The sequence below is a fragment of the Lissotriton helveticus genome, chromosome 12 (assembly GCF_964261635.1).
Source record: "Lissotriton helveticus chromosome 12, aLisHel1.1, whole genome shotgun sequence".
In the NCBI taxonomy this organism is placed as follows: Eukaryota; Metazoa; Chordata; class Amphibia; order Caudata; family Salamandridae; genus Lissotriton; species Lissotriton helveticus.
In genome coordinates, this window is record NC_136073.1 from 93,161,538 (window position 1) to 93,305,716 (window position 144,179).

A 144,179-nucleotide genomic window follows, 5' to 3' on the forward strand; every position below is an offset into this window, starting at 1 on the left:
AAGGTTCGTAGTTTAATGTAATAATAGAGTCAATATCAGAAGAGATTTTGACGCCTAGATAGGATGCGGCGCAGCACGTTCCAGAGATAGAGGCAGTTGACTGATAATTCATAACAACTTGAGTTTTTGTAGTATTAAGTCTGTAGCCAGAAACAGAACCGTATATACCTGCTTCTATTATAATACCTTTCATATTTTAGAGACATCTGGTGAAAAAACTGCAATGTCGTCAGCATATACAGTAATATCTAATTTATTTGAGCCATTAATAAAAGGACAAATTAGAGCTTGGCGTTGAAGTGCGATTAAAAAAGGTTCTATCCCTAAAGCAAAAAGCAGGGGTGATAAAGGACACCCCTGTCTTGTCCCCCTTTTAATTGAGAACATAGTAGAGCATTTCCCCATATACGAGATCTTACCCATGGGGTTATCATATATCGATTGGATCCATCGTAAAAGTTGACCATTGATGCCGAATGCCTGTAAGACTGCCCACAAGAAACCCCACCCCACCCGGTCGAATGCTTTTTCTGCATCTAACAAGATCATACCGAGTGGGGCGGGTTTAGTCCGTGCAGCATCAAAGGCGGATATGGCCATGTTGATATGCGCTGTAGTGTCTCGCTTGGGAATAAAACCGTGCTGTTGGGGAGCAACAAGCTGGGACATGAGTGGCGCTAGCATAGTAGCCAGTATTTTGGCAAACATTTTTGCATCACTATTGATGAGTGAGATTGGCCTGTATGATCCTCTCTCTTGGGGTGCCTTGCCTTTTTTTAAAAAGAAAATAATTTGTGTTAAATTCCAAGATCTGGGTGCTTGTTGCCCTTTACCTATAGCACAAATCACGTCAGTAAATAATGGTATCAGTTCCTCAATACAGTGTTTATAGAGTTCCAAAGGAATAAGATCTTCCCCTACAGCTTTGCCCATCGCTAAAGATTTGATGGCGTCCCTAATTTCTATCACTGTAATGTCGGCCGCTAATTGAGCAGATTGTTCCGGCTTTAAGTTTTTGACTTTATTTAAGTTTATATAATTATTAATGCTATCATCTGAGATTGCAACTTCTGGTGTGTATAAAACTTTATAGAAGGAAGCAAATTGTTGTAAAATCGATTTTGAGTCACAAAATAATTGATTATTATCCCCTTTAATTTCTTTAACCATATTTTGAGATCGATCTTCAGCAACTTTGTAAGCCAGTAGTTTACCACTTTTATCACCATTCTCATACTGATCTAGTTGATATTTTTTTAATTTGTTAATACTTTTACCCTTAAGAAGATCTTTTCAATGCAGCTTTAAGCTCAATTAGTTTGAAATTTAGTACATCTAAGTTCAAATGTATTGTTGAGTGAATCCACGTATACTTGCTTTGCTTTGCAAGAGTCCCATACTATCCAGGGTAAGCTGGATTGTATGTTTATATCGATAAACACTTTTATATGCTCTTTAAGTTGAGTTACAAACACCATATCAGAAAACAAATATCGAGGAAATGAGAAGAGACGAGGGGCAAAGTCTTCAGTTGCTATTACAAATGTTAAAGAAATCAGGTTATGATCCGAGGTTACTCTTGGGTGTATAGCCATTGAACAGTTACCAAGAATCAAGTCTGAAGCCCATATCATATCTATGCGTGAGCATACTTTATGCGCAGCAGAGTAAAATGTGTAGCCAGCTACTTCAGGATTTAAACATCTCCATACATCTTTTAAAAGATGTATAGTTGCTAAATCCAAAATTGCAGCTCTAGTTTTCCTCATTCTCTGAAAAGAATTTTTCCTAGTAATGTCCAAGTTGTAGTTCATTATACAATTAAAATCACCCAACACAATATATTCCCCCTCCCAACCAAGTAATTCCATATTAATCTGATCAAAAATTATAGGCTCATCTTGATTTGATGCATAAACTCCGCATATTGTATATTTACGACTTTCTAGCTTTATCTGTACCATCGCCCATCTGCCAGCTTTATCAGTTAATGTCTTGATTATCTCACACTTTAAGCCTTTATGTTTTAAGATTGCTACCCCCCGAATTGAAGCGTTAAAGTCAGTACAAACTAAAGTATCGTATCCTAGTTGTTTAAGCAGGTGTTTATCTTTATAAGCAATATGAGTTTCAGTAAGAACCACTATTTGAGGGTTATACATCCTAAGCTCCTCATATACCAGATGCCGCTTTATTTTATTATTTAAACCTGACACGTTCCAGGTTAGGAATTTTATTAGATGCATTTCAATTTACGTATATCGCTATCTATATGACCTCTATAATAAATCATAACAGCCTTGTAATTCCGCTTAGTTTTTTTGTCATTATTGTGTCCATTGATGCATTTTTTACCCCAAACCATTTCTTCCCCTTGCCCACCCCACACTGTGCTCCACCCTCCCCCCACCCCACAATGACCTGCAGGTCCCCCCCTAAATTTGGCTGCCGCTCTAATGGCAACCAGCTAGCGGTTTTAGCCGCCTGTAGGGTCCGGGCGCACAAAAATCAAAAGAAAAACCGTGCTTAAAGACATCAGTGACCAATATATAATAAAAAGAGCATAACATTAGTCAATATTGTCTTCATTTTTCCAGTCTCCACTTAGCAATAGCAGATTCAACCTCGTTCTCTTCCAGAAAAAAGTAAGAGCGACCATTTCTAAATACTTTCAGTTTTGCTGGTTCTTGCAAAAACACTTGGTAACCCATCTCCTTAATTGGATCGATAAATTGTTTCAGTTTCCAGCGGCGTTCCAAAGAAAGTTTACTTAAATCAGATCGAACTAAAAATTTAACTGAATCACTAGTAACTGGATTATTTGGTCGAGCTTTTATTGATATGGCTTGTCGAAGCAGATAGTTACCAAGACATATCAGAATTGGACGCGGAGATGTATCGCTCTTGTTCCTTTGAAATAAGGGAAGCCGATGGGCGCGTTGGATCTGAGAATCCCAATCCCAATCTGCTAAATCAGGAAAAGCATTCTGGAACAGTCGGACAATAAATGCCCTAGGGTCAGCTCCCTCGACTCCCTCCGCAATACCAAAAACGCGTAGGTTTTGTCTCCGCTGTCTATTTTCTAAATCTTCGAGTTTGGATTGCATCTGATTTTTCCTCTGTTAGAACCACTCTCTGCTGTAATTCCTCCACCTCTTGGGATACAACGCCCAGTTTACATGACAGTTCTTGCAAAGAAGCCTGGGTTTTGTTGCTGTCTTCCCTCATCTGTTGATAGTGAATCTTGGCTTCTTGTTTCTGTTCATTAAGTAACTGAAGTATTGTCTGAAATGAAGCGGACACCTCCCCTTGAAGGGTCCAATCGGCTGATAAAATAGGCGGTTGAGCCGGTCCTTCTGAATTGTTCTCTATAGATAGCTCTATCGCTGGAGCCGATGCGTTACCCCCTTTTGATGCTCTTCCTGTGCTAGTTGTGTCCTCTGCTGAGGTGTTATTGTTAGATGAGAGTGACAAAGTATCATGCAGAGTTGTTAATGGAGAAGAGGAAAATTCCTCTTCCGTTATGAGAGCCTCCACTTCTACGATTTGACCATTAGTGGGTATTACATTTGGTCGTTGGCTAGAACCACTTGGTCCGGGCACGTTGATCACTGCTATAGAGGAATTAGCATCATTGTTTATCATACTTCCATCGGTGGGACTGTTACCTGATAATCTCAATGCCATTGATTTAACACCGCCTTTAGCTTGCACCCATTGTCTGATACATCCAGATTTCAGCGCGTTCTGCTGCCTTGGAACTATTCGCACAACAGACCGCTACTGACGACCCACCCCCCGGGACGCCCCACGCCGGGTACCCAAATCAGTGCGGCACCCAGGCAACATCTTCTGAATTTTCATAATTTGAAAGAACTAGTAACATGTCCTCATCAGGAATTTCCTCTTCAATCATCTCATCAGGAATCTCCTCATGAAAAGTCTGCAATGATGATTCTTGTAACTCTATGGTCTCCAAACATTCGATAAATTCGCCATCAAGAGATTGATCAAAAAAATCATTCAAGTCATCTCCTCCTTGTGAGAATATTTCATTATTGGTGCTGTCAATTTCAATAAATGTAGTGGATAATTCAAAAGAAATTACCACGGTCTCTTCATTGTTTAAATGTTTTTACTGTTTTTGTTTTGTTGTATATATTTATAAGTTATTAAAGTTTTATAATCCTACTACTTTGTTGGAGTGCTATATATTTTTAATGTGACACATAATTGTAAAAACTTTGATGTACAAAGAGTCATCCCTGGAATCTTCTGCTTCAGGCTCGGTCCCCTCCCCAATCACAATACAGGATGGTTTTCAGATAGTAGGAACGCGTGTGGTGTGACGGATCTCATCGGGTGTGGGCCTTGATCTACTATAACTCCTTTGAAGAGGGGTAATTCTTTACAGCTGGGGCCATAAACTACATCTGCAGGGCTAGCTGATAGCCTGGGACCGGCCTGGACAATCGGACACAGAGGAAGAGGAGTGTCAGAGGGTGCGGTAGTGAATAGGGCGAAAGGGAGGTGTCGGGCGGGCACAGGGTGTGATTCTCAGGGAAGAGCAGCGCAGATGGGGGGAGGTTTATTGCCCATGCAATAGACAGAGAGCGGGGGTGACCAGTGCCTGGGGGAGATGCTTGCGAGGGTGGGGAGCCATGCTAAGGATCGACAGCGTGCAGAGAGTGGGTCTGGTCAAGTCATCTAAAATGCCGCTTTATTTTATTATTTAAACCTGACACGTTCCAGGTTAGGAATTTTATTAGATGCATTTCAATTTACGTATATCGCTATCTATATGACCTCTATAATAAATCATAACAGCCTTGTAATTCCGCTTAGTTTTTTTGTCATTATTGTGTCCATTGATGCATTTTTTACCCCAAACCATTTCTTCCCCTTGCCCACCCCACACTGTGCTCCACCCTCCCCCCACCCCACAATGACCTGCAGGTCCCCCCCTAAATTTGGCTGCCGCTCTAATGGCAACCAGCTAGCGGTTTTAGCCGCCTGTAGGGTCCGGGCGCACAAAAATCAAAAGAAAAACCGTGCTTAAAGACATCAGTGACCAATATATAATAAAAAGAGCATAACATTAGTCAATATTGTCTTCATTTTTCCAGTCTCCACTTAGCAATAGCAGATTCAACCTCGTTCTCTTCCAGAAAAAAGTAAGAGCGACCATTTCTAAATACTTTCAGTTTTGCTGGTTCTTGCAAAAACACTTGGTAACCCATCTCCTTAATTGGATCGATAAATTGTTTCAGTTTCCAGCGGCGTTCCAAAGAAAGTTTACTTAAATCAGATCGAACTAAAAATTTAACTGAATCACTAGTAACTGGATTATTTGGTCGAGCTTTTATTGATATGGCTTGTCGAAGCAGATAGTTACCAAGACATATCAGAATTGGACGCGGAGATGTATCGCTCTTGTTCCTTTGAAATAAGGGAAGCCGATGGGCGCGTTGGATCTGAGAATCCCAATCCCAATCTGCTAAATCAGGAAAAGCATTCTGGAACAGTCGGACAATAAATGCCCTAGGGTCAGCTCCCTCGACTCCCTCCGCAATACCAAAAACGCGTAGGTTTTGTCTCCGCTGTCTATTTTCTAAATCTTCGAGTTTGGATTGCATCTGATTTTTCCTCTGTTAGAACCACTCTCTGCTGTAATTCCTCCACCTCTTGGGATACAACGCCCAGTTTACATGACAGTTCTTGCAAAGAAGCCTGGGTTTTGTTGCTGTCTTCCCTCATCTGTTGATAGTGAATCTTGGCTTCTTGTTTCTGTTCATTAAGTAACTGAAGTATTGTCTGAAATGAAGCGGACACCTCCCCTTGAAGGGTCCAATCGGCTGATAAAATAGGCGGTTGAGCCGGTCCTTCTGAATTGTTCTCTATAGATAGCTCTATCGCTGGAGCCGATGCGTTACCCCCTTTTGATGCTCTTCCTGTGCTAGTTGTGTCCTCTGCTGAGGTGTTATTGTTAGATGAGAGTGACAAAGTATCATGCAGAGTTGTTAATGGAGAAGAGGAAAATTCCTCTTCCGTTATGAGAGCCTCCACTTCTACGATTTGACCATTAGTGGGTATTACATTTGGTCGTTGGCTAGAACCACTTGGTCCGGGCACGTTGATCACTGCTATAGAGGAATTAGCATCATTGTTTATCATACTTCCATCGGTGGGACTGTTACCTGATAATCTCAATGCCATTGATTTAACACCGCCTTTAGCTTGCACCCATTGTCTGATACATCCAGATTTCAGCGCGTTCTGCTGCCTTGGAACTATTCGCACAACAGACCGCTACTGACGACCCACCCCCCGGGACGCCCCACGCCGGGTACCCAAATCAGTGCGGCACCCAGGCAACATCTTCTGAATTTTCATAATTTGAAAGAACTAGTAACATGTCCTCATCAGGAATTTCCTCTTCAATCATCTCATCAGGAATCTCCTCATGAAAAGTCTGCAATGATGATTCTTGTAACTCTATGGTCTCCAAACATTCGATAAATTCGCCATCAAGAGATTGATCAAAAAAATCATTCAAGTCATCTCCTCCTTGTGAGAATATTTCATTATTGGTGCTGTCAATTTCAATAAATGTAGTGGATAATTCAAAAGAAATTACCACGGTCTCTTCATTGTTTAAATGTTTTTACTGTTTTTGTTTTGTTGTATATATTTATAAGTTATTAAAGTTTTATAATCCTACTACTTTGTTGGAGTGCTATATATTTTTAATGTGACACATAATTGTAAAAACTTTGATGTACAAAGAGTCATCCCTGGAATCTTCTGCTTCAGGCTCGGTCCCCTCCCCAATCACAATACAGGATGGTTTTCAGATAGTAGGAACGCGTGTGGTGTGACGGATCTCATCGGGTGTGGGCCTTGATCTACTATAACTCCTTTGAAGAGGGGTAATTCTTTACAGCTGGGGCCATAAACTACATCTGCAGGGCTAGCTGATAGCCTGGGACCGGCCTGGACAATCGGACACAGAGGAAGAGGAGTGTCAGAGGGTGCGGTAGTGAATAGGGCGAAAGGGAGGTGTCGGGCGGGCACAGGGTGTGATTCTCAGGGAAGAGCAGCGCAGATGGGGGGAGGTTTATTGCCCATGCAATAGACAGAGAGCGGGGGTGACCAGTGCCTGGGGGAGATGCTTGCGAGGGTGGGGAGCCATGCTAAGGATCGACAGCGTGCAGAGAGTGGGTCTGGTCAAGTCATCTAAAATGGCTGCCGTGCACGACAAAAGTGTGGCATTTGAAAAAAGGCAAGATGGCGCAGACAATGTTTTTCAACACTTCCTGATTTCCTTCGAATCGAACGTTAACAGACGTTGGGGCATATTACCAAAGTTAAGCGATATTTACCCTAGCGATGCTTAGCAACGAATTTTTTACCGCTAAGCATCGTCAGAAATTATCGCAGATAAACCTTGCTATTATCAAGGTTTATCGCAAATGCGATAAAAAACGGCCGCAATGCATTAATATCGCTGAAAAGTCAGCGATATTCATGCATTACCGAGCTAATGCTCTTAGCCATGTTATCCACCTCCCATTGGATAACATGGCTAAGAACTGCTCAGGGCAGGTGTTACTTTTTGGAGATATTCGCGCTTAGCGCGAATATCTCCAAAAGTTGGTAATAGGAGATAGCGATGTTAGCGACTGTTTCCAGTCGCTAACATCTTGGCATGCCCACTTTGCATGTCATTAGTGATAAATATCACTATCATGCAAAGTGGGGCCCAAGATAGTCGCTATCTCCTACTAGCGGTCGCTAACTGGTGTTAGTGACAGCTAGGTAATACGGTGATAATTTTATCTCCGCTTTCTTGGCTTTTAAAGCCAAAAAAGCGGAGATAAACCCCCTTGATAATATGCCCCGTTATCTCTCCCACACTACCGGTCCCCCTGGGCTTAAACGCCGAGATGGTAGGGACTGCATCCCGTGAAGATAGGCCGAGACGTCACTCAGCAGAAAAAAAAGTTAAAAAAAAGTCTATAAACATACAATAAGTTAAAAGTCAATCATTCTTCATTCCTTGTAGTACGCTCCCCAGTCCGCTTCCCGTTACGCTAACCAGGCGCACCACACCAAAAAAACGTGTTTTTTTTTGCCCCGCGGAGCCCTTTTAAAGCCTCCACATCAAACCTATGGGGTCAGGGAGGATCTACTATGCCCCCTTATGGTCATTTTCCCCTTCGCTTTGGCCTCCTCTTGTCTCTCGATCCTACCGAGAGACAAGATGGCGGCCGCTACGGACTGTTTGGAATGTTTACAGACGCCGGATAACCAATCAGCTTCGCTTCACAAAGCTCCATAACGCGAAAAGTACGCGAACTGGAGCGGTGCCCGGTCCGCTGTTACAGATATATATCTTTTTTTGAACGTTAATTTCTCAAAATCCACTGGAGCACATATATTGAGACCTAGCAAAGGCACATCGGGCTACCAGTCCCTACAATTTTGCCAAGTTTCGTGCAAATCCATTCAGCCGTTCGGGCTAAAAGTGAGGCCAACCGCCCTATGGAAAACTCAATGTTAAAAACACGTTTTGGGACCCCCCTTTTTTCTCGGCCCCCCCTTGACGAAACCCCCCCATATTTTCAGGGGCTACTCGGAAACAAAATGTTCCATTTTCCTGAAAATTTCAGCCAATTCCGTCCACAAACGCCAAAGTTATTAGACATAGAATTTTCAAAAATCCCATAGAGAAAAAATCCTAACTATATATACCTACTGGCGACCGCCAGTAGGTAATATATATATTACCTACTGGCGGTCGCCAGTAGGTATATATAGTTAGGATTATTTCCCTATGGGATTTTTGAAAATTCTATGTCTAATAACTTTGGCGTTTGTGGACGGAATTGGCTGAAATTTTCAGGAAAATGGAACATTGGGCGGTTGGCCACACTTTTAGCCCGAACGGCTGAATGGATTTGCACGAAACTTGGCAAAATTGTAGGGACTGGTAGCCCGATGTGCCTTTGCTAGGTCTCAATATATGTGCTTCAGTGGATTTTGAGAAATTAACGTTTAAAAAAAGATATATATCTGTAAGCGCGCTCTGGGTAGCGCTCCGGTTCGCGGACTTTACGCGTACCGGAACTTCGCGTAGCGAAGCTGATTGGCTCTCCGGTGTCTGTCAACATTCTAAACAGTCCGGAGTGGCTGCCATCTTGTCTCTCGGTAGGATTGAGAGACAAGAGGAGGCCAAAACAAAGGGGGAAATGACCATAAGGGGGCATAGTATATCCTCCCTGACCCCCTAGGTTTAATGTGGAGGCTTTAAAAGGGCCCCGTGGGTAGCGCCCGGTTCACGAACCGGGAAGCGTTCTGGGCAGCGTACTATAATGAAAAATGAATGATAGACTTTTCAAATACTGTATGTTAATTGATTGTTGGTTTTGTTGATTATTTTTTAATTTTTTTATTTTTTAAGCAATTATTTATTATTGTGATTGTGTTTCAAAATTTAATAACATTTCTAACATTTAACTAGTTTATGAATTACATATAAAAATGATTAAAGACTCAAACAATTTTTTATTATTACATACAATTTTATTTTTCAGATTGTTTTTCAAAATTTAATAGAACGTCTAGCATTTGACTGTCCGATATGTCCTCTTGTTGAGTGAACATAAGTTCCCACATTTGTCCGTCATCATAATGGAGTAAATGATCGACAGATTCTACACATTGAAGTAATTCATAGTCCCGTGACTCATCCATGAATTCTAAGTCATCAATGGGTTCCATAACTTGTTCATTGTTGCTGTCCAGAACAATTTCGAAGGAAACATTCTGCTCACCTTCCATTTTATTGCTGTAATTTGCATAAAAAATAAATATATCAGTAGTGATAGGGCACTGTTGGGTTTAAGTTCAGACAGGTACTTGTGAGTTTATAACAGAGAAGTAATCTATGGGCACTGTATGGTTTCAGGCGTGAAGTAGTACTATTAAAAAGTGCCTGTGAAGAAGCCTAAGTAAATTCATAATTATACCACAGAAACATAAATCAATCCATAATTATAATAAAGAAGCCTTTCTCAATGTCTAACTCTTACAGAGGGATAGTATATAACTATCTGAAAATGTTTTCAAATTTATAAAATAATATCTCACCTTCTAAAAACAAGTTTAAGTTGTGAGTGAAAATGATCTTGCAATGTAATTCAGGAAGTAGTAGTCAAAATGGCTGTGTTTCTCTCTCTTTCTTTATATATATTCAGGTACATAACCAATCAAATGTCAGGTAAAAAAAGTAGAAAATGAAAGTAACATTTTAATTGGTTGTCAATTCCAACACTTCAGATGTGTTTTGAGAAGTAATTTACCTCAGGGTATTTAGAGAGGTCTACAGGCTAAATGGCTAAATGGAATTCCAATCAAATTTGTGAAAATGGTAGGGATTGGTATGTAGTATGAGCTAATCTATATTTGGTGAAATTGTCTCCAGTTGCTTTTCTGTAAACTACTTTCCCACCTTTTTTGATGGTGCGCTTCCCAGGGAGCGACCCGGTACGCGAACTGGTGAGCGCCCCGGTTCGCGAACCTTAAGCGTTACGGGAGTCCACCATTTTGTGTTTCGGTCGAATTAAGATACAAGATGGAGGGCAAATAATGTTCAGAATGGGTAGAAGGGGGCACGGTAGACTTATTTTGACCCCCTAGGTTTTCTGAGGGTGGCTGAGGAGGCTTATATGTGCGAAAAAAAAACATTTTTTTTTAAAATTTCGCGAGGTTAGCTCCCGGTTCGCGTACCGGGAAGCGCCCCAGGGAGCGTACTTTGTTGAAAATTAGTGAAAAATGTTAGAGTAAAATAATAATTGTGAGTGATCAGATGTAGGGTAGCTCTGAGAAGAGCTTTTGGGTTTATGGTACATTTAGGTACTTATAAGTAGGTACCAATGCACAGTCTTAAATTCAGAATGAAAATTCTGTTGCCCTCATCTGAGAAGTGAACTCCATCTCCTCTGTAGATATCTTGCATGTAGTAACGCAAGTTATTGTTGTACAGGGAGCCCATTCCATGGTCTCTCATGTAAGCTGAAACAGATTTGTTTACATGCTTCCTCGACTTCTCAATTTGTGGACAAAATTGGTTTGACCACCTCCATTTCTGTCTTTGGCATATATGTGAATATACCAAGGCAGTTTGAGGAAAAAGTGCCATAAATTGCTCAAAGGTGTCCTTTAAAAGCATTTCCAGACCTACCCCAGTCAAAGTGCCCAAATCATTACCTCCACAGTGCACAATTAACAGGTCAGGTTTTGGCAAATGCATAAAGGTTTTCACCAATGGTATCAATTGGTGACATTTTAATCCTCTGTGGCCAAACCACTTAATTTCCACATCTTGTAAATTGAGGTTAGGTAAATTTCTGTTCTCAGCATACCTGTGAGCCCAGTGGATATAACTATGTTCAACAATCCAGACAGAAAACATGGTGAGAGAAGGTTCTGCTGCAGTCAGATGAAGTGTGGCAATGAAATGGCAGTTGAAAAAATGAGAGTTTAAAATGAAAAAAACTGTGGAGTTTCTGTGTTAATGAAGCAGTAACAGTGATTGGTGGATTTTGATTGCTGAAAACAGAAAGTTAGGGTGCATGGATGAGTTCTTTGAAAGATGTATTTTGAATGGTCAATAAAAAGTCATTAAATGAAAGATTGCAGTGGATACGCAGGTGCACTGAGAGTTCAGAGTTCAATTGCAACATTGTTGTGTGAACTTGCAAACACCAGAGGTCTTCCAAGAGGTGGTTGCCATGCAGAAAAGGCATGAAATGGCAGAGAGGGGAAGGGTTTTCATTTGAAAAAAAGTGAGGGAAGAGTTTTGATTGGGTGAAATGAGAGATATGTGTGAAGAATTACAGCATTTCTGTGCTTTTGATAGCTGCAGACTCTGGAGTGCATACCTTTTGCTCTGCTGAAGACAAATTGGTGTGTTTCTGAGACTGTTTTCAAACTCAAAGTATTTGCTAAGGTGAGAAAATATTTCTTTAATTTAGATAGAGAATAGTGTGCTTTAAGGAGAAATTTATGAAGAAAGTTGTGTTTTTCAAATGTTGCTTTGTCTCAAGTGTTTTACAAATAGATTTTGTTTCTTTGAGAAAATGTAATTGGAGAAAATGTGAAGTATTAGTACTGACAGGGTGTTTTTCTGCATAGGAGCTGTGGAGTCTTTTCAAATTATGACTAGAAAATCGTTTTTGAGGAAAATTAATGGTTATAATATTTCTGACAAGGACATAATGGTGTATGCTTCTTTATAATGCAATTGACTGTCTCTGATGTTATTTTTCCCATTTTAATGTAAGACCTTTCTCTGTGGCGCAAATTGCTTGTAAATATGCTCCCACCTGTGCATGGCAAATTTAGATTTTGAATGTTTGTGTTACATAGCCATGTTAAAAGTGATACAAACATGCTGCAAAGGCAATCAAAAAACGCTTTTATGTGTCTTAAGGACATTTTAAGTAATTTTCCCATGTGCAGTGTTTTGAAATTATGATTTGAAAATCGTTTTTGGGGAAAAGGAATTGTTTTTAAATTTATGACAAGGACATAATGGTGTATGCTTCTTTATAAGGCAATTGACTGTCTCTGATGTTATTTTTCCCATTTCAATGTAAGACCTTTCTCTGTGGCGCAAATTGCTTGTAAATATGCTCCCACCTGTGCATGGCAAATTTAGATTTTGAATGTTTGTGTTACATAGCCATGTTAAAAGTGATACAAACATGCTGCAAAGGCAATCAAAAAACGCTTTTATGTGTCTTAAGGACATTTGATGTCATTTTTCCCATATTACATTAAAAGACCTTTCTCCGTGGGGTACATTCCTTGTAAATATGGTTACACTTGTGCATGGTAAATTTAGATTTTGACTGTTTGAGTTACATAACCATGTTAAAAGTGACCCAAAAAAATTGCAAAGGCTTTCAAAAAACACTTTCATGTGTCTTAAGGACATTTTAAGTCATTTCCCTGTGGGCAGTGTTTTCAAATTATGACTTGAAAATCGTTTTTGAGGTAAAGGAATGTTGTTAATTTTTATGTGCGCCATATGCCCCCAAATTTCTTTTTCAGGGGTGCAGCAGGGTGTTCTTGAGACACCCCTGCACCTTTGGAAAAATTCCTAATTTGCGATGAGCTAATTGCTAATCGCAAATTGCACCTTCATTCCTATGGGCATCCTGGCCCATGGAAATGAATGGGTAATTTGCAATTAGCAATTTGCTCATCGCAAATTAGGAATGGTAAAGAATCGCTATTTATTCTTTAAAATTCGCTATTTTGGAAATGCAAAATAGTTTGATGATACATATGGCGGTTGATCTCTAACAAGATAAGAAGCTTAGGGATACATTTATGATGACTGGCGCAATGAAGTGGACATCACTTACTTCATTGGTAGAGCTTTACATGTATTATCTCCTCTGTATTCTTCATCAAGCGTAACTTTAATCTGCAATCCTGAGTAGGCCTCACCTTAAACAAACCTCTGGATAGGCCACACCTTATCGTCATCATGAATTAATCATTTAAAATGCTAGGGACAGATTTATGATAGGTGTATGCCTCTTTTGCGCCACTTACAAAACACTGCCCATGGGGAAATGACTTAAAATGTCCTTAAGACACATGAAAGTGTTTTTTTAAAGCCTTTGCAATTTTTTTGGGTCACTTTTAACATGGCTATGTGACTCAAACAGTCAAAATCTAAATTCACCATGCACAGGTGGGAGCATATTTACAAGGAATGTGCTCCATGGGGAAAGGTCTTATAATGTAATATGGGAAAAATGACATCAGAGACAGTGAAATGCCTTATAAAGAAGCATACACCATTATGTCCTTGTAATAAATTTACAAACCATTCCTTTTCCCTAAAAACGATTTTCAAATCGAAATTTGAAAACACTGCACATGTGGAAATGACTTAAAATGTCCTTAATTCAAAATTTGCTATTCCTTATTTTGCGATTGCACTGAAGGATTTGCAAATTTTGCGATTCCTTAAATGCAATGTATCAAACAAAAAATATGTAAAAAATGACATTAAGGATTTGGAAACTACCACCAACTTCTAGTTTGTGGTAATTTGCGAATTCTTTTCAAAAAGCTTTTTTTCCAAAAAACAAAAGGTGCCATATGACGCCAATACATGCCCTTAGGGCATGTATGTGCGCCATATGCCCCCAAATTTCTTTTTCAGGGGTGCAGCAGGGTGTTCTTGAGACACCCCTGCACCCTTGAAAAAATTCCTAATTTGCGATGAGCTAATTGCTAATCGCAAATTGCACCTTCATTCCTATGAGCCTCCTAGCCCATGGAAATGAATGGGTAATTTGCAATTAGCAATTTGCTCATTGCAAATTAGGAATGGTAAAGAATTGCTATTTATTCCTTAAAATTCGCTATTTAGGAAATGCAAAATAGTTTGATGATACATATGGCGGTTCATCTGTAACAAGATAAGAAGCTTAGGGATACATTTATGATGACTGGCGCAATAAAGTGGACATTACTTACTTCATTGGTAGGCCTTTACATGTATTATCTCCTCTGTATTCTTCATCAAGCGTAACTTTAATCTGCAATTCTGAGTAGGCCTCACCTTAAACAAACCTCTGGATAGGCCACACCTTATCGTCATCCTGGATTAATCATTTAAAATGCTAGGGACAGATTTATGATAGGTGTATGCCTCTTTTGCGCCACTTACAAAACACTGCCCATGGGGAAATGACTTAAAATGTCCTTAAGACACATGAAAGTGTTTTTTTAAAGCCTTTGCAATTTTTTTGGGTCACTTTTAACATGGCTATGTGACTCAAACAGTCAAAATCTAAATTCACCATGCACAGGTGGGAGCATATTTACAAGGAATGTGCTCCATGGGGAAAGGTCTTATAATGTAATATGGGAAAAATGACATCAGAGACAGTGAAATGCCTTATAAATAAGCATACACCATTATGTCCTTGTCATAAATTTACAAACCATTCCTTTTCCCTAAAAACGATTTTCAAATCAAAATTTGAAAACACTGCACATGTGGAAATGACTTAAAATGTCCTTAATTCAAAATTTGCTATTCCTTATTTTGCGATTGCACTGAAGGATTTGCAAATTTTGCGATTCCTTAAATGCAATGTATCAAACAAAAAATATGTAAAAAATGACATTAAGGATTTGGAAACTACCACCAACTTCTAGTTTGTGGTAATTTGCGAATTCTTTTCAAAAAGCTTTTTTTCCAAAAAACAAAAGGTGCCATATGACGCCAATACATGCCCTTAGGGCATGTATGTGCGCCATATGCCCCCAAATTTCTTTTTCAGGGGTGCAGCAGGGTGTTCTTGAGACACCCCTGCACCCTTGAAAAAATTCCTAATTTGCGATGAGCTAATTGCTAATCGCAAATTGCACCTTCATTCTTATGAGCCTCCTAGCCCATGGAAATGAATGGGTAATTTGCAATTAGCAATTTGCTCATTGCAAATTAGGAATGGTAAAGAATTGCTATTTATTCCTTAAAATTTGCTATTTAGGAAATGCAAAATAGTTTGATGATACATATGGCGGTTCATCTGTAACAAGATAAGAAGCTTAGGGATACATTTATGATGACTGGCGCAATAAAGTGGACATTACTTACTTCATTGGTAGGCCTTTACATGTATTATCTCCTCTGTATTCTTCATCAAGCGTAACTTTAATCTGCAATCCTGAGTAGGCCTCACCTTAAACAAACCTCTGGATAGGCCACACCTTATCGTCATCCTGGATTAATCATTTAAAATTCTAGGGACAGATTTATGATAGGTGTATGCCTCTTTTGCGCCACTGTGCGTCACTTTTATGATGCAGCGGCGGTGCAAAAGATTTGCTATGAGGCGACAAAATTACAAATTGATGCATTTAGGCAGATGTGTCATGGTGTAAAAAAAACGTGCCACATGAAACCGATGCAGCAGTGATGCAAAAGATGCACCATGTTGCAAGACAGGCCTCACTTGGGGCCATATGTATCAAGCTAATTAGCATTCGCAAAGATCAAAATTCTGCAAATTTCGGCCTTTGCGAATGCTAATTAGACAAATGGTATGTATCAAACAAGTTTGATGCAAAATAAGGAATAGCAATATTTGCTATTCCTTATTTTGCGATTGCACTGAAGGATTTGCAAATTTTGCGATTCCTTAAATGCAATGTATCAAACAAAAAAAATGTAAAAAATGACATTAAGGATTTGGAAACTACCACCACTTCTAGTTTGTGGTAATTTGCGAATTCTTTTCAAAAAGCTTTTTTTCCAAAAAACAAAAGGTGCCATATGACGCCAATACATGCCCTTAGGGCATGTATGTGCGCCATATGCCCCCAAATTTCTTTTTCAGGGGTGCAGCAGGGTGTTCTTGAGACACCCCTGCACCCTTGAAAAAATTCCTAATTTGCGATGAGCTAATTGCTAATCGCAAATTGCACCTTCATTCCTATGAGCCGCCTAGCCCATGGAAATGAATGGGTAATTTGCAATTAGCAATTTGCTCATTGCAAATTAGGAATGGTAAAGAATTGCTATTTATTCCTTAAAATTCGCTATTTAGGAAATGCAAAATAGTTTGATGATACATATGGCGGTTCATCTGTAACAAGATAAGAAGCTTAGGGATAGATTTATGATGACTGGCGCATCACCAGGGATGTGCCAGTCATCCTGCGCCGCTGTTCCGCCACCCATGGTGTGCTGCATTTACAATGCGGCGCAGCATGGGGCAAAAATGGCACAGATGCGTGACGTATCTGTGCTGTAAAGGTGGTGCATTGCTGGAGTTGTTTTGCAAGTGTGATGCAGCTCCAGCAAGGCTCAGGGGTGCCCCATCTCCACAATGTTGCGTCAAGACCTATGCCTGCTTAAAGCAGGCGCAGGGTTTTGACGCAGCTTTCTCCTATCTGATTGTAAATGCGGCACACCATGGGTGGCAGAGCAGCGGTGCACGTTAACTGGTGCATGCCTGGGGATGTGCCATTTAACATAAATCTGCCCCTTTACATTTAAGTATGTGCAGGGGACACAGAGTCGGTGAGGCTTATCCAAGGTTAAGAAGAGATGAGTCCTGTTCACTGAAAAATTAGACATAGGCTTAACCTGCTCAGCATCGCTGGACATGGCTAAATAATAGCTGCAAAATGTTACTCTTGTTAAACAATTTTACTATTATAATCTCTGAGATTTGTCTCTTACTCTGCAACATCTCATTGTTGTTATCTTTCTTTAAAGATAAAGACAACATCAACATGAGCGATAATCTGCAATCAGTTGATTTTGACCTCATCATTGAACTTGTAATTGAAACATCAGTGGATGTTGATCCCTTGGATGATTTAAATCCTGAGGATGAAGAAGAACGTGATGAGGATGCAGATCTGTCCGAATTATATGACATAGGGTGGGAAGCTGACCTGCTTGAGCCTATGGAACTATAAACATTTATTTTAAAAATTTATAATAAAAAAAAAGTAAAAATGTAAACCGTTTAATTTAAAAATAAAGACACCTTCAAAAACAGGTTATGTGTAGTGTCTTCAATAAAATATTAAAATATGCTCATAAAATTAGATCAGATTCACATATAAGATAGCACAGGTAACATGATTATAAATTCCATTTCTTTTCTGCTATTTCTGTATTCTAAAATTGCCATGCACTAAAAAATCTTATATGTAAAAATGTAAAGTAGTGTTTTAAGTTTTTGATTACTGTTATTGATGTACTGTTGGGTAATAGTGGTTAATAAAATTTTTTAATATTTTACCACAGATTCAACTGCAGATCATTTCAACATTTCACCATGCCAACGAAAGAAAGACTGAGAAAGGCTGCAAAACGTCAAAGACAGCAGGTGATTGAAAAAAAGCAGCAGTCCTCTAACAAAAAGATTTGTCAAGTCAACAAGAAAGCACCGGGTAAGAGTACAAAAACATTCATAAGAAATATTTGCAGTAAAAAAAATATTACTACAGAAAATGTTTCAGTCCAGAAAAAGAGAAGCAATTCAAATGGAAAGGAAAGGCCAATCAAAAATGTTACTGCTAGAGCAAGAGATAACTCTGTGCATGATAGTAGAAGGAAACAACAGTTTAGGGACATTCGTAAACGAATGTTCCGCAACAGGATAATTGGCAATTTGTTAAAAAATATTAAGAAAGGTCAACAGAAAGTGGTTTTTTATAAGAGAAAAAAAAAAGTTGAGAAAGTTATTGATCAGGCATTTGAAATTAAACGTAAGTTATTTATTTTGATAATCAATAGAATTAGGAAGCTAAACAAGGCAATTTATGATTTCAAAAGAAATAGTAGATGGAAGAGAATAGTTAATCGTAGTAATTTTTGTGAAGTTTTTTCTGGAGAATGGATGCATAGTTCAAGCTGTGAGGCATTTTTTAATGAGGAGAGTTATTTCCAGGATAATGATTTTGTGCATGCAGTTGACACCAGTGGTCGTGCTTATGAAGTGAAAGATGGTTGTCCAGTTGAAAAAGAAAAACTTGTGACAACAGAGGCAGAAGAGGTGTTAGGTAATGAGGTTTTAGGAAGACGTGCTAAGGGTCCTGTGTACACCTGGAAGTGTAGTAGTATTTGCAGTGTGCGACAGGATTCCATCAATTTGCTTTGTGATTTTGTACGGTCATTTAATAAGAAAAGTTTGAAGCAGAAAATAAGGTTGTTGCAAGAATTAGATCCTTGCAGAGTGAGAGAAGTGACAGGTTTGCATGGTCATTCACTGGCTTGTCTTTCCAGGAGAGTATGCCAGAGTGTTTTTCATCATTTCAGGATGCTAGCAGTGCATCATAATAAAGTGAGGAAATTAGTTAGAATGTTGTATTATGCTAAGAGTCCAGCAATTATGCTTAAAAAATTATGTGCTGCTCTTTTGCATGGTTCTGAAATAGATGTGAAGAATATATGTGAAGAAATTGAGTTTTGTTACTTTGGAAGTAAAGAGGAGAATGTTGAAATTGACCAAGAAGAAGTGGGTAATGTGGAAGATAGTGTACAGGTTTCCAGTACAGATAATTTCCAGAGGGAAATTGCCACGTTTCAGGTCAAATCAAGTGAGAGGCCCAATTTCACTTGTGTGTGTTGTCGACGCACTTATTATAAGAATCAGACTAAGTTAGTGGATTTATATGCAAAAAGTGAAAGGGAAAATAATAGTGAATGGAAGGATTTCGCAACATACTTGATGGTAGAAAATTGTATTGATTTGGGATTGGATCAACGTGTGTGTACTTATTGTTGTTGCAAATTAAATCAAAACCAGATGCCTGCTAGAGCAGTTCATAATAATCTGGAATTGGTTGAGATTCCTTCTGAATTGAAGGATTTAAATACTTATGAATCTATTTTGATTCAAAGTATCCATCCCTTTCAGGCTATTGTAAGAATGGAGCCAAAGACAGGGAAATTGCCTCCATCAGATTTACAGAGAGGATTAAAGGGAAGAGTTGTTTATTTGCCTCTAGATTTGAAGAAAAACATTAACACAATTGGAGTAGAAAAAGTGGACGAGGAACCTCTGGTTATCTTAGTTAATGGGGTTCCGACAAAGAATAAAGAAAATATGGCAAGATTTAGTAGATGTTAGGAAAGTTAAAAAGGCAACATTGTATTTGAAAAAAAATAATAAATACTATAAGAATGTATATGTTGCAGAAGAGGAAGTAAGTGAGGAAGAGGATAGCGATTTGTGTGCTGGTCAAATTGAGAAAGTAGAAACTTCTACTAGTGAAGAAATATATGAACATTATAGTGTTCATCCTTTGCATTCCAAGGAAGTCATGGGGAATGCTATTGAGTTGTTTCAAATGAAACAAGCCAAAGGGAGTCCCATTAGTGTTTGGGAGGAAAGTTTGGAAGCTCGGTGTTTCCCACAGCTTTTTCCAACAGGTCAGGGAGGAAGATATGATGAGCGACCTCATCAAATTCCTGCTTCTGAATACCGGACTTTGCAATTGTATGCAGGAGATGCTAGGTTTCGACAATGCATTCCTTATTTGTTTTATCTCCTGTTTGAAAGCGATCTGTCTGGACTGTCATATGCAGTGAACCACATCTTGAAAAGTGGTATACACATGCAAAACATCTCGGCAAGTGACTTTATGGATAAAGTCAATGTCCAAGACAGTATTTTGGATTCTCACCTGATTAATCTCATGGCGTGTCAGCGTGGTACTAATGAGTACTGGTACCGTCGTCATGGTGATTTAAAATGTATGCTGAGGAACTTAGGAACTCCCACATGGTTCCTCACTCTGAGCTGTGCCGAGTATGGCTGGGAAGACTTACTTGAATTTCTACGAGAGGCAAATGCTAACGTAGAAAACATCGAATTCAAGACACCCGGAGAACTGTGCTCTTTGGATCCAGTCAATGTATGTAGGTACTTCAATCATAGATTTGAAGCTATGATGTCTTTCATCATGAATAAGAAGAATCCACCTCTTGGAGAGGTGTTGGATTTCTTCTGGAGAAAGGAGTACCAAGCAAGAGGTGCTCCTCATATACATATGTTGCTGTGGATCAAGGATGCACCTAAATTTGGAACGGATCCAGAAGACTCAGTGATGAGTTTTATACAACAGTATTCTACGTGTGCTGTACCAAACGCAAAGGAGAAGAAAAGCCTAAGAGAAAAAGTTCTGCGTTTCCAAAGCCATCGATGTGGAAAGTACTGTCGTCGTAAATTCCGAAACAAGGACAAGTTCTACACCAAATGTCGTTTCGGTTTTCCACGACCGGTGATTTCTAAAGGAAGAGTAAACAGTTTGATGTCTTCGCTGCGACATAATGTGATTAAGAAATCACCTAAAAACACATACAATTTGAAGAGGAACGAAGAGTCCAAGTACATCAACGACTACAACCCGGTGATTTTGTCCATGTGGAATGCTAACATGGATATACAGTTTGTGGCTGATAACTGTATGGCTGTGGCTCGGTATGTGACGTCTTACATCACCAAAAAAGAGAAGACAGAATTGAAGGATATGTGGGAGGACATTTCCCATGAAAAGAGCCTCAGCAAGAAGTTGTACAGTTTCAGTCTGAAGATGTTGTCGCATCGAGAAATTGGAGCGTACGAATGTTCTGACCGGTTGTCTTCAGCAAGTCTCTATGCCAAGTCCAGGAGTATCATTTGGGCGAGTCTTGGTCTTGCTGCAACGCGTAATCGAGTTCTCAAACCTGTGCAGGAAATTGAGTATTTGGCGGAAAAGGAGCCAAACAGTACCGACATTTTGAAGACCAACATGTTGGATACATATTATCCAAATCGAAGCAGTCACCTCGAGAATGTTTGTCTGTATGAGGTTCTGCAAAATTACATATTCAAGAGGAACATCAAAGAAGATACTGAGAAAGGAGTGTATGCTGTAATAGGAAGTGAGGGATGTCTGGTCAAGCAAAGAAAATGCCACTTGGTAAACCATCGAAAATTGAGTGGCGAATCTCCTGAAAAAAAGGAGTTTTTCTATTTAGCACTTTTGCAACTTTTCAAGCCTTGGCGTGCAGAAGAGGAACTGCTTGGAGATTTTCTCTGTTACGAAGACTCTTTCAATGCCGCCAAGGAGACCATAGAATGTCCTGCTTTTCCCAAATATGTACAAATGTTGAATGCGGAAATTGAGCAGGAAGCAATGATTGCAGCCGAGATTGCCAGAGACAGTTCTCAGGACAGTCAGAGTTCTGCTTCATTGAGTCAGGATCCACTAGGAGGACCTGTTATCGAAAATGAAGCTGCCACTGCTATGAATGAAGTGGAAAGAGCCATGGCACATGCTCAGGAGGATGCGGTTAACTTAGAAGAGTTGGAAAGACAACTCAACGTTGAGCAGAGGAAAATAAATGACGAAGTTACCATGCAAATTGATCATGGATTAAGTCATGACAAGAAAGAGTGCTCATGTACGTCGTTGAAGCCTGTCCGACTGTACGTGAGTGGAGAAGCGGGAACTGGAAAAAGTTTCCTCATTAAAGCAATTTCATGCTATTTGCAGGAAAGGACAGAGTCATCGCTGTCTTGTGTTGTCACCGCTCCAACTGGACTGGCATCGTTTACTGATGCTGCCAGTGGAGCATGACAACAAATTACAATATCACAAGCTATCTGGAGATGCCTGTTTTGAAGTTTCAAGAATCTTGAGGAAAATGAAACTTCTTATCATTGACGAAGTAAGCATGGTTTCCAATGTCATGCTTGCCTTTGTGCATTTGAGAATGCAAGAAATTCTCAAAACAGAGTATGATGTGTTATTTGGTGGCAAACACATCATTGTTTTCGGAGATCTTCTGCAGCTGACACCAGTGAAAGGGCAACCTGTGTTCAAAATGCTCACGCATGAAGATACCAGGAAGTGCCTAGGCAGCATTGGCAACGTCAATATATGGTTAAACTTCAATTATGCTGAACTGCATGAAAATATGCGTCAGGCGAAGGATGAAGTTTACAAGACTATTCTACAAGATGTTAGAATTGGAAAAGTGACCGAGCATGGGAAAGAAGCTTTACATGCACGATTACTGTCAAATTTATATCCAGAACAAGATGTTGTGCCTGAGAATATTTTTCAGAAAATTACTGAGAAGAAATCTGGAATATGTTTGATGCCAACTCTTGCAGAATGTGCCAAATTCAACAACAAAATGTTGCATTTAGAAAAGCAAGAGATTGTGAAACTGGAAGCTATTGACAGAGTAGAGCATATGGGATCAACAATTATTTTGTCTGAGAATCTGAAAACAAAATTGGATTCATTATAGAAGAGTATATCTAAAACTGCAGGTTTTGAAAAGACTCTGAATGTGTGCTTGAACTGCCGTATAATTTTAAGAAGGAATTTACATGTTGAAAGAGGTCTGGTAAATGGATCAATGGGTAATGTTGTTGATTTTGTAAAATACAGAAATAGAGATGGAATTGAATTTTTAAAAATGAAATTTGATGGCATTGAGGAAGTACAGCTAATTGGTCGTTGCTCTGCTCGATTTTTGCTTGTAAAAGACTTATATGTTCGCCGTAAGCAGTTTCCTGTTTGCTTGGCATATGCGGTGACAATCCATAAATCGCAAGGTTTAAGTGTAGACAGTGCATTGGTGAATATTGGCAGTTCTGTGTTCAAGGAGGGTATGGCATATGTGGCATTGTCACAAGTTAGAACTTTATCGGGATTGTACTTGATTGAGTGTGATGTCACAAGCATTTGTGCGGATCTAGATTGTGTTAAGGAATACAATAGGTTAAGAAGAGAGTATGCGCCACATTTGCCTCAATATCCTTTGTTTGAGAAACGTGTGGTAGGCCGGAAACGAAGAAATGTAACCAATACTGGGGAGGTTGTAGCAAAAAGACGAAAAGTCGATGAACCTGAAATTATAAGCAGAAACAAAAAGAATTCTGTTGAAGATGTTGTTGGTTTTCAATTTGAAAACAGTTCTGGTGTCAACTGCTATGCTAATGTAGTGGGTAATGTTTTGTTTTCTCTAGAAAATGTAAAAGAAGAGATTGTGGTCAATTCTGATCAAAGATTTTGCAGTTTGTTAAATTCTGTGTTAGAGAAATGTAGCACTGATAGAACAAACATAGAAAGTGTGTCTGAAATTCGAAATCTGTTAGACAGATGTTCAGGCCAAACACAATTCTCTCAAAATATTCAGCAAGATTGTCAGGAGTTTTTAATGTATATGCTTGATGTATTGCATGCTGAAGGTGTAGATGTAGATCAGCTGTTTGGGCTTTCTTATCAATGGCAGCATGACTGCGAGAACTGTATGGTATTAAGTACTACTAGTGTAGACTCAGAAAGATTTATATATTTAACTTTGCCAGACAGTAAATCAGTCTCCTTTAATAAGCTAGTAAAAGCAGCTGATCACAACATGGAGTGTAGCCAATGTAAATCTGAAATGATGTCCACATTATTTATACGAACATATGGCCAGTATGTCATTTTAATGTTCCAACGATGTAGGCCTGATGGAACAAAATTGACAACTTTAATTAAAAATGTTGTGGCTTCGCAGTTGTCAATATCAGGAAGGACTTTTGTAACTGCAGCAATTATATATCATGACGGTCCTTCAATAACATCAGGACATTACACAGCTTATTTAAAGTCTAGAAATGGCTGGTCATTTTGCAATGATTCTGTTTTAATTTTCAAAAAAAAATTGCCGTATGACCTTAAAAACTCTTACCTGGTGTTTTTAAAACCAAAATTTTAGGGAAAGAATCTCGGGATGTGCTCTGTGGAATTTCAAGAAGTTCTAATGGCTCCTACACGATTTGGCCTTGAGGATAAGTGTAGTTCAGAGACATAACTTCTAACCATAAGACTGGACGTCATGGAGAAATAAGTGCACTTTGAATGAGTTCAGAAAAACTATTTCTTTTTATAAGCTAATTGAAGCAGCCAATCAAAACATAGAGTAGAGGGAATGTAAGTCTGCAATGCTGTCTACTGTTTTACATTGCTTTGTGATTAAAAGTGATGTAGAGAATTAAATAATTGTAGTAGTCATAGAGGTAGTGTAAGTCTGCTTCATAGTAAGCAGTATCAGTGTCATAGGAAATGTAGAACATGACTGAGCAAGAAGGGGAAGATATTACTATTCCAGGATTGTGAAAATGATCTTCAACATTTTAATTCTGAAAGTTGCAGAAATGCCAAATGACGGGATTGGCTTACAAGAAATCCAAGAGTTATAAATGGCTCTGACAAGATTTGGCTTTGTGGAAATTTGTGGTAGAGAGCAAGAAGTCATTTATGGCATGTAACATGTTTTTAAAAACGATGGAGGTTTTCTTTCAGAAAGTGGCGGGCTGAAAGTAATAACAGCACAACAGAGTGTAAGCTGTTCATAGGACATCCTTTGACGTCATGGAAAGTAAGTTAACTTTAAGGAGTTCTGAATTCTGATTTGTTATGTTGTATGGGTTTTTTAAACACAATCATTTTGATTGTGTTTTTTTTTCCCCGCTGTTATATGATGAATACCTTCAAGTCACTGTTTTTAGTGAATTTTGATACATTCTGAGAACAGCAAAAATAAACCATTTAACATGTATAATTAATTCTGTACTGTTTGCATTTATGATGTATATGTAGAACTGTGTAGGAGGCATGGAGAAGGTGAGGCTTCTGTAAGTGTCAAAGTTGTTGCATGCAGTGCTGCACTTCTGCGTACTCTTTCATATGCTGGACTACATCTGCACAATGAGATACCTAAGCAAAGGAAACACAAGTGATGTGATTGTGAAATGAGCAAAAGAAATTGCACGTATTTCAATTACATCACCTGTGTTTCCTATCATTATGAATCACATTGTGCAGATCAAGTTTAGGTCTGTCCAGGGAAACATAGGAGGTTTGGACTTTGTTCAAGAGTGCAGTGGACATGACTCACTTCATTGGTAGACCTTCACATGTATTATGTCCTCTATTCTCTTCAACAACTCGAAATTTCATCTGCAACCCTGAGTAGGCCTCACCTCAAACAAACCTCTGGATAGGACACATCTTATTGGCATCCTGAAGCAATCATTTAAAATTTTAGTGTCTTGCGACACTTTTCTGAGACAACAGCAATGCAAAAGATGCACCATGTTTTAAGATAGGCCTCACTTCATCTGCATCAAGATACTGTTAGTTTAAAATGTATATCTTTAGGACTGTGTAGGGGGCCTGGAGAAGCAGAAGCTTCTGTAAGTGTCAAAGTTGTTGAAAAACTGTTTGTCCTTCAATCTTTTCCCTTGTCTTTTGTAATTTTTAAATACATGTTTTAATATGTTTCAAATGTTTGTTCTCTCTTTCACAGATTGAAAGTATAAAAACAAAAAGTGAGTAATTTAACGACAATTATAAGGTAAATGTTTTGTACTCTTTTCGTTACATTTCTATCACATTTAACTTCTATTAGTTCCACTGCTTCATTTCTTTAACCCTCACTTTCCTGCCTTTGCTACTTCCCTCATTCCTTTCTCTATTACCTACTTACTCAACTCCTTCCACTCTTTTTCTCAGTCCCTCTCTTCTCATAGTTCCTCACTCTTGTTCACTCACTCCGTCTCTATTACTCTTAGTGTCTTTGACTGATCACTCTATCACTATTTGTTCATAATGCTTTCTCTGTGTAGTTGAAGCACACTAGGGGGCATATTATGAACACAGCCAATAAAATTATTGCTGTTTTTATTGGCAGAAAACTGGTGCAAAAGTGGTTTTAGCGGCAGTTTTCTGCCGCAAAAGCGGCTTTAGCGACACATTTCTGCCAATAAAAGCTGCAAAACTTTTATTGCCTATGTTGATGATATGGCTCTATGTTACTTACATTTCTTTGCTGTTTCAATTAATCTTTTTCTGTTATTTTTTGTTTTCTGTTTTCTATTTTTTCTCTCTGTTATTCCCCATGTTTTAATCTTATTTTGAACATTCACTCACATTCTCCAAGAAACTCTTCTTTGTTAATGTTATACTCTCTTTTTTTTTCTTTCACTTCCTTATCTATTTTGTTTTTCACAATTATACCCTCTTCCGTCTTTTCTTCGGTAAATAGATCTATTAAACAGTATCTCTTCTTTACTCCCTATAGCTGTCTTTCTTTTAACATCACTCTCTGTTTACTTTCCTTATACTTACTCTTTTTTTTTTTTTTTTTTTTTTGGTTAGCTCCCGGTCCGCGTACCGGGAAGCTAACCGGGAAGCGAACCAAAAGAAATAGAGCTTGCCAGAGTGCTAAACATTCTAGCAATTTTTTTTGAAAGGGGAGGTAGTTCTGAAAAGAACTTTTTTTTTAAATATTTTTGTTGTTTTATATATATATATTTTTTTTGAACATTTTTTGTTTTTTTTGTATTTTTTGAACGATTTTATATTTTTTTTGGTTTTTTTTGGGGGGGAAACAACAAAAAACAGGCATTGAAAAGGGCTCAACAGGAGCAAAAAAAAAATTACTGGGGGCGGTTAGGGCAATTATGATGTTCATAAGCCAGGTTGATAGCATTTATACTCATATTACCACATGCTATCAACGCACCACAGTGCATACAAGTATGTTTCATGTGGCCAAAATTCTCTTGTATGTTTGGCACAGTTTCCCATGCCTCTGCTGGTGTCAATGAAATTGACGATCTTGATCTGGCCACAGGAGTTGATGTTGGATTTTCCTCCAAATCCCGTATTTCCGCCCGGCTGTAATTAAGTGGATGCTTCCTGGTCATGTGCCTATGCATAGTATAGTTCCCATAACTATACTTCTTATCCGTCCCTCTTGATAATTTATCTTTGCAGATGAGGCAGGTGACATACCTCGCATTCACTTTTTTTTGGCCAGGAGGGATTGAATAAAACTGCCAGATGAAACTGGCTTTCTTATGGGAAACCCGGGGCACCTCTTCCAAGAACTGTGGTTCTTCTCCCTCCTCTTCCTCCATTTCTTCCTCTTCCTCCTCTGTGTTGGTCATGACCTGGGGAGGTGGTCCTCTCTTCCCATGAGGAGGTGGAGGTGGTGGTGGGGGTGCACCAGCTGAAGCAACTACTGAAGCCATTTCTGAAGTATTAATAAAGGTCTTCCTCTCACAATGATGAAAGTCAGAGTGAGGAAAGAAGGAGGGGTTTTCATCATTTGGGAAAAACAATAGTTCTCAACCAATGAAAAGTGTAATTTTTAGGTCACCTGACCTAGCCTTACATGATTATGAAACCAAAAGTGAAATGAACCAATGAAAAGTTTTATTAACAAATCACATGACCTCTCACGCTCATGTTACGCGCTGCGGAACGCGCCCCGGTTAGCTTCCGGGTCGCTGCGCTTCGCGCCTCGGTCCGCGCCCCGGAGCACTTCCGGGTGCGCTAACGCGGTACGTCACAAGACGCATTACGCGGCAACGCGATACGTCGCGCTTTCGCGACGCGCCGCGGATCGCTTCCGGGGAGCTGCGTTTCGCGCCTCGGTCCGCGCCCCGGGGCACTTCCGGGTGCGCTAACGCGGTACGTCATAAGACGCATTACGCGGCAACGCGATACGTCGCGCTTTCGCGACGCGTCACGATGTTGATTTCTTACCGGTTCGCGGACCAGGTCGCGGCATCAATTTGAGCTAACGGAAAGCTTTCCGGTTCGCGGACCGGGAGCGAAACAAAAAAAATATTTTAAAAAAAATTATTAATAAACATATAAAATATATTTTTGGATTTAAAGAAGAATACATTTTACAGCTATAGATATTAGCTTTTAAAAAAACAATGAAATTCACTGAAAAAAACATAGGTTATAGACCATATATAGTTAGGAATTAGCATTTACAAAACCTTGAAAATTCACTGAAAAAACCATAGGTTATACACCATATATAGTTAGGAATTAGCATTTAAAAAACCTTATTTTACTCACACAAAACCATTGAAATTCCATATATAGTTAGTTGTACTAACTATATATCGCGCACCCGCAATCCACTGCTGATCATGTCACATATTACATCATTCATGACATGGTCAGTGACATCACTGATGACATCACTGATGACATCTCAAATGACATCACTGATGACATCACTGATGACATCTCAAATGACATCACTGATGACATCACTGATGACATCTCAAATGACATCACTGATAACATCTCAAATGACATCACTGATGACATCTCATTTGACATTACTGATCACATCACTGATGACATCATTCATTTGATAATACGATGAAGCTCTTCAGACTCTAATATAACCTTAGATACACTCAGTGTAAACAGACACTCACAGACTGTCACTCATCCATGGAGTTACTCACACACCTAGTCAGTCATGCAAAGAATCAATCAGACCTCCATTTCCTCAACTATACAGTTATACACACCTTACTTATTCAAACATATACTAACACATATTTACTCTCTTATACAATCCCTGATACAAGTTCACAATGATCCATACAGCCACTCACACATTCACTGGCTCTTTTGCACAGTTATTTATATATGTCAACTCTCACATGTACTGTGTTTTACATATGTACTTACTTTGACATGTAGCACTGAGATATCCATTCACTCACCAATACACTCATGCACACAGTCAACCGCCCATACAGCTGTTTCCACATGCACTTTTGAACCCATACATCTAGTGAATCAACTGCTCACACATCTATGCACAGAGTCATACACCTCCCAGCCACCCATACACACTCTCAGTCTCCCATACAAATACTTGGGCAACCAATCAATAACCCATATAGTTAATCATATAGCTAATGATCAACACATGCAGCAGTTTATAGAACAACAGACATAATGATGCACAAATTGAGACAGTTTAGTCACTAACCCATGCACTCAGTGAGACACATTTAATCACTCACTCATACAGTCAGTCATGCACCTACTAAATCCTTCATCCAGACATTTATACATCCACTCATTCTTCAATATGTAAGACATATTTTAACTTTACAGAAAAATACAGTCACTGGATGTTGTCATCAGTGATGTCATCAGTGATGTCATTTGAGATGTCATCAGTGATGTCATCAGTGATGTCATTTGAGATGTCATCAGTGATGTCATCAGTGATGTCACTGACCATGTCATGAATGATGTAATATGTGACATGATCAGCAGTGGATTGCGGGTGCGCGATATATAGTTATACAACTAACTATATATGGAATTTCAATGGTTTTGTGTGAGTAAAATAAGGTTTTTTAAATGCTAATTCCTAACTATATATGGTGTATAACCTATGGTTTTTTCAGTGAATATATATATATATACACCAAGCTTTATTGAAGAATGAGTGGATGTATAAGTATCTGGATGGAAGATTTAGGAAGTGAGTAACTGACTGTTTAAGTGAGTGATTAAATGTGTCTCACTAAATACATGGGTTAGTGATTAAACTATGTTAATGTCTGTATCAGTCTGTCTGTTGTTGTGTAAGCTGCTGCATCAGTTGGTCAGTAGCTACATGAGTGTCTATATGGGATATTAATTAGTTGCTTGAGTATTTGTATAGGAGACTGAGTCTGTGTGTGGTTGGGTGGGGGGGTGACTCTTTGCATTGATGTGTGAGTGGTAGATTGACTGGGTGTATGAGTTTAAGAGTGCATGTGGAAACAGTTGTATGGGTGGGTGAGTGTGTGTATGGGTCTGCTGGTGAGTGAATGGATGTTTCAGTGGTACATATCCAACTAAGTACATATGTAAAAGGCAGTGTATTTGAGAGTTGGTGTATAAAAATGACTATATGTGAGAGTCAGTGATTGTGAGAGTGGCTGTATGGATGAGTGTGTACTTGTGTCAGTGGTTGTATAATAGAGTAAGTATGTGTTAGTATATGTTTGAATAAGTGAGGTGGTGTGTGTATAACTGTATAGGTCAGTAAAAGGAAGTGTGATTGATTCTTTGCCAGACTGACTAGGTGTGTGAGTAACTGTGGATGAGGACTGGTGTATGAGTATCTGTGTAGTTGTATGACTGCATATGATAGTGTTGTATTGATGAGTAATTGCCTGTATGAGAGATTGTATGGGTGAATGAGTGGATGTATGTGTAGACCTACAAATCAGGGACTAGATATGTAGAAACTGGTATTGGTGTGTCTATGGTTTCAAAAATGGTATTCTGTATTTTGGAGATGGTGTATCAAAGGGTATATGAAGGTGTGAGAAGGTGCATCAGATTTTCACATGGATGGTGTCATCAGTAATGTCATTTGAGATGTCATCAGTGAGGTCACTGACCATGTCATGAATGATGTAATATGCGATGTCATCAGCAGTGCATTGCTGAGGCGAGAGTTATAGTTAGCTGAACTAACTATAACAGGGGAATTTCATTGGTTGTGTATGAGTGAAATGTCCAACTAACTATAACGCCCCGGAAACCTTTTGTTTTTTCAGTGAATTACTTTTTGAAATGCTAATTTCTAATTATAACGTGCCTGAAACCTATCGGTTTTCCAGTGAATGTCAAAGGTTTTTTAAATGCTAATTTCTAATTATAATTTTCATTAAACCTATGTTTTTCTGTGTTTTTCAATTATCATCTCATTCTCAACCTGGTGAAAACTGCAAATCTTGCCAGTTTTCCATCAGTACCTTCCGTCAAAAAAATCGCCACAAATGAGAGCTACAACTAACGCTAATGATATGCAGAGTAGGCATTCCCATGCAAAAAAAAACACGAAATAACCACTTCCCCATATTTCCAATGACCAGCCAAATCTGTGATGCAATAAAAAAAGAGGCGATGAGCCGCGTCAGCAGTAAGAATTTAACCACATCGCTGCGGCGGCTATTCCGCCACAGTGCTAAGGGAGCGGGGGGTGGCACGGCGGGCGCATGCTGGTGACGGAACCACTCCATCACCAGCCGCGGTTGAGCTGTGCTCATGACGGAACGGAGCGGTTCCATCATGGCCCCGCCCGCTTAATAGAACGGGCCACGCTTGTGCGAAATCAGCGCCGCGCAGGCGCGTCGGGCGGGCCATGATGGAACCGCTCCGTCATCAGCACAGCGCCACCGCGGCTGATGATGGAGCGGTTCCGTCACCAGCACGGATAGGGTTAACATCAGCCTTTTACTAGTGTAAAGCAGGACAACTACCTTCAGTATAAAAGGGAGCCCAGCCCAGAGCCACATCTAAAGACCAACACGTTGTAAAGAATGTGTTTTTATTCTGTACTTTTATGATTGCTTCCAACAATCGAAATAAAGATATTTTGATTTGATTTGATTTGACCAACACCTCATAGAGCTACTAATCTTGTAACTCCGACACCCAAGAAGGCCACAACACACACTTCCACCACCCCCAGGACCTCCCACCCCTGCTACCACTGAGGCAGCACAGAAAAGGACAACAGACCTTCCCAAAATGCCATTACCCCTCAGCCTCACAATAGCTGAATGTTCGGAGATGTGGGAACCAAGTATATGTGAAGGGCGCAAGTCACCCACCTATAATGCACACAATACCTAGTGTAGATGTGTTGTGCTGGACAGTCCTCACTATGCAGAGCACAAACCTCTCCATATGTACATATACTGCTGAAACTTGTAGTGTTGTATACAGTGGATGCAACCATGTTACCTCAGGCAGTGGGGAAGATCTCGGTCATGTAGCTGTGTTGTCCCCAATTGAAGCATAAGCGGAGTGTGCTGGTCCAATAGACGCCACTCCAGCGTAGGAGTATGAATAAATAGGCTGGGGCTCGGGCGTGGTTCACTTGTGGGAAGGCCAAAGTGCCTGCCAAAGCGGCGGCCCTCATCGTGCCATGTGGCTGCTGCCATGACTGCGGGCCTCTTCAACAGAAGCCCCCTGTGAACACAGGGGCACAGCACCACAGACTTATGTCTGTACAGACTACTGTCTTCGATCTACACTGCAGGCAGCAGGGCTCACAATTCAGGTGGAGTGGCGATTGCAGATGACGCAGTCCACTAGCCAATACACATTTCTCCCAGTGCAGCCCGCCTGGACCACACATCATCACAGGGTGCACACACGCTTAGCGCCAGAGGTATCACTAACTCAGTGCACCATAAGACATCGCCACGTGGACTTGATAAGGCAGAATTCAGTAGGAAAAAGACATTGCTCCCAGTGCGGCCTGCCCGGACTATGCATCATCGCAGGGTGTGCACACGCTGAACGCCAGAGGTACCACCAACTCAGTGCACCATAAGTCATTGGCACGTGGCTTTCTTAAGGCAGAATTCAGTAGGCAAAAGAAATTGGTACCAGTGCAGCCCGACCGGACCACGCATCATCGCAGGCTCCACACAAGCTGGTTGCTTCACGTGCCACTAACTCAGTGCACCACTTATCATCGCTGGCTGCACACACGCTGAATTACCAATAACTGTGCAGCTGTACTGAACGCCACGTGGCTGTGGGTCCTTGCTGACCACTGCCTCCTGCCTACACTGCGGTCATCAGGGCTCACAATTAAAATTGAGTCTTCATTCATTAATTGCAGAGTGCAGTAGGCAGCTAAGTATAACGTCCCCCAAACCTACACAATAGCCTTTTAATATCCTTGCTTTAAGAACTTGTTTTACATCAGTTATAGCTTTACAACAATGATCAAATTCATCTTGTAAGTCCAAACGAACACTGAATAGCAGTCTACACTGCGAACAGCAGAGCTCACAATTTGAACTATAACATTCCTGAAACCTACATGTTTCGACAATGTATTCCATACATGTTTCATCTTTTGTTTGAGTCGTGATTGCAGATGAAGCAGTCCAGTAGGCAACTGACATTGGTCCCAGTGCAGCCCACCAAGACCACGTATCATCGCTGGCTCCTCACACGCTGAATGCTTCTGATACCCCTAACTCAGTGCACCACAACTCATGGACCCTTTATGACAGAATCTTTTGTGTATAGTTTCAGATCTGCTGCCCCTAACTCAGTGCACCACAAGTCATGGACCATTTACGATAGAATCTTTTGTGTATTATTTCACACCTGGTGCGTGCCCCTACCTTACTGCAGCACAAGTCATAGACACTTTATTATTGAATCTCTGTGTATGATGCGATGATTACTGTTGTACTTGTTACCAGCACCAACCATTCCCGGTTGGCTGGCTTACACTCACCCCACATGCATGCAGCACAGACGTCACTGGACATGTGACCCTGGTAATAAAAAAGAGTTGAGCGCATGTGCCTGTACCCAGTTCCACTATCTATCTGTGTCTGTGTGCTCATTATGTATGCAAGATGCTGCCCCTGGGCCCTACCACATTACATTGCGCTATAGACAGCGAATGCAACCATATTACCTCTAGCAGTGGGGAAAACTTTGATTATGTAACTCTCTCTCGCTCATTCTACAAGTACGAAGGTAGAGACTGGATCATTAGAGTACTGCAAGGAGAGTGTATAGATGCTGTTAACATTGATATTAACAACATAGATAATTTTGTAAATGACATTAACAAAATAGATATTTTTGACATCGATATTACTAACCTTAGAAAACTGATATTCTTGTCAACGATATTCCTGCATGACGATATCAGTAGATCACAATATTAAAAAGCCTTGATAATTTTTATTTGATGTTTTATCCAAAAACCCCATTGATTAATGTGTCCCAATGTTAATTTACAGCCAGTGCACTCAGCACTTGCTTTTAGTGACATTGAAACAAAAAACTCTCCATCATCACTTGATAGCAGTATTAGTCATCATGGGGATCCATATCTAAACTTGATTAAGCACAGATATTGCCACAAATTTAAGCTGTCCTAGTGATTTTCAATTAAAATCTTTTTTTACCTTCTCGACCATCAAATGCGGATGATGTCTTTGAAAAAGGTGTAATATAGAATTGAAAAAATATGAGGTACAAATCAGAATACACCAAGACAAATTTAAAACCTGTTGATTTATTGCTCTGAATCCACTCAAATCAAATCATGACTTGGCTATACACCAGTAAGATAAAGGTGGTAATGTGGTAGCATTATCATAGAAGAAGCATTTAGATGAAGGTCTAAGACAGCTGAGTGAAAATGAGTGTTATGAGAAGGTTAATCAGAAGGATATTTCCAATCTAATTCTATGGACTATGATATGATATTGGTTAGAAAGATAAGGGCCTTCTAGGAGGGGAGGAATATCTGTTTATAAAATGTGATCATCCTAAAATTCCATTACTGTACCTACATCCCAAACTTCATTAGGATGCAACAAATCCTCCTGGTAGAACCATAATATTCTATATTGGTTCCCTTTTGGAGAATGCTTCAAAATACATCCAGCACTACCGTAGATCTTTTGTGATAGTATTATCAGCTTACATAAAAGATACAAGATATCTCCTAACCCTCATCAAGGGCATTCATTGGGAACCTGATTTGGATGTCAACAGTTTATACAAAGTTATCAGACACGATCTTAGGATTAGTGTTTGTAGACACTTCATGAGGTCTTTGTCATTTCTTATGCCTACTGAAATGTTACTGGATATGGTTTCTTACTGTTCAACTAACAACTACTTCATCTTTATGCCACTTGAAAAACACAGGCCCCTTTTAAATGCTAACCAGAAAAATACATGAGGAACATGAGTACCTTTTTTCAGGCTAACTAGGGGAGCATAATACCTTGTTTTCATCATATATCCCTGATTGGGGTAGCACATCAATCTGCCACCACAAAAAATGTTTGTATCCCCAGGAACGAGAAACCTGTTTTAGCACTCCTGGGGACATCACATAAGAGGCAACTAAATGTCCTAGCATTCTGGTAGGTGGCACGACGCTTCTGTGGCATCATGCCCTCTGAGGACATAGCTAGACCCATGGCACCGTCTATAGAGACAGAATGGTTTGGCTTAAAAATGCTGGCTCTGGGGGCATGGCATGCGCGCCGGAGCGTCATGGCGGACCCGGTGTGAGCTCCGCTACATCGCAGGACTCTTCTTCAGTTTAAAACCTCGCTGGTCCGACTTTCCCGACTTAAAACTACTGGCATGGCTCTAGGAGTGTGTGGTGAGTCTCCGAGCCACTTTTTAGTATTGCCCGCATCTGTTTTTAGCCCGTAGGTTGTGGCGGCAATCTTCAGTCAGGCGTGAGCGCCCGCCATTTTCTAACGCGGCTCACGTTCTCTTAGATCTGCCCATTATCTCCTCACCGCTATGCAGAAGTCACATGTCTGAGCCCTCAGCACCTCTTATTATGCCAACATTCAGTTTTTAAATGAGACATTATCTATCTCTGCACAAGGATATATCTTTAAGCATTTACTTGTATTGCCACTTAATTTTTCAGTCAACACTTCTACACATGGAATCAAAGGCAAGTTTACAGCAATCTGGTGTTCGTGCAATGATGCATGTGTGATTTGAGGTTTTGTTTCACAATGGAAGAAACCTGATTACTAGGTCTTCTTCACAGGAAACGCTTAATGCTCTCATCATCCCCCATTGTTGGTGCTCATACTCTTATTTTATGTCTGCATGTCATATTTCTCACCTCTTTATAGAAGTCGCACGTCTGAACCCTCGGCATCGCTCAGTATGCCAAAATTACTTTTTTTCTTAAAGTGACATTATTATATCTCTACACAAGAATATATATATATATATATATATATATATATATATATATATATATATATATATATATATATATATATATATATATATATATATATATATATATATAATTATTTTACTTGCCACCTAACTTTTCAGTCAACACCTCCACACATGGAAACAAAGGCATGTTTACAGCAAGCTGGTGTTCGAGCAATGTTAAATGTGTGATTTGAGGTGCTGTTTCGCAACAGAAGAAACCTGATTACTAGGTCTTCATCACAGGAAATGCTTAATGCTCTCACCTTCTCCCGTTGTGATGCTCACTTTCTTCTTTTATGCCTGCTTGTCATTTTCCTGAGCCTAAATGATGTCTCCTCTGTTCCTTCTCCTGGAATAACTTTTGGATACTGACTTTCTCAGAAACAAGTTCTCTTTATGTGGCATTGGAATACTTCATATGATATTTTTTGAGATCCTTGTGTTCCTTTGGCTTAATAGTTCTACTATATTTATATGACTCATATGACACTCTTGGACAGTATAACTTACTCCTCAAAGATATGACACTGTTTTTTCTATACTAGATTTTTTTATTTTGATATATTCCTTCAACGTTTATAAGTAGACTTCTTCAGCATTGTACGATGGCTAGCAACCTTCATATTGCTAGTTCTTCTTCCTCTGGTGCTAAACAGAAAAGACAAAAAAATGACCCGCCATCCCCTGTTCTCTCCTCACAAAATCCAGTTTTGGACTCCATATTAAATGAGGTACGTGGCCTTCAACCTTTCATGTCCACTACTAATGAAAAGTTAAAACAAATTGAGGAGAGATGGATCGTAATGGAGGAAGAGGTTTTGGAACTTGAGCAGCTGGTCAGCGACCTACAAGATACTTCTTCAAAGATTCCAATTCTAGAACAAGAAATCCACAAGTTTAAAATTCACGCAGAGGACCTTGACAATTGTAATCGTAGAAACAATATGCACCTTTATGGACAAAAAATATTGAAGGTCCTGATATGGTCTCATTTATTCAAAAGTTTCTCCCTGAACTGTTAGTTCTTCCGTCAACTTCATCTAACCTTAATATAGAAAGAGCACATCGTCTTGGTCACCTACAACCTTCTTCAAACAAACCGTGTGGAATCATTATGCTCTTCTTGGAATTTACTGAACTCTTGCGTGTTCTGAAGGCTGTAAAGCTTAAACGTCATCTCATTTGGTCAGGCCATAATATCTTCATATCCCAAGATGTTTCTAACACAACAAATGCTCGACGCAAAGAATTTCTAGCTCTTCCTCCCCAGATGAGACAACTCAACATTCAATATGGTATTCTTCATCCGTGCCTATGTAAAATTCCACATGAAGGACGGTCACGTTCATTTGATGATCTTGAAAAACGTAAACTTTTTCTGCAAACTATCTCTACTCGTGGAATGGATACCAGTAATTGACTGTTTTATTATACTACAAGATTGTTGATATGGTTCTGAAAGTTTTACTTTGTTAAACTTCTATGACTAATTATTGCTGTCCTTTTGCTTATGAGTTTCTCATTTCATCTATTTTATATCACCGTTGTCCGTGTCCTTCGGCGTCATTAAGCCCCGTTTTACTTGGTCATTCTTTTCTCCACAGATCTGGACTTTTTCTTGATCTGTTTACTTTTTTCTTATTCTGTCTTCTTTTCTCTTTCTCCCTCTTTGTTCTTCTTTCCTTTCTTTCTTATTCTTCTATTCCTATCATCTTTCTCTGGTTTAGCTGTAGGTTAGTCTTGTTTTAATGGTACATTTTTTACCTTTATCAACTTGTCTTGTTTTGGTCTGTATCATCACATATTCAACATTGTCTTTCAATTTTCCTCTTTATTGTTTATGCAGTGTTGTGCTCCTATTTCCTCATGTATACCTTAATCCTTCCTCATGGTTAATGTGGTCTCGGGCAATGTTTGTGGTCTTGGGCATCCCATCAAACTTCATAAGGTATTGTCTCATTTAGCTAAACTTAACACCCAGGTTGCTTTTTTACAGGAAACCCACTGTAATAATGCTGAATCTCTTAAACGTAAATGCCAATGGGTCAATCAAGTTGTTTTTTCTCCTGCTATTGATCAGCATGGTCGTGTTGCTATATTGTTTCATAAATCTACTAGCCCAAATTGTGTCATCAGATTGTAATCCTTCTGGTCGGTGGGTGATGGTTGATCCTATCATTAACAAAAGACAAATTACCTTCTTCAATATTTATGGACCTGTTAAACCTGATCCAGAATTCTGGCAATCTATAAAATTGAAATTATTATCTGTATTTAATTCTAACATTGTGGTTGGTGGTGATTTTAATAATTGGCTAGATCCTTTTTTAGACAGACAATCCAAATGCAAATTTAAACCAGATAAAACCCACAAATATTTTCAATCTGCCTTGTCATCTTGTCCCCTATTTGATACTTGGAAAACTTGTAATCCTGATGTTTCTGAATTTACTTTTTTCTCTCCTGTCCATCATACCAGGTCTGGTATTGATTATATTCTAATTTCCAAAGCATTAATACCTTACCTCCACTGATCGGAAATTGGCTCTATTTTTATTTCTGACCATGCACCAATTTTTACTTCTATTGATTTATCCATCACCACATGTAAACTAGGTCATTCGCATTTTAACAACCACCTTTTATCAGATCGTACTTTTATTTCAGAAGCGGCCTCTTTTAATAATGAATGTTTCGTTCTTAATGACTCTCTAGACACCTCCCTACACAAGAATTGGAATGCTTTTAAAGCATCCTTTAGAGCCTTCACTGTTTCCTACTCCTCAAAGAAAAAGAAACTATTTATTGCTAAATATAAAGAAATGTTATCACAACTCAAAATATCAGAACATAATGATTACACTTCCAAATACTCATCATCACTACAAGAGTTAATTAAAGCTAAATCCACCCTGAATAAAATAGCTACTGTAGATGCCTGTAACATCCTACTTAAGGTTAAGTCGAAATATCACGGAGGCCAAAACAAAGCAGGGAAAATGCTGGCAAATTATTTAAAAATCAAATCAGAACATAAGGTAATTGGCCCTATCCATTGGGAAACAAATAATACACGCCTCTCATTTGATTCTGATATTATTAGCACATTTCAATCATATTATAATCTATTATATACAGAAACTACTAAGCCGTCTGAAGAAGATGTCCCCTCCTTTTTTCAAGATATACCTAAACCTGAAACTCTCCCGAATATTTTCATACCACTTGAGAGGATATTTCTCTTCAAGAATTATCTGATGCTTTAAAATCCTTGAAAAAAATGAAGACTCCTGGTCCTGATGGCTTTCACCTGAGTTATTGTTAGCCTTCTCATCAATTTTTGCTCCTAAATTATTAGAACTTTTTAATACCTTATTATTGTCATCCCTAAGCCAGACAAAGACCCCTCCTATTGCAAACATTTTTGTCCTATATCACTAATCAATTATGATTGTAAAATTTGTGCAAAGATTTTAGCCTCTCGTCTCAAGAAAGTTATCACTTCTTTTATTAATTCAGATCAGGCTGGCTTCTCCAAAGGTCGTTTAGCCTCTAACAATGCCAACAATGTTTTCCAATATTCTTTCTCTAAGTAAAAAATATCCCTCCCCATTAGCCGCATTATCCTTGGATGCAGAAAAATCCTTCGACCAAATTAATTGGGATTTTATGATACGCACTTTACAATGGTTCAGTTTTGGTCCAAAGTTCATTTCATATTTTAAATTATTATATACAAATCCAAAAGCATGTGTTTTTGTTACTGGCCTTTTCTCCCCATATTTCTCTCTCCAAAGAGGTACTCGTCAGGGTTGCCCTCTCTCCCCACTTCTTTTCTTACTTTCTATGGAACTCTTTCTTGAACGCATTAGAAGCAACCCCCTTATTACTGGTTTGCCCTAAAGTCTCACCAAATTAAACTTTATGCATATGCCGATGATGTTCTTATTTATATGTCCAATCCTACCTTTTCTTTGCCCCCATTTTTACACAAAATCTCTTTATTCTCTACTGTTTCAGGTTATAAATTAAATTTCTCCAAAACTGAGATTTTTCCCTTAAACCCTTCATGTTATAAACATATGTTTTATTCTACCTATTTTACATGGTGTCCTCAAAAAATTAAATATCTAGGCACTTGGTTCTCCTCTAACTTACGTGATACACTATCCCATAACTTTACTGCTTTAAAACTTAAAATTATCAGTTTGTTGAATTCTTGGTCTCCTTTACTTTTATCATGGTGGGGCAGACTTGATACAATTAAAATTATGATTGTTCCCCAGATATTGTTCACATTGTCAATGTTACCATTCAAAATCCCCAAATATTATTTTATCCAGGCTAACTCTTTATGTATTAAGTTTCTTTGGAATAATAAGCATTTTTGCTTGTCCAAATTGCTGCGTCCCAAGACTTTCCTGATTTTAAAGGGTATCACGATGCTTTCCTGATCCGTCAATTTTTTGCTTTGTCTAAAGATTATCAAGATTTGCCTAAACCTGCTTGGGTCAATCTTGAATGTTTATTATTGAATGATTTCTCAGTTAAGAATATTGTTGATATGACGAATTGTACTTTTATCTCCAAGTATCCAATTCTGAAATATTCTCATTATCTATTACACACACTTTTCTTTAAGAATTTTGATAAGCATAGTTTTTTTCCTTGCCTCCTCATTATGGTTTAACAAACACATCAAATTCATTCACAAATCATTTTATTACAAACACTGGAAGGAAAAGGGTATTCTTTACGTTAATCAAATGATTGCTAATAATGTGATCTTACCTTTCCATCAACTGCAAGTGACCTTCAACCTTCCTGATTCCTTCATTCAGCAGTATAACATTTTAGCTCCAATACTTCAACATTGTTTACAGAGTTTCAACTCTCTTCCAATCCCTACTTCCCTCATTCCTGATACTCCCATGTACCAAATCTCGCCTACACTATTTCCAGTGCCTCCTTTGTTTATAAATCTTTATCTACTCCTAAATGCACACGGGTTAAATCGAATATTGAACTAGATGGGGAACAGGATCTTTCTCAAACACTCTCTGTATCTCAGTGCGACAAATTTCAGCAAAAACTCTTTAAAACCTCCAAGGCTGCAAATATTACACAATCCTTATATTTTATTTATAATAGAGATGTTATTACTCCACTTCTTTACATAAGTTTAACCAATCAGCCTCTTCATCTTGTTGGACATGTCTTAATGCTGAAGGTTCTTTAATGCACGTATTGTTCTATTGTCCTAAGGTTCATGATTTCTGGAAAGCTGTTTGGTCAAAATGTGTAACGATTTTTTTTTATAAGATTAAATTTAACATTCACGTATTTTTAGGTACTTTGTCCCCTGACTTTGATCAAGTTATCTCTAAATCACCTTTATTTGATTTATTTATTGCTATAGCTTTTAAGGTTAAAATAACATGCTGGAAAGACAACTCCAAACTGTCATTTTTACTTTGGTGGAATTTAATATGTGATGAACATAGAATTGCCTTGGTGCCCCATGCTTCAATTCAACTACAGATCAAATCTGATTTACTGTGGATACCTTTCACCACTTTTCTATCATCTGATTCACATTCTTACTGTTTTCTCTTTTATAGTTCTTTTTCTCTTCCTTTTATCTCCCCTTTCTCTTTTCTTCCCCTCCATCTTTTTTTATATAATTCTTTTTTTAATTATTTTTCTTAAATACTGTCGACCTTCTCTTATTTCAAGCAGGTTCTTAATTCAATAATTACAAATGTTTATATCCAGTTCTATTCTTCTTATGTATTTTGCTTCATAGTCCTAGGTTTCAGTCTAGTAGTATAGGAATTGTACAATCTGCTCATTTCTACTGATGCTTTGCATTTATTTCTGTATTCTTTTTTCTACATAGGAACTGATTGATTTTTATTTGTATTCCTGTATTTTTTTCTTTTTTTACCCTCAATAAAAATTATTTAACAAAAAAAAAATGCTGACTCTACGCTCACCAGCTACAGGCACAGATGCATTTGGTGAACGGTTAGGTTACCAACAACACACAATCCTTGGAGTGGTGATAAGAACTGCTCCCTATTTAACTCCTGTGAGGTTTAGTTTTTTTTTTTTTAGAACAAAACCGGTAGGTGGACATGGGCTATGCTAACAAACTCAGATTTACATTCCATTGGAGCGTGACTTCAGGGACAAGTCCCACCTGCCCATATAAGGTAATTAGAGACACAATGGAGGGTGAGATCTATTACTTAAAATGGACATGACATTCTATGGGACTTTTCATGATACACATAAAACTATGGTGTGTATCCATTTATGTGTTAAGCATCGTATAAACACTGGTGTATATGTTTGTACAGAAAATATTATATTTTCTTCTCCACTATTGAGAGCTTGACATTAACATATATAGGTTGTGTGCATTTTTCACAGCAAGAGCATGGTAACTTTCCTGCCACTTTGCATGGAAGGAGCTTTACCGTGCATGCACAATAAGGATATAAATAAATATATCTGCATATTCCTCAGATGGTTTAGACCTAATCCGTTTTCTGTATTGTCTTTTCTGTATATGTTGTCCTTGTCTTTTCACCCAGCAGCAAGCAGGGTTGTGTCCACGGGGGAACACCCCCAAAAGATAAGGAAGCTGGCACAGTATAGAGGTGCTGTAGTTTAAAAGGTGAATGAGCAAATAAAAATGACTTTACATTTAGTTTTTAACTTGTTACATTTGCTGCAGGTTAAATATCAGGTTACATCTACTGACAAATTTATTGTGGAAGTGTTCTTTACTTTTCATTTTTTGACTGCACGCTGAGAGTATTTTCTAAAGTGAACTATGTGATATTCTCTCAAAGAGGGCCTTTGGACTTCTGCGGCAGGGGAGGCCTAAACTACGTGCAGTGTCGACTAAATTATGAGAAACCCCAAAATATGCAGCTCAAGGCTGCACATATTGTAATTGCGTCAGTACATTACTTTGCCTTTTGTACATGTTAGCACTGTCTGGGCAAAGGTTTCACTCAATAAAACCAGTTCCACATCAAAATACAGCTGTACGTAATTGAAGGGTGACTAGTCAAACTTTGAGAAGGACCTTCCACTGCACAGCAGTACGTGTTGCTGAATTTGTATTAACCTTTGATTTGTTTCAGCTAGAAACAAAAATGTTTTTTTTGTTTAAATCTGCAAATTATACAGCAGATGATAGATTACCTGGCAAATGCGGTAAATTCATAATTATGTGGAAAACGCCGCAGACACCGACTTGCATAATTTTTACGACTGCAGAATCATGTAATTCTAGTGATTTTGCGGACAGGGAGTGCAAAAAGAAATACCATATGATGTCAATTTGTTTCTAATTGACAAAATAATATATAAATACTATTAAATGAACAATACAAATATTTCACTATATACCAGCTACCAGCAGATATGAAAGCACAATTTTTGTTTTATATTTCTGAAATGAAATTTAAACAAAGATTTTAATAGGATCAAAACAACTTGAGAAGATACACATATGACAAATATTGGGTTGTATTTTATTGTATTGCACATTTGCTTGGCACTTATTACCCATATTTGTGGCACTGTAGTGCTTACCTACATAAGCAGCAAGCTAGACCATATTGTTGTATATGGTTAAATGGTGTTGTCTTGTTGTTTGATCTAATGTAGGAAGTGTTTCCTTGTCGTGCACGATTGTCCTTGAGGTACAGTTCTCATATTATGCAATGCCGAGTGCAGCACAGTGGTGTATCATGAGGTGCAGTATATGTTTTTTCAGTACGCTTGCAACTTTAAACAGCTCTGCACTTCCCATGATGGCATTTCTTATCATTACAATCTGCTTAGCAAGTTACTGCACTGATTCGTTCAATCAGAAATGTTTGGGTAGCTTTACTTACATTTCATGCAACACAGCAAGGCAGCTTGCTGCACTTCATAGTGTGAAAGGCAGACAGCAGAAATATGCCATATTTACAGATAAAAGGCACACCAACAGAGGGGCCTGCATTACGGCCAAGATAGTTTTTGTGCAAGAAGAGACACTTTCCTGCATATAAACAATCCTTACATTTTGTGCATACTTCCCATTAGATTTAGAGCTGTATCTAAAGTGCTCGCTGGAAGATGGTTGAGCCCACTCTAGTTTTTAAGGTTCGGGGTGCAACCTGATGATGAAGCATGACACCAATAAGATGTGCGAGGGTCCAAAATAAAAATATCTAATATTATTTATGGTGAACTTAGAGGCCATTATTTTTAGAATAACTGACTTCAGGGTGGTAGGATACTTTAGAGTCTAGATCTGTGTTGAAGAGAGTGCAGCAATAAAAGACTGAACTGTGGTTTGAAAGTGCTGTTCCATGTTTCACTGCTTGTTGAAATGGCCAGCCTATGAATGATGTATCTGGAACTCCCAGGGTCCTCCTATAACCCCTAGGGAGTGTAAGAGATGATACTTCAGGTTTTACTGATGAAGATTGGGAAACATTTTTTGTTGTGACCTGGCGACTGGACTTCTTCTTTTTTTGATGATCTGAATGTAAAGATGGAGTAGTATAAAACGTCTTCTTCAGAAAACCCAGTTTGTAAGGTAATTCTCCAGGACATCACTATGGGCCAGATGTAGGTAGGGTTTTACCGGTCGGTAACGGCCGAATTCGGCCGTTACCGACCGGTAAAAGGAATTTGAGATGTAGGGGGCAGAATCGGTAAATTTACCGTTCTGTAAATTTACCGATAGGTAATTTTACAGAATCTGTAAATATACCGGTCGGTAAATTTACTGACCGGTATATTTACAGAATCTGTAAAATCGATATGTAGGTGGGACTCTTATGAGTCCCACAAGGCCTTAGAAATCGGTATTTTACCATCAAATTGTATTTGATGGTGAAATACCGATTCAGGTGTGCATGCACATGTGTGCATGCACACCTGTGCCATATGACAGGCAGACCTGCCCTTAGGGCAGGTATGCCTGCCATATGGCCCCTGAACCTTTTGTGGGGGTGCTAGAGGGTGTCAAAGTGACACCCCCTGCACCCTTGTCAAAATCGGTATTTACCGATTCGGTAAATACCGACCGGTAATGCCCCATTCATTCCTATGGGCTTCAAAGCCCATAGGAATGAATGGAGCATTACCGGTCGGTATTTACCGAATCGGTAAATACCGATTCTTAACGATTCGGTAAATGGAACATCTGGATGTTCCTACATACCCCCACTTCTTATTTACCGATTCTTAATTACCGAATCGGTAAAATTCGGTAAATAAGAATCGGTAAATAAGTTTTACCTACATCTGGCCCTATATGGATTATATAGCTGGAAGTAGCTGGTCCTGGTCTACTGAAGCATTGAGGAAGGATAGAAGAGGTTGCTTTTTTGGCTCAAGGGATGCTGTTGAGAGCCAGGCGTAGGCAGAGGACCACAGGCCCCAGAAGCTCTCATGGCAGATGCCGGCTCACACTGACCACAATACACCTGGAGGTGCCTACTTCCACCTGTTTGGGCTCCCACTGCAGGGGACACCCATTGAGTGCCGAAGGGGGCAGAGGACCACATGCTCCAGGAGCTCTTGTGGCTGACCCCTCCTACACCAACCACAATGCACTTTGAGGTGTCTACCTCTACCAGTTGGGGCTTCCGCTGCCCGGGACAAGTGAGGGCATGTGCCCGGGCCAAGAGAGGGCCCATCTGGCCCCGTCCATGACCCGCTGTGGCGGGCCGGGCACACTCTCTGAGCCCTCTGCCATAACATCATCATTCCATTGAGAATTTTAGTTAGCTGAGGTACCTGAGCCTGCCTTACTAGAAGTAGAGCTTCTCCACAGAGGTAATGTTTATTCTTCTTATTGTACAGTACAAATAGTAACCCCACCTCCAATCTGAGCATGCGGTTGAGCAGATCTTTCCTACATTTTGCGTATTGTATTGTATTGTGTATTGTACTTGCATTTATATAGCGATTACTACCCCTGACGAGGCGACGAATCGCTTTTTCGGCGGGTAGCACGCTACTCCGGAACCCACAGAGGATTAGTGTTGAATTAGTATAGTGAAACATGCAAGTACATTTTAAGTGGTGGATAGGTTAGTCAGTTATTTGGATTTGGAATGATAGCAGAAGGATAGAGTAGGACAAAAGTTTATATTTATTTATTGCTCGCTTGTTGACGCATGCTATTCATTAAGCCTATAAAAGATTAGTGGTGAATTAATATGGTGAAATATGAGGTAATTTCAGTGGTGGATATTAGTCTGTTACTTGGAGTGAGAAGGATAGTGGATGGATAAAAGGGGAAGAAAGATTTTCATTTATATAGTACTTGTTACCCCTGATGGGTGTTGAAGCGCTTTTTTGGCGATTAGCACGCCACTCCGGAACCCATAAAGGATTAGTGTTGAAAATGAGTATAGTATAAATATGAAGTAATTTGAGTAGTAGATATGTTATTCAGTTATTTGGGCAGTATATTAGTATAGAATATGGAATATGGAATTTGAGAAGTGAACATGTTAGTCTGTTGATTTTGATAGAAAAAGTATAGTGGAGGGATAAAAGAGTGAAGGATTTTTTTTTTTTAAGTCAACTGATGAAAGGATCATTATATATTTGTTAGTGATAAAAGGTGGACTGTAAGGTGTAATTACAGCAGGGAGAGTGTGTCTGAGTGGGATGTAGTTATTTATGGTGTTGATTGGTGTGTTAGTAATGAGTGTATTGGTTAGTGGTATAGGATAGAGTTGTGTACTGTTTGTGGGTGATGGTGGATATGTGTGGTAGTTGGGATAGTAGGGTGTGTAGATGTGGTTCGGTTGGGTTGGTGGTGCATGCTGGTACATTAATCTGTGTATAGTGTTGTGCATGGTGTATATTTGGTGTGAGTGTGTTGCTCTGTTTGTGGTTGTGGATGGTGTGGGCTGGGTATTGTTAAATGAGAAAAAGGGCAGCATTTCTGTCCCTAGTCCCGACCAGTCTCGAACAGGCCCAAACAGGCAACTACCCTTGTCCTCTCCACCCTTAGCCTTGATGCCCGGGCTGAGACGCCCTAAGCCTGGCCTTTTCTGTAACCCTAGTAATCAGGTGACCCCTTCAGTCAATGGGAACCCTAGCCCTAACACTATCCAATCACAACACTAGCCCTAACATCTAGAACCAATAGGAGACCAGGACCTTGCAGCCAATCTTAACCCTAGTCCAAGCACCCAATCAGTTCAAAAACCCTGATCTCTATGTCCAATAAAGGTCTTAGCCCTACCACTAGTCCCAACCCAAGTCCAAGCAGCCAATGGTACAGGTAGCCCTAGACCCAACTTCCAAATAGAAAGCCTAACCCTACTCTTAGTCCCACAACTGGTCCAACAACCAATCACACCAGAAGCCCTAAATAGCTACTTCCAATTAAAGGTCTAACCCTAGCCCTAGTCCCATCCTACTCCCAACAACCAATAACATAGGAAGCCCTAGTCCCTACTTCCAATAGAAATCCTAACCCTAGCCCTAGTTCCAACCCTGCAATGATTTAATCGCAGACCGAGAAACCAATCAGAACCCTCAAATACCCAACCAATGAGGACATTAACCCTAACCCAATAGAAACACCAGATACAACCACCAATCAGTGTACACATGTGCCAACCACTACCACACCATATAAGGTCCCCGCAACCTCAGACAAGGTTTGCTGGCCAGGGAGCTGGAAGCTGCTTGCTCCTGTTCAGAATCTCCTAGGAGACAGACAGGCTCTATCCACAACTTTGGACTTCAGCAGGTAAAGGCTTCACTAACTCGAAATCTAACAATAATGTTTGAATAAAGCTTTAGTCATCCTGCTGGCCAAAAAACGAAGTGCACAGGCCCCAGTAAATACAGTTTAAACAGCTCACAGAAGCACCCTCTGATGTAGAAAATCCCTGTTGGTGGGAGGGGGCAAGGGGGCTGGCCTCACTAGCTTGTGAACACAAAACGGTGGCTGGGGGTGCACTGTTTGAGCACACAGGCCTAAGCACAGACCAAAGGAGAAATGTGGAGGGAAAACAGATTTGTCACCAAGGAATGAGAGGGACAAACTACAGAGGTTGGACTGCAAATCCCACAATTCAACACACTAAATGAAGGCAATCATAAGATTTTTGATGATTGCATATTGGGAGGAAAAAAGCGGGAGATGGCACCTCAGTCTCAACTCCCTTAGCAAAACTAACTTCAATAGACCGAATGTTGGAAAGAGCCGTCAATGTCATCAGTAGTGAAATCACCCGTACAGAGCAGAAACTTTCTTTGAATCAAGGAGGCGATAGTGAGGGCCTATTAAGCCCTCCCCCATTACTTCCTGGATACTTCTGCTCTCCCTTCAAATTACCCAGTTTCTCCATCTGCTCAAGGTCCAGGTGTAACTTGAGAGGACATTATACCCATAGTCCATTCTTGCCCTTGCAACAACTAAAAGGGCGGCTCATCACAAACTGCCAAAGAAGAACAAATGGGGCAAGGGTTGTAAATAATCAGTCAGCCCACATCCAACTCCTTCTAATACTCTGCAAGACTCAAGAATACATCAACTTAAATATCTAGCCTAAGACACCTATTGACATCATCAGAGCATGAAAAGACTTGGTTCCATAACTGTATTAACTATATCTTGGTTACTCACTAGGCGTCTTTCTCAGAGAAGTTACATATAATGTTTAGCACAGCATTTTCTACCTTGTCCTCACATTTGGATAACATAGACTCTAAACTATCCTCCTTTTTAACTAGTAGTGGTCATCCTTCACCCCAGCCAGGCAACACTAATAGTATATCCAATGTGCAAGATGCCTAAAACACTTGTTACACTCCCGGTGGAATCATGCCCTCCCTCCCACTAAAGTTCCTCCTGCCACTTGTATTTCGTTAGCTGGACCAGTGCTACTGAACAACAATCTCAGTTAGGCAACGTAGATCACCTGTTTACCTCAATCCCTGGTTGTCTTACTGCCTGGAAGAGAGCCCATGGTAAAACCTCTGCAGTGCAGCTGCCTAACCAACTCCCGAATATTGATGCATGCCAGTATGCGGCTCTTTTGTTTGGTGTTCCACCGTTAAGACATGACCAGCATGAATCTTACAAATAACTCTTTATTAAAACCCTAGATTGGCTGGTCCCTCACAGAAGCATGTCTACCCCAGTCAGAAGACGTCCTACACATAAGGAGATGTGCTTGGATTGGGCAAAACCCCCAGGCCAGAAAGGAGATTGCATCATGGTACATTTTAGAACCCCAAACGTGGGGTTACACTATTTGCTTTTTTAACTTTAGGTGCACCATTCTACCTAGTGTTTCTATTACCCTGGTCCCACCTGGCCACTTTTATAGACCTCCTCCTTTGTTATGGCCCTAGTCATGAAATCCTTAACGCGCCGAGAACTACTGTGCACTAGATATGTGTACTTCTATTTATTGGGGGCTTTTCAAACCTTGTTCACTTAATTTTAATACCCCATGCACAGTTTGTACCGCCTCCATTAATGTTTCAGCCAGTGTACAGGCCACACAACATGTACCCCGCGCCCCGGGGGCTGTACCCTTATCTAATAGGTTTGATGTACTTTCTGACTTGGACTGACATGCCCTTGGAACATCTGCTGTCACTGTTACTAAAGTTCAGGCCGATATATCTCCAGTAATTTCAACTGGCTCACCTGTTGCACAGTCACCTCTTTTAGTCTGTCCACACAGTACAGATATCTTTCTATATTGAGTTGGAACGTGGCGGACTTAAAGGGGAAGATTAATAACAGTGAATGGTGGGTATTTGTGTCAAAGTTTGACATTACTGTATTACAAGAAACAAGGCTTTCCTCTGCACAGCACATTGAGTGTTATGCATTTTACTCCAGCTAAGCCATCTCTTCAACTCAGAGCCGGGGTATAGAAGGGCTGGCCTCCTGGGTGAGTTTAAGTCTTAAGGTGGAGGTATTGCAGGTCAATTCTGGTTCACCCGTTTTTTTAGCAATACCAATTCATATTCCAAAGACAAACATCAGGTTTTTTAATACATTTTAGAACAATGATTATGTTAACGCCACCTGCACACACTTTATCAGTTTGTTCAATTTTGTATGAGACATACAAACTAAGATTAAAAATAGACACGCCCAAAGATACTTTTTTATTTGTGGTGATTTTAATGCAAAGCTTAGCAGAAGATCACAGTCCCAAGATACTTGCATAGATGGATATGTAATCACTCAGGATGTTAGGGGGCAGAGTTCCATAAGTTCCTTAATGACTTTGGATTGTTTGATTTCATTGAGATTTTGGGAGAGGCAAATAGCACAGTCCTGACTTTTAAAGGGTGGGGAGGGCTTCAATAACTGACTATATGTTTGCAAGTTTCATCTTTTCACTCTGATTTTATAAAGGGGAGAACTTACTGACAGAGTGGGGTGATCACAACGTCCTATGCTCCTCTATGCTCCTGACGATTAAGCGACCCGTTTGCAATGGTAATCTAATTTCCATTAAACAACACTCTTCGGATGGCTTGAGACTAGCCTGGTGCCTGAAAAAGCATTAGAAGCCATATTTGACCCATGTCTAGGTCCACTCTTTTCCCGCAACTCCGCAGTGCCGTCTCCTTCCCCGTCTCCTGATCCCTGACCCTTACCTCCTCCTGGTAGGTTTGAGGCTGCTGCCTGCACCTGCTGCCTGCCATCAGCCACCCCGTAATTATTTCTTCCGCTTTTCTTGTATTTACTGCTGTGCCCCACTGGTTAGTGTCTGTGTAATTTTGGTATTTTGTTATTGCTTTTAAATGGATTTCTACCTACTGTTCGGTTTTTTTCTGCTGGCCTCTGTGGCCCCTCCCCCCCGTACAACCCCCGCTCCCACCTCCCAGCCTCTCGTCCCTCCTCCTCCCCTACTTAATGGCGGTCGCTGCGCAGTCTCGCCTCTGGCATGCCGTACATGCGCCAAAGACAAGCCGGTCTGCAACCGTCCGCGACCCGACTGCGACCAGCGCCAGTGTCCCTGCATCTCGTCCCACCCACTGAAACAACACAGCCACCATCCACGCACCTAACCCCGGAAGACTTCGCAACTGCCAACAGGCCACGGCTTACACAACCCACAGACAGTTTTCCTGCCCCCGCTGCAGCTAGACCTTCACCACCACCTTGACCTCCCATACCGCAGAAACCAACACCAGAGACACCCTAGGAACCCTAAGATACATCCTCCTCAATGTGCGCTCTATACATAAGCACACCATGGAGATCTGGAATCTGCTCTGCTCTCTCTCGCCCAACATCACCTCCTTCACGGAGACCTGGACCAACGTCTCCTCTGCACCCGACATCAACACCGCCATCCCGGATGGATACAAGATCCAGAGGAAGGATCGCCCCATCCAGCAGGGAGGGGGCCTCGCCATCGCCCATAAGAACACCCTCCAGCAAACCACCTCCAATGAAACCTCCCCCTCTGCCTTACACCTGCACTTCCAGATCCAGAAAAGCCCCAACTCTAAGCTCCTGAGAACCCTTGCCTATAGACGCCCCGTCCCGGGTGCCCTCCACCTCCACCATCACTGACTTCATCACACCCCACACCATCACCACAATGAACTACATTCTCATCGGAGACCTGAACTTTCATCTCGACAGCACCAGTGAACCCAACTCAACTACCCGTTGGTACATCCTCACCATCATCGGACTCAAACAACTCATCTCCACACCGACCCACTGGGCAGGACACATCCTTGATCCCATCTTTGCAGCTGGTTACAACGTTTACTTCAGCCACACAACGCAACCCCCATGGACTGACCACTACTGCGTACATTTCACTGTCGACAAACCCAAGGGCACCCAAACCAGGCCCACGCCCTCCACGAAGGAACTGGGGCAAGGTCACCGATGACCAACTCAACTCTGCCCTCACCCAAACCAACCACACTTCAGCATCCGACGCCAACATCGCAGTCAGAAAGCTCCACACTTGGATCTACAAATGCGCTGTTAAGCTTGTCCCGCTAAGCAACCCCGACAAGCAGCGCCCCAGGAAAGCCACCTGGTTTACCACTGACCTTCAAGAAGCCAGACACACTTGCAGATGCCTGGAGAAGAACTGGAGAAACACCAAGATACCCAAAAACCACCCCATCTACAAGCATGCCATGACGGTCTACCACTACCAAATCAGAACCACCAAGAGGACCTTCATCAACACCAAAATCCTCGCCAACTCCACCAACTCCAAGGAACCTTTCACTGTCATCCAGGAAATCACCAACCCTTGCAGCGAAGCCACAGACATCACCCAGTACCAAGACCTCTGTGACAAGCTTGGAACATACTTCCACTGCAAAATCAAAAACCTCTATAACAACTTCATCAACCTTCCACCGGAAGCCACAGCCGGCCCACCCCCCAGATGCACCAGCCAGCCCACCATCTCCACCTAGACGCCGATCACAGTCAAAGGCACCACCTCAACCATGAAAGGCATCCACTCAGGGGCCCCCACCGACCCCTGCTTCCCAAACATCTGCCGCAGAGCGGTCTTCACACCTGAACTACAACGCACCATCAACACTACCCTCGAAACAGGCAACTTCCCAGATGACTGGAAATGCACAGAAGTCAGGCCCCTGCTCAAGAAGCTGACAGCTGACCCCACCGACCTCAAGAACTACCGGCCCATCCCGCATCTCCCCTCCGTGGCCAAAGTTGCAGAGAAAACAGTCAACAAGGAACTGACATGACTCATCGAAGACAATGCCATCCTTGACCCATCACAGATACCACCCTACTTGCTGGCACAGATGACATCTGCACCCTCCTGGACCAAGGCCACTCCACAGCTCTCATTCTACTCGACTTATCAGCAGCCTTCAACACCGTCTCCCACTACACACTCGTCGTCAGACTACACGATGCCGGCATACAAGGAACAGCCCTAGACTGGATCAGATCATTCCTCACCGGAAGAAGTCAAAGAATCCTATCCCACGGAAATCACCTGCGGAGTCCCACAGGGATCATTGCTGAGCCCAACCCTCTTCAACATCTACATGACCCCTCCCGGTACCATCGTATGACAACACAGCCTCAACATTGTCCCCTATGCTGACGACACCCAGCTCATCCTCTGCCAGACTCAAATTCCAGAAAGGAATGCGGGAGGTCGCCACCTGGATGCCCAACAGCGGTCTCAAGCTCAATGGTGAGAAGACAGAAGTCCTCGTACTTGGAACCACCCCTTCAGAATGGGACAACACCTTGTGGCCGACAGCCCTCCGAAGCCCACCAACCCCCTCTGACCACACCAAAAACCTCGGCATCGTACTGGACTCATCCCTCACCATGAACCGACAGATCAACGCTGTCACCCCCTGCTGCTTCAACACCCTCCACATCCTCCGCAAGACCTTCAAATGGATCCCCTGGCACGAACACATCAGCAAACACCTTCGAATGCACCACTGACTCCCCGTGGGGAAAAGAATCACCTTTAAAATCCTCACCCACGCCTACAAATGCCTGCACAACACCGGACTCAAATACCTCAATGACATAATCAACTTCCGCTTACCCAAAAGGAACCTCCGATCTTCCAACCTCACACTGGCCGAAACCCCACGCATCCGCAGAGCCAGAACAGGTGGAAGATCCTTCTCTCACATTGCGGCCAAAACCTGGAACGAGCTCCCAACAGACATCAGACTCACCCCCTCACTAAACAACTTCAGAAAAGCCCTCAAGACCTGGCTCTTCGGCTAACGGAGCTGCGAATCCCCCCACCCTTCGGCTAACGGAGCTGCGAATCCCCCCACCCTCACCGCCTTGAGATCCTCACGGGGGAGAAGCATGCCTAATAAACCCCTGATTGATTGATTGATTGATCAATCCTTCTCAGAATTCATTAAGGAGTATTTCTCAACTGGTTAGCTGAGACCGGGCAAGAGATGAAGGTTATGCATTATCATAGGCTAACAGAGATTGTTAGAGAGTCTATGCTCAAGCCAATCCACCCAACCAATAGGGACCCCAGATGATTTGATGAGACCTGCTCAAAGAAAAATCGAAAGCCGAGGAAGGCCTTAAACGACCGACCTAGGGACAGGAACCAGATCTACTTGGCATGGAGAGATTATAAATTTGCACTTTCAAACAGGAAGAGGCAACTCCACAAATGGGATTGCGAGATGCTACGAAATACAGCTCACAAGAAGGACCGAAGTCCTCTTGGGAATAAGAGAACTCAATTAAATCTAGAAACACCCCTATTAACCCTCCCCTACAAAATAATTTAGGCTCAGATTGGATCAATCATTTCCTTTCCATTCACTTGAGAAACTAAGGAAGACCCCACTACGCTACTTAATCTACGTAATAGATTACAGAGTTCCCCAGCTCTGTTATTAACACTGCAGGAAGTAAAATTGGCCATCCACACTAATAAGGGAGGGAAAGCACCAGGTCCAGATGGGGTAACTATGGATCTGGTCAAATCAATGCTTAAGATTTCGGACCCCCTTAATACTAATACATTTAGTTCTTGTTTAGATACAAATATTGCAACAGTATCAGTGTCCAGCATATACAATTATTTTGGACTCTTATAGATACTTTTAGACACACAAACAATCACTCCCACTCTACTCCTCTCACACTCCCACACCCTATCATCCAGGGTCCTTCGACACACTACACTAAAGACCTCCGGCAAAGTGCCCCCCTGCTGCGGCCCGTTGGGCATTGCAGCACTGGCCCAACGAGGAGCTGCCCTATGATGAAGCATGACACCTCTCGAGGTGTGTGAGGGCCCTTGCTCCTTAGGAGTTATCCCCTTCCCACCTTCCTTCCTTACCTGGAACACCCTGTCCAGCCCCTTTCCTCTCCCCCCTTGACCTCTTGGCTCTTCTCCATAGGAACTGCTTACCCTGTTCTGACCTTCTTTGAAAGCAGCGATTCGGGCCAGAAAAACTATGGATGGCCAACTTTCTTGCATTGAACCCTCCTTTTGTTAGATGTTGTTAGATCAAAGTGTTTTCTCTTCTAATTTTGAATTAGCTAGGAGCACATGGCGGACCCTATTTGAGGTTTTTGTCCTTCTTTTTTGTTTGATAATTGTGTAATTGTCAGTGTTGTGTGACTTGAACTGCCACTGTGAATATCAATATGCACAGTCACTTTTGCACTTTACCTTTCTTTGCAAATCGTACAGTCTAGCACTTTATCCAGAATTGCTACTCAAGCTAGGTTTTCAACAGCGTAGAGTAGCCCTGCTCCACTTACACTGTTTAAGCTCATACAAAATGTCATACTTCATGTTTGCTTCTTTGAAAGCAGTCACTCGATCCAGAAACACTATAGATGGATAACTTTCTTGCACGGAACCTCCCTTTTGTTAGATGGCGTTAGGTTAAGGTTTTTTCTCTTCAAATTTTAAAATTAGCTAGGAGCACATGGCGGACCCTATTTGAGGTTTTTGGCCTCCTTTTTTGCGTAATATATATGTATTTGTGTTTGTGTCTGTGTTTCTGACTTGTTTAACCTGGTTGCACAATGCTCGGAGAGCTAAAGGTCAGTGATGTAATCTCACTTATATTCGTTTTTAAATTAATGTAAATTTTGATTATACTATTGTTACACTGTTGATTTGTATCTGATATGTGTTGTTATGGTCTATTTTGTAATTGGCACAATAAGAAATTTGAAATGAAATGAAAATGAAATGAGTGCAGTAGCTCTATGACACCTCTTCCTACTTGCCACAATCTGTGCACCTTTGGTGAGTGGATTCCCTGCCCTTGTAGCACCATCATCAGTATGGTGCAGGCAGATGGGGAATGTTTCCCTTATTTTTATGAACACCCCTCCATTAAAATTAGAATATGAACTCTTGGTATTTCCCAGGAGTGAAATGTGTATCTACACTATGTGTATTGTTGACCAGTCTCTACACGCATCTGCAACCCTTTCCATATAACATAAGTGCCTGGGTGATTGGAATGTTAAGGGAAAATAATTGGTGAATCTTCTGCTATAAAAACAACTGATTCATCCTTTGTCAGTTTGACCAAATATGTTGATTGTACGTTAACATTTTCTTTAAGCCTTTAAAAAAAAAAAGAAATACAATAAAACAGTATTGTTTTGAAAGACATATTTATCTACAGGCTTTGATTCAGCATACCAGAAGGGGATCAGCCCTGAAATTGGAATTTGCCTTTTGCCAGGGATACCTCGCATTCAGGGATTGTTTGGAACCCTTTGTGAGTATGTCAGTGAATATGTCAGTGAATAGATGCCTGTTCACTGATGCATACACATTGGGTCACACCGAGTGTGCTATGTACACACGCTTTTGTGGCATTAATATTTATTTCCACCACTTCCATAAGACAGTATGCTTTTTGTCTCAAGCAGGTTTTTAAAATATCCGTACACAAAGGGGCCCAAAGGTCCATTAGTGTTCAAGGCATCACTGCAAGCAAGATTCAGTTTATCAGGGGTAGCCTCCCTCTGAAATGTTTTGCTTTAGATTGATAGCTGAACCAACACTGGTTCTTAAGGAATAGATTTAAAAAAAGAAAAATGAGCTCACTAGAGATCCCTAAGAGTGAATAAAGTAGTGATTTTATTTTATTCAGGTGCATAAAGGACAATGAAGGTATAGAGAAAGCCAATATGTTTCACCCCATAGTATGAAGCCAAATTAAAAGCCACATTTTAACTCATGAAGATTGCCATATTACTTATCGCTGATAAAGATGCTATAGGTCTGATCGAAACTGTAGTCATGAGGTCTGCATTAGACATGTTTTTAACTTCGCATAAGACCACTGGTTGTAGCTGAGGCGATTTTCCGTATGCCTTTGGCTTAGTTTGCTGGAATGTTAGTTGAAATATTGTTGTAAATAACATAGAGATTTGTCTGCATTTGTAACAGTTGTTTCTGTTTTTCTCAGCCTTGCAGCTATTGCATGGTTTGTAAACTGCAGTGATGTCCCTGCTTATGATGTCATCAGAGTAAAATGTCAAGTGACTTCACTTCCTAAAATGACATTGGTCGAACGTTTTTTTGTCTAAGAGCAAGTGATTGTATTGTATTGTATTGTAATTGCATTTATATAGAGCTTACTACCTCTAACGAGGCGACAAAGAGCTTTTTCGGCAAGTAGCACGCTACTCCGGGACCCATAGAGGATTAGTGTGAATTAGTATAGTGAAACATGCAAATACATTTTAAGTGGTGGATAGGTTAGTCAGTTATTTGGATTTGGAATGATAGCAGAAGGATAGAGGAGGACAACGGTTTGTATCTATAAATCGCTTGTTGAGGCTCGCTATTCAGGAAGCCTACAAAAGATTAGTGGTGAATTAATATGGTGAAATATGAAGCAATTTCAGTGGTGGATATTAGTCAGTTACTTGGAGTGAGAAGGATAGCGGAGGGATAAAAGGGGAAGAAAGATTTGCATTCATATAGCACTTGTTACCCCTGATGGGTGTTGAATCGCTTTTCTGGCGTGTAGCACGCCACTCCGGAACCCATAAAGGATTACTGTTGAAAATTAGTATAGTAAAAAAATATGAAGTAATTTGAGTAGTGGATATGTTATTCAGTTATTTGGGTAGTATATTAGTATAGTTTAATATGGAATTTGAGAAGTGAACAGGTTAGTCTGTTAATTTCGATTGAAAAGGATAGTGGAGGGATAAAGGAGTGAAAGATTTCTTTTTTTTAGGATTTAGCAATAGGAGGAGGCTTTTGGATGAGTAAAAAGGCATTTTGGAGGGGAGGACTCAGAGGAAAGAGTTTAGAAAGGTTTGTTTTAGGGGATCGGTATAGTAAAGGAGGTGTCAGATGATGCAAGGAGGGGTAGAGTAGGAGAGAGTCTAGAAAGGGTTATTTTGGCAATCATAGTAGTGGTATGGGGTTTGGGATGAATGAGAGAATTGATGTAGTGGATATATTGATAGATGTATAGGATGAGAGATAGGGTAGTGTATTGGATGGAGTAGTAGAAGAAGTTTGAGATGAGTCAGAAGGTTGGGCTAGAAGATATATTGGGCGAAGTATAGGCTGAGAAATAGGGTAGTGCATTGGAAATGCTAAATTAGAAGAAAGTGATAAATATATAGATCCATAATTACATTGAAATTACATAGATACATAAAGGAGGTAAGTATATGTAGATTAAATATGTTGATAGAGGCACAGGATGAGAAATGGGGTAGTGCATTGGATATGCTTTTTCAGGAGAAAAGTAACAGACACACAGATCCAAGTACTTGGAAGGTACATAGATGCACAATGGAAGTAGGTACATGTAGACCAAAGATGATTTTTATGAATTTAATAATATTATTTTTTCTCTCAACAACATAATTATTTTACATGTTTATACAAAGTAATACTCAAAGATAGGTACATATCTATAGTGAAACAAAAATGCTTGTATACAGAGGGATATGCTGTAAATTTCTGTTTGCGTTTGGTGCGTATGTGGGGAAGAGCCAAATCTTGAGTAGTTTTCTGAAGATAATGTGGTTGTCAGTGGACCTTATGTTGGGGGGTAAAGAGTTCCATACTTTGGCTGCTTGAACAGAGAAGGAAGTGCCTTCTATGGTGGGATTTTGTGGCGAGATGCTCCTTTAGAGCGGAGGTTCCTTTGTTGAATGTGTTTGGTGATTTTATTCCTGATGAAGAGCGGTCCCATTCCATGTATTGCTTTGTGGGTGATACAAAGCAGCTTGAACGTGGATCTTCTGGCAACCGGTAACTAATGCAGGGCTTTCAAGGCAGGGGAGATGTGGTCTCACGGTTTGATATGCAAGAGTAGTCCTGCAGCCGAGTTCTGAATCCGTTGTAGTATTTTCATGGTCGTTAAAGGTGATCCGTGATAGAGGCTATTGGTAGCTTGGACCTTGTGTGGAAATCCCAAAAGAGGGAAAATTAGTCGCAGCGTTTTTATAGTAGCAAAGCTTGATCTTGCTAGTTTATCCACTTGGGCATCCATCGACAGCTTGGAGTCCATGGTCATTGTGAGGTTTCTTACTTCCTTCGATACTTTAGGCACTGATCTCAGTTCATCAGGCCATGCGGCACGCGGGTTGTAATGTTTCCAATCGCCACACGTGAGTATTTCAGTTTTTGAAGCATTCAATTTGAGATGAATTCAGGTCATCCACTGATCCACGGCTCTGAGACAGCTGAAAATTGGTGATTTTCTAAAGTCTTTGGGGCATTCCAGTTGAAGGAGTATTTGCATGTCATCTGCATAGTTATAGCACGTGAGGTGAAATTTATTGATCAGTACTGGTAATGACTTCATGTAGATGTTGAAAAGCATGGGCGAGATGATCGAACCTTGAGGGACCCCTGCTTTTGTGGGGTATGGTTTGGATGAGAAGTTTTAAACCTTACAATTTAAAACCTTACTATTTATTTTATTTATTTATTTAAGTATTTGTATAGTGCACTATTACCCGGGGGCGTCTAGGCACTTAAGTCCATTCCAAAATGCAGTTTTAATGTGAATTCACCATCAGAATTGCATTACGTTTGTACCACTCTACTTACTGTTTTAACACAGTTCTGTCATGCATGCTCAAATCTCATTTACCTACCAATTCAGTGCTGTTATTTTTTTATTTAGTTGTGTCGTGAATGCATTTAAATGGCATGATGAGCCGAGCAATTTAACTGTTCCCACCCCTCCCTCACCTACTTTGGGAGCTAGTTACTTCAAAGCAACTGTATCCTCTTTCCAAACAGACTCACTCTCTGGTGGCCTTCCTTGCTCTGTGCGTCTCAGATTGCCATATTCCAGAAGGAACAATTAATTTAACTGTACTCTCTCCCCAACGGGGCGAAGCATCCAAGCACTCCAGCTATAAAGTGCTTGAGCTCTCTGCAGGTCTTTCTGTCTGATCTTTGAATGCCAGAAGAGGGACTGACTTTCATCCCACCGCATTCACTCATTTGTCCAAATCCACGAATCGTGGAAGATGGGAAGAGAAGACATTTCAAGCAGCTCGAATCAAAGTTTGTGCCAGGCTGCAATTGAACTGGCTTGCATGAGTGTGGAAGAAAGCCAGGTCTGTTTTCAAATGGACTAATTTCTAGTCTTGCTGAAGAGTAGCCGCCATGTGATCTTGTACAAATCATGTTTCTCGCTTTCTGAATCAAAGGGGTGCTTGATAAGATTTTGAGTTCCTTAGGAGTGTTATTCTGCCTAAATCTTTACTTTGGGACAAAGAAAAAGACCTATCTGAGTTCCAGGCTCCTCCAACCATGAGTCCCCCATATCTCACACGACTGGGCTTCCGACAGATGTGGCTGCTTTACCTCCTGACTCGATGCCTGCTCCCTGTGTCTGGTACCCAAATGATGCCCTCTGGCTGCCACCTACACACCCCTAAAGCAGCAGGGTACTCAAGGACAGGGGATCTCCTGATTGGGGGCACCTTTCCCGTTCACGGCGTGAAGATGTATCCTGAGGCGACCTTCGAGGACAAACCAGCGCCTATAACCTGCCACACGTAAGAAGCTTTATATGAAATATTTTATTACTTTAAAGACTTTGGGTCAGATGTACGACGGTTTTTGCATATGCAAACCCGTTTGCGCATGCAAAAGGCAATACGGGTATGTACCCAGGGACCACTGCCTGCCCTTCAAAAATTAAACAAAAACTTTCTTTTTGTTTTTTAAAAATGCATACCGTTTTCCTTTAAGGAAAATGGGAAGCATTGAAAAGCAGTCCCAGACATGGTGGTCTGCTGAGCCCAGCAGGCTACCATACCTGGGAGGGCCTGCCATTCCGAATGGGGTTGCAAATTTCGAAAGGCTCACTGATATTAATGAGCCTCGCAATTTGCGACCCCATTGGAATCACTAACAGTGTGCTACACACTGTTGTACATCGAAAATAGTGCCTTGCAAATCTGTCCCTAAATGTTTGCAAAATTAGTGCCCTTACATAACTTTCCTATACAATATCTTCCAGTGTCTTGCCACTTGCTGCTGCCTAGTTTATGTAAATTGTTTTAAAGTGTAACGCTATTAAGTTTCCCTACATACAGATAATTTCCTATCTCTCTGTTTTAGAGGTGGGATGTACAGTCACGATATACAATGGAAAATCCACTGGGTTTATTCTATTCTGAGATCTTGGGTATGAAGGTCAACCCTTGACTAAAGATAAAGAAAACTTAGCCAAAGGATGAGTAGTTAGGCCAGTCTACCTGGAAATAAAAGCAGCATCTTTCAGATGTTTATCTAAATTCTGATTTTTAAAAGACTGATGAAGGGTAGAATGCATCAAATTACCCAATGCAAATTTGAAAATTCTTTCTGAAAATATAATATTGCACTGAAGATGTTGTCAATCATTGGATAATGCTCCAATCCAACTTGATTTGATGACATCGAATAATCCCAACTCTAGAAGAGGTGTATGCCACTTAGATTTTATTAACTGTCCAGAAGTGAAATTGGTGAATCAAGAGAGAGTCTGTCCTATTTCCCGCATCTTCTTTAATTTTCAGATGAATGTGATAGTGACTTACTGGGACATGTAAATACATTCTTCTGCTACAAGAATTACGTGCTGCTAACTGTCTTTTAAATCTAACTGTGACCTTGTATTCGTTTGTATTTTTTTTTACATGTATTGTATCTTATAAGGTTTTTAACCGAATAAAGATTGAAATTGAATTGAATTGATAGTGACTTATATCCAACATGATTGATAGTAATTTATTCTGAGAAGCTCAAAGCACTGGTATACACGAATTATGTTCATATTTGCAGATTATTGTTTAACAGTTGAAAGCACATCTATTGTTATGCTTATATGGTTCACTGTAAAGAGGGATTAAATAAAGTAAGAAACAACAGCAGATGCAATAAACCTTGCAACTGTTGGCTTTCTTCAGGCCTGATTCAGAGCACGTGAGAAAAAGACACACAAATCCATCCTCTTGCAAAATGTTGAAGGTGGAGGATGGGAGAAGGAATGTAAAAGGATCTTGGAAATGCAGATTTTTACGCCTAGCCAGAGCAGGTTGTTGTTGCTAGGAAGGTAAGATCACAAGGAAAAATAAATGTTTCAGCTCGCATACGCCCAGCCATGTACTACCACAATGCATTTTGTGGTAGTATATGGAGTGTGGCACACATAAACAAAGGTAGGATCAGAGTAGGCGTTTACTGGACAGGGGTGATTGTGCACTCACAATCAAGTGTGATTTCAATGTTATTAAAACTGCATACATGTTTTGAGGCTTTTGGAAGAGTGACTTTCTCACCTCTCTGATGGGCTCCACTCCGTTCTCTCCCCTGCAATCACTGTGTTGGCTCTGTGAAGATCCAGGTGTCTCCCCTGCAATTGCAGTTGTCTTACCTGTGAAGATACTGGTTTGTGATCACTGTTGATGCACCTGTGAAGATACCGGTGTTTTTCCTTCGATTGCTGTTGTTTTACCTCTCAAGATCCAGGTACCTCTTCTGTGATTGCAGTTGTTTTACCTGTGCCATGCAATTGCTGCGTCTGTCTTGGGCAGTGTAAGGACTCTACTGAGTTTCTCCAAGGGCTTTGAGTATATCTTGCCTCCTTTGGCAATCTCAGGAACATCAGATACTTCAATTTCACTTGCCAACAGCACTGGGAATTGTGTGTTTTTGCTGCAACAGAAGATAAACCACTACAACACTGCCTGAACTCAGAATTTAAAAATACATCTTTTAGTGAAGATGATTTTTATGTTGTGTGTTTGAAAATGCCACTTTTGTTTGAAAAAATGGGCATATTCTTGCTTAATTATCCTTGGTGTCTCTGCCTTTTTGTGCATTCTCTGTATGGGTTTAGAGTGACAGGAACAGGGGATGTGCATTCACACTAGTTATAAGATTTGTGAGATGTGTTAGAGAGGTCTTCAGTTATTTCAGAATATCACTGAGGGCAATTGGCTGAGCCTTGCTCTGCCAGATGGTTGCTGCTTAAGAGTAGAGTGAATATGGTGGCTGGAATGAGACGAACTAGCTGACCTCTGTGTGGCTCCCAAGCTATTCCAGGACATCACTAAGGACAATGGACAGATCCTTGATGAGGTCCCTATTCTAGGGCAGAGTGAAGTAATTTTCAGGACAATTGTACATTGATAAAGCTGTGTGCTTGCCTAACCACACAACCATTAAAATATATGGGTCGCTATTAAGAACTTTCTTAGAATCTGAATCCATGTACCTTTATACCAATATACCCCATAGCAATATAGCATGCCCTTGACTCATTTGCCCACATTTTGTGCTTATCCCTTTTGTTGAAATGTTTGTGTTTTTGAGTGCCCTAGGTTTGAATCACTGAATTATCAGTGGCTGCAGGGCATGACCTTTGCCATCGAGGAGATCAACAGCAACCCTGTCCTGCTGCCCAACATCACCCTGGGATTCTGGATTTATGACTCCTGCAAGACACTAAAAAGGGTGCTCGAGGGAACAATGTGGATGCTAACTGGGCAGGAGGAGACCATTTCAAACTACCGGTGCAAGGAGAAACCACAGCTGGTGGGTGTTGTGGGTGACTCTGCATCCACGCGCTCAATGCTCATGGCACGACTGCTGGGGCTTTACTGGATCCCCCAGGTGAGTCTACTAAAATACAGACCAAAACTTCTCTTTCAATAAAATGTAAGCACTTTTAGAAAACTCTGAATCCTACTACCAGTTGTAATAAAACTAAGTCATCTGAGACACACACACTCGCTTGGATTTACTATGATTTCACTCAAAGTAGCACAGCAACGTTGTGTCACTGCATTGCCTGAAGGGGAGACAGCAGAACTGTGCATATTTACAAAGATAGGGTGCAGTTCTACTCTCTCGTAGTGCTGGTGCACTTGTAAATGCCTAGCACCAATGCAGACGGCTTTGCTTCATGTAGCAAAGGTGCCTGCGTTATGCTCAGGATAATCATAATACAGGAAGGTACATCTTCCTGTACAAAAACTATTCTTTTAAGATATTTCCTCTCTGTATGTGTGATGCAAAATTCAGGACATATGCAAAGAAAAAAAACGAGGAGAAATAAGGTCCTTTGTCGTCATACACAAGCCGAGGGTAGATACCCCATTTTGAAGCAACCCCATTTTTACATGTCTTGGTAAATATTGGTTGACATTAAAATACATGGGTGGGTGTATGGGAATGCACATGCTCCACCCATGTAACACATACTGAACGCAAGATAATCCAAGGCAGCCCTATGTGCCGCCTTGTGTTACTTCTGTTTATGAAACTAGACACACCGGGCTTTGCAGGACTTTGTAAATCACAAAATGGATTTTGCATCAGTGCTATGCCAAAAAGTGATGCAACCTAGATGCAAACTCTTAGTAAATCTAGGTCTGAACATCCACCATCCTCTGATGGTTTGTTGGCCTGTATGTCTCACTTTTTGGTCAAGATGAGATTCCAGAAAATTTTACTCCCAAGTAGATCTGTACTGGGTGGGATCTACCACACATGCCTATACCTGATCCAAGAGTATGAGGGATTCTGTGCACTAAGGAGTGAGTAGCCAGAAGCGTATGAGACAGCGATAGTTAAGCGAGTTTGACTGAGCAATGTTGTACCTGTGTAAGTGTGTAAGAGATAGCAACACAGAATGAAAAGTTTACTGGGTGTTTACAAATTATTCTCTTTAAAAATGAAATTGACACTTTCCTTTGTTGGAAACATTGTGAACAGGAAAATGTTCAGGCATTGAAAGTAAATTAACTTTGCCCAGAGACAGGTTTTGAAAGGCCAAGGGAAAGCAATGCACCTGACTAAAGGGAAAGCGGACACATGCCACCAGTAAAACGTCATGTGCTTTGATTCCAGCAATTTACTGCTAATAAAAACTGTTAGGCCAGATGAACTTAGGGGCAGATTTATGAGTTCTGGCGCATCTCTGCAAATCAGCAGGGATGCGCCAAAACTGATGTGTCACGCAATTCCCTCCTTGCGGCACCACAGATGCGCCGCATTTACAATGCGACGCACCATGGTGGAAGGAAGGGCAGATGCGTGACGCATCCTGTGGTGTACGGGTGGCGCATTGCTGGAGTAGTGTCGCAAGTGCGACGCAACTCCTTCAATGTACACCCATATGTAACGTGGTGCGTCACTTCTTACGCCTGCTTCAAGCAGGCGTAAGGATTTGACCCAGCAGCGTCGTAAAACTCACTCAGTGAAATCTTGTAGATTTCACTGCGTCAGTTTTACAGGGCTTTCCTACGAGGGAACGCCCACCCTGCGACAGAACGCCCACATGAAACCTGACGCAGGTTTCATGTGGCGCAGGGCTTTACAACGTGACGCATCTGCCTAGATGTGTCACGTTGTAAATAGGTCGCAGGGATGCGCCACGTTTCCACGCCGTTGCGTGACGCAACGGCGGCGTAAACGTGGCGCAAGTCCAACATAAATCTGCCCCTAAGGGGCAGATTTACAAGTTCTGGCGCATCTCTGCAAATCAGCAGGGATGCGCCAGAACAGATGTGTCACGCAATTCCCTCCTTGCGGCACCACAGATGCGCCGCATTTACAATGCGGCGCACCATGGTGCAGGGAAGGGCAGATGCGTGACGCATCTTGTGGTGTACGGGTGGCGCATTGCTGGAGTAGCGTCACAAGTGCGACGCAACTCCTGCAATGTACAGAGGCCACCCATACATAACGTGGTGCGTCACTCCTTACGCCTGCTTCAAGCAGGCGTAAGGATTTGACCCAGCAGCGTCATAAAACTGACTCAGTGAAATCTTGTAGATTTCACTGCGTCAGTTTTACGGGGCTTTCCTACGAGGGAACGCCCACCCTGCGACAGAACGCCCACATGAAACCTGACGCAGGTTTCATGTGGCGCAGGGCTTTACAACGTGACGCATCTGCCTAGATGCGTCACGTTGTAAATAGGTCACAGGGATGCGCCATGTTTCCGCGCCTTTGCGTGACGCAACGGCAGTGTAAACGTGGCGCAAGTCCGACATAAATCTGCCCCTAAGTGTTTTAGTGTTCACAAATGCTCCAAAGAGGAGTTTGCATCCATTAAAATGCTTTTTCGTATGTACCAATTCAGTATCTGAAAAGGGCGTGCTGTAGGCTTCCTCAATATAAAAAAATTCGGATCCAATTCCAATAAGAAATCATTGATATTTTACGAACACCTAAAAGGAAGTGGTAATGCAATTGCAAAATAGACCTGTGCCATTTGTGAAGAAAAAAAACTTTGTTGAAGAGGAGACAGTGGTCCAGAGGACCACTGACAACAAAAAAGAAGTACAGTTTACTTTCTAAATGCAGTCAGGTTTCCTTTAAGGGAAACCACTGCATTTAAAAAATAAATTCGCTTTATTAAAAATAAATCACAGAGATGGTGGTCTACTGAACTCAGCAGGCCTCTATTCCTGTGATAGCCTCCAAACATAGTGAGCCCCAATTTGCATCCTACCAAATTAATATTCTTGATGCAGGCCAGAATTCAGCCTACCAAGGTTTGGAGTTGTACTGCTTATGTCTGTTCTTAAAATAGTGAATAGCAATTCTGGCCCTTTACTGGTGGAGATTTGAGTAAGGGAATTGTTTGTGAAAGCAAATAATTGGTTGCTCAGACTTGAATTATTGTGGTATTAAATTGAATTAAGAGTAGGGTACCAATTTAATCTCGCACCCTAGTCATGAGTGAGCAATTTGCTTTCAGATTGAGCCTAGAGTCAGCGTGCATGTGCTGCTCTGTTGAAGATCTGCTGTAGGTGAGTACGTGAGGGAAGCCCCACCCACGCCCACCCATATTTTTCATTGGCTTGTGTCTTTGTCTTTAGTAAAGGCTGCCTTTGGATTCATTTATAGGCTTGTTAGTCCCTCATTTATAGGCTTGTTAGTCCCTCCTTATTATGGCCATGTCGTCTTTGTTTCCTCCCATGGCTACTGGCCGCTTTACTTCACGTGTTATACGGTACGTGTTAGTTAGACTGTCAGCACTATTTTCTTTAATGAGGCTCTCCTACTGCCTTCTCTACTCCCCCTCCCTCCTGTTGTCCATGCCTTTTCACCCCCAACCCTCGCCCACCCTTCCGTTGTCCATGCCTTCTTGCCCCTCCTCCCCTGCCCGTACCCCCGATGTCCGTGCCCTGTATTAAGAGGCTTCATTTGGGAAGTTTTGAGTTGTGAGGGACTAACAAGGAGAATTGGTGGGGATGGAAACAACGGATTGGCATAGTAGATTGGGAAGCTCAGATTGGGGTGTTCAGGTTTAGGAGGCTTCAGTGTTACACAGACCTGCCTGGACTTGGAGATTCGGCCAGTGCATGGTGCTGGCTTAGCAAGCTCTTGTAGGTTTGATGACTCTCCTCCCAGAGTGGTATTGCCACCTGTACATGGATGTACAGAACAATTTTAAATGTATTTTAGGAAGTTTATATAAAAGCAGACAAATCCTCAGGTGTTTTCAGAGCCCTCACAATACCACAGTTTGTAATACATTATATAACATGGAGTATATATGAAAGAGATTATCGCAGAAGTGAACTGTGTGTAACAAAGATAGCTTTTAGAGTCACAGGTTGAAATAACGAGTTAAATAGTTTACAAACCTCTAAAAACAGGTCTTTTATAAATAGATATTTGCTCAGAAAACACAACTAGGGTGCATCAGCTATATACATAAGGATATCAAGTATCAAACTATTTCACAAGCAAGTGAGACTTAAGGGAAACTTGAACAAATTGAAAGAGTTGAGGAGTTAAAGGAACACTGAGAATGTTCCTAATCTTTTGTGAATGTCCTTAAAAGATATAGGGAGTGGAGGAGCTTTTCTTAAAACATTTGATCAATAGTTGATAGTTAATTTTAATTCTAACAATGCTGGAGTCCCTGTAGATGGCATGTTTCTGAATGAGATATTTAGCGGTATTTAGGTATAAAAACGCGTAAATTAAACAGGCAGTTACATACACGGTTCTTGACTCAGTTGGGGACCATAATGAAGATGAGGTGACCCGTTTGATACAGTCATATGTTTGGGAATTCGAAACAAGCCTGGCTGTAGTATGTTAGCAAGACCACCTGTAATGGTGCAAGAGCTTTTTCCGTTGAAAAGAGCATTGCCTTAGTTGCCTTAAGTACTATAGTATACTTAATTAAGTCCATAGTGTTAAGGGTTTGCAGTTATAGAGTATTGAGAGTTGGCGACACAAAAACGCCCCATTGCCAGATTCTGAAAATAGCATTCAATTTTGATTTTCCTGTAATCTGTCTCCTAAAAATTTAACAAATTCAGCAATTTGGGACAGAAAGCCAACCCATTTGAATCCATTAATCCAATTTCTATACAGATGCTAATATTTATTCGAAGATGTATGATCTTTTGAAATCTGTAAAAGCAACAGGATTGTCTCAGACTGTTCTCATACCTGGCTGGGTAGCTATTTCCTGAGAGATATGACTTGGGAGCATCTGGGTTGGGTTTGCCTTGGTGGGCGGTCAGTGTTGGGATGACCTGACTTTAAAAGGTTAGTGTGGGGCCAGCCTTATTTAGGAGGGTCAGTTTTGGAGTGGCCGGCTTCACTTGTTCTGACATGGCAGACTCAGTGTTGAGGTTAGGCCGAGATTGGCATGTTAGGTGATTGAGTTAGGTCAGGCAGGCTTAGTGGTGGAGGTGGAGATGGCCTGACCTTTTAGGCTCAGTGTTGGGTGTGACAAATGTAAAAAGAACAATTGATGGACAGAATATTGAACAAAGTCTACCATTTACCCCAATTAAGAGATCTGGGCCTAAATCCATTGGTTTTTTTTCTCGCCATCCCATTCCAGTTTAAACCAAACCATATGCAAATCAGTCTTAACCCTGTTCCCCGTGGGAACAATCCAGCCGAAACTGCCAGGCCAGGTCCTCCCTGGAACGGAAACAAGCATCTTGGGACCTTTTCAGACATTCCCCTCCAGTCACAGATCTGGGTTGAATTCATCAGCGTTCTTTAGCTCACTTCGCCACTCAATTCACACCCAGCCAAATTCAGTCTTGACCCTGTTCTTCACGGGAACAGTCCAGCCGGAGCTGTCAAGCCAGGTGTTCCCTGGACCGGAATCAATCATCCTGGGACTGCTTTTGGGGTAATACCCCTCATCAGCCAGGCTAGCTTGAATTCAGTGGCGCAGTAAACAAGGTACCCATGTCTGGGCATACCCTTCCACCTTAGGGCGAACAATGCAAACACATGGCCACATAGGTAATCTCTGATTTTGAAGGCACAGTGAAACTAGGTTGATTTCTAATCTTCATTGCACAATATAAATGCAAAAATACTGTAAAAACAAGAGTCAACTGTTGAAGGCAAAGCTTTCATGATGATCTCAGCAATCCAAGCTTTTGTTTAGGATACTCTTTTTTTTCCCTTGCCACATTTGTGTGGCTCCACATAGCTCTCAGACTACACATATTGTATGAATATGCTAAAGCTATAAGTGAATTTATTGGTACACTTTTTTCATCTGACCAAAATGTTGGGGTTCTTATCTGCACTGACAACAACAGTGTTAGCGCAAGACTGGTGTATGAGCTGAAAATAGACTTAACTAAGGTGGCCCTATAAATCATGGTGCGTGGTCCGCCTTAACTGTCAGGCTGACCCCCATCGACATTGTGGTAGGCGTCCGCCATATTTAAATATCTCAGCTGCAGTGGCAGGACATTTTCTATCAATAAGCATTTGCGAATCAATAGGTCTCGCATTTATGCAACTTTAAGCTGTTGGTATTGTAAATTACGGTGCGTTTCATTTATGTTTCAAAAACCAAAACATAAATAAAAGGCATTGTCATTTACAATGCCAATAGCTCAAACTCACTTACGTATGTGACCTGTTGCATTTCAAATGCTTGTTTAGTTGGTGGGCTGGCTCATTTGCATTCTTTATGACCACTACTACTGTCTTTTGGATGTGTGTGTATCTGCTGCAGACAGTTATAAGCTTTGTTTTTTTATCTCATTCGGCTTGTAATTATATAGGTACAATAGAGATTATATGCAAATGTGCTTTTCTGTCAAACACACTGCCATTTGCCTTATATGAATTTGCACCCATAAATAATAATATTACACCATCGTTGTGTTATGAGTAATAACCCTGAAGAATACAATATTGGGTGAGAGCAAATTTACTCAAAGGGCGGGTTGTGCACTTTCATGGGTGGAATCCCATCTCAGTATCTTAACATCAAAATCTTGAGAGCTTGTGGGCAGTGGCGGTGCTGCGGGGCTGGGGGGTGGGGTGGGGTGGGGTAGGGTAGGGTGGGGAGGAAATAGACTTGGACATACGACAGAACCGATTAAAGTGAGTAAATAAATAAATAAAACTATTTTACTTTGCGTGCGCTGCTTCGCCAAGCTATTACAGAGGTCTGTTGTGAGTTGCATACTCATCGGCTGAAGATGGACACCCCGATTGATGCCTAAGTACAAGAGTCCTTTTGTGAGTTGTTTATACCAAATGTCTTGATAAATTATTATGTCAATAGATAATAGAGGTCCCAAAATTAGATGAGGACTAATGACCTGATGTACAAATTTTCCATCAAATTTTCCATGGACAAAAACTCTGGGCTCCAATTTCTAACTGGATATGATTGGTGTTCTTTTTCTTTTTTTGTTTTTTCTCACTGTGTTTTCTTCAATATAAGATGATGCTTTGCTGGAACAAAAAAAAAATGTGTTGTGATTGTGCACCAAACTTTATGGAAATGGATAAATACTTTGTGAACCTACCTATGTAGTAATAGGTCAATTCACCTAATTCTGCATCATAGCAGATCACAATCTGATCTACCTCATCAATATTCATGAGGTAGGTCGCAAATTGTGTCTCATCATGATTGGATGCCTTCACAGGAATGACGGATTGTTGAGATCAGCAGACCACCATTTACACAAAGGGAACCTTTCTATTTGAATGTAGCCTATGGTTTCCTAAAGGAATTGTGGCTGCATTCATAAATAAAATGTTTTTGTTTGTTTGATATCTGATAACGGTCCCCTGTACCACCTCCTGTTCATCAATAATGTTTTTCATTCGCTAAGGGGAATGGGCCACTGGTAATGTTTACACCCTCACCTAGGAAGTCAGTAACTTTCTATTGTTTTGCAACTGGATTTTGGTCACAAAACATTTATACATTTCATAACGAATCACTGTTCAGAAGGGACACCCTAAACAAGTCCCATTTGCTATGCCTTTCTAAAATCAATTTGCAATTCAGTAACCTGTTCCTGATTTGCACAATGGGGTTAATACATTTTCCCAAATCCCAGGATTAGTGATTTAGCAAATTTCCAGAATGCAAAATGGTTTTGTTTAACAAGTCCCAAATATAGTTTTCTTAGTAGTTTGCACAACTAACCTAGAGGTAACACAAAACCAAAGAATAAGTTAAGTCTGCATTCTACAGCAGGGAATAGACACTTTAAATTGGCTTTGTAGTTTTTATCTGCTGGCAGGTGATTTTTTTCCTTATAAAATTCAAAGTGTGGCCTATAGGAACATTAAGTAAATTATATATTTGGCAATAACAGTTCTGAGAATTTAGAACCATATTTAATTTTTTTTAAAACATTGACTACAGTGAATTGATATTTTATGTATATTTTGCAGCTATGCATGCACTAATACAATATTTCTCATCTTTTATCAAAATCAAGACTTACAAAAGATGTACATCGATACATTTTCCAAACATTTGGTAAAACCACAATAGTATGTAAATAAACAAAGAATAAGATTGTGTTACATAATAAATAGCGGATTGAGGAGGCATGGACAAAAAATGAACAGAGGTATTTATAAATGATTTAGACCCAGTGCTAGTTTCATAAGTATAACTATGAATAATTATAGTGTTTTAGGGACATTAAAGGATAACCTGGCAACATCTTTCCAGTTAGTAGAAATACAATACAAGGTAATTGCTATTAATTAATTAGACAATTTTCATCTTTGTAGCAGATTCTCTAAAATCTTGCTAGTGTTTCTAAGATATTTTTACACGTTTCTGAATATCAAATGTTCTTTATTATTACACGCAACATTCTCCAAAATCTTGGAAACTATATGATAGTGAAAAGACATACGATCAGGCGAAACATGAATAGTTAAACAAGACCAGCAGTTTAAGTTATTTAATATGTTCATGTTGAGCAATACGGGGGGGGGAGTTAGGGGGTGAAACTTAGCTTGTTACATTTAAAAAAACAATATTTGAGTAGTATGTGCTGACCCAGATGTAGAAAATATTTTCAACTATATCCTATGTCAATCCTTAATGGATTTATTGATTTTCAGTCCCTTTTATCATATACATTTTCTTTTCAATGTATCCTATTGTTGTTAGCACACATTAACATCAGTTAAATATATGATGCTCTAGGTGCTATAAAAAAATGAAGAAAGAGAAGACATATATTATACTAAGATTGTTCATCATCCATGTGTTGACTGATTAGCTGATTGTTTGATTGTTTGATAGGAAGTTTAGTATAGAGCTCAAATATCAGACTGGTGCTACATATTCCCAGAAGGCTAAAGGATAAGTAATAAAAGAGCTAGAGACGAAAGACTTAAGATCTGAGGGATTTCTCAAAAGGTAGAGAAGTGCTGTAATTTCTGAAGGCAGGGCACAAGAAGTTGGGAGCAACACATGCAAACGATGGCCTCCCGTTCTAGAGTGATGCATCTTGTGAATGACAGGAGAGTTCACAGGTGCAAACTCAAAGGAGCAGGATGGGATGCAGTGACTACTCTTTTCCTGAGGGTAATGAGGTTGAGTTGCACAGAAAGCACATTGACATAAACATTCTAATTTGCACAAGGAGCGCTAAGTAAGAGGAAACCAATTAACTTTTTGAAAGACGGTGAGAAGGGAAAGCATGATGAGAGATTGTAGATTTGGTCAATTGCAGAATCATGAAGAGTTTGAAATTAAAAAGAAGGTAGTAAGGGAGGCCAGTTAAGAGAGAGTTGCCATATCTAGGCAGAAAAGAATGACTGGTTGAACCACTGTTTTCCAGCATTCAAGAGGAAGAAGTAAACCAATCTTACTCAAACATCTGATGTAGTATAGTCAGTTAATGGAAACTTTGGAAATCTGGGGAGCAAAGGTAAACACTGAATTAAATGTAGCTTCCAGATTACGCATCAGTTTAGCGGAAATATGAGTAAAACTATCTACTATAATAACCTCTCTTTTATCAGAAATTAATTTCAAGCAGTTGAATGTCATCTAGCATGCAAGCTCAGACAAACAAGCCTAAACATTAGCTCGGCCCTTTTGGAGATCATTGTCAAGCATAATCATGACCTAGTATCTCCAACAAACTATACAAATATAACCCTCCCAAAAATTATAATTTTGGCCAGTGGAGATACATAAAGGTCAGGTGTAAACAAGGACCTCTTCAGGACACAAAGAATAAGGTTTTACCTGTTAACTTGAAACTGCCTGAGTGGAGGAGGTGAGAAAGAATGAAAACAAGCTAAGGCTTGTTTGCAAATACAAAATTCAGATAAGCAAGAGGAAGTGTGTTATGATGGCAAAGCTGCAAGAAGTTCCAAGAGGATTAGTGTGGCCGTGCCCATTTGTCTGAAATCATGCAAATGTTGTAAGTTGCAGCACATAGAGCGGCATCTGTGCTGTCGCAGGGTTTCTGTTCTCACACAGAACTGTGCACAGAGGAGTGGAACCTCGGCGAATTAGGGTGACCCAAAACTCACCTCAGTACCCAACTCACCCCTTACCGAGCTAGCTACAGTGTCTCATTGGACATACCAAACTCCCAATGTTTAGACAAACCAGAACATGAACTTACTGTACCTCAGGGTACGTGGAACTCATGAACACTCTTTCGTTATATTATCATTACAAACCAGAACATGGAGTAAAGAAGACACATGTGCATTTGAAATGTTTATTTACTAATGCCGTCTTCTCAGGCGCAGTATCTTAGATAATACAAGTATACTTATTATCAGTAGCAAAATTACCAGCATAGTTACTAAGACATAAAAAGCGAATGGTGACAGCATGTCAACATACTGTAATGAATAAGAGTTAACAACACTTATATCTCACCCTCCCTAACACATATATTATATTATTAGCTAAGAAGGTCTCTTTGGGTTGTTTTAGGGCGGGCCCATACCTTAGTGTCCTAGCATGAAGGAATCACATCAGCATACACCAGCTCTCTCTGCATGTGCACCGCATTCAAGTGTGTTCTATGTGCCTCATGCAAAGCAATATCAATCCCGCCTGAAGCCAGAGTTGGCAAAGGCTGCACTTGTGTTATGACTATGAAGGCGTGGAGATCAGACCTCATAACAATTCCATATCGTGTTGTTCCTGAAACTTCAGCACTCTTCGTGCAGACATAGTTTATTAAGCAAAGCTGATATCAGAGCAATAACATATTATTCTCACATACACCACGGCAAACTACTAGGTTGAAAGCTAAGTCAACAATTAAGTGTTGTGTGCAGAAGTTGCAAGACAGAAAAATGGCGTTTAAACCTAAAATGTACCTATGCTAACTTAACACGATATAAGGATATACAGGAGCTACATGACACCCCCCCATGATCCGAGAACGGACTAAATATGATAACAGAAGTGCCATCTCATGAGAGCAGAACTCAACAGTAAACGAGCATGAATCGAAACCAAACATTAAAAACTAATGCTAAAAAATAGCCCAAAAATATAACGTGGCTCAAGCCAATAGGCACGGAAATATGAAAAAAAAAATTGACAAATAAGTCAATAAAAACAATGAAATGCTATCAATCAGCACGTCAATCCGAGGCAGTGTCTATGATAAAACTGTATATGAAAAGTAAGCAGCAACAGCCTCCAATAGGAAATCACTGTCCTCATCCGAAAACAGTTCAGCCATCAAATTTAAAAGATGAAAAGAACATACGTGTTCTCCCAGCACCGGATCCTCTATAACCATCAGAGGACAGCTCGGTGGGTTTTCAAGAACACTTAAGTCCAAGAAATTCTGTGCTGCCGACAATATATCCCAGGGACCCATTAGTCCATGCGCCACTGCTAAGGCCATAATCCTCTCGTCAGAACAAACCAACTCGTGAGCAATGATAGGACTCATCAGCCGATTAAAATCGACGTCAGGAGAAACCGGTCCGCAGAGACACAAATCAATGGCCCAATGGAAATCACAGGTCAGGCAGTGAAATACAGGCTGGACACAGGTGAAGTAGGAGAATCGAAAAGATAATCCATATGCCGTGCTCAATGTCGCCAACGGCAGTGTGCCATAATATTCAAGCATGCGGTTGCGAAACCGCGTCAGTAGCTGTTGCGCGGGGTCTTGCACAGGAAGGACATCCATATTTAAAGAGACAAAAAACCACTAGTGCGCCAGCTGCTAATGCAAGTAAAAACGGGAACCCTCCAAACAAGGATGAAAAAATAGAATGGAAGAAAGCAGGGATGACTCCAAAAATCTTTTCAAAGGAAGTCACGAGACCACTGCTAACAACTTTAAAAAAATGTGCAAGGCCTTTTGTGGAGGATGCGTTAAAGATAGTTCGAACCATCGCTCCGAAATGCAAAGGCAAATCAGTATTCAAAAGAGCCTGAACCTCTGTACGGGTGTTTGCAATGTGAAGCACGAAAGTTTCACGGGCCGAGCTCAAGGCCACCTCTTTCTGGGACAAAAGAGCCCTTATTCTTGCCATGCCGCTGAATTCTGCTCCCAAGGTTGGTATCTGTGGCCAGATGGAAGACTCCCTATGTTCACGTGTGGGAGGATAAAGCACATTTCTGCAGCAAATAACCCGCTCACTTACTGTTACTATGAAAGCTATACCTTTAATTAACCCACAACAGTTTTCATTATTGAGCATTAAATAACTACCATTCTCTAATAATTTAAACGTGACGATGATAGCAGGAACTGGCGTGCCATGTAAAACGCAAGCCATATTCGGTCGGTCCTTGTTGCATGAACCGTGTAACTGTATGTGTCTACACATTAAAGAATGATCTGGCGTCTCAGTGCACTCCTCCCCTGTCAGATAAACTTCCTGGTCATCCTTAAAACATCTGTATGTGTATGGGAGTGAAGGAAACCGCTACCTAAAGGTTCATAACGACCTATGGGTACATATTTCATACAATTTGAAAACTTATATAAAGCAAAAGGCAGCGTTATTAAACCGTGGATAAGCCACGTTGCAGCAGTGGCTTCAGCCACGGAAAAAGGTAAAGATTCTAACCTTTCAATATGTAACATAGAAAAGGAAGCATCACGCATTGAAAGTAAGCGTTGTTTGTCAGTCAAATTAAACGGTGCAAATAAAGAAGAAACGTTCATGTACCCCCAGGGAACTTTACCCATTTTTAGAGTTTGAAGGGTCCATGCAAACTGCATGATTGATCGTAATTGATTTTGACCATGGTATAATACTGACACTTCATCATGTACAATATCGACGACTGACGACACAATATTATCCAATGTGTAAATTCTAGAGGAAAGCACATTAATGCTATTGTCAACAACTGCAAGCACTTTCTCAAGATTTGCTTGATCAATAGCCCTAAGGCGTGTAGCAGCCTCAATCTGTGATAGCTTCCAAATTTCATTGTAAACCCCATATAACCACCTTTTCGACCTGCCACTAGCCGGGCCTTTAATGAAATCATTCAAGTCCACGTCTGCATTTAGTTTAGAAAGGTGATCCTTAACCGCAGGTAAAGTTGAATGTTTCAGCCAATTTTGACACAATTTGCCTACAGAATACGAGGTGACAGTATGACCTAAGTTAAATCGGGGATCAGATCTAACAGTTTTAAAACCGTCAGTTAAATTCAAAAATCTATGTTGGCAAGAATCAGCACTACGGTGCCAAAGCAGCCAACCCTTAGGATTCATACTGGAAATGTTAAAGGAGGAATTAAGAAGTAGAGTCTGTAATTCTCTAATGGACAACTGAGTAAAATTACCCCAACCATCATATTCCTCCAACTCCGGGAAAGAAGGAGTGTTTAACTTTTTAGAAGTAGCCAATCCAAAGCATGTGGTCTGGGAAATCGTTTCATTTAGAAACAACATATGATTCGGGATGAGACATGCACGGTGCAAAGCCTCAGTGCCTCGTACCTGCCAGGCCCTTGAACCCCAAACCGATTTAAGGTCTATTGTATCCTTCCATAACTCATAGCCTCCAGTAACTAATTGATCAAGGAAGGCCTTCGAATACAACAATTTAGTATCGGTAAGTCTAACCTTGGACATTGGCATTTTTTGAAATTTAAAATAAAAGGACTCGGGATTGGACTGGTTAAAGTCAGTAAAGTAAGTATACTTCTTTAGAAACGTTTCAGAACTCCCTTGTTGAGGTGCTGGGCAATGTTCCCACTGAGTAAAGTTAACAGTATCCCTTCTGGAAGATGTTTTGTGTAAGAAGTGATTGCCATAATGTTGGTAACAGAATAATTCACCATAATTAGCAGATTCTAAATATAAATCCTCAGCATCAAATGCAGCATAGTACTGCAAATCAGAAAATAAACTTTCTACAGCATTGACATCCCAGTCATCAGAACGAATGTTTTGTTTCACCACATCCCCCATATTCACTTTAAGTACATTAGGGACATTAACGACTTCCGTTGGGCCATGAACCTGAAACCGAACTGCATCCCACACGATTCCATCAAGGACAGGCCATGCTGTGATGTTAACCAAAGTCAAGTATCTTTTAAATCTGTGTGTAGAATGTGACGAGGAAAGCGGGGCCAAAGTTCCATTTAAATGAGTAATGCATGTTCTTTCCTCGACATAGTGTCCATTGATGATTCGAAAAAAATAAAACACAAAACCAATTGACATAAAAAGGTAAACTGAAAAAAGGACCAGCCAAATGTATGTCCAAGGGGGAATCAAAAAATGTTTTTTAAACAGGCTAGCATAAACTGCAATTCGAGAGGGTTTCTTCGAGGCAGGGGAAGCAGAGTGAAATGAAAATCTGGATTCCGTGGCTAAACGTGCTTGCAGGTCAGGCATGGACAAATCAGTGGGGTAGGTATAGTCTATCTCATCAATGTTAGTTCCGGGTAAATTATTTAATAATGGACTGGAAACAGCAGGTAATTCGATGGCCACTTCAGGTTCAATATTAGAAGCAGTGGGCATAACTGAATTTCTCACAATGGAAGGACAGGAAACAGCCGGTGTCATGCTAAGAAGAATCAGCCACTCTGTGTATCTTGACATTGTCAATTGAAATAAACCTGTTTTCCTTACGACCAGGAAGTGGTGGTAAAATGACTGTTCTTGTGCCCTTCACTCCAAGGACTGGAACCGGAGCTCGATAGGAAGGACCAAATTCTTTCTTGTTATCGATCTTCTCTCGAACCAGTTCGCCAACTCGGGGTAGCCAGCCAACTACCGGGATCTGCAACGCATCATCCGACATGGAGGGCAAATGTTCCTTTGCAAGACTGTCTCTGGTCTTTTGTAGATTCTGTAAAACATTGCAATGTTCATCTGTGTCAAAGCAAGTGGCACGAACCACACAGTCTAGACCGTCAAGGTCAGGGACGTACAACTAGATGCCAAAGAGCATTTCGTATGGGGTCCGCCCACCCAGAGACCTTCTAGGGAGATTATTAAGAGCATGCTGCACGCCATAGAGGTGAGCCAGCCAGTTTCTGCCAGTGCCTATAACTCGGGCTGTCAAAGATTGCTTTAAATCACGGTTCATTCGCTCAACTACACTGTTACCCTCAGGTCTGTGGGAAACCGCAATTCAGCCGAAGTGTACAAGTGTGACTTGCAAGCAATAGGCACTGTGTCTCCTTCATTAAAATTCAGGTACGTGAAACCCACCGCCCCTGGAATTATTCTTATCACCAGGTTGGTGTGGTTATCACGAGTCAGTAAGTATTCAGAAGCGAGCAGATCAGCCTGCAATGATTGCAGAATGGCCGAATGCTCAGGCAGCCAGCATGATTTTGAGAAAGTAGGTTGTATCAAAGCATACAAAGGCTTGATACGCTGGGCAAAATCCTGGAACATAAGTTCTGCCGAAATTCAAGAAGCCCAGCAAAGACTGTAATTTTTTCAGTGTTGTAGGTGCGCGCAACTGTGCGCACTTCTCTAAGAAGTGAGGAGCCAAACCTCTACCTTCATTGTTGAGCTCATAGCCCAAAAACAACACCGTGTGTTCAGCAATGTGCGATTTTGCAAAGTCAAATTTGTAACCCATGTCAGCGAAGTTACAAATAACAGAATTTACACGACACAGATGCTCCCAAATATCGTCGACTGTGAGATATATGTCATCCACATACGAACAAGCATCCGGGTCGAGTGCCTCCAGAATAGAGACAATGCGAGCGGTAAATATACCAGGACTATTCTTATAGCCCATTGGAAGATGCCGGAATTGTTTTTGGACTCCAGCGCTCGTAAAACTGGTCCATTGGGAGCTAAAGCTGTCCAATCTGTGGGCATAAAAGCCGTTGGATATGTCAAGCGTTGTCTTGAAACGCTTACGTACGAGACTATCCACAAGGGCAGAGCCGTGAGTATTCTGTACTGCACAGTTACGGCAACGCGAGTTTAAATGCCGGTAATCCAAAACCAAACGATATGATCCGTCAGGTTTGTTCACAGTAAAAAGGGGATTATTCATCGGTGACACACACGTTTCAATAACTCCCTGATATTCCAATTGTTCAAGGATTTCCGCGACGGAAGATTTTGCTTCACGCCTAATGGGATATTGAGGTTGAGGCTGCGGCTGAGACCGCAACGGAATTTCGTGGCAAGGCGACAATTTATCCCAACCACATTGGTTACGGTACAGAGCCGGCGCGAGAGCCCGAGCCCACTCTTCTGCAAAATGCTGCGCATGCTCTTTCGAGACAGTGTTCGCGAAACTGGGGAGGATTACCTCCTCCCCTCGCGGCGCCGCGAGCACAAAAGGTGGGGGCCAGTCAGCCTCCGAAAGTAAAATATCATATGTAGAAGACAGATTTTCCCAAAATACACCTTTAACGGTACGCTGTATGTCACCTTCAATTAACAGGACAATTTCATAAAGTCTTTCAGGGGGAGCAAGTCTTGTATCCGCTGTTTCTATCACAACGTAGACATCAGTCGCTGTCACCCTCAGTAGTGGACGCAGCGCCTCTCTGACTATGGTTATCTCCGCCGCGCTGTCCAGCAAGGTCAGAGCCCACGGCAGATTCCGAAGCCGCGTTCTCACTATCTGTGGCATATCGATGCGCTGTTAAGGCTGCGACTTTCTTTTTCGCAAACTGCGGTCTCTTTGGCGTAGAATCCTCCTGCTTCCATGCGCCTTCTGTCTGGTGGGGCTGGCCACGTCCCTGTTGGCCACCACGTCCCCGTCCGCCTCCTCCTCCACCGGTCTTCGGGGCCGATGAGCCCTGAAAGGAACGAGGAGAGCGTTGATCAGAAACCTGAAATCGATCAGGTGATTTAATCATCGTGCGATCGCGCAAAACATAAACTTTCTCAGCTGGCGCAGGGACTTGTGTTGCAGGATATGATTCCTGAGTTTGCTGCTGTTGCTTCCCCTGTTTCTGTTTCTGAGGCCAATTTTGTTTTTTGGACTTTGGTTGTACAACTGCCGCAGCAGATTGCACTTGTGGTTGTTTCTTCTCCTTAACCGTGAAGTACTTTAAACCCTTATTTGTGCGACCGATAGTTTTATAAGTGGCCACCACAATCTTCGCCAACTGGCGGGGCTTTTCGGCATCGGGTAACGCTGCCAGTGCATTAAAAACCTGGAAGTTCACAGCATCTCCCTTGACGTTGGAGAGTATGAGATCACTTACAATCTCAAAAGAACCACACAGGCGCATACCCAATTCAACCGCTGCCTCAGGACCGTGATCATCCTGAACACGTTTTATGATCGTAGGCAGTACAGCCAAAGATGGGGTGCCGAAACACCTCGCATAAACAGCCGCAAAAGTCTTACCCCAACTTTCACAGTCAACGAGCTCGGGAGTGATATCCTTAGGTAAAGTAATCGTCAACATTCTATGTTTGTCAGCAGGAGTAGAATTGGGAAACACGGCTTTCAGTTGGTCAAATTTCTCGGCCAGCCAAAAAGGAAAATCATCTTTATTATCAGGGCGTTGACCAAAAACCGAATTTACCATAACTGGATTGAGCCGTAAACCACCACGTTCCGTTTGAACGGCCGGACCCCCCGGGGACCACCCGGGAGATGACGACCTATGTATTGAACCAATGCACGAATCACGGAAATTGAGACTACATGTAGCCTGCGAATTTCTGCAAGGGTACAAGCCCCGTGATTCGGGTGCGGGGTAAAACCACCCAACGCAGGCCAGTTAGTACCTGGAATTGAGAGCGGACCTAACCTCGCAGCGGACAAAAAGTGGGGGAGGGCGCCATCAAACCAAACTCGATGCTGCCAATGATCAATAGGTATTTCCAGTGCCCTGTATGGTGTATATTCAGCCGGGACAGCTGAGGCCGTGTAGGAGTGGAACAAACCAGAAGTTGCGTCCACAGCCGGAAACGTAACCCAAGAGTAAAACAACTCGAAAGGGAACGCCGGATCTGCACCCACCACTAAAATCACAGCCATCCCATCCACCGGGACTTGATACGTCTGAAGATGTGTGCGCACCGCCACGCGACTATGCTGCGCAATGGCCACCGCCGCCATGACAACACTGGAAACAAGAAAATACAAAGAATACTTTGTAGCACAACTGGGTAGTAATTCAAAGAAACCGTTTAAGAAAGAATCAAGCTTGAATAAGATCTATTTCAAAAAATAGGTAGGTTTCACCGACACCCCGTTTTCCGGAAACGGAGGTGAAGGGGTTAAGGTTTGAACGATATACTACTCGAGTGTCATGATATAAGACCACCGAAACCGTTGGGCGCCATGTCGCAGGGTTTCTGTTCTCACACAGAACTGTGCATAGAGGAGTGGAACCTCGGCGAATTAGGGTGACCCAAAACTCACCTCAGTACCCAACTCACCCCTTACCGAGCTAGCTACAGTGTCTCATTGGACATACCAAACTCCCAATGTTTAGACAAACCAGAACATGAACTTACTGTACCTCAGGGTACGTGGAACTCATGAACACTCTTTCGTTATATTATCATTACAAACCAGAACATGGAGTAAAGAAGACACATGTGGATTTGAAATGTTTATTTACTAATGCCGTCTTCTCAGGCGCAGTATCTTAGATAATACAAGTATACTTATTATCAGTAGCAAAATTACCAGCATAGTTACTAAGACATAAAAAGCGAATGGTGACAGCATGTCAACATACTGTAATGAATAAGAGTTAACAACACTTATATCTCACCCTCCCTAACACATATATTATATTATTAGCTAAGAAGGTCTCTTTGGGTTGTTTTAGGGCGGGCCCATACCTTAGTGTCCTAGCATGAAGGAATCACATCAGCATACACCAGCTCTCTCTGCATGTGCACCGCATTCAAGTGTGTTCTATGTGCCTCGTGCAAAGCAATATCAATCCCGCCTGAAGCCAGAGTTGGCAAAGGCTGCACTTGTGTTATGACTATGAAGGCGTGGAGATCAGACCTCATAACAATTCCATATCGTGTTGTTCCTGAAACTTCAGCACTCTTCGTGCAGACATAGTTTATTAAGCAAAGCTGATATCAGAGCAATAACATATTATTCTCACATACACCACGGCAAACTACTAGGTTGAAAGCTAAGTCAACAATTAAGTGTCGTGTGCAGAAGTTGCAAGACAGAAAAATGGCGTTTAAACCTCAAATGTACCTATGCTAACTTAACACGATATAAGGATATACAGGAGCTACATGACAGTGCTGTGAAGATGGTGAAAACTTGACTTTTAGGGGGTCAAGAAGCTTGTATACTTCAAGAAAAGAAAAGAAAAATCAGATCGATGTGGCTGACAAGAATGTAATTAAACAACACAATAGGGATAAAGGGAGATAGTTACTGAGAGTAGCAGGGATTGTGGAGTGTTTCAAAGTAGCTTAACCACAAGTGCAGTTTCCCAAACACAGAGGGATACAGTGGCAGATTTGACTGAAGAATTGACTAAATCCATGATGATGAAACTAATAGAACGTCTTGCTTTGAGAAGTAGGGAATTAGGGCAGAGACCTATAGGGGATCCAGATTTAATAGAAGGGAGATCTTGAGAGATACATTAAATGGAGTGGTAATGAAGTCACTGCAGATAGAGGTATTGCAAGAGGGATGGTTGTAGTGAGGTCGCTAGTGGCAGGGGTTTTGCAATTGTTAGCAAAGGAAGTAATATTGTTTTGCAAGAGACAGAGCCTCACAGAATTCAAGAGATCAAGTACTGCAGAGACATTTATGAGGTAGCAAGAAAAGCTCCTGAGCAGTTTTGAAAATTTCACAAGTTGAGTTATTAACCTCCTCAATTTTAGAGCAATATAAGGAGGTAGGTGCCTCTTTAATGTTTTTCTTATATGATTTAAAGACAGTTTGTAAAGTTGCTGCCTCCAGTGAAATAGGAATTGCATGAGGTGCTAACAGTGGTGTTTCATGAGCATGTTTTAAGGAGTCTACCACAGGGAGGAGGGACGAATGCTGGTGTTGACATTAGGCCGAGTGGAAATAAGTAATTTAAGAACAGAGAAAAGTCAAGAACTATATTTGTTGGCAAACTTAGTGGAAATGTCATTAGGCATCCGGATTTGGGATTCTGGAACAGTAATCAAATTGGTGGATTCAAGATAGGCCTATCAATGAGAAAAGTAATGAAGGTGGAAGGAGGAGAAGGGGCCAAGGGAGACTTGACAACAAGCCCAAAGGGTAACAGAAGGTGATTAGTTCATCTTGATCTGCATAAAGGACACTGGATTCATCATGAGAAGTGAAGATCAGGTTTAGCAGGTGACACGCAAGGTGGATGGAACAGGAGAATTTCTAAGAAAGGGTAAGTTGAAGAAATGTTCAGAGGTGTAGAAGTTGTAGATAAACTGAGGCTGCATACAAAATATTTTCATCCTCAAGACGGAGGATTTTTAAAAAAAGTTTATTATTTCATCCTGGCATAATACACATGCCTTTGGCATACAAAATGAATGCAACATATTTAACAACATACATTTCATTGCTTAAACATGCAGTGCAGTACACCCAGTTCAAGCTAGCCTAGAGTAACCGCTACATCAGGGTCATGGTCACCCCCATGTTTCTCATGTAGGTGTCAAACAACCCTCCTCCTGGCCCCAGAGTCCATATTTTGTGAACTCATTGAAGCACATTCGGGTGCTCCAAAAGGAAGATTGTCATAGGGCTCCAGATATTGTTTGGCCTGGAGGCGGCCAGCAGTTCCTCAGCATAGATATCCAGTTCTCTGCAGTTCATAATGTCTTTCATCCATCCAGTGACAGTAAGTGTGGGCTTCCTTCCCCAACTCTTGGCTACTAGTGTCTTAGCCAGCAGAAGTGTGATAGCAGCTAGTCTGCGGTTACATGGTTAAATGGATTTGAGCAGATCCAGCAAACATATCTGATGGGTGCAATCGACCTGATCCATAATCAATTTGAGACAGAATTTTTGTCACTTTAGCCCAATATAGGAACACATACCTGCAACCCCAAGCAAGGTGCATTAGGCCTGCATGAGCTATGCCACATCTCGCACAGCAGGAGTCCTCCCACTGACTATATCTATGTAGTCGCTCAGGCGTATAATACATTTGATGAAGGAACTTAAAGTACATTTTTCTGAGATTACAATTAACTGTGAGGCGACCAGTTAGTGCAAACCATGGCACTCAGTCGGCCCACAACATCAGCGTGCCAAGCATTTTATTCCATCAATCATTAGCCACAGAAGTAGTCATTGGATTTTCAGTGAGTGATGTATTGTATAGTCGGGTTATCAACCCATTTCTATTCTCCTTGAACAATAGCATTTGAAGGGTATTTAGAACCAGCGACCTTCCTAGGTCTGTTATAAAGTATCATAGCTGGGAGTGAGTTTGGGTGAGCATCACTCGCTTCCACAGTCAAATGTGGTAGATATTGCTATGGATACTGCCAATAATGCGCTTGCCACATAGATAATACAGTCACATATCTGGCACCCCAAAACGTACCCTCTCATATGACTGTATTAGAATGTTTCAGCTACAGTGCAGCTGTTTGCCCGCCCACACTAGGGTGAGCAAGCACGCATTGAGAGACTTGAAGAGCGTTCTATGCAACTCTATAGGAATATTTACAAATAGATAAAGGAATTTAGGTAATAGCCTCATTTTAATGACCGCAATGTGATCCGAAAGACCGCAATGTGATCCTAAAGGGATAATAGAAGACAAATCCATCTAGCCACCCGATCTGTTAGATTCCATATCACCCACCCACAATTCATATTTACTACAGCTTCCAGATCCCTGTGCATCCAAGTGCCTAAATATTTTACCAGCTCTGTAGCTCATGTCTATGGGAATTCCAGCTCAGATTTTTCCCAGTTGAGATTGGGGCCTGACTACTCACCAAATTGCACATACTACCAGAGAAAGGGCACCAGATTCTTCTCAGCCTCCCTACAACAGCATGTCATCTGCAAGGATGTGGCTAATTGCCGCTTTCTGAACCCCAGCACAGCCTGCTCATGTCTTTGCCTTATTTTACATGCTAGAGGCTTCAGCACACAAGAGAACAGCACTGGAAACAATAGGCATCCTTGCCTAGTTCCCCTACCTATATGGATAGGATTCAATACAAACTTGTTGAACCGGGCCCTTGCTGTCTGACTGGAGTAGAGCAGTGGCACCACTCGCATAAATAGAGGTGGAATCCCCATACGACTAAGCACTGTGAACATGTAGCTCCACTGTGTGGAGTCAAATGCCTTAGCGGCATCTAACAGCACCACAGCTGCCTTAAGCTCAGGGCTCAATTGATGCAGCACTGCAAACAGGGTTCTTAGATTAAGCGTTGGGGCTCTGTCTTGCACAACTCCAGATTGATCTGGCAGTATTGGCGCAATTATTTTAGTTCGAATTTTAACGTCTATGTTTTTACATTACTGATAGATCCACATAGATGCAAAAAGGCGGATAGATACTGTGGGTCATATCCACGTTGAGCTCATCCATACTCTGATATCCTCACACAATTTCAGTCCTATTTATCGTCAACCATTGGATCTACTGGGTCCTTCCGGTTCCTCTGTAACATTTTTACAAATTCCATTGCACTCTTAGGAGTTGTGAAAAATTTCTGTTTGCCCTCCACTTCAATCCGCAGCCGAGCAGGGTATAACATGGCATAGGGAATGTGCTCAGCTTGCAATTTCTTTTTTACTGGGAGAAATTCATGCCTCGCTGCCTGTACTGTGGCAGAGAAATCTGGATAGAACGCAAGTACATTGCGTTTGTAGTTGATGGTTTGCTTCTCCCTGGCTAAGCACAGAACTATGCCTCTATTGCGGTAATTAAGTTACCGCGCTATTATCGGACATGGTTGAGCACCCAGGACTGGGGACGCCGCCATTGACTTGATGAGATTATTGCGATGTGACCTCACCTACAATACCTCATTTTTATCCTGGAACACCGCTTACACCTTCTCCATGTTCTGACTTTTGGATGTGATGGCTTGAAGATTGTCCTCCATGGTGAAAATGCGCTGCTCCGCTTCTCCCAGCTGGGAGTCTTGGTTATCCAGTCTAGGTGCAAAGTGGTCCATTTGCATGTTAAGTGCATCTACTTTCCCATCAATAGATTGTAAACTGTTCTACATGGCCATTAGCGTCACCTCCAGTGTAAAGGGACTTTTTCCTAGCAGTTCTTGTTCAGAGTCACACAGTGCTTGTTGGTAGGACCTAGCAGGTTTACAAGCCTCAATTGTAAGGTGGACCTGCTGTTTGTCTGTCTTCGCCATATTGGTCTAGTAGACACCTCTGGCAGCAGTATCTCACCAGTACTTGTAATCAGTATTCGGCAATAGGAGCGGTGTCCCATATATGGGTCCTTGGCAGCATGCACACGCTCTATTCAGGCGCCTCAACAAGTGTGTATAATGGTGATAACAGCCTGCTCCCTTCAGGTGAATCTGAAGTTACTGCCTTCTGCAGCTAATTTTCATTTATTGTTTATATCATATGGCATGCCGTGTCCACAATGGCACAGCTCCAGTCTCTACCTCAATAGGCAGATAATCTAGTTTCTTCTGGGCTAGCAGATGCAGACATCTAGCCATGTCCCAACCAAAAGCACAGTTATTCGAGCCGATCTTCACCGGATCTGCCCGCCAGACCCCAAGGTGCAAAACAGCCACTCTCACAGAGCCGCAATCTTCCCAACACGGGGCTTCCATGCAGCCGGGGTGGTGCTCAGCTCCTTCCGTAGTCACAGCCTCTCCCCCACAATATCCATCCAGTCATTCAGAACAGGGCTCCCTCTGCACCTTACACTCACTCGTGTCGGCTGCCCACAGCTTTGTCCCAAGTCACCATGGCAAATCGATCCAGCCGCAATCATGCACAACCAGCTTATCACCATAAGTCACCTCGATCCCCCGCAGCTGTCAATTTCACATCGGCATCCTTCATTCAGTGGTTTCAGCACCGCTAGAGGTCTCAGGCAGCCGCCATCTTGTCACCTCGTTGTGCGGCGAGACAGAGTTGATAGAATACCCTGCTTCTATTGTTTTGGGAGTGTTTTGTGGCCAAATATTTCATTCGGCACCTTGTTTAGGCAGTACCCATTTCAGACAGCTGTGGTTGGCCCCTCATTGCCAGGATAATTGCAGAATATTTGCACTTGGCCAGCAGAGCAACTCTGGAAAGCAGCCATCTTTCCGCCAGCTCTCTAGCACCCCCTCGAGAAGGAGAATTTTAGAGACTTTTTCCAACTAAATGAGTTCCGAGGCAAAAAACACTGATTAAGTAGCCAACAGTTACAGACACAGTATAGTCAGATTCAAAATATCCATACAACTAATAGCTAGTTGAGTTGCCAAGAATAATTCAGCTCATTGACTGAAAAAAATAGCGGTATGTTAAATTTTTTCTATAAAAAAGTAAATATCTTTTCTCACTTGAAAAAAATTTATTTGCAATCTAATATATCTTAAGTAACACATTTACAGGAGGCACAAGCAATTGTACTGACTCTCGTTGAATTGCCAACTGCTTGTAAGGACTGCTAAACTAAATGGAATCACTACATTGCTTGACTCTCCTACCCCATCTCCACCATAAAGTTCCACAGGAGTTGATTGTGATGTGCTTCTCACACACTGTGGGCCCAACAGAAAAATCCTGGACCTATATGGATCATAAGGAGGACTGCTGTGCTGTTTGAAGAACCAGAAGGAAGACTGGGCCTTCTTGTCCATGAACGACACCCCCAGAAGTGGCTCCAAGTGTCATTTGGCTGACCTTTTGTTTGAGCTACAACCTGTTAGAGTCTCTTCCTCTTTGCAGCTGACCTGCATATCAGTTCCAACTGGATTCTGTCGCGGGCCTATGTTGGAGTGTGGTGTAATCAAATGGTGTCCACATATCCTAGAACCTTTGCTGTTGCTAAAATGTACTCCTCCTGTCCACAATGTAAAAGCTTATGCTTGAAAACTTTTTGCCAACTTTTCTTCTAGAGAACTTGTGGGACACCGGGACTGTTCACAAGCTGAAGCCATCAATGTCAATTCAACTCATGGATGTACCTAGCTGGTTTGATTCACTGAAAGAGGTCCTAATCCCAGAAAATATTCGTAGTCTGAACATAGAGTGCCTATCGGGATCGATGCAACCTGTTGACATGGAGGTTTCCTTGGGACAGGCTTTGGACTTTGCCCTCTCTGAGCTCTCGGTACAGTACCTCGCTTTTCAGCAACCCATTGTCATCTAACCCTGGTTCAGATCTAGTTTGCAGCTTGTCCTTCAGCAACATGTCAATGACCACTTTTTCTGCATCAAAAATTCTAAATAAGAACTTAAACTTTGCAACAGGATGAACTTGGTCCCTGTATCTAATCCGCGCTCCACTACTGTCAGCCTGAACTTTTGACTTTGGCCCGGCCTAGCAAGACCAGATAACCATGATCAGCACGTTGTGCTTTTTTTGTTGCTATTTTTCATTCAAGCTTGAAAAATAATATCAGTGTTTCTACTTAATAGATTTATGTCATTATGCATCACTTTATTTTTCTAAATTTACTCTATTTTTCTCAATATATTAGGGATTGAGTGCTGCATAAACTCCTGACTAATTTTGTGCCAATGTGTCAAATCTTTAAGCACCGATTTTGTTTACCTTCATAGTTCACCCTGACAAGGATTGTGATTATTATTTGAGGTTGGTTCTCACCCCCTCCATTAATCCTCCTAATTTCTTAGACTTTGAGGTGATCACAGGGCATGTTCCAGGTTTATCAGTTCCTGTCCCCTGCCAATGCTGTTATAAATTCCTTTTGAGGTGGCCTTTGCTTATCTGACTACAGATTATTTACAGCATACCGCATTGTGTCCTTTTGAAACTGTTTTAAAACTGTTTTATATTAAGGTATCTTTTTATGCTATGCTGCAATGAAGTGTAATTTTAACCATCTATTCCAATATGATGAGCAAACAAAAACCTTAAAAATGTAAATGATGTGAATTGAAAAGCGGATAGGTCTGTAAAATTGTTTGTTCTGGACTCGGTTTCACCATTGATTCTTTAATAAAGTTAACCCAGGAAGAAAACTGACCTTTATTGTGTTTAATTTGCAGCATTCATGTAATTCTTTTATTTAAACTTAGATTAGGTGTAATTTGGGTTTTAGAATCCAATATTTTATACTATGACCTTCATTTAAAATTGATAATCTTACAGGTGCTTAAGTATCTAAAAGTGGAATCACATTCAAACTTCATTTACTATATAATCAGAGACACTTCTGAAGCTGGTGTGATAATTCAATGAGAGTGTAACCATTTATGCATTTATGAAACCAAGTTGCCAGCTCATTACAGTGGAATCAGTAATAACTTCGCATGCTTCTGAGATAGCTCAGTGGGTTGATTCTGGGTAAATTATACTGATCTGTAATGCAACCTTGGTTCTTCTGGTGCTGTGCATTCTATGAATGGTAAGCCATCTTTCTTTTGTAATGTATCTGTGAAATAAACCGTACGTATGAAAATCTGCATGCTACAATAACAATAGTGCACCAATTCTGGTCTGGTGTGAAATGAAAAATTTGTGGAGACCATAGACTTTAGAAGGACAGCAATAATAACAAGAGCAACTCATCTCTATCTTTTTTGATTTGCCAATGTTTGTTTATTGTAGATTCAATCAATTACATTTCCAAATAAAAAGATATACCTTGTTGTCATAACAAAATCTGTAAGGAGACGGCTTTTGAATAAACGTTTTTGGACTCAAGTTCACCACTAAGTTATTGTCCAATTCAATAGCCCCTTTGCCAGTAATGGCTAAAATAACTACACAAACGGTTGTAGCTGAACTTCAAATGCACTTAAATACATCAGGACTTCCTAGATTGAAATCAGTTTTGTGAATGACTCTCCTTATAGTGTGCCAACTCCTTGCTAATGGAGTAAGGTTTATGGTTATGTTTAAACGCTTTGAACTAAGCATTGCATTTGAAACAGGGGAACATGGACCCCTATTGCCACCACAACGCCACTTTCAGTGACATGATGGCGATATGGGCCTCGCCTTATTCACAAAGCAGTGTTAAGCCACTTAACATGACTTAACACTGCCTTGTGAAGAAGGCACCCTTTCACGCTGTATTTAGTTTGAAAGGGGCGTGCAGTGGTGTTGCGGGGGGTGTTCCACCGCAACATCCTTCGATTTTGATGCTGCCCCCCCATTCACAAGGGCAACGTAAATAGGAGGCAGTGCCAAACTGAAGACCAGGAAAATCTTGGTCTTAAACAGTCGAAACGAGGAGAAATGCTTTATTTCTCCTAGTTTGGCAGCACACATGGAAAAAGAAAATTGCCATTTTTTTTTTAAAATGCCATTCTGTCACTTTCATGTGTGCTGCATAAAGCTGCACACATAAAAGTGAGAGAATTGCATTTAGGATTGTTTATGTGCAGGAAGGGACACCTTGCTACACATAAACAATACTCCCCTGCAGACAGACACCCTTGTACTCTGGTGCAAGGGTGCCTGCGTTGGCGCCAAGTTGTTAAACTTACCGCTATCTCAGGGGAAAACGCAAGGCTGCACCATATCCGTGTGAATATGGTGCAGCTTTGCGTTTCCGAAGTGGCAGAGAGAGACATAAAGCCAAGAAGGCTAACACCTCTCTCCGCCACTTCCAGGTGAATATCCCCCATGTTATTTTACTGGCAAGTTTCTACCCTGGCAAATATTTCAATATAAGCAATGGAGTTATTGAAGTGACTAATAAGTAAAAAGGAACAATATTAACAGAAAATAAATGACCAATCTTCAAGTAACACTTCATTGTAATAGTTCTCAAGAGCGACCATTGTTCACGGATGTATTTATTGATCATATAATATCCACACTTTCCATAATTGTTGATGTTGTTGTAAGTGTTGCATATTACATGAATGTCATTCAGCTAGATCTTGAAATATAATGAATCCGTATTTAAACAAGTACAAGTTTATCTAAACAATTACCCAGACCTATTTGCTGAATGCTTAGTTGCAAATTGATGCAAAACAGACTTTGGGCCAGATGTAGGTCGGCAATTACCGGTCGGTAACGGCCGATTTCGGCCATTACCGACCGGTATTTGCAAATGGAGATGTAGGGGCCTTCAAATTTACCGATTCGGTAAATGTACCGATTCGGTAAAATACCGAATCTGGAAATATACCGAATCGGTAAAGCCAGATGTAGGTGGCACTTCAAACAGTGCCACAGGCCATTACCGATTCAATATTTACCATGTATTACAATTGCATGGTAAATAATGAATTCCTGTGTACATGCACATCTGTGCATGTACACCTGTGCCATGTGGCACACATACATTCCCTAAGGGCATGTATGTGTATCACATGGCACACGAGCCAAAATCAGGGGTGCAACAGGGTGTCAAAGTGACACCCTGTTCCCCTTGCAAAATCGGTCATTTACCGAATCGGTATTTACCGATTCGGTAATTGACATTGAGGCCCATAGGCATCAATGGCTATTACCGAATCGGTAAATACCGATTCGGTAATTACCGAATCATACAGATTCGGTAAAAATTACCGAATTTTTACCTACATCTGATTTACCGAATCTAGAATACCGAATCGGTAAAATTCGGTATTCTAGAGTCGGTAAATCAGATTTACCTACATCTTGGCCCAAATCTTTTAGAGTGCTCCATAACTGAAAAAGGATGGATAGATGGATGGAGAGATGGATGGGCGGATATCTAAAAGCATGTTTTATTATTTTGCCTCTCTTCTTAAAATTGCATATTGATCAATTTTTAATATAAACCATTATGAGGAGATACCTTCTGTACTCTGCATTGCCTCTGCTGAGTAATCACTAATATTTATAGAATAAATAGGGTGCCAAAAGTCCGCCTTTGTTCTTCTGTGTTTTTTGGATCGAATGCAATCTTTTGAAATTCTTCTTCTTTAATTTGTTCCAAAGGTCAGTTATTTCTCAACAAATCCACTCCTGAGTGACCGGAAACAGTTCCCTTCTTTTTTTCGAACCATCCCAAGTGATGACTTCCAGTCTCTTGGGCTTGCCCAGTTGGTAATGCATTTTGGGTGGACCTGGGTGGGTCTCCTGGCTGAAGACAGTGATTACGGTCAACAAGGAATTCAAATTGTGAAACAAGAACTCATGAAAGCTGGTGTTTGTATTGCTTTCTCTTTGAACATTATCCTGGGAAAAACTGATAGAAATGGCTTTCACATCACACAGGTGATCAGGGCGTCAACTGCCACAGCCATTGTTGTCTTTTGCCTTGATGCAGACCTTGCCATAATTTTGGATGAGATGGTGAGACAGAATGTGATGGGAAAAGTTTTTATAGCCAGTGAGGCCTGGTCCACATCTGCTCTCCTATCTGTAACAAAGTACTCAGACATTGTCATAGGCACTATTGGGTTTTCCATCCATGGTGGTGCAATGCCAGGATTTGACCTATATCTCAGAAGTGTTCACCCTTCAAAGCATCAAGATGACATTTTCATTCATGAGTTTTGGGAAGAAGCTTTTGCCTGTGGATGGCCAGACAAGCAAAATCACTCTGGTTCAAGGGCAAACACCACGAATTTATGCACAGGAGATGAGAAACTGAGCAACCTGCCTATATATTTCAATGCCACCTACCAGGGGGTTACCTACAATTCCTACATGGCGGTTTATGCTATTGCCACAGCTTTACAAGATCTGATGTCCTGTGAAAAAAATACCAGTCCTTTTATTGGGCGGTCCTGTGCAAATTTGAGTAATTTGAAACCATGGCAAGTAAGGAATTCAAACGCTGCTCATAGAAAAACTGTTATTTGGTCACACATGTATTTCTTTCTGTATCATTTTACATTGAGGTTAGTGTTCAATACACCATGACTTGGACTTGCCATATGCCACTCTAGACTTTATCCCTGCACGTAATTTGTTGTCAGTGCATGGGTACTCTGTCACAAATAGAATGGATCGCCTGTCTACCTTTCTACAAGTGCATTGGTATGTAATGCATTTGTAACAAGGCAGCCAGGATATCTGTCTCATTTGCGATGCTGAGTCCACCAAACTCTAAATCAGGCCCCAAGTCACTCTTAACCTTGCCTTACAATATAGGTTTTTGAAGTCTTTCACTGTGTGCAAGATTGAATGTGCTACTAGAGTACACACTGAGAAAAGGGTTGTGAACTTCATTTAGATGAGTTGGCCAACTCTCATCGAGCCCTTCCTACTACCCCTGGCTCTGAAGAAAAACCCCCTATTCCCTAAATTGTTGAACCAATGCTTTTTAATCTTTCTTCCCTGGAAACAAATTGTCCTTTTAATGTTTATTGTATTCATTTTCATTTATATAACACTGAGTCTCATGTGTAGCATGGCAGAAAGTGGGTACATGTCAAATAATAATGAAACTCCATCATCACCCAACCTGCTGCTACCCCATATGGAAGTGGAGGGTTTCTACCAACTGTTGGCAGTTGACATCTTGGACAGGGCTATATATCAAAAACAGTGGTTCCAGTGGCGCATTCAATGTATAATGGATAATCAATACAACATATGGTATTCAATAACACTTTAAGGGTTTTTAGGGGGGTGTCGGAGGGAAAACTAATACTCTTCACTCTTATATTTCAACCATCGTTAGTTTTATATTTATCAGAGATAGAATTTTTTTTTCATACATGTAGTGTTCAAAGGAAAGTGCAGAGGTGTCCCAAGTGTAAAGTGAGAACCAAAAAAGTACATAAGAATACAGTTAAGTGACAACAAGTGCGATATACACGGTTTCTTCAGGGGATATTTTACAAGGGAAAGAAAACGACCATTGGAGCAATAATTGTAACAGCAGTAAATGTCACAGTGACTATCTAAAATCATAGGCACTGTTTGTAGGGTTCGTTTTCAGGGGGCGTCGACGGCGTTTCGACCCTTGGGCAGGATGTAGGGTCTCGTCAGGACTGTGGGGAGGTGGGACATCTGGATATTGACATGCTCAATCACTTGTTAAGAGTGCCCACCATGCGTGAATAACGGAAGTATAATAACTTACAGTGGACCCGGTCGGCTACACTGTTGTGGTGCGATCGGTGATAGGCGTATCTGTAGGGGAGCAGGTTGCAGGATTAGGAGGCAGGATGTGCCTGTACGGATGTAGAGCTGCAGAGTGGCAGGCCGGGATAGACTACAGAAGCGATCGCGCTACTTCGCCCGGGTACTATCCCGGCATGCCATTGTGCAGCTCTACATCCGTACAGGCACATCCTGCCTCCTAATCCGGCAACATGCCCCCCTACAGATACAGAATGGAGTTCCAATTGCAAATAGCTATTCCCTAATTGCGTTTATGATTCCTTGAATTAGAAAATCGCTGTTTGCATACTGTTTTGATGCATTGCATTTTGAGATTACCAAATAGCAGTTTCTTAAAAATCGCTATTTTGTAATCGCCAAAAAAACATTGACACATATGCCCCAGTATCCTTAAATATCAGAGACTTTTATTTTTTGTTTTACTTTAAAAATAATCCAGCTATGGAATTTTGCACCAGTGAAACAAAAAATTGGAAAAGTAGGCCAAAAATATATCATCAAATTACTCTGTATTGAGAGCAGGGAGACCACATCTTAGGAAATGGGCACCGCTAATTGTGGTGGACAGTTTCCTACCAAGGGAGCAGACTTTGGAGCCTCTACTGCCATTGTGGGCTGGCTGGTCACCCTTCATATTATGAATGAGCTGCAATGTGAATACAAGTCTGTACATAATTAGAAAATGCAGGACATGCAATCACACATTTCTATATGGCATAAAACTCTATGGAACACAGAATTTTAGTGTAATGAGGGAAAATGGTTACCAAAATCTGTGCCTTCTTGGTAAACTATAAGACAGCAACAGATAAATATTGTGACAATAATCAGCAATTTAACTGAAGACTGTGGCAAGGCTCAGAAGCGTTAAGAGAAACAGCTGACAAATGTAGAGGTACACAGAGGAATAAATGGCATAAGAACGGATAGAGTGGTTAAGCACACAGTAGGAGACAAAAGGAAATGAATGGGTACGAAGGGAAGATTTTAGTTATAAACCCTCGAATATACATGAATGAAATACTGTGTAATAGTAATTCGAAATAGAAAAAAAAAGTGAATATAGTAGGGAGACCCACAGTAATGAGATACATGTGAGATACATGTGAGGAATGATAGTGTAAGAAATGTGGTTATTTGTCAAGGAGGGTGACTAGCCAATCAAAATCCTTGTCATGGTGAACACTCACTAAAATTAAACTGAGTTCTACACCTTAGTAGATTGGACAAAGTTCAGACAGGCTTAAGTTAGGGTAATGTGTAGGAGCAACTGAAGATATTAATTTTGAAATAAAAATAGAGCCAAAAAGTGTTGAATGACAACTGCAGTCAACTGGTCATGGTAGACCACGACCTAGGCGCGATTCCAGGCAAACCACAATGGAGCAAGGGTCAGATGCAGAAACCAGATTCAACCCAGGTGAAGTTTTAACTTGGAACTCTCAAAAATGTAAATACAAAATCTTCATTGAGGCAAAGCAGTAGGCTGTATCCCGTGAGGCTCCACAGAGTAGAAAACTGTTGGCTGTAGTCCTGGTAAAGCTTTTGGCTTTTTCCTGGAAAGCCCTAAGTGGGAGGAGTTTGAATTTGCGACCATGAGTCCCTCTAGCCAGCCATAATTTTTGCGTCTCTCCCGGTCAAGAATTATCTGTTTGTACTTAGTCACTTTTTTGAAACTCAGAATCCTTCATTTGGGACTGGTTGCAGTCTGTAGCCAAAAAGGGCTCCACAGGCCATATCATTTCTCTGTGGAGGTATTGCTGAATCAGATTTGCTGCTGTGGAGAATCTTGAAATGGGAGAAACCTAAATCTACCCAGCAGTAATCAACCTGGGCAGATTGTCTTGCCATTTTTTTCCACCCTCTCCATAGGTCTTAGGGTTGGAAAGGTTTCTAAGTCCCTGTTTTTTTGGGCAGGTAAAAGAAGTCCAGGCTGACATAAGGTGACCCCGCCCACACCAAGATCTTCATTTCTGTTAGGGGAGCACATTTCACAAATCATTTGGGCCCATTCACAGCCTGGTTGACTGTTGGAAGGTTCCTGTAAAATAGCTTTTAGGAATTTCAGGCAAGGAAAAGGTAACTTTCTAAAAGATACTTTTCTTTAACAACTGAATTATCATAGCTTAATTTGAATAGAAACCTTTAAAAGGAAAAAAAGGCCACCTTTCTTTTATATTTATCAGGAATCCAGCCTCCCCATTAAATTGAGATTTTGATAAATAGTAAAAGAGTGGTGAGTCAAGTTTCTAGATGGTCCCTACACTGAGATAGCACAGTTCACATTTGAGACATTTTCCAAATCATGCAGTATTGCTATACCCAAAAAACCTAGGGGCATATTACCAAGCAATAGCGATAATTATCGCTATTGCTTGGTTAGAGACAAAGGGGCATATTATCAAGGGGGTTTATCTCCGCTTTTTTGGCTTTAAAAGACAAGAAAGCGGAGATAAAATTATCTCCCTATTACCTAGCTGTCGCTAACACCAGTTAGCGACAGCTAGTAGGAGATAGCGACCATCTTGGGCCCCACTTTGCATGTCAGTGATATTTATCACTAATGACATGCAAAGTGGGCGTGCCAAGATGTTAGCGACTGGAAACAGTCACTAACATTGCTATCTCCTATTACCAACTTTTGGAGATATTCGCGCTAAGCGCGAATATCTCCAAAAGCTAACACCTGCCCTGAGCAGTTCTTAGCCATGTTATCCAATGGGAGGTGGATAACATGGCTAAGAGCATTAGCTCGGTAATGCATGAATATCGCTGACTTTTAAGCGATATTCATGAACTGCGGCCGTTTTTTATCGCATTTGCGATAAACCTTGGTAATACCAAGGTTTATCTGCAATAAAAATCGCCGCAGCTCAGCGGTAAAATTTTGTCTCTAACCAAGCAATAGCGATAATTATCGCTATTGCTTGGTAATATGCCCCAAAATTTTACCGCTGAGCTGCGGCGATTTTTATCGCAGATAAACCTTGGTATTACCAAGGTTTATCGCAAATGCGATAAAAAACAGCCGCAATGCATGAATATCGCTGAAAAGTCAGCGATATTCATGCATTACCGAGCTAATGCTCTTAGCCATGTTATCCACCTCCCATTAGATAACATGGCTAAGAACTGCTCAGGGCAGGTGTTAGCTTTTGGAGATATTCGCACTTAGCGCGAATATCTCCAAAAGTTGGTAATAGGAGATAGCGATGTTAGCGACTGTTTCCAGTCGCTAACATCTTGGCATGCCCACTTTGCATGTCATTAGTGATAAATATCACTGACATGCAAAGTGGGACCCAAGATGGTCGCTATCTCCTACTAGCTGTCGCTAACTGGTGTTAGCGACAGCTAGGTAATAGGGAGATAATTGTATCTCCGCTTTCTTGGCTTTTAAAGCCAAAAAAGCAGAGATAAACCCCCTTGATAATATGCCCCTTAGTTCTTTTGATATCCTAATGTCTTGATAGTCCTGATTCAATGCCATTGTCTCTGTTTTGCTATCATTTATTTCATAGCCGGACAGCTTCCCATAATATTTCACCTCAGCACTCAAATATGGTAAAGCATGTTCTATGTTTGAGGTGGTCAACATCAGATCCTCAGCATATAAGGCTATCTTTCTAGTGAAGGTTCCTGCTATGAATGGCGTTATTCTACTGTTTGATCTCAGACTTTGTGCCAGAGATTCCAAATTCAAATAAAAAAGGACAGGGGGCACAGGAAAACACCGTCTGGTCCCCTTACCTATCTTGACCAGGGAGGTAAGATTACCATTCACTAGCATCTGGGCACATGGTGCACTATAGATCTTACTCAGCACATTCCAGAACTCATCTCTGACTCAAAACCCCTTTAGTGTGCCCACCAGTTATATCTGGGCACACCAGGTATTTCCAGTTGATGAGATCAAGGGCTTTGGCCTTGTCAAGAGTTACAATTGACAAGGGGGCTCCCTGGGTTGTAGAAAAATCTACTGAACCTATTAAGCTGTGCAAAAGATCTCTCATGTACCTCCTTTGTAGGACGCCCTTCTGATCTTTATTAATTATACTCCCCACTAACTTGCACCCTCAGGATGCCTGGATACCGCTAAAGATTTTATAATCACAATTTAGCAGTGATATCGGCCTGCATGACTGACATTGCATGGGATTTTTACCCAGTTTTCAAATAGGTGAAATAACTGCCTAATTTCAAGAATCTGGTAATGGGGAACCCTTCGATAGCAAAGCCTTAAAGAATTTTGAATCCCATCCGATCTGGCTGCTTTCCCCTTTTACGTTTTTTTACTGCACTCAAGATTTCATTCCTCGTCATTGACAGCAGTGAGTCTTGATAACTGTTTATCTAATAGCCAGTTCTAGCTCCTCCTTATCCACCTTGAGAGTTTCTGAAAGAACTTATGAAATACATGATCTATCCTTTCTGAATCCTCCACCACCCTACCCTCCTCTTCATCCCTAATTTATCTTATATAGTTACGTGTTCTATACAGCCTAGCCTTAGATGCCCAAAATTTTCCCCAGATATCCCCTTGTTCGTATTCCCTCAAATTACTTGCCTACCATTGCTGTTGTAATTTCTCCTCCAATTTCAATTTAAACATTAAATACAAATTCTTCAATTTATTTTACAATCTCTTTCTAATCTCACCCTGGACTTGAGATGATTTTAGTTCAGTTTCTACTATAGGTATTTCCACTTCAAGGAATGATACCTACATCCTTTGATCCGTAATCCAGGCCACTGAGGAACTCTTCAGGGCCCCTCTGAACCAGGCCTTAAATGAATCCCACACCAAATGAATGGGGGCGGAAGCTACATTCCATCTAACAAATCTTTTTGAGCCTTACTCTATGTCATGCATAATTTCTGGTTGGAGGAATAATCTTCGACATATAGTAAAACTTCTTAAACTTGGTCCTATTGACCATCTGAATACCAAGGAGTTTCACAGGCAGGCGGAGTATTGCTATGCCACCTCTAATGCAGTTTATTAGTAGCATATTTCAATCTTCTGGCGAGGGTATTGAACCTGAACAATAAATGTGCCCTTTTCACCAGAGCAACACCAACCAGGGGCATGCAAAGCCCCAATTCAAATCACAAACCTACAAATAGTAGATGGTATTGAACAAATAGGTCCTTCTACAATTTAGAGATAGATTAGGTGAATGGTCTCTGAGGTGGGGGCTTCGGTGTTGCTGCAAGTGGAGCAACAGGTGTTCATGTTCACCATACTTCTCTATTGCCAGGCCTCTCACTGCCTGGGCTCTTTCAGTGACATTCATCTTTTTAATGGGCTGTTGGGGATCACAACAGCCAGTTCCACAGACCGGCTGTCAAAATACTCTCCAAAGCAGACTTTCTGCAGATACAAATGCTCAGCCACCATACAAGAGACATAGAAGAGGGACCAACACTGGTCAGTCTCATTACATATGAAACTGAAAGCTGTAGCCATCTGACTCGCTCATTTGAGGAAGGGTGCCCTCAGCAAGGTCTTTGCAGAACAGGTCAGACGGGATAGGGCGGGAATCTTCCAGGATAGGAGTGGTGCAAGGGTGGGCATAGTGGATTTCTATGTACATACACACCACGTGGGAATGAGCAGCATGACCTCAGCATGCTTCAAAGTTTTAAAACAACATGCTACATTAACATGCACCATTGCAGATAGATAGTATGCTTACCAATGATCATGATGAGTTGGTGTCTCCATTTCATTAACTTTCGCTTCAAAGACGGACTTGCCAGGATCAAATGTGATCTACTCTGTGTGATGGCATTCGCCTAAATTATCAATGTGAGTGCAGTGCCACTGTAATACCAGGACTTGGGCAATGGGAATTCCAAACACTAGACCATAAACCTTTTATTTACACCAATAAATCTTCCCTCCACCAGGGGTTGGTAGGGTTTTGCTAAACTCCACGCTTAAAGCGGAGCAGCCAAAACTCAAGGAATTCCGCCAGCGGAACTGAGTTCACGGCCCATCGAAAAGATACTCCATATCCCTAACTCTTTCTACCTCTCTTGCATCTAAAAAGATATAGTAAATTCTTGAATAATGACCATTCTTGCCATTAAAGGAGTAGTTCTTACAATTCTCTTTTACCGTGTACCACACGTCGCTGAGGTTCAGATTTGCTGCCATTGACAGAGGATAAGCCCTTATTCTAGGTGAACTAGTTTGTGTACGAGCCGAGGAACTATCTAGTTTGTTGTCCAGTAGAATATTAATGTCATCACTTAAAATATTAGAGGCTTTAAATTCTAACAAAAAAAAAGAAAGAGTGGTCAGTGATGAGACATCATCCACCTTTGGACCATAATAGCTAACCCGGGTGTATGAAATGTGCCAAACTTTAATCTCATCTACTATTTAACTGCCCCCCCCCCCTCATCAGTCTTATACCTCACCACTTCCACCCTGGAGTTTACTTTAACTAAGATGGCTATCCCCTTCATACTGTGTTGCTGGTCTGTAGCCAACCCTTTTTCTACACAACTTTGTTTTGTGAATAAGCTCATGCTCCCAATAGATGAGTTTCTATAGTGGAATTATTTGATTTAGGCTATCTTTCAAATATTGAAGAACCAGTAGCTGCTTTCATCTTATCTGCAATAGGCCTGGACGGTGAACTTCGCTCAGTTCCAAGCTTGTAGAGTGCAGAAAACTCTGCTTCACTATGCGCAGCACAGTTTTTTCCCAACCCGCGAATGGTAAGTACGCAATCGTAAACAGCAATTTCGCGAGCGCGAGCTGCCGCTCGGGTAGAATTTCTACCCAAGCGGCAGGAATACCAGCACAAACTGCAATTCGCACTACACTCTGCTACTTGAAGAACTTCACTGACATTTTTTAGAACTTTGTGGTGTTCCAACATAAAATAGAAAGGGGTTCACCCCGATGGAATATCTATTTCCCCTTACATATTACTAAATTCACACCCATGATTGTGATCCCATCTAACCTGTATGAGTTTTTTTTGTATTCCCAATGCTCCCCACCTCAAGTGCAGCCCCTGAGGGAACCCTCCCACTCCTTCCTCCCGGCATACTGTTCCAATGTGAGCTGACACCCTTAGGATTATTTAAAATACTTTTTTTTGTCTCCAAGATAGCACTTCTGTATACACCACTTACTTGTCCCCTGTCACATTCTGAGTAATAACATTATCCACCTCTTCTTGGACCAAAATAGTATGCATTTTATTTTCCCAGATAACCTCCAAGATTGCTGGGAACCTCCTTAGCTGCACCACTGCCCCCATTTTCCTAAGGGCTTCTATGTGCTTGCCTAACTGTGACTGTCTATCTTCAGTTGTGCGTAAAATGTCAGACCTGATATTACGTGTGAGATCTTGATCCTGAAGAGACATTTCCATCAAGGCTGCACCCAGGATTTTCTCTTTTGGTACATATGACTGGAAATTTACAAGTATCTTCCTGGGTCTCTTACTTCCTGGATTTGGCTTATAAATTGTCACCATTAGATGAAATGAGCATGTTACTTAGTAGTGAATATGGAAGTAGAGGAACAGTAGCAAGAGCAGAGGACATGGACACGTCCCTGCAGCCTTTTTCAGTGGATCAGGCAATTAAGAGCATGGGTAGTAATCCATCTGGATGGAGAGAAGTACAGGAGATATTTAGTCAGCTCTCTCAAGAGACTCATGTATGCTTCTCAACCTCTAAAGCAATCATAAACAGATACAGGCTACAAACATGAGTTTGGAAGAGAAAAAGTCAAGTCTGGCCAAAAGTGCAAATGTTCTAGAAAGTTCAGGAACTATGTCTGACTGTGAGAGGGAACACACAAGAGGTTGCTTTGTTGAGGCAGAGACAAAAGAAATTGACAGAGAATGGAGAATAATTGCGGATGGCATAACATTACAATTTTGGTTGTTAAGGAAGGAGTGGATGGGACTGATGTAAAGTTGTTTGTGGTGGATATTTTGATTAAGGCCTTTCCTCAGGAGACCTCTGCTATAGATCTAGGTACCGAAATTCAAAGAGTGCATCATGACCTTTTTATGCTGTATCCATTCAGTATATGGTGTATCCACTTTAAATCAGTATATGTCATGTTTCTACACTGTCGCTTCTCTCCCATGTCAATTTGATGTGTCCAAACTGACAAGTTCCTGATGGTGGGAAGTAGCTTAGCAAGAATGCCATGGGCAGCGTGGGATTGGTAACAAAAACAGAGCTAGGCACTCATTAAAAAAGTCATCCACACATTTGGATAGTGACCTGTCATTAAGCATTACTTGGTTAGTATCAGGGGGCTAATGTTGTGAGAACAGTGTGGTAAATACAGGATTTGTAGCCTGTAGGGCTAGTGACATTAGAAAGGAATTAAAACTTTATTATTCCACTGAATTTCATCAACTGCTCCACTGACGCTCCTCTTGAGGGCCATGGAACACCTTTTACCGTTGCTCGTCCTCATATTACAATAAAATGAAATAAATAGGGTATGCCTTTGTACCAATCATTCATATGATCAGCTTCTGCAGCACTGCCACTTGCATTCTTCCTTAAACCATGTATTTAAAAGGTTGGTTTCTAATGAAGAACAGCCATTACTGTAGAGGTGGGGGTGGGAAGGTTATTCCCTCAGGCCACTGTTTACTGCAGTGGCTTCAGCAAAACTAGCTTTGCACCTGGGCAAAATCAGAATGCCCTCAATTCCCCCTGCCACTACTTTTATGAGGTGAACATGAATGTTCTGCTCAGAACAGCTTCTCCAGAGGTGAAGCCCCCACGTCATGCCTTAACATGGGTGTCCGCAGGGGAGGGCAACGGGGGGCACTTCCCCCCCCTGGATTGCCAGTGCGTCCGGTGTGGGCCCATTCAGGGCCAGCCCTAGTCCATCATGCTTTTGAAATAGTGCCATTGTTCCAGGTGGCAGAACCCTCCTTTGTGTGAGAAGGGTGCACGGGGGTGGCCGAGATGGGTGCAAGGCAGAGGGCGAGAAGGGTGCAAGGCAGCAGGCGAGAAGGGTGCAAAGCAGAGGGTGAGAAGGGTTCAAGGCAGAGGGGAGAAGGATGCAAGGCGGAGGGGAGAGGGTGGAAGGTAGAGAAGGGTGCAAGTCAGAATGGGAGAAGGGTGAAATGGGGAGGTGGAGAAGGGTCCAAGTCGGAGGAGGGAGAACGGTGCAAGGCAGAGAGGAGAAGGGTGCAAGGCAGAGGGGAGAATGGTGCAAGGCAGAGGGTGGAAGGGTGCAAGGCAGAGGGGAGAATGGTGTAAGGCAGAGGGGAGAATGGTGCAAAGTAGAAAAGGGTGCAAGGCGGAGGAGGAGTAGGGTACAAGGGGGAGAAGGGTGCAAGGGGGAGGGGGAGAAGGGTGCAAGTTGGAGGGGGAGAAGGGTGCAAGGCAGAGGGGAGAAAGGGGCAAGAGGAAGAAGGGTGCAAGGCAGAGAAGGGTGCAAGGCAAAGGGGGAGAAGGGTGCAAGGTGGAGGGGCAGAAGGGTGCAAGGCAGAGGGGGAGAATGGCGCAAGGCAGAGGGGGCGAAGGGTGCAAGGCAGAGAAGGGAGCAAGGTAGAAGTGGAAAAGGGTGCAAGGCAGAGGGGGAGAAGGGTGCAAGGCAGAAGGGGAGAAGGGTGCAAGGCAGAGGGGGAGAAGGGTGCAAGGCAGAGGGGAGAAGGGTGCAAGGCAGTAGGGAGAAGGGTGCATGGCAGAGGGTAGAAGGGTGTAAGGCAGAGGGGAGAAGGGTGCAAGGCAGAGGGGAGAATGGTGCAAGGCAGAGGGGAGAATGGTGCAAGGTAGAAAAGGGTACAAGGCGGAGGGGGTGTAGGGCACAAGGGGGAGGGCGAGAAGGGTGCAAGGGGGAGGGGGAGAAGGGTGCAAGGGGAGGGTGAAAAGGGTGCAAGGAAGAGGGGAGAAGGGTGCAAAGGGGATGGTGATGAAGTAAAAAATGTGCCCCCCCTGGAAACATTTCTGCAGACGCCCATGTGCCTTAAGACTGGGGCACAATGAGGTGCAGCACATGCGGTGCCTGCTGAGGCTTGGGCATTGTCAGTCTGTTTGTGGCAATGGGCAAAAAGACAGAATGAAAATATGTGATCGACATTCCATGCTGGGATTGGCAGGGGCTGCTGAAGCTCAGAACAAAACAAAAACAGCCCAAATCTGGACTAGGACTGTAAGCCTTGGGCACCACTGAATGCCCACCTTCCTAAGCCAACCCTGGCCATGGGCACTGGTGCAGTAAGGAAAATGTTTGATATGCCTGGTGTTGTGGTAGTAGATAAAAATATGATCAGGATTCAATGGACTCCGTAGGGAAACGGGCCCTTTGCCACTGTACCTGCTATACCAATGGTAGCTATGCCCCTGATGGTGCGCCCTACACCTGCTTGGCCTTTAAAAACTCCCAGCTGACAGCCTATCTACCACATACGGCTATCTACAAGTGGAAACGTCCTCCGATATTGGGACAGGCTTTACCATACCAAGAGTTTCCTTTCTGGTCTGCCATGCTAAGCAATGCAGAATAGAACAAAAATGTATACACTGACTGGGAGAAAATTCTATGGTCAGGCCGATTAACATATTTTTTGTTTTTCGAAAACAAAGGAGGACTGCTTCTAATTTTATTTCCAGTAATGAATTATAGCTTTTACAAAACCAGATGTGTGCAACTTTTTATTTCTATGTTTGACTTGCACAGCTAATTGGTATCTGGAGAATGCTTTTCTGAATGACTATCTTAGTCTAGTTGCTTGAAAAATGGTTGTAATGTAAAACCTGACTGAGGAGAATCCTTCCTTTTTAACCCATTCATCTTATCTCATACGCAGGACTGTTGTGAGATGGTGAAACAAAGGCAACAGATGGGTGCTCTGCAATTGGTCATTGATTACAAGATACAGTTGATCCATGATCTATTGTGTCAAAAGGTCGTTCTCTGAGAAGTTGGGCCTTTTTTGTTTTTTACAAGTTTACAGCCATTCTAGTAGGATTGTTTTTCCAGATCCTGTCAGAAAATCGGATAAGAAATCTGACACTTTCTTCACTATCTCAAAACACTAAAACCTGAAGACACTCTGGGATGTGTGACTATGATCTTCCTTTGTATTCCTTCTCTGGTGCAGGTTCTTCACTACATAAAGAATGTCCAGGTTTGGACAAAAGCTGGTGACAATTTACATTTTGACAAGAATGGCAACCCCCACGCTCAGTACAATGTTGTGAACTGGCAAAGGAATGCTGCAGGCACCATCTCCCATACGATTGTGGGAAGGTATGACTCTGTGGCTTCATCAGGAACGACCCTAAACATCAACACAAGTGCCATTCTTTGGGCAGCAGGAAATGTTCAGGTGCAGTATGGATCCAGCAAAATCTCTTTTGTGAGCTACAGTTGTGAAAATCTGAATCACCAAACACTGGGTTAGCTTGTATCCCTATGACTTGAGACTATGAGTAGTGCTACATCGGTGCAACTTGGGCAAGGTTGATATTCTAAGTTTGTGTTGGGTTGGCAAAGAGAGGTTAGTTTATAACTTGTTGTTTGAACGTAGACTTTCAGAACATATTGTAACAAAACAGCTTATATCATTATTGTCTTAGATCCTCAATGCCCACATAAAATCTGATGCCTCATTTATAAAAACCTTGATTTAAAAAGGTTTCTAAGCTAATATGTTTATTCTATATTCTGCTTTCTGTGTTCAGGTTCCTGAATCTATCTGCAATCCCAGCTGCACTCCTGGTTTTTGGAAAGTTATCAGGCCTGGAGAACCTGTCTGCTGTTTCCAGTGTGTCCCATGTTCAGCAGGGGAAATTTCCAACCAAACTGGTGAAGTGATAAAAAATGAAAAATGTTAAAGTGCTTTAGTCTTTATCATTTCTATAACAGTGGTCAATGAGTTTCCTAAATAGCCTGGTTAATTTATTGTTTCAGATTCCACTGAATGCGTCCGGTGTCCATTGAATCTTTGGCCTAATTGGAAACAAAATCACTGCATCCCAAAGACTGTAGAGTTCTTATCTCACAACGACTCATTGGGGAGCATATTGTTGGTCACTGGCACTTTTTTAGCAGTGTTACCTTTAAGCATCTTTGGACTCTTTATCCATTACAGAAACACTCCTATCATTAAAGCAAACAACGTCTTCCTCAGCTATCTTTTGCTCTTGTCCCTCTCACTTTGCTTCCTGTGCTCATTGGTTTTTATTGGTTATCCCACTACAGAGAAGTGCTTAATTCGCCAGTCAACCTTTGGAATCATTTTTGCTCTTTGCATCTCTTGTATCTTAGCCAAAACTATCACAGTGGTTGTTGCTTTCAGAGCCATTAATCCCAACAGTAACCTAAGAAGATTGTCGGGACCCAACCTGTCCTACATGGCCATCAGTGTTTGCACCCTCATCCAGGTTCTTCTATGTGTCTGCTGGTTAATTCTGTCCCCCCCTTACTCAGATTATAACTTCCACTCTGAGCCTGGAAAGATAATCATTGAATGTAATGAGGGATCTTCTTTTGCTTTATGGAGCATGCTGGGATATCTTGTTTTATTGGCATTCATCAGTTTCATTGTGGCTTTTCTTGCTAGGAAACTGCCTGACAGCTTCAATGAGGCTCAGTTCATCACCTTCAGCATGCTCGCCTTCCTCAGCATCTGGGTATCATTCATTCCAGCCTATCTGAGCACAAAGGGGAAGTACATGGTAGCCATGGAGATTTTTTCTATTCAGTCCTCCACTTTAGTCATGTTTTTGTGCATATTTTTTCCAAAGTGCTACATCATACTCATAAGGCCAGATTACAACACAAAGGAACATTTAATGGGGAGGAAAGTAGCCAAAGATGACATTAAAGTTGAATGATTTCCCATTGTTTGGCTTTCAGCTGTTTCTCCATGGATGTTATTTAGAAAATGATAGCAGCAGATACTCCTTCACGAATTAGTGGTATTGACTTTGGATTCATGATTTCCACTGTCATAATGTGCATGGCAATTAATTTCCATGAGAATAGTGAAAATTAAAATGTAAACAGCTACTTTTGGAGGATTGTAAATTCTCACCATTGTTAATGTACAAACCAGGGTGAAAAAACACTTTAGTAAATGTGGGGTTAAAATAACTTAGTATGCATGGGAAGGTATTATTTCTTTATTATCCGAAAAAGTTATCATTGTGGATAAACATATGATCCTAGTTAAGTTAAAAAAAAACTTAGACTCTTAAGTAGCAGGTGATTGTTGTAAGTTGTTTCTTCCACTCTTTGCTCCCAGTGTGCACACTTTTATGGTTCATTGCTGGGATTTTAACTACTGGACCAGCCGGGGAAATCTTTTTCTCCTGAGGACCTTCTCTCGCAGTTTACCTCTTTCTGCAGACACAAACCTATCCACTTTATTCTACAATGTCCTCCCTTTCCATAACTCACTAGTAACGTTCCTCCTCACACTAACTGCTCATTTACCCTACTACATTGCTTGAACCTCTTCCTTTTCCTATTTTTGTCTCAACACTGATTCTTCTGTATTCCTTCAACACCTTCTAATTCCACAGGCCTGCATTTTCCCAATAACCATATTCACAGCACTTTGCCTCCTACAAACACTAACACTGTCAAAGCACTTATTTATTTTGTGAGTCCAGGAGATAAATATTCAAACTCGATCTCAACTCTAATTTATCAACTCAATCTTTCTTCTCAAGAGCATTGGTTCATTTCCACTAATACCTACCTCTATTTTACAGAGCAGTCCTCTCCTCACCAGACAATCAATGAACAGTAACCACTTAAACATCTACAACTGTACCTAGGAGACAAAGCTGGACCGTTTGTTTGTCAAAACCTTGCTAGGAAATGATGCAGCCACAAACAAGTAAATTCCTCCTGGCATAGAATGATCAAATCTTCTGAAAGAAGACCAGAGAATATTTTCAAGGACAGCTTAAAATCAACAAACTTTCTTGAATATTTTTATGCTTGAAAATCTCTGCAAGCATGCAGAGTTCCGCGAACACGCGGAATTGCTTGTTCCGCCCATTCGCGATGCTTTTTTTCTGTGTGCGAACGCTGTTTGCGTGCTCGGGGGAAATATCTAGTGAACAGGCATTTTTAAAGTGCACACAAGCAACAAATTCTGCGAAGCTGCTGATCATGGAGTTTTTGGTAACTCCGCGTTCTCCGTGGAACGTGAAATTACCCAAATTCCACGAGTGGAACAGAATTTACCGCCCAAGCCTAATTCAGACACCCACTTTGACATTCATGTATCTACTCACAGATCCAGTCAGGCAGTAATATTCTTACTTACAAATGCACAAAGGAACTCATGCACCTACTCACAGATTGAGTGGGAGACTTACACAATCAATGACAGACCTACTGTGACACTGATAGACCCCTTCATAGATGTACTAAGGCAGTCTAGCATTTCGTTACACAAGTATTAATAGACTGATGCATCATCTCAGAGATCCCCTCTAATACTGTAGTGTAGTTCCTATTATCCCAATAGGCTCTGCGCATTGGAATAATACCTTCAATAGTATAGACCTAGGGCAGAGGTTTACTAGGTCTTCTACTGACGATATTAGACTTAAAGTTTTGTGTTTGTCAGCTAGCTCAGAGTTCACTAGAAACTTTCTCGAATAGGCAAGGAGGAGTTTAACCTCCCTGGATAGACAAGAAGGGATTTAGTTTCTGACAACCATAGAACATGACAACTTTGCTCTCCCCTAATCAAGAGTGTATCTCTAGAGTCGTGTGAAAACAAAAGACTATTTATTTTACTCAGTCAGTTCAGTGCATTCTTAGTTTCACCAGATTGTAGAGAAAAGGAAGAGACGGGCGTGTTCAATAAAAGATGTTATTTATTGATCAGTCTCTTTTCTCGTACAAGAGAAATGAATCGATATTATTGCAATACTTATGGTTAAGTAAAGTGCATACAGTAAAAGCAGAATTATAAAATAATACTGTAAAAGCATTGATATGGTTTCTAAGCCATATGATTATTTAAAATGGATAAAATAGATACATACATATATACGTTTGACTAATCGTACTCAACTGGTGCTTCTAACCACGCCTACCCCGGTGTACCTGACCTAAGCCTAATACGTGGGCGGGAGTAGATAAGTAGCAGTTTTAAGTTAAGTTTGTTTTGCCAAGGGACTGACTCAAGAATTCTCTGCAAGGGGTTATTCAGTTCTGTACCTGAGATCTAGAATGGTTGAGGGCTGGTATCTCTCGTCTTTGGTCTTGATATTCCAGCTGCCTGCAAGGGCTGCTTGGAAGCGCCGCAGCTGGATTTCTCGGTAGGAGAAAGGCAGCGTCTTTCTCTCAGCGCGTCAGGAAGGCGGGGCAGCGCCAGTGGGCTTCGCTCTCTGCTGGGCTCCTCGGCAAGTCTCGCTGCTCCGATCTCGTCACCACCGCGTGTGTTTGCTTAAGGCAATGTCGGTAATATTTATACCTGTAAGGTGCCGAGATTGACGTAAGGATGGACATATATACGTCAATAAGGATGTCATACGAACTGGTCGTTAGCACATTCTTTACTGAAGTTCTCGGTGAAATCAAAACAATGGCTGTAGGGATTTTCCCAGGTTGTCATAGGTTTGATTTGTTTTGAGAACTCCGTATGCCTTATCAGGGGCTGGAGGAATAGTGCGTGCCTAATTAGATGGCAAGCGTTATGACCTAATCAGATAACGCGTTCCTGTGCCGTGGTGTGGCTTAATCAGATAACGGTTTTGCACCGTGGGATGGCTGCAAGTTAATTATTAACCAGACCAGGGTCAGGAATAGGGGGATCGATACAGAACCTATAGGAATACATCACACCCACTCCACGCAGACTATGTCCATATTTACAAATCTAGGCATAGTAAATATACTAGTGGAGCACGTGTATACCGTACCACCCCAAAATACATTCATATGCATTTTGAAACCATGAAATATACGAAAGGATAATTATATCAATATAAATCAATTACGCATATTCATACATCATTATTAATAAAATATGAAAATAACACATGAAATGGCTCTTAATACAGAAGAAAAAGTGCGAGTCCATTTCATCACAAAATAAAATATTTATGAACATGCCAGAGGGCAGCTAATGTCTCTAAAGTTCCTAAAATAGAATTTTAGTTCTCTAAGAATAGTTTCTACATTAAGCAGAAGATAAGTGTCCCGAAAAATAGCAAAATATTTTAGGGCCGCTGAAAAAATTATGTTCCGCTGTCCGTAAACTGGAGAAAAATTGTTCATGATACTTTATTATCAAAGTTGAAGGCCAAATTCAGGGTGTTGGGAACGCCGTGTGCTAGCTTGCTCAAAAGTCATTATTTCTGCTCTGGTGAGAACATCATATCATTTAGACTGTCGAAAAAGCTGTCAACAGCTTCCTGTGAAAGTTCCACTAACTCGGAAAAAGTGGTTACCATGCATTCATGAGCATGATTGCCTTCATTGATGTTTCGATCAGCATAGCTGACAGAAGGTCGTACCTGATCGATGCTGCTTTCATCTCGTACTTCACTACCCCTCAATCGTAGTGGTGAAGTCTCCACGAATGCCGTCATCAGGATTGGTAGCCGCTGGGGACAGCACAATGCATGAGCCGTTACCGGACCCAACAAGGTTTCTGCGTCCATTGGCACATCCGATTGTAGTGTCAGACAGGTGTCCAACACGCATTCTTCTCCGCATAGCAAGCACCTTAATACAGGTAAAACACATCGTTGCCACATCGGTCTTAATGAAAAAAACCAAGTCATGTTTAGGTCTCTAAGCCGGGATAGTCCAAGGATTTTAGATATCCGGTCCCGGTATCCAATGGCTAGGATTGTTTCTTCCCTTGTCGCAGGTGTTTTGTCTGTGACACGGTGTGCCATAGCGAAATAACAGGATCAAAAATAGGATTCCTGCCACTAGTCCCAAAAGGAGAGGAAGTCCGCCAAAGATGGAGTGGACAAAGTCTGGTAAAATACCCTGATGGCTTTGAATGGAGTTAAAGCACCTGAAAACACTGCTTTAAATACACTGGAGACACCAGTGGTATCAGAAATATTTAGGATTTCGTTCAGTATTTCTGCGAAATGTATTGGGGAATTAGTTGATAACAGTGAATGAATCTCTGCCGTTGTCCTTGCAACTTGGAGATCATACGTTTCTTTTGATGACGTTAGCCTGGTCGGCGTCTGGAGGATCACTGTCTTCATTCTGCTTAAAGTATCAATTCGAATAGAAGTAATTTTCAATTTGGGCCATAACCTTGCCTCCCTGTCTGGTGAAGCGCTGGGGAACAATATCCGTTCACAGCACATGACCTTCGCAGTCGTAGTTATGAGATAAGGTTTTCCGGGCAGCAAACTACAACATCTGCGATCTACTATTAGAATGTAACTCCCGTTCGATAGTCTCCTAAAGAATGGTTCTATTTGTGTTGCAGGTGTGCCTAGCTGGTGACATGAAAGGTTATTTGAAGACCCTTCACAGGCTCCATGTAAACTAATACCTTGACACAGAAGTGTACCACTTAGTGACATCGCACAATTATTGCCACTAAGAAACACTTTCTGGCCTTTATTACTGACACAAGCATGTGTATAGGGCAAGGTCCATGCTGACTTAATGTACCCTTTACCCATCTTTTCATACTGGCCTGCCTGTATATGTTTTTGGCAGTATTGAAACCTGAAAGTAGATATTGGGATATTAATTATCCCATGTATTATCCATTCAATGACAGGTCGTTCTGACATTGTCAATGGTAATCTCTCGAGTTTCTCAATGCTCAGGATTGTATAATCAGCACCCTTCTGTGCCATACTGATTTGTTTATCAGTAAGGTTAAAGATATTGAATAGTGACGTTGTGTTGATTAAACGCCAAGGCACATAGCCTGAACGCAGATTTTGTAACGTCCAGCCAAGCTGTACAATAGAACGCAATTGGGACTGACCGTGTTGTAACAACAGTAAGTCTTGCGATATTATGTCGATTGCTGAAGACACAATGCTGTCCAAAGAGTATATTCTGGAGGACAGAGTCATTAACCCATTGTCCACCACAGAAAGTGATTTTTCCAAATTAATACGGTCAATTTCCCGTATCTTTTCTGCTGTCTCAATTTGAGTTATTTTCCAGGCTTCGTTATAAGCTGCATATATAGAGGCCGCTATGAAACGTTTTTGACGCTGTTTGCGTGGTCCCATGATGAAATCACGCAAGTCAGCACCTTCAGTAAGTAAAGTTAGGTGTTGCTTAATTTCTACCAGTGTGGATGTTTGAAGCCATTGAAGGCAGAGCTTGCCCACACTGTACGTGGTAATTATCCCTGGGTGTTGTCTCTGGGAATATCTACGGTCTGGCCTGGTCAATGTGAACCCCTGTATTTTGTTCAGGAATCTGTCTTGACAGTTATTTGTATCTGTGGGCCGGATCAACCATTGTTTCCAATCAGGATGTGTTCTGTTTTGATTTAATATATGGTTTATATCTATCTCATCATCTATAGAGCTATTACTGTTCATTGTTGGCTTTGGAATAGATGGTTTGTTTAAATCTTTGATTTTGGCTAGGCCAAAACAGGTGGTTTGGTGAATAGTGTCATTCAAAAATATAATCTGTTCTGGGATCATGCAGGCTCTAAACAATGATTCTATACCTTGTACTTGCCATTCTTTTGTACCCCAAACAGTTTTTGCTTCAACATTTTTGTTCCAGAAATCAAAACCAAATGTATTCTTTTGCTCAAAAAATGAATCTGAATATATCAATTTTGTGTTTGTAAGCATGGTCTTTGTACCTGTCTTATTTGACAATTTGAAATAAAATGTTTCTGCATTACTTGTGTTGAACCCTGAAAAATATGAATATTTGTCATAAAAAGTTTTTGAGGTTCCTTTTGGAGGGGTTGCACAATGTTCCCATTGATTATAATTTAAAACATTTCTAGGTTGTGCAGATTTATGTAGATAATGGTTACCATAGTGGTTGTAGCAGAACATCTCATCATAATTAGACGAACCCTGCAAATAATCATGTTCTGTAAATTTAGCAGACATCACTAGGTCAGACATCATATCATTAATACTTTCAAAGTCCCAATCATCAGCAAATGAGCTTGGTTTTACAAAGTCACTCAATGAGATCTTAATTTGATGTGGATACTTCAGGATTTCAACCGGACCAAAAATTTCATAATCAGTATTGTCCCATGCTACCCCGCCGGGTATAGGATTGGCTGTGAAGTTGACTGAAGAAAGTTCTCTTTTCTCGACGTGTGAAGATGTGTGTGGTTTGAGGACCAAGTTGATTTTCTGGCTTGCTGTGTCCATTTTAGCATATTTTCCCTCAATGAAATGTCCCAAACATAGTACCATGATGAGCCAAAATATGAGGATAAATGCACCTAAGGCCACCCAAAATTCAATCCATGGAGAAATCAGGTAGGTTTCTTTCAGCTGTTTAAAAAGTTCCTTAGCTTTATCTTTAAAAGTTTTTGTTGATGTCTGTTTCTTAGATTCACTCAGATCTTCAGATGAATCATTGAAGTTGATGAAGTAGCCGGATGCTGTTCTGTCTATTGTTCCAATTGCTTCTGGATTATTTTTTGTTCTAGAAGTTTCCTTTGTTTCATCAGCATAGTCATATGTTACTTCATTATAGGTTGGTGTGTCTCGACTAAATGTTTTTATTTGGGTTTTTAGAGGTTTAAGTTCCATTGCTTTGTTGCATACTCCTTGTTGTTGTTCTGTAGGCATTTCGAATGTCATTAGCCGCTTAGTTTGAACCTCTGTAGTTGTAGCAAACCTTGGTGTTCTACTACTTATCGGGAGTCCACTTGGCCTACTGTTTGTTATCGGCCACATGATTGTGGTTTTACCAGGTCGATTGATACAACTCGGTTCTCCTTTTTACCAGCAAGGGGCGGTAGTACTACTGTTCTTGTCCCGTTGATAGACAAGACAGGAACTGATTTTCTGTAAGAAGGCCCAAATTCCTTCTTTACCGCGATCTTCTCTCTGACTAGATTCCCGACTTTTGGAATCCAGACAGGTCTTGCTGGGACAGGTGGTTTCTCTTCAGTGGTTGTTGGCTGTTGTTTCAACTTTATGTTGCTTAGGTCTTTCCTTGTTTCGTTTAAGTCCTGCAAAATAGCCAAACGATCTTTGATATCAAAGCTTTTTCTTTTAACCACTGAAGTCTGACTATCAAGATCTAAGATCATCATTCTAGTCCCAAACAATAATTCGTACGGACTTAATCCTTTCAGAGAATTTCTTGGCAGGTTATTTAGACTACGTTGGACACTTATTAAATGTTTGACCCACCCAGCTCCCGAACCTAATACCTTTGCTGTTATAGATTGCTCTATGCCTTGGTTTTTTCTTTACACCATCCCGTATCCCTCAGGAAGGAAGTGAGAAGAGTCCCGCTTTGCAATGCTCATTTGGCCATGTTTTCCCACAAGCTTTAGGGCCAAAGGGAAAGCATTAGTCAAAACGTAGCATGCTCCTAGCGTATATGCCATTATAGACTTGCAAATCTTTATATAACAGTTCTGGCGTCAGCCAAAAGTTGGGGTCTACATTATAAGTGTAAACTAGTCTTTATATGTTAATTTGACGCATTATGTATACAGGCATTATTGTTTATTGTTGATCCTTTCTGGAGTGAAACGCCATGGTAAAATGCTGTTTCTTTCGCCACTGCGATCTCTGTTGCAGTCTGGGCAGTTTTTTACAAAAATGTGATGATGCAGGCTCATGCCTGGCCACCAGTACACTGATTGCAATTCTTCCAGGGAATCTTTTAGTTTGAGGTGTCTGAGACCCTCACCCATATGTGCGTCTGCTATTAACAAGCCTCTCCTGTCCGTGTTTGGAATTACTCTATCCCCCACTCCAGGGAATCGAGCAAAAGGGACGGAATTTGCATCGATTCTGTATCTATAATTGAGTGGATAGTTGATCGGTAGTGCTGAGCACTCGCCTTTTGATGACGCTTTCACCGCCAGCACTGTTTCACCGTCAATGTATTTTACTGCACGCTTTTTTCTAGCTACGGAAGCCGATTCAGTTGCTACCACTGTGGCTTTCTCAGCCAATGAATTCCCTGCAACGTGTACGCCATCACGCTGATGACTCAGTGAGTGTATCACGTGAGTCTTTGGTAGTTCTTTCTGTAAAAGAACTATTTGTTCCCAAAGCACCTTTTGCTTTATTGTTGCACCTGTGTCATCTTTGTAACCGTTTTGAATCAATTTCTGCAAATCGTTGTTGTATGATTTGACGCAGTAATACGAATAGGACACTATAAGTGTCAGGAATTCGCGATCTGCATTATCTAGCGCCATTTTCAATGCTATTATTTCAGTCTGTTGTTCTGAATTAGAAAAGTTAAAATAATATCTTACTAAATATTTAAACTTAAAATTTATTTAAAAAGTGTCTTTAAGTGTATTTTTCAGTACGTGAAATTAATTTGCTGATCACAGATTCTCCACAGTAAATGCGACAATGTGGTGCCGACTCAAAAAACAGATATTAATGTACATTCTGAGGGACATATACAAAACCAAAAATGAGTGGTTTATATTATAAATATCATATACAATATCCAATTATCGAAAGAAAATACGAAAACCTTAATGGCTCATAGGGGTGGGCGGCAAATTCCGTTCGGCTCGTGGAACTTGCGAAATTTCGGCATTTTTGCGTTCCGTTTGGAGCGCGAAAATGTCAAAAATTCCGCAATCCGCGGCGGAAATAGAATTCGGAAGCATGAGGGCACAGAAAGTACTCCAGTTGAGTAGAGGTATTGCACAAAACGGTGGCATCTTCATAGATAATTGTGCAGGGCACGATTCATTCTGGCACGGTGCTCCTGTCACAAAAATGAAACCTCAACAGGTAGCACTTACAGACCTAAATAAAGCAGGCGCTCGAGTTGAAGCTCAAATTCAGTAACTTATTAATCAGCCCCAAAAATTTGTGAGCAGGGTTGAGGCTGGGCAGGTATGCTTTCTCCCCATATCTGCAGTCGAAAATTAGCTGTAATCCTTGATGGAGGTCTTTGCATCCAAGAGTTTCTCAAGCACAATCCCCGTTTAGTTCCTGTGACCAGGAGGCTGCTTTCTCTTCATCTGCTGCTCTGATCGGTCTCTGACCCTTTATAAATAATAGGCATGTCAATTCACATAGAAGCCGTGCCCGACTTGCCCGCCCCACACACACTAACAGTACGCAACATCTTCCCGCCCTTTCCCCACTATGATGGACAGTTTACTCAAGGTACCTCAGCGCCATTTGGCACGGTGGCAAAGTTACAGACACACATGGTCACTGGAAACAACTCTTCTGGCCCTTTACGCAGCTGTTGTGTAGGAAAAGCACTTTACATTTACCCAATGAGGTAGCACTCACTGATTAGCCAGTAGAAAGTACTCCAGTCGAGTAGAGGTATTGCACAAAATGCAAACCAGAGGCTGAGGGGTGGTGGCTCTGAGTGACGACAAGGCGACCTGAAGCCGGCAGAGAGGAGATGATGCCTGGGTAGCAGCAGACTGGCAGCATCCTCCCTGCAAGTGGGGGAACAGACAATTGATACAACCCTACTGGAAGCAAGTGCATGAATGCATTAGTGTAGTCTGTGGGGTAGAAATGCTTGAAGCCAAAAGATGTCTCTTAAACACCTGGGAGCCAGCAGACCTGACGGCAAAGGGTAGAATCTGGGCGACGCTTGGTCAGACCATAGCGAAACATAACATTGCATGCCTATGGGGGCAATAAAAGTACCAATGCTTAGTGCATGGAAAAAACATATGGATTGGAACATGCTGCAGGAGAAAACAGTGTATGTGGCCCGGGGTTGCCCCACGGAAATCGATAGCAATATGGACTAAATGGAATGTGTACCGCTGCAAAATCTGTGAGCCCCCCTTGATCCCTTCCATTGATGAATCACTAACGCCCTGACTCGATAGTATTATGACCTTCTCATAATTTATAACATCAAAAGTTGTGATATTTGTGTATGATCCCCGAAATGTAACACTGAAACAAGTAATGACCACCTGTATGTTATGACCACACTGTTTGTTTGTATCAATAAAAAGATTAATAAAAAAATAAAAAATAAAGAAATATAATTAAAAAATGTTGGGGGGAAATTCACTAAAAAACAACAGGTTACGGGGACGTTATAGTTTGGAATTAGCATTTAAAAAACCTTATAAATTCACTTTAAAAAACAAAGGTTACAGGGATGTTATAGTTAGGTTTAGATTTCACAAACACAAAACCAGAGAAATTCTGCAGTTATAGCAAGCTGAGACAACTATAACTCGCACCCCACAATGCACGGCTTATGAGCTCATATATTACATCACTCATGCCATGGTCAGTGACAGCACTGATGACATCATCCCGTGACTGAGTGTTTTAAGAATGTTTATGAGTGCTAAATCTATATAATAAGGTGGATTGATGAATCAATGGCTGTATGATTGCCAGTATGGATTATTCTGTGGGTGTGTGACTGACTGTATAAGTGAGTGATTAGGTGTCTCAGTGAATGTACGGCTGAGTGACTAGTTTTTGAGAATGTCTGTATCAGTCTGCCAGATGGTGTCTAAGTGGCTCTACTGGTTGTTATTTGGTATGTGAGTAGCTATGTGGGTGATTGATTGGGTATCTGAGTACCTGAATGAGATTATGAGTGCCTCTGTGGCTGGGTGAGAGGGTATGTGACTGCCTACGTGGATGAGTGAGTGGGTAAGTTAGTGACTGTGTGGGTTAGTGAGTACATCTCTGAGGGGCTATACGGGTTAGTAGTTGTGCATATGACTGTGTCGGTGAGTAAATGGTTGTGTCAGTGGATTATGGTTGAGTAACTGTATATGTGAAAGGCACTATAGGTGAGTGAGTATGTGCTAGTATCTGTATGAATAAGCAAGTTGGTGTGTATAACTGTATAGATGAGTAAAAGGTTGTGTGATTGACTCCATAGGTGAGTCAGTAGATATGTGAGTAGCTCTATGAGTGACTCACTGTTTGTGAGTGGCTGTATGGGTGTATGAGTGGATGTATCAGTGGCTGTATTAGTGAGTGAGTTGTATGAGTGGTTGTATGGGTATATCAATGGTTTTAAGAATGCTAGTATAGAAGTTGGTGTGGGTGTGGATGAAAGGTTATATTGGGGTTTCAGTGGGTGCATCAAAGATTTTATGGATGATGTGATCAGTGATGTCATTTGAGAGGTTGTCAGTGATGTCATCAGTAATATCACTTACCATGTCATGAGTCATGTAAGATGTGAGGTCATAAGCAGTGGATTGCGGGGCACAAGTTACAGTTAGCTCAGCTAACTCTAACTGCTGAATTTCTCTGGTTGTGTAGAAGTGAAATGTTAGCCGAACTGTAACGTCCCTGTAACTTTTGTTTTTTTCACTGAATTTCTAAGGCTTTTTAAATTCTATTTCCTAACTACAACGTCCCAGTAACCTTTGATTTTTCTGCGAATTTCTAAGGTTTTTCAAATGCTAAATCTTCACTAAAATGTCCCTATAACCTTTGTTTTTTTCTGTGAATTTCTAAGGTTTTTCAAATTCTATTTCTTATCTATAACATTGATGGAACCTATGATTTGTTTACTGAATTTTTAAGGTTTTTAAATTGTATTTTCTATCTAAAATGGCTGCATAAGGGGAATATTTATAAGATTGTATTTTGTTCAGTGGATTAATAACCAGTGTTTATTTAATTCAAATTTTTTATATTCGCGACAACGTCACAATACCCACAGTGATGTTGCAAAAGGAACACGTTTTTGAAGAAGTGTTAAATATAGATATAGACAGACTTTATTCAATAGCAGACACTAGTTGTTTATTAATGTAGAGTTTATATTTGAGTTTTTTGTGATGGTTTTGTGAAAACACACCTTCAATGTGATGTTTTATAAATTTGTGGTGACTCTATAGACCGCGTCGTTGTCAGTAGTCATGAAGTGCGCTTGTTTTTACAAAAACTTGGGGAAACATACTTAGACATATTTTAATGACTATTTAACACACAATGTTTATTTATCTACTCTTTAACCCCTTTGGCGTGGTGTGGGGGGCCGCGCGTGGCTCTGCGGTGCTTGTGATGAGCTCAGTTCGTCACGCTGCACGGTGGCGCTGTGCTCATGACGAGCTGAGCTCATCATGACCACACCTGTTTCTGTAGAACACTCAGCACAGCAGGTCAATTATCCCCGCGTGGGAGCGCCGCAGCAGTCATGACGAGCTCAGCTCGTCATGGGCACAGCGCCACCGTGCCTCATGACGAGCTGAGCTCGTCATGAGCACATAAGGTGATAAACTTAAATTTGGAAGAATTTTTACAATTAAATGCCTTTTATTTGGTGATTTGCGTGATCGCAGCGATACCAGAAGTCCCGATGACATCGCTAACCGCAATGAGCGAGTGTTTTTGGTAAGGTGCATAACACTTATTTACACATATTACATTGTATGATTCTCATTTGGGGTATAATATTTATTGATTAACATTAATATTTGACTACATATTTTCAAACAGATTTTGTTCAATTCCTGGACTTCGTGATGACGGCAAACGTCGCAAATATCATGTGAACGGAAAACAAAGAAATATGATGGGATGATACACTTTTCAATTATTGCATTGGGAAGAACACACTCATACACCTTTCTGGTTCATTCTTTGAGAGTATGTCAGATAGAATGTGTCTGGAATTCTCTGGTGAAACTTTAACAACTTTCTTAAAGAAATGGCAACTCAAACAACAGAACAACAACATCAACAGTGGGAAAACAAGCAACAACAAGAAAACCAGGTAGTCCAGGAACTGCAGTCTGAAGACACTGAAGATGTGGGGCCTCCACTAAAAAAAACAGCATAGTTGTTTACAATTCCTTCTGGAGAATCCAAAACTGCTGCAAAAATTGTGCAATGTACAATTTATGAAAAGAAGTTTCTCAAAAGATACAAACAAAAAAAATTCAGTTGTGGAAGAACTTCAATGCTTTACCATCTAAAAGGTTTCCACAACAACTGATTACAAGCTGCAAAGAGTCAACGAGAAGCTGAACATCCATCCACATCTTTAACTAGTGCATCATCAACTGGACAAAGAGTGCCTTCTGAAGTTTAACAAAAGTCTCAAGACATTGCACCTGAATTCAGCCGGATGGCCATGTATTGTATGGACAATGGAGTTGTGCATCAAAAAAGACAAATAATATGGTGAAGCCCTTCTTCAACATTTAAATTATGATGTAAGATAACATGAGAATTTCTACAGATACGTAACTGTTTTTTTAATCCTGCAGTTTTTGATGCAGATATTTCTCAATTATTTAATTTCAATTGCAGTTTCTTATTAGAAGCACTCTAACTCCTTGATGTTTCCTATTATCATTTGCTCTAATTGTTGACAATCTCTTCTTTTTTCAGTTGCAATAGTTGTTCATTGAATTTACTACACTCCTCAAGAGTTGGCATCAAACAAACATTAGACTTCTCTTCCTTAACAAAATCACACAATACTTCAGCAGCTGAAACATTATTTGGAAACAAATATGTGATGAGATGGGTTTATAATAATATATTACCTTCTTTTGTGGGGACTCCCACTTTAACGTCCTTTAGTATATCTGCAGAATGCATATCTGATGCGTGGTGCATATTTTGGATTAACTCTTTGGATTGAAAGATTTCCCAAATGTTTACTTTTCCAATGCTTCCTAGTGAATTTTTTGTTTCATTATGTAGTATTTTCTTGAATACAGGTTGTCTTTTTACAGGAGTTAGTTGTAACAGGTCTCCAAAAACTGTTCAGTGTTTTCATCCAAAAAGTACATCGTAGTCAGTTTTTAATATTTGCTGCTTTCTTAAATGTATAAAAGCTAGTATTAGGTTAGATACCATGCTGACTTCATCAATAATTAGTAGCTCTCATGTCTTTAATAGTCTTGCCACTTCATGGCAAGCATCACAAGATAATTTTTTGTATTGTAATTTGTTGTCATGCTCAACACCCAGCATTAATAATAGATGTAAAGTAACTCCTTTAACATTATGAGCAACTAAGTCTGTTGGTGAGGTAACTACACACAACAAACTGGAATCTGTTGTCCTCTGTAGGTAACTTGTCAGTACTTTAATCAAGAAGTTTTTTTCCAGTTCCAGCTTGACCACTTATGTACAATAGAACTGGTTTGCATGTACAACAATCACAATTTTTTTCTCTTAGAGAAATCCATGTTCTACTTTATATTGTACCTCTTAAAAAATGTCTTTCTGATCTGCATTCAATTGCTTAATTAGTAGTTTTAGATCCACAGTTTACCGTGATACTTGCTGCATTGCATTGTCCACTTCATGCATAGCTATTGCTAGTTCCTTTTGAATGATTGGCTGTCTAAGAGGATATTGGCTTCCAGGCGCTGAATTTTGACTGCTCTGAGAACTCTCTCTTGATATCTCATAAGCAATGGTTTCTTCTTGTTCAATCGATTCTTGCAACATTTGAAGGTACGCTGGAAACACAGAGCACTCAATGATGTATTTAACAGCATTGAATGAGTCTTCATAACAGTCAAATTCTCCAAGTAGCTCTCTTTTAGTTCACCATGACTTAAATAACTGTAAGAAGGCCAAATAGAACTCTCTTTTGTTTGGAGTTTGGCAACTTAGCTTTCAATGGTTGATTACATTTCCTTTGTTATGTCTCACCAAAGATCCTACATATCCACCACAGCAAATTTACCTTCATCTATGTTTTCACTGACATTACTTCTGAAAGTAAAATGTTGAAGTATGTCATAGAGACACGTCCTTTCTAAATGAAGACTTCTTCTGAGAGAGTACATATCCAGCATGTTACTCTTCAGAATATCTGTACTGCATGGCTCAAATTCTGCAATCTGCCTGTCTTTGGCTCCTCACATACTATAGCCTGAAGTAGATGTATAGTTTAGAGAAGAATGGACTCATAAATATTAAACCTTGAAGTTGTTCTGGAATGGGACCCAGCTCTAACTTGTTATGCACAGCTCTAGCAAGCATTTGATTACCCTTTAATGTATTGCATTAGTATTTATATATAACTTGTTGTGTGGATAAGTCAAAACAATGTTGTACAAATAAGTACAGTGCTAAGTTTGTCCATTTATTATTCTCTTTTTAACTGTTTAAGTATGTCAACAGTCCACGTTTGTTTGATTCTCGTAGTGAGTGCCTTAACAACATATACAAACATACTATGGTTTTTCAGAAAATATTGTCTTAAACATTTTAATCTCTTCTTCAAAACTATCAACTGTAGTACCTGTGTCTTATTCTACAACTCCTCCAACTATCAACTATTCAATTTCCCTACAACCCTGTTCCAAACAAACGAAACAAAACTGCACATCATCACAAACCTTTTCTATCTCTACAACAGTGCCATGCAAAAGTGCCCTATTCATTTCTACTAAACATAAAGCAGTAGTTTTCACATAGTAGAGCCTCCTATCTAAAGGCGGTTGGGTGGTGTACAGCTAACATCTTAAAATGATGAAAGATGCTTTGGCACACTTTCTTTCATAAAAAAAGGTTGTTCGTGAGTGCCCCTGAAAATGTGTATGCTTTCTTAGCTTGTAAGGATCCAAACTTTTAAAGTACTTGTTTTGTGTTTTAAACTTCACCATGGAAATATACGTAGGAATTCTCAGAATATATCAATGGATTGCTGTTTAATACTACAAACACTACTACAATTTAATTTGTATACAGGGGCCTGACTATGCCTTCCTTGTACTTTTCTGCAATACTTTTTCTACATTTCTAGGTACCACGACCATCTCCTCATGCACTGCACTATTTTGTCAAGAGTCTTCATTCTATTTAGAATCAAAATGTAAAGCTTCCTCTTCAAATCAAAGGCCTTATCAACTAGTCTATCAACTCCTTTTTTCTGTTTTAGTGCATCTCTTCTTCTTCTATGCTTTTTCAAAATTCTCAGTTTGAAACATCCTGGCTCTGATTTCCTTAAACTGCTACTGTCTCCTGGTTAAAGTGTGTCCATGTGTTTTACAATCTTTTCTGTTTTTGCGCTGTATACTTTGTCCAATCTTACTGTTTCTCATAGTCATCATTTCATTTTCTTTATTTTGTAATCTTTGCAAATGTCCACATATATTTTTAAGAAATTACTTTGTCCTCTTACCAGTAGCTCTTTTTTCTTTCACCACTTTTTCTGCATTTTGCCCCTTTTGTAACTTATTTCTGCAAACATTCTGTATTTGCTTCTGTTGCTTTTTCATCCAAGCTTTTGTAGGCATTATAACTCTGTGTAGGTTTGTAGATATGGTCCTGTAAAAAAAGAAACAAATAAATGTTACCCTTGCCAATCTACCAACTACTTTATTTATTTGCAGGTTTGTACCGCGCTAGATTCGACTCCCAGAGGAGTATCTCCGCGCCTTTAGGCATCTACAACATATGTTTTGAGGAAGAACCAGTTTAGCAGCCGTTCTGATGTTGGAATAAGAAGGTCTTCAACATTTTTCTAAAGGGGAGGTGTTCTATACATAGCCTAAGAAACTTGGGGAGACTATTCCAAAGGGAGGGTCCTGCTACTGATAACGCTTTGGTTCCATGTCTGGCTTTTTTTGCTCTAGGTACGCAAAGGAGGCCTTGCTCACTCGACCTAAGAGTCCGGGAAGGTACATAGGGGACGAACTTTGTGGTCAGGTATGCTGGACCCAGCCCGTTAAGGCTTTTGTGCATTGTGCAGCACACTTTGAACTTGGCCCTCTGTCTGACAGATAACCAGTGTAATTTTGTCAGCAGTGGTTTGGAAGGCGTACGAGGGGGGACGTTCAGAACCAGGCGAGCAGCCGTGTTCTGAACCACCTGGAGTCTTGTCATGACTCCCTTGTTAGCGGACAGGAGTAGGCCATTACAATAGTCTATTCGACTCAGGACCAGGGCCTGTACCAAAGTTCTTCTAGTTGCATCTGGTAGTAAGGGAAAGATTTTGCGCAACATACCAATGACATGGAAGCAGGCTGCCATGCTGTTTGAGTGTAAGTTCTTGGTCTAAGCGAACTCCCAGATTCTTAACTATTTGTTTGGGCTCGGGTACTGGGCCCAGATCTTGTGGCCACCAGTCCGGAGTCCAGAGGAGTTTCGCTTCACCAAACAACATGAGTTCTGTCTTTCCGACGTTGCATTGCAAGTAGTTGGAAGACATCCAGTGTGCCACTGCTTTCATGCCCTGGGAGAAGGAGTTCCTAACCTCGGTGGTAAAGGACTTAAAGGGAAAGAGGAGTTGAGTATCATCCGCGTAAGATACCGGGATGAATCCATAGGTTCTCATGATGTTAGCCAGGGGTGCCACATAGATGTTAAAGAGCTTAGGGCTCAAACATGAGCCCTGTGGCACCCCTTTGGAAATTTCAACTTCCTCTGACCGATACGCACCCATTGTTACTTGCTGGGTGCGGTTTGTTAGAAAACTCCTCAACCATGCCAGTGCTTCATGCTTCAGGCCGATGTTAGCTAGCCTGGCAGTCAGGATGGAATGTGACACGGTATCAAATGCCGCAGACAGATCCAACAGCACCAGGATAACGGAGTGACCCCTATCCTGGTACATATGTAGATCGTCTGCGACAGACAACAGGGCGGTCTCGGTACTGTGTTTAGGCCTGAAGCCCGATTGTGAATAGTCTAGCCCTCCTGCAGCTTCGATGTATTTAGACAAATGTCTATTAACAAACTTTTCAGTAACTTTGCCTAGAAATGGGAGCAGGGATATAGGCCTAAGGTTGGCTATCTCATTCCAGGGAATCGCTGTGTTTTTCCTGAGCGGCCTAACCAACGCCTTCTTCCATCCTAGCAGAACCTCTCCTGTGCTAAGCGAGAGGTTTACCAGCCTCTGGATCGCAGGTCCCAGTTCATTTGCAAGTGTAGGCATAATACGCGCAGGGATATTATCCTTCGGACAGCCACTCTCTATCTGAGTGATAAGTGATAATACTTCCTCAATCGAGATAGGGGGGAATACAGAGAGAGAGTGCATATCAAGAGGCTGTACTTCCATATTTAAAATTGGGGCATTATCATTCCTGCTTGTTTGGTTAGAATGAATAATTTTGTCATAAATTGTATCAATTTTTTTGTGTAAAGAACAGAGAGATATCTTCGCATAATTGCTGTGAGGCCACTTCTGGGCTTTCACATGCTGCTGGTTTCGTAAATGTCTGTAAGATATGATACAGTACTTTGGGGTTATTACCAGCCGCAGATAATTGTGATGCGATATGGTTTTTCCATGCACCGCGAATAGCTTTATGGTACGCTGTCAAGGAGTTCCTATAAAGTTGTTTGTCTCTGTCATGACGGGAAGCCCTCCATTTCTTCTCTAATTTTCTAGTGACTTGTTTGAGCGACCTTAGATGCTCCGAAAACCAAATTTCCTGTTTGTGTGCAGGTCTGGGCTTAAAGGTTTTTAATGGAATAATCTCATCTATAGTTTTGAGTACCATCTCCTCATATTTGCTTAGGGCATTTTCAATGCTCTCACTGGCGCTGGGAGTAGGAGCTACGTATCTTTTGTTAAAGGCTTCCTGGGTCAGTTTGTGCCATGGTCTTCTTTTGCTGGGAAGGGCAATCTGTCCTATACCATGCAAAATGGGAGTGAGAGTATAAAATTCAATAATGAAATGGTCTGTCCATTCTACCTGATAGGGGGGTAGACACTTAACCTTTAGGGAGTTGGTTAAAACTAAGTCTAACGTGTGTCCCGCCTGATGAGTTGGGCCGGTGTTTATCTGCCTTAGACCCAGTGAGTTACGGTCTGCCATTAGTGTTTGCACCTTGTTACAATTTTCTACCTCACTGTGGACATTAAAATCTCCTAAGAGTAGGAAGTCGGAATTGTCATGTACATGGGGTGCCAATGACTCTACCAACGTAACAGATAATACAAAAATAGTTTTCATGTTATGTTGCAGTTTTAAATCTAGAGATGAATCTAGATACATTGCTACATGCTCTTACTTCAATATAATAAACCAAGAGCAAAACAGAACATTTTATTTATTAGTTACCTTTTAACATTTAGGTACCCTGGTGTACAACACACCAACAGCCTATCTCACTTCTCAGTTATACATGGTAACAAAACAGTTCATTCAGTTTTTTAGACACACCGGCTCTGTAAAGTGGTGCTCCATATTTACAGAGCCATGCAAAGATTCTCTGCGTAGCTTTTTATGGCCTTATAAATACTGGCCCTTTTCAGGCAGCCCTTTGCGTGAAAGGAGCATCCCATGGGATTTGCTGTTGGTGTTCCCATGCAAAACCCATGGATTCTGCCTCATACCAAAATTTACAAAAAATTTGCAAACCTGGAAATATGTCAGAACCCTACATTTCCCCAGGGGAAGTGCAGGGAGATGCAACAAGGAGAAATACTTTTCATTTTCATTATTTGTTTCTGTTTCTGTGCATGCTGCATTCAACAGCACACATAGAAAGAGGAAAATACCACTTTTTGTAAAGGAAGGTGTCCCTTCCTGCACAAAAACAACCATCCCCACTACACAGGCACCCTTGCACCATGGTACCGAGTTGTTTGCAAGCACAGGAGAGAGTATAGGGATCCACCATATTGTTGCAAATATGATGCATCACTGTGCTTTGAAAGCAATAGAGCATGGTACAGCCAAATGGTTTGTGGTTCTTCACTGCATTACTTTCTTGTAAATTTAGCCCCAAGTGTACAAGTGCATACAGTGAGTCAACAATGTAAATATGAAAACACAAGATAAGAGCTATTGGAGCCCTCTCTACTACTGTGTTAGATGTGTACTTAGTATCTCAGTATGGATCTACTTAAATGTATCAGATATACATTTTGGGAAAAGGTGCATAGAATAATCTGCACATGAATCTCTATCAACGCATATAGTTCACTAATTCTTCCAAGTACATGCAAAGAGTGTGTCACAGCTTGCATGTAAAATTCACCAGATGGTTCTAAAATACGACATATTCCTAAGTAAAACTTGTACAAACATGTATTTGTGGTTGAAAACAAGAATACTCCCTGGAAGAATGAAGTGTTGCAAAGGCAGTACCTAGGTGATTCCTTGAGGATACAGGTAGTGCCGGGATGATTCCCTGAGAGATCAGAACACCATAGGTTGTTCCATATCTGCATAGTTACTGCCTGCATGTTTGCATGAGTGTATTACTACTATCTGTGTGTTTGGATGAGTGGATGTGTAGCACCTCAATGATTGGAAAAGTAGATGACTGATGGATTAATAATTCAATACATTTAGAGATAGTGGTTGGATGTTTAAATTAGTGCAACTTTAGCGCCTGCATGATCGCAGGAGTGCATAGATAGTATATATGTGATTTATAGAGTGCATAGATAGTGCATACATGCTTGTTTAAATACATGCATATCACCTAGCAGATTGGATGAGTGCATGAGTAGTGTTTTAGTGGTTGTGCGACTACATGGCTGCTGCCCGTGTGTTTTTGGTTCAGTGAACAGTTAGTGCCTGGGTGTTTAGAAAACTACATGGGTAGTGTCTGGATAATTGCATATGTGCATCAGTAGTGCCTGGCTGATTAGATGAGTGTATGACTAGAGTCTGAGTAATTGCATGACTCTATTGTTAAAACTTGAGATATTAGATGAAAGTAAGTGTACTGCTGGCGTGTTAGTATTAGTGCAAGAGTATTCCCTCAGCAATTAAGTGAGTGCATCTCTACTCGACCGATAACAGGTTTACTACCCTTTCTATGTAATTAGATGAGTTCATGAGTAGTACCTGCGTATTTGCATGAGTTCATGTATGTGCCTCAGTTTTTCAATGACTTCATGGTATCAAATCCCGGCGGGTCCACTCAGCTTTTCATCCATTTGAGGTCGATAAAATGAGTACCATTGAGTTGGGTAACAATAAACATCTGTTATTCAGCGCCTTCGGGTAATCGTGCCCATTACAAATGAATCTGTTATGTTTACTAATACACCTGTTATGGGTTGTGAGCGGATGTTAAGGTGACTGCATAGTTTCTGCACAAGTGATATAATGATTGCATAGTTACAGCCTTGTTAATTACACAAGTAAATGGTTAGTGTCTGGCTGTTTAGGTGAATGTATAGGTAGAGCCTTCATACTTCAATAACTACATAATTTCTGCCTGCCTGATTTGAAAAGTACATGTGCAATTGAATAACTCCATGGATAATGAATCACTGATTTAATGACTGCTTCACTAGTGGTTGGGTGATTGCATGAGCACCTGAATACTGCCTGACTGACTGTGAAAGTACCTTCATTGCTGTTAGATACATAACAGCTGTGACTATATCTCTGACTGATTGGTTATCTCCTTCTGTCAGTATCAAACTACCTGTATATATGCTTTTCTACTTAGCTATGTGTGAGTGAAGTCTAGATATCACACTTGGTATATAATTGCATACATGGCTCTCTAGAAGCATACATTGCTTTGTTGCTGAGCGTGTACTTGCATCAGTAAGTTTCTAAAGTGGAAAAACAAATTTTCAAAATATTCAAAGCTACATCATTTCTCAAATACTTCTTCTGCTTCTAAAACATATATTCAGCATTTCTCAAACAAGAAATACACTCCAAATGAAGGTAGCACACAAACTCTTGAGGCATTCTGCACTATTAATCATAAATAAGTTTAAACAAACAATATTTAAAGAAAAAGCACCATCCTCACCATGTACAAGAACTTTTCAACAGCCTTAATGAAGATAGATCGCAATGTAAACATAGATTCTATATCTTAATAGATGACCTTCAAGCTTTCTTTCCAAAAATATATACCTCTCTGCATCTTTAAGTAAACTCAAAAGTCGCGCAGTATATATAGCTATGTGCAACCACCAGAACCATATCTTACCATCTAAGCATATGCAAATCAGTCAAAGAAGTTAAAAACCACATTGACAAAACATCTCAACACAAACCTAACAAGTATTACTTCTTTCTAATTCACAAACAGGCAGACAACAAGTTCTCATCTTTTATTTGTGACTACACTACACCTGGTTAATAATATTACTAAAAGTAATACAACATCAAGAATGCAAATAACAGATGTATCTGTTATGCACATGATGTTTGGATATTAAAAAAAAATGTAGTCCCTCATTGCAACTTTCCACAACACCACATTATTATTTTTTCAATAAAGTACACAATGTAATAAAGAGGCGCTAGTTATTTTTTTCTTACTTCCCAAAACATTCACCACTTTGCACTTCAACCCATACCCTCTAATATTTCCTCTGCTATATTTTGTCATATCACTGTGATACTCTTTTTTGTCATACTCCCATACACATCTTCATTTCTAATGTAATTTTTATAACGGATTAAAGAGTTATGTGCACACCAGTGAACTCACTTTGTAGATCATATTGTTCTTATAGCTCTTTCTGCATAGTCTTGACACTATCCATGTCTGTATTACATTTCTTGTCTTAAACAACAGACAATAATAAAACTTCTTGCTAAGGAATCCAAAACACTACCTAATGTTATTCACTTTCATGCTGACAATATCCAAATAAATATATGTTTAAAAAAACCTTCATTTTAACTGCTTTACCTTTGGAAAACTACCTCATTCAGCTCCAGCCTTCTACTGACTACTATTGCTCCTTCACTTCAAAATGCTTAGAGTATGGCTTAAGGGCCATAGCTATATCTATCGGGCTAAAGTGAATGCAGAAAAAGAGAGGTATTGATAGGGACTTGGGTTTGCCAAATGTGTAGATTACTTGGTTTGGCCAGAGAGGGTAAAGTTTCATCAGTTGCTAGCAGCTTTGGATACATCCATTATGTATGCCTAAGTTCCTCTCCTCATCAATCAATCAATCAATCAATCACTCAATCAATCAATAAATCAATCATATCATTTGTAAAGCGCACTACTCACCCGTGAGGGTCTCAAGGCGCTGGGGTGGGGAATGCTGCTACTGCTCAAAAAGCCAGGTCTTGAGGAGTTTTCTGAAGGTCAGCAGGTCTTGGGACTGCCGTAGGTGGATGGGGAGGGTGTTCCTGGTCTTGGCGGCGAGGTGGGAGAACGATCTGCTGTCTGAGGTCGCTCTTCGGAAGCGGGGGACTGTAGCGAGGGTGAGGTCGGCAGAGCAGAGCTGGCGGGTGGGGGTGTAGAACCTGAGTCGTCTGTTGAGGTACGCTGGTCCGGTGTTGTGGAGTGCCTTGTGTGTGTGGGTGAGGAGCTTGAAGGTTATCCTCTTGTTAACCGGGAGCCATTGCAGGTCTCTCAGGTGGGGTGGGATGTGGCTGCGGCCAGGGATGTCGAGGATCAGGCGTGCAGAGGCGTTCTGGATGCGTTGGAGCCGTCTCAGGAGTTTGGCCGAGGCTCCTGCGTAGAGGGCGTTTCCATAGTCCAACCTGCTGCTGACAAGGGCCTGGGTGACTGTTCTTCTCGTTTCAGTGGGGATCCACTTGTAGATCCTACGGAGCATGCAGAGGGTGTTGAAACAGGAGGAGGAGACGGAGTTGACCTGTTTAGTCATGGAGAGGGTGGAGTAGAGGATGACCCTTAGGTTGCGTGCGTGGTCGGTGGGTGTTGGAGCGGTTGGCCACCAGCAGTCGTCCCAGGCTGAAGGGTCGGATCCGAGGATGAGGACCTCCGTCTTGTCCGAGTTTAACTTCAGTCGGCTGTTCCTCATCCATTCATTCCTTCGTGAAGGTTGGTTTTGGCGGTGTGGGGGTCCTTGGTGAGGGAGAGTATCAGCTGGGTGTCATCGGTGTAGCAGAGGATGTTGAGGTTGTGCCGACGGGCGACGTGGGTGAGCGGTGCCATATAGATGTTAAACAGGGTTGGGCTGAGGGATGAGCCCTGGGGTAAGCCGCAGATAATCTCGCTGGCTTCGGAGCGGAAGGGGGGAAGGCAGACGCTCTGTGTTCTGCCAGAGAGGAAGGAGGTGGTCCAGTCCAGGGCCTTCTCTTGGATCCCAGCGTTGTTGAGACGTGTTCTTAGTGTGTAGTGACAGACCATGTCGAAGGTGGCTGACAGGTCCAGGAGGATGAGGGCCGCTGTTTCTCCGTTGTCCAGCAGAGACTTGATGTCATCGGTGGCGGCGATGAGGGCAGTCTCGGTGCTGTGGTTGCTGTGGAACCCGGACTGGAAAGGGTCCAGGATGTTGTTCTCCTCAAGGTAGAGGGTCAGTTGTTTGTTGACGGTCTTCTCGATGACCTTTGCCGGGAACGGGAGCAGGGAGATGGGCCGGAAGTTCCTGAGGTCCTTGAGGTCCGCCTTGGGTTTCTTGAGTAAGGCGTTGATCTTGGCGTGCTTCCAGCTCTCAGGGAAGGTTGCTGTCTCGAAGGAGGTGTTGATGACTTTCCGGAGATGGGGTGCGATGGATGTGCTGGCTTTGTTGAAGATGTGGTGTGGGCATGGATCTGATGACGGAGTGGATGGTGTTCATGATCTTGATGGTGTCATCGTCGTTGATGTTGGTCCAGTACAGCAGGCGGTTGGTACGGATGGTGGTCGTGGGGGCAGAGGTCTCAGTGGTTGTCGGGGCGGTCATGGCGTTGAAACTGTCGTGTATGTCTGTGATCTTGTGGTGGAAGAAGGTGGCCAGCGAGTCGCACAGGTTTTGCGAGGGTGGGACGTCGTTGGTGTTGGAGCTGGGGTTGGAGAGTTCCTTCACGATGTTGAAGAGCTCTTTGCTGTTGTGCATGTTGTTGTCTAGGCGGTCTTTGAAGGAGGCCATTTTGGCAGATCTGATGAGGTGATGGTATCTGCGGGTGGCATTCTTGTGGGCGGCATGGCTGTCCGGTGTTCGTTCACGGAGCCAGATCTTCTCCAGCTTTCGGCAGGTTTGCTTGGAAGCCCGGAGGACTTCAGTGAACCAGCTGGCTTTCTTGTTGGTATGATTGTTGGAGGGTTTCTTGATCGGGGGGAGGATCTTGGTGCAGTCGTTGATCCACTGTCTGAGGTTGTGGGCGGCGGTGTCAGGGTCGGTATGGTCGGTGGGTGGGCTCTGGGTGAGGCTGGTGGTTAGCTGGTCTGCGGTGGCTTTGCTCCAGCAGCGGTGAGGCATCTGTTGGGTGCGGTGGTGTGTTTCTTGAAGGTGTAGTGGATGCAGCGGTGGTCGGTCCAGTGGAGTTCGGTGCTATGGTACCAAATTGCGGGGGCATAGTGGTAAAGAAGTGGGGGGGGCCCAATCCCCCCCACACTGCCCCGGGGACCGCCGTCACCCGGGGCAAAGCAACACAGCCCGCTGGCGCATACTGGAGGCTCCTAGTGGGCTAGTTGGCCCCAGGGAACCCCCAGTATGCAAGGGGAATTAGTTCCCCCTCTGCAAAAGCGCCAGGGGACTGCGTTGCAGAGAGGTGTAAAAAGGGGCATAGACTCATTACACCTCTCTGTAATGCAGCCCCCTGGCACATACTGGAGGTTCCAGGTGGGCTAGTTGGCCCCCAGGGACCCCCCAGTATGCAAGGGGAATTAGTTCCCCCTCTGCAAACGCGCCCTGGGGCTGCGTTGCAAAGAGGTGTAAAAAAGGGTGTGGCTTCATTACACCTCTCTGCAATGCAACCCCCTGGCGCCTACTGGAGGTTCCAGGTGGGCTAGTTGGCCCCCAGGGACCCCCAGTATGCAAGGGGAATTAGTTTCCCTTCTACAAACGCACCAGGGGGCTGCGTTGCAGAGAGGTGTAAAAAGGGGCATAGCCTCATTACACCTCTCTGTAATGCAGCCCCCTGGCGCATACTGGAGGTTCCAGGTGGGCTAGTTGGCCCCCAGGGTCCCCCAGTATGCAAGGGGAATTAGTTCCCCCTCTGCAAACGCGCCAGGGGGCTGCGTTGCAGAGAGGTGTAAAAAGGGGCATAGCCTCATTACACCTCTCTGCAATGCAGCCCCCTGGGGAATACTGGAGGTTCCTGGTGGGCTAGTTGGCCCCCAGGGACCGCCAGTATGGAAGGGGAATTAGTTCCTCCTCTGCAAACGCGTCAGGGGGCTGCGTTGCAGAGAGGTGTAAAACATTTTTTTTTCAATTTATATTAAAAATATGTAATGTAATTTGAAAAATAAAATATCTAAAAATAAATAATTTAAAATAATGTAGTAAATCAGTATAAAAAATATAACAATTAATACATTTAAAGATTACCATTTACAAAACCATTGAAATTCACTGAAAAAAACATAGGTTTCAGCCACGTTATAGTTAGGAATGACCATTTAAAAAACCTTTGAAATTCCCCCGTTATAGTTATTTGTACTCACTATAACTCGCGCGCCCACAATACACTACTGATGATGTCACATATTACATCATTCATGACATGGTCAGTGACATCACTGATGACATCTCAAATGACATCACTGATGACATCACTGATGACATCGTCCTTGTGAAAGAGTGGCAGACCTCCTCTCAGCGTAATATAACCCTTGATACACACATTCAAAAATAGAAACTAAAATTTTCAAAAAAATGGAGATACCAATTCCAGTTAGAACAACCTATTCAGTAATTCCAAAATCTACATACACATCCAGTCACGTACTAACAGTTCTATATTGGCACTCATACATATACTCACTCATCATATGTACTCCTACACATATACATCTTAATACACACAGACACTCATCTATAGAGTTACTCACACACAAACTCTGAAGGAACCTGTGGCTGCTGTTCTGCCATTTTGTTATGAAAAAAGCTGGAGCAAAGCAGAGATCCTTCTCTCAGCAAACCAAAAGAGATAGTGAGGGAAGTGAGTGGGGTATTTGAAGATTCTGGAAAAGAAACTACTATAAACCAATCAAAAGTGTTGTTTTGATGTCACATGACTTTACGTGCACGCAACCTGTGCGCACGCATGCGTGTACGTTGCGTGACCGTCGCATATAAATTACGTTTTACCCGATTTTCGTAAAAGCTTTTAAAAACGTAAAAAGGAGGCAGGGAAGAGACTCCCAGACCCCCTAAGCCTTCTCATGGGGTCCCTGAAGGACCCCGAAGGGAAACATCCTTTACAACGCAACTTTTACTCCGCACTACCATTACGACGCAACTATTACAATGCAAGTCATTACAACGATTTGTGCTGGAGGGCCGCTAGGATAGGGAATAGTTTAATTACTATCCAACACCTTCCCTACTATCCAAGGGGCCTGGAGTTGAAATAGTAAATTAAACTATTCACTATCCAGCGCCCCCCAACGCAAGTTGTTGTAATGACTTGCGTTGTAAAAGTTGCGTCGTAATGGCATGCGGAGTGAAAGCATGCGTTGTAATGTCATACATCCACCCCGAAGGGCGAACGTGAAAAGGATGCAGGGTAGAGACTCCCTGACTCCCTAGGCCTTCTCAGGGGGTCTCTGAAGGACCCCGAAGGGCAAATAAAACTTTTTTTTTTAAATCACGAGGTGCGCACACGTTGCGCGCACGTTGAAATTTTTTTTGGGACAAATTTGACTGTTTATATTTTGATTGAAGATGTAGATTATACTGTTTAACTGTATCCAAATCATAAAAACTACCTGTGCCGTTGCATATTACAGGATACAGTCAATGTATTACAATATACAAAGGCAGTTGGAAAATAAATATATAGAAAATATAAAAATTGATACAGAAATTGGCATTTTAAAAACATTGGACATTCACTGAAAAAACCATTGGTTTCACACACGTTACATTTAGGAATTAGCAATTAAATTGTAAAATCACTGAAAAAAAACATAGATTTCACACACGTAATAGTTAGGAATTAGCATTGAAAAAACCTTAGAAATTCACAGAAAAACCATAGGTTTCACACACATCATAATTAGGAATTAGCATTTAAAAAACCTTGCAAATTCACTGAAAAAACCATAGGTTTCAGGCCTGATATAGTTAGGAATTAGCATTTAAAAAACCTTTGAAATTCTATGAAAAAACCATAGGTTTCAGGCCTGATATAGTTAGGAATTAGCATTTAAAAAACCTTAGAAATTCACTGAAAAAACTAGATTTTAGGGGTGTTATAGGTAGCTGGACATTTCACTCATACAAAACCACTGAAATTCCTCCAATATAGTAAGTTGTACTAACTATATCTCGCGTGCCGGCAATCCACTGCTGATGATGTCACATATTACATCATTCATGACATGGTCAGTGACATCACTGATGACATCTTAAATGACATCGCTGATGACATCATCCACGTGACGATACACCTCATCATACACTAGTATAACCTTTCATCACTCACTGTAAAATACAGAGTACCATATTTAAATCCATTGACACACCGATACAAGTTTCTAAAAAACCACTCATTGATTCCTAGATCTATACACACATCTAATCACTTACCTACAGATTCACTCATACATGTCACTGATCAATAGAACACTATCAAATATACTTATACACCTATAGCGACATTACACATCAGCACACATCCTATTCACTTATAAAGGCATCCTATTCACTAATGCAAACAATGGATCATACTTACATTTACTTAGCTATACACTTATACAAACACCACTTTATCCATTCATATAGATAGTAAATTATACTTAGTGTGTTATAAAATCACTATTAAAAGTATACAGTTATCTATACAGTCACGCATACAATCAGTGAGTCTTACGTATACTTAATTATAAACAACAACTGACACATACATTGCCTTTTATTTTTCTACTTTGTTGGACATGTACCATTAAGAGAGATATTTGCTCATCACCACACCCATAAAGATATTCAGTCACCCAAACAACTGTTATACCATGTAGTCTTAACGTCATATACCTACTAAATCAACAATTCAAACATCTTTGGGCAGTCACACACCTCCCACCGAACCACACACACATTCACTCTCCATACAAATACTTAGTTAACTAATCAATAACTAATATAGACTTTTAAATAGCTAGTAACCAACTGGAGAAGTAGTTTTTACAACAACTGACAAAGTGATACATATGTTCACACAGTTTAGTCACTATCCAATATATTTAGAGAGACACTTTAAAGTAGTCAAGTAAAGAGTCAATCACACTGCTACTAAATCCTCCATCCAGATATTTATATTTATATATCCACTCATTCTTCAATGCAAATTGCTATATATATAATACATATTTAAATAACAAAGCAAACCACATTCACTGGATGATGTCATCGGTGATGTCACTGACCATGTCATGAATGATGTAATATGTGACATCATCAGCAGTGGACTGCGGGCGTGCGAGATATAGTTAGTACAACTAACTATATCGGAGGAATGTCAATGGTTTTGTATGAGTGAAATATCCAGCTAACTATAACACCCCTAAAATCTACAGTTTTTTCAGTGAATTTCTAAGGTTTTTTAAATGCTAATTCCTAACTATGTCAGGCCTGAAACCTATGTTTTTTTTCAGAGAATATATATATATATATATATATATATATATATATATATATATATATATATATATATATATATATATATATATATATATATATATATATATATATATACATATATTAAAAGAACAAAATGAATAAATGAATAGCACAAACTGGGCAGAGGCAGAGGGAGAGGACATGGAATGGGGCAATCAGAGGCAAGATCTATATTTGAGATGTCATCAGTGATGTAATATGTGATGTCATCAGCAGTGCATTGCAGGGATGCAAGTTATAGTTAACTCAGCTAGCAATAATGGCTGAATTTCTATGGTTTTGTACGAGCGAAATGTCAGCCTAACTATAACGTCTCTGTAACCTTTGGTTTTTTATTGAATTTTTAAGGTGTTTTTAAATGCTAATTCCTAACTATAACCTACCTGAAACCTGTGTTTTTTTCAGTGAAATCCTAAGTTTTTTTTAATGCTAATTTCTAACTATAACATCCCTGAAACCTGTGATAATTTCAGTGAATTTCGCAGGTATTTTTAACTAGCAGTCACATTTGCATAGTGGTGGATAAAGAGTTCTGGGCCTCCAACCAGCTCTCAGGAATTCTGATGCGTCAGACATAAAGGTGGTACCAGGAGGGCTTCTTGGCTCCCATGGTTCCTCTGGAGTAAAGTGGACTTCATCTTTCAACCAGTAGTATGCCAGAAGGCATGTTTGCAGAGTGGAGGAGGAAGGGGGTGTAGCCTCTGAACACCCCTAAGCAATCCAGCTGTATGGGGCTTACTGGCGGTAAGAGGAGGGCTAGTTGACTTCCAGGGACCCTCAAGAGGCAAGGGGCCTTCAAGCCCCAACCTATAGTGCACCAGGAGGTACGTAGGAAGGAATTGGAGTCCAGACTGATTCCAGACACCCCCACCATGTATGTTTGCCTGTATACCAGCTAGCTCACATTGCCACTGTAAACTCCTTTTTATTAAAGAGAGAATAGTTATTTGCAAATATCGAACATGACAACCCTGTCCCATTAGGGATCATGGAAAATGTGCAGTACTTTTCGCCCAGTCACCTGTGCTTACTTTGTCTCTGAGAGATAAACAGAAATAAACAGTACAGACATTTTCAATAAGAATTTATTGAACAAGCTTCATTCTAGTGTAAAATAGGTGTGCTGAAACAATCCTAAAACAGAAATAGATATAACTGATTATAAGCACCAATAGTGTAAAAAGATGGAAGATTCCTACCATAGTGCTAAAACAATTAATACAGGCATGCATAAAAATACATGACAGTAATAATGTGTACTCCTACGATGCAACCCTAACTAGATGTATTTAAGTGCACCTATCATGTATGTAGCCAAGAATCCCCCTAGGCTGAAGCTAACCCCCTTACATGAAGTGAGAGGCTGTGGGACCCTGTCTTGGTCACAAGATGGGCACCCCACAAGGGATGTGAGTTCACTATGAGCTGGAGTTTCTGCGTGCAGGAACCTCAGCGTCTCGCATCAATGTGTCAGCATGCAAGCCTTTCTCCTCTCCCTTCCTGGGCAAGGATGTGGTGTATATATACCCAAAAGGTACCCTCAGGGGATTCTACCTTGCTGGATCATGTGGGACGGAAGGAATAACCTTATACATAGTTTTTTTTGCAGAAGATGGTAATCCTGCAGTGATTCTGAGAATCTTCATGCTTTAATTACTGAAGCTAGTTTTCTGGGAAAAACACACAACATTTTATGTAGCACTTAACTAGGTAAAAGGTCAATACCAAAAATCCGTTCTGTAGTTTAATGGTATGTTTAAATGTAGGTGAAGGGTCAGTGAAATACTTAGGCCTATATTGGGGCACCCTATGTAACATCACACCCATTTCTCATCCTGAATGGACAACATTCTAAAAAATTGAAAATGCTCTTCTAATAAAGCATTTTAATCATTGTTAAAAAGACATAAAAGACATAAAAGCATCTAAAAAGTCATCAAATAAACTCTAATAGTCCTTTGAAATATGTTCATATATGTAACCTGAGCCACTGAGTACAGCTGAAAGCCGTGGAGCTCATTTCTAGAATAGAAAAAAAAGTTTTGTTCTGTGTGCCTTTAGTGGAGCCAGTATTCAATCCAACAGAAGCTGAAGCGTCCTGTAGTGGCACTAAGAATGCCGACTTCAACATTGGAATATGCTGAGGACACTGCAGCACCTTGGCCATTAAAAGATCCAGCAATGCATCCATGTCTGGTGGCGCAACTAATAGAAGTGTTAGACAGAGGTCCAACACGTATTCATAACTGCGAAACTAGCAGCAGAGGACAAGCAAAAGACAGTAAATCTAGACTGGTTGAAACAATAGGAACAAAGACTTGCTTACCTCCTGAAGTCCATGTGTGCTAAGATGGAATACCATGCGATCACGGTAACGTCGCTCCAAGTGCGTTTTTTTCATCTCCTTGGTATTTGGGATGTCCATTGTGTAGCAGAAAAATGTAAATCAGTATTCCCACTACCAGTAGCAGGATTAGCGGAAGCCCTTCCAAAATGCTTCAGAATAGTGAGTGTATAAACCCATGGTCTTAAATAAGTGTACTAAATAGATGTATTATACCCTTTGCATCAGACATGTTAAAGCTAAGCTGTACCATTTCTCTGAAATTGAAAGGGTAGTTAGACCATAGCAGTGCCTGTATCTCAGCTGAGGACTTTGCAACCTGGAGATCAAAAGTCTCTTGTGCTGATGTAAAGGGCACATCTTTCTGTAAAAGCATGGCTTTCATTCAGGTTGAGAGTATCAAACTATATAAAGGAAACATTCAACGAAGGTCATTACAGCGCTTCATTGACTGTGTGGGTCAGTGGAAACAATATTTGCATACAACAAGTAACCCTGGAACTTACAGTGACAAGATATGCGATGCCTGGAAGCACTCCACAACAACCTTGATGATTCAGCATTAAGTAGCTCCCATTCAAGATTAGCCTGAACACTGGATTAATCACGCCAGCTGGGGAACCTTTCAAATTACAGGACAAGTTGGCAACTGAACCATTACAGGCCCCATGAAGCATAATATTCTGTCATATGAGAAATCCAATCAATGAATTCTTGCTGTCTGTACTGCTGAGAAACAAATATATACCCTAACAACGGATGCAAATACATCCCATGCCATTACAATGCTGTTGTTACACCAACCACGTTGTTAGAATACGTACCATTACAGTGCAAGTCATTACTACGACTTGCTGTAGGGAGTGCGCTGGACTTAGGAATAGTATTATTTACTATTCCTACTCCCATTGTGCAACAGCAAGGAAGGTGTTAGATTCTAATTCTAACACCGATGCGCCCCACTACAGCAAGTCGTACTAATGAATTGCGATGTAACAGTATGTGTGCTGGCAAAGCAGTCATCGTAATTACCTCGTTGTAATGGTACTGCATTGTGGAAACAGCATTGTAAACGCAGTTTCCCCTGAGAAACACTTCAGTGCCCCCATTCCTGCACCTAACTATATACAGTAATTACCAAGATTCATGGATGAATTCCCTAGCCATTGCTTCATATCTGCCTGCTTGGTGGTGTTCTAGGCAATATTGAAACTGGAAAGTTGTTACTGGTAATATATTATGGCCATGAATTAACCATTCTGTGGACGGGGATTCTGCCAGGGTAAAAGATAATAGGTCTAATTTTTCAATGCACAGCATTGTATATTTTACATCTCTTTGTGCCATCAATGTATGTTTGTCTGTTAAGTTATATGCAGAGAACAGAGATGTACCATACCGTTGACATATCTCCAAGGCACCAGAGCGCAGTGATTGTAGTGTACAGCGAAATGATACAATATAACGTAACTCTGATTGTCCGTGTTATAAGATGGACAGACCCTGTTCCATTCTATCTATTGCAGAGGATACAATGTTCCCGCAATCTCTCTGGAGTTTCGTGTTGAGCTATTTTCCAAATTTCATTGTAAGTGGCATATATCAAGCGTTTCTGGCGTGGCTTCCGGGGTCCTAGTAAAACCTCCCTGAGACACATGTCTTCTGTCAGTAGGGATAAGTGTTCTTTCACCTGGGACAGTGTTCTTAACCAACCTAGGCATAAATTCCCAACACTGTATGATGTCACCACCCTTGGATGTTCTTGTTGTACATTGCGTAAGTCAGGCCTGTGGCTACTAAACCCTTCATGGGTACCCTTGAATCTTGACTTACACCTGTTTGTGTCAATAGGCCAAACTAACTATCCCTTCCAACTGGAGTCCTTTGAATTGTATGAAATGCCATGTATGATGTCATCTAATGTGTCCTCACCATTTTCTGTTTAATTCTGCCAATCCTCGAAGTGTGAGCGCAAGGGAATCTGAGGTGTGTTGAAGTCCTTAAATCTTGGTTAACCCTTGACAAGAAGTCTGTTGCACATTGTCGTTTAGGAAAATAGTTTGTTGTGGTATGAGGCATGCTCTAAATAGTAATCACAAATTGACCCAGTCCTAAAGGCAAGTAATCAATGTAGAACTGTGAACAACTATATATTGTCGAGTGATCATTCCAATCATACCTCTAATTATAGAGATTATTACCCTGTTCCAGTCTATTGCCATGAATAAAAGATAGCCAGTCTCTGATAAACATGTAACCAAAACAACACAGTACAAACATCCACTAGAAGGACAACATTTGAAAAAAGTGTGAATAGCTAGATGACACCTCACGGGCGCACCACCAATGGGACCCCTGGTTGGTACTCACCAGGATGGCCCTGTTCTCATCATCGGTGTCAAATAGCTTAACGTAAACGTGTCCAAAACCCAAAAGGAAAAAGGAAGACAGTGAATGGTGCAGTGTACGCAAAAACTTATATGTGACAAGGACTAACAACGTTCAACATATAACACACAAACTACTGTGCAACAAGATACAAAAACATTTTTTACTCATATTTTCTTGTTGCCAACAGTAAACATATATATATAAAAAGAGAGGTACGAATACTACCTATCGATTCGTACTCAGCTCACAGCCGACATGTTTCATTGCCTTAGGTATTTTATCAGGCAATTTCTTCAGGGCAAGCGAAATTTAGAGTGCCACTGCCAGCGGTACTGTGGTTTAAATGCTGTGAATCAAAATAAACATATATGTATATGTAAGAAGTTGCCGGTAGTTTTACTGCGGAGTTAGCACTCGCAACCGACCTCAACAACAACAATGGCAAACCTCCTCACCACGAATGACGCGGAGCAGAGGGAAGAAACCACTATGAAGAGCATTGTAGTGAATCTATCTGATTACCATCTGACTACCGAGGAAGAGAAGGTCCTAAATAAAGGATTAGGCTTTGTGCCTACACCTAACCACGACGCCGTCAAATGTCTAACCGAGTTTCATGAGACGATGCGCAGAATCAAACTATTCGCGATGGTCTAAATCGCGCTGAGGACTGGACTACATTATTATGAATGGTGCAATTTGAAAATTCTGACCTCTCACAATCTCGATGGACTGGAGATTATGTAATTATGAATGAGAAAATGAGTCTGCCTTAATGGCCACTAAATCTTTACATATGAAAATTAATGAATTGTACCTAATGTAAATATCTCGTGTTTAAGCTTTTAATCACTCTATCACTGCGCCGATAATTATAGTCACTTTTGCACAATTTCACGCTAGCAACCCTCGCTGCAGCAGATTCCAATGATCATTACCCCACTCCAAGATGGCGCCCATGTGCGCCTTGTCCTTTCTCCATTTCTTATGCTGCACGCTTATCAAGCGTTCTGACCGTCTGGCCCCAGTGACTGCGACTCGGCAGAGCACCCAGGGACCCCAGACACTACGGAGGCATTGCCTCCCACTGGTAAGCAGATTGAGCGATTAGCGATTAACGCTATGCTGCCCCCCCCCCCCGCACTCGTGAGCAAACCCTATACTGAAACAGAGTTTTTAATTGCAGACTCGTTTTGATTATTATCGGACCTAACAGGCCAATCTCCACCGCAAGGTAAGCTCGCTCTCTCCCCCTTAAAAATCGGGTCTTAGTTGCCAATCCCCTCACTGAAAGCCGCCCTTGTATTTACCCTACAGAAAATTGCGTCCTAATGGAAATGAGGTGGACTTAACGGAACTACCTGTATCAAACAGGTAATAGCCTCTGCTGCTGCATGTGATATTTTGATCTTTTAATTTAATGCAAATGAACGCGCAGCGCTCTTATATTGCTCATATTTTGTCATCTCCCATTATTCAGGCGAATATCAAAACGAGGACTTATCTCAACTTATTAAAATTCCCTGAAAAACCCCCCGACCCATATGGGTAAGCGGTCACTCTAAGAGGTGGTGAATGTGTGAGCACGATTGTGCATGATACAAAAGCGGACACGAGTGCCCTTAAATGCTGAATAAATGCGGACGCTGCGTGGAAGTGGCTTAGTAATACTTATGTATTTTTATGTATTTTTAAGTAATTTTGCTGATCCCAGTAATCAAAGTAAAGTGTTATCTTTCACACACACATGTCACTTACCTCACCACTTGTGTGACTCAAGGCTACAGACACGGACTGCAACAATCACGTGTTCCAAGGCTA

General features: G+C 41.2%; 1 protein-coding gene across 1 annotated transcript; it reads left to right on the top strand.

The window, feature by feature from the left end:
- Positions 1–37,001: 37,001 nt before the first annotated feature.
- Positions 37,002–107,946, top strand: LOC144797918 (vomeronasal type-2 receptor 26-like). The gene is made up of 9 exons (XM_078668719.1): positions 37,002–37,125; positions 51,760–52,046; positions 63,573–63,872; positions 84,585–84,744; positions 88,964–89,178; positions 92,959–93,315; positions 106,209–106,357; positions 106,792–106,874; positions 107,021–107,946. The coding sequence occupies exons 1-9, from the start codon at positions 37,002–37,004 to the stop codon at positions 107,944–107,946; spliced, it is 2,601 nt and encodes an 866-aa protein (XP_078524845.1).
- The last annotated feature ends 36,233 nt before the right edge of the window (positions 107,947–144,179 follow it).

Excerpts from the sequence above, each read along its gene's own strand:
- LOC144797918 (XM_078668719.1), top strand. The coding sequence starts at position 37,002 with ATGGAGGAAGAGGTTTTGGAACTTGAGCAGCTGGTCAGCGACCTACAA. Across the intron at positions 106,358-106,791 it reads TCCCATACGATTGTGGGAAG|GTTCCTGAATCTATCTGCAA; the intron begins GTATGACTCTGT and ends TTCTGTGTTCAG. Across the intron at positions 106,875-107,020 it reads GAACCTGTCTGCTGTTTCCA|ATTCCACTGAATGCGTCCGG; the intron begins GTGTGTCCCATG and ends TTATTGTTTCAG.